General features: G+C 38.7%; 1 protein-coding gene, 1 long non-coding RNA gene and 1 pseudogene across 4 annotated transcripts; 1 reads left to right on the forward strand and 2 right to left on the reverse strand.

Annotated features, from left to right (window-relative positions):
- Positions 1–41,628: 41,628 nt before the first annotated feature.
- On the forward strand, positions 41,629–45,974 carry LOC104218951 (uncharacterized). Of its 3 annotated transcripts, none has more exons than XR_709114.2 (3): positions 41,638–42,499; positions 42,611–44,186; positions 45,791–45,974. It is a non-coding gene; the product is annotated as an uncharacterized lncRNA (long non-coding RNA). The 3 variants fall into 3 exon arrangements; XR_011403081.1 differs by having other exon boundaries at positions 41,644–42,291; positions 42,385–42,499; positions 42,611–45,974; XR_709113.2 differs by having other exon boundaries at positions 41,629–42,499; positions 42,611–45,974.
- A 6,891-nt stretch (positions 45,975–52,865) lies between these two features.
- LOC104217095 (glutamine synthetase cytosolic isozyme-like) lies at positions 52,866–93,662 on the reverse strand (annotated as a pseudogene).
- Positions 93,663–124,039: 30,377 nt separating this feature from the next.
- On the reverse strand, positions 124,040–124,456 carry LOC138879086 (uncharacterized). Its single transcript, XM_070158659.1, has one exon. It carries the CDS (start codon positions 124,454–124,456, stop codon positions 124,040–124,042), a length of 417 nt encoding a protein of 138 aa, XP_070014760.1.
- Between the last annotated feature and the right edge of the window lie 13,695 nt (positions 124,457–138,151).

The following is a 138,151-nucleotide window of genomic DNA, read 5'->3' on the forward strand; positions in this document are numbered from 1 at the left end:
ATGGGAAAAATTGGGTGTTTTGGGTAGAACTTAGGTTTTTCAAAATTTGGGGATTTGGACCTCGATTTGAGGTCCGATTTCAAAACAAATTATATATTTGGGTTCGTGGGGGAATGGGTAATCAGGTTTTGGTTCGAACCTCGGGTTTTGACCATGTAGGACCGGGTGATTTTTGACTTTTTGGGTAAAACGTTGGAAAACTTATTTTTATGCATTGGCATTGATTCATTTAGCGGTTATTGATGTAATTAAGTAACTTGTGGCTAGATACGAGCGAATTGGTGGTGGAATCAAGAGGTAAAGCGATAGTATAGGCTTGAATTGTGCTCGTGCATCAAGGTAAGTGTTTGGTCTAACCTTAGCTTGAGGGAATAAGAGTTGTGTCCTATTTGTTATGTGTTATTTATTGAGTACGACGTATAGGCATGGTGACGAGTATCTATACGTTGGTGTCAAGCATGCATGTGAGTCTTATACTATGATTAATGTGACTCCGTTTGTATTGTCCATGCCTTTTGTGGGGATTTCTATTGTTGAGCAAGGCTCGTGGAAGTAATATTGGAATTTGAATATTGAAGAGCGTTTGCTCAAGTTGTAAAATGTTGTGGAAGTATAATTGGCAATTGAACCCTATAGAGTATTGGCTCAAGTTGTGAAGTGAGTTGTGAAGTAAATGTGAAAAGGAAACGATAAGAGGATTTTTGATATTGTTCCTTCGCCGGGATTCGATTGTTGTACTGTTGTTTCCTTGCCGGGATTTTATTGTGATTTCATCTATTTCCTTGCCCTCATTTCTTGTGAGTATTGTTTTAGCAAGAGAGTATTAAATCACGAAGGGTGATGTCGTGCACTTGTCCTTGATTTTCCTGAATCTTGCTGATAATTGAGTTATGTTGTCCTTTACGTTTATTTCTGATTTTCTGTTGTTACTTGATTCAATTATGTTGTTATTGATTCCCTTGTGAGGATTTTGTTGTTCTTTTATCGTTCCCTTGTCGGGGATCCATTGTGATAGGTGTTGAATTGTATATTGGGAGCGGGTTGCACGCCGCAACAATATTATATTTGGATCGGGTTGCACGCCGCAACAATATTATATTTGGATTGGGTTGCACGCCGCAACAATATTATATTTGGATCGGGTTGCACGCCGCAACAATTTATGTTTGGATCGGGTTGCACGCCACAACAATATTATATTTGGATTGGGTTGCATGCCGCAATAATATTATATTTGGATCGGGTTGCACGCCGCAACAATTTATGTTTGGATCGGGTTGCACGCTGCAACAATAATATATTTGGATCGGGTTGCACGCCGCAACAAAAATATAATTGGATCGGGTTGCACGCCGCAACAGTGTTTTATGATTTGGATCGGTTGCGCGCCGTAACATTAGATAATAAAAGTGTTTATTGGTTGGTTACGATTTCCTTATTCTTTTGCTGTGAATTCTAAATTGTCTTTATATTTTTCTCTTGAATTTCTTTTGATAAAAGATATTCCCTCACAGCATGTACCCCCTCCCATCTTTACTTGTTTATTCCTGTTTTATTTTCCGCTACATATTGTACAACTGCACAGGTTTATTTGGTAGTCTGGTCCTAGCATCGTCACTACTTCGCCGAGGTTAGGCTAGGCACTTACCAGCACATGGGGTCAGTTGTGTTGATACTACACTCTGCACTATGTGCAGATCCCGGAGCGGCAGCTTTTGGACCGTAGTATTGGGTGGCTGCCTTCAGTCCAGTTAGAGATCCTGAGGTAGTCCTGCAGGCATCTGCAGGCCCGGCGTTCTCTTCTATCTTTATATGTATTCTATTTTCATTGCTTTCGAGAAAAATTGTACTTTTCTTTTTAGACATTTGTATGTAATATTCGTAGACAGTCCGTGATATTGTGACACCGGATTCTGGGTAGAGATGTATGTTTGTATTGCCGTACTAATTTTGGCTAGTTATCATATTAAGTCTTCCGTATGTATTTATTTGTCGTTAATATTTCATTGTTAACTTAAATTGTTAAAAAGGCTAAATAAAAGAGTTAGTGATTCTATATTATGTGGTTTACCTAGCTTTAACGAGTAGGCGCCATCACGATTCCCGAGGGTGGGAAATCCGGGTCGTGACAACGAGTGATTGTGATGTAGCCTGAGGGGCGGGTTCTGTTGATATTATGCCCGATAGGCGGTTTATGGTACATGTTTTTGCCCGAGGGGCTGTTTACGTTTTCTATCATTTTTACTCACTGTTTTTATCACTCGTTTGAAACTATTGAAAGAAGTTTTTAAAGGAAGTTTTACTGAAACTGAGTCTATTTTTACGAGATATACGATTTTTGTACTGTTTTGGACATATATTGTTTTGTTGTAGTGTTATGACATGGATTACATGTTTTTCTTACTTCTCATTATTTATTTACTTTTATTACTTACTGAGTTGGCATACTCACATTACTCCCTGCACCTTGTGTGCAAATCCACGAGTTGCGGGTCGTGATAGTGAGCATTGATTGCTCTTTGAGCAGGTCTTCGGAGTTGGCAAGGCAGCTGCTTGGCGTTCGCAGCCCTGCACTTCTCCTTCTTACTTTACTCAGACTGTTCTTAATAATTGTATTTCCGGACTATGATAGCGCTTCTTGTACTCAGTCTGATCTTGTCGTTGCTCGTGACTTGTGATATCCCGATGTCGGGCTTGTGTATTTATTCTGCACTGGTTATTTAGACTTATACTATAAGATTTCTTGTTAATTAATAGCCTAAAATGACTTTTATAGAATAATGGTTTGATTTGGGAATCGAGTCGGCTGGCTTAATTTCATGATAGGCGACATCATAATCGGGTCGGTGTTAGGGTCATGACACCTAGTGATGGAGTATCAAAGCCAACAATAGTATACATCAACTCACGATGAAAATTACCCCTATTGTTGTCTGTTGGAAATTATGGAAGGTTAGACGTGCGGCAAGATACGTGTCCGACATTGGTAAAATATAGCTGTGATACGTGGCCGGCTAAAATGGATAACGGGTGGAAAGAATTCCCTAGCTAAGTCCGCAATTATCTTTAGTCTCTAGAGTCGAAGATCTTGGATACAAATATCATCTCCGGAATATCCAAGCACATTCAGAATAAATAACTTCACGGACCTAACATGCCGAAAAGTTGTTAAGGTTCCGAGTAAGTACTCACCCAGCGATGCTAGATTTCAAGATACGCTTGATTGAGACCGTCAGTTAAACCTTATACAAACATAATGAGTGAGATTTGCATTAAAGGAAGATAATGCAAGTAACGGGTAGGCATGAGATTAGGGAAATAGTTACTTTAAGTTTAGAGTATAAATAACCCTCGCCACTCATTTGTAAAGGATTATTCTACAAATTGTATTGTTATCACTGTATTGGTCAAAATCTGACCGTCACAATCGAACCGACCAATACCCCGTCTAAGTGACCGGGCAGTGAAAGATAATATAGCCCACTCTACATCCCTTTTCCCAACATCCGTCGAGTTGGAAGGAGCAGTGCCTAAGAGGACGACCATGACACATTGGAGGCGAGAGAGCGTCGGACCCAGTAAAGGGCAAGGGTGCCTTGACTATATATAGTAAGGGAAAACCTTCGATTGTGGGGGGTTCTCCCCCCTTTCTCTCTCCCAAGTTCTCTTCTTGTAATCTTGATATGAAAGAAGCAATCTACAGAAGAACATGTAAAGTTGTCCCCCCATCGATCGATGGGAATCATAATGTTGAATTTCGATAAGATCGTTTGCATTTTTTTCGTCATATATGCAATCTATACAACTAGCTCTTTGATCTGGAATTCATTATGTCTGACTAAGATTTACCCATTCATCATCTTCGATTGATTTGTTCAAAAAGGTTTTGATATGTTTTGAGTCAAACAATTTGGCGCTGTCTATGGGGATTTCTTAGTGAAATTTCCTAGTCTCTCCCAGATCAAAGACAAGAAACATGATTACCCACCGAAAAGAGCACTAAGGCAAAACCCAACCCACGCGGGACAAAGGCGCAACACAGAAGGGGAAGGAGAGACAAGTAGAGTCACTGAATTTAGAAATCCTCGCCCCATCAACCATCGAAATGCCAAACAAAACAAACAACGTTACAAACCTGCTCTTCTTCACCGGACCATCGGAAGGGGGGGTAAGGAAAGTATAATTTTAGCTCACCTTCTGCTCTTTGCTCAAGCAGGAACACAAATACCATGCGGGCGAGCGAGCAAAGAAACATCTCAATTGAAGAACAAGAAACTACCACAAAACAACCGAAATACCGCCTGCTGGTGACACCTCCAAGCCGGAAGGCAGGAGTCAGACAAGGAAACTACGATGTGTGTGCAGAATGAGCCTAAGCGAAACAACAACCTTTCGTACTCTCCGACGTTGCACCCTCTGATGCAAAAAATGTCAAACGAACTGGGACTCCCCCAGAGGATGTCTGATTCTCCAAAAACTGGAACGACGACGTGTTACTATTTCAATAAGTTAGAAATAACATCCTTTAAGGCCAAGGGCCTTCGCCAAAAAGAAGAGTTCAACCTCGATCGAACGACGATGGGCTACTATTTCGATAAGTTCGAAATAACACCCTTTAAGGACAAGGGCCTTCACCAAAAAGATGAGTTCGACCTCGATTGAACGATGACGGGATACTATTTTGATAAGTTCGAAATAACATCCTTAAAGGCCAAGGGCCTTCGCAAAAAAGAAGAGTTCGACCTCAATCAAACGGCGACGGGTTACTATTTTGATAAGTTTGAAATAACACCCTTTAAGGCCAAGGGCCTTCGCCAAAAAAAGGGTTCAACCTCAATCGAACGACAACGGGATACTATTTCAATAAGTTCGAAAGAACACCCTTTAAGGCCAAGGGCCTTCGCCAAAAATAAGAGTTCAACCTCGATCGAACGATGACGGGTTACTATTTCGACAAGTTCGAAATAACACCCTCTAGGGCCAAGGGCCTTCGCCAAAATGAGGAGTTCGACCTCGGTCAAACGACGACGGGGTACTATTTTGATAAGTTCGAAATAACATCCTTTAAGGCCAAGGGCCTTTGCCAAAAAGAAAAGTTTGACCTCGATCGAACGACGACGGATTACTATTTCAGTAAGTTCGAAATAACACCCTTTAAGGCCAAGGGGCTTCGCCAAAAAGAAGAATTTGACCTCGATCGAACGACAACAGGCTACTATTTCGATAAGTTCAAAATAAGACACTTTAAGGCACACGGCCTTTGCCAAAAAGAAGAGTTAGACCTCGATCGAACAACGACGGGTTACTATTTCGAAAAGTTCGAAATAACACTCTTTAAGGCCAAGGGCCTTCGCCAAAAAGAAGAGTTCGACCTCGATCAAGCGACGACGGGTTACTATTTTGATAAGTTCGAAATAACACCCTTTAAGGCCAAGGGCCTTCGCCAAAAAGAAGAGTTCGACCTCAATCGAATGACGACTGGCTACTATTTCGATAAGTTTGAAATAACACCCTTTAAGGCCAAAGGCCTTCGCCAAAAAGAAGAGTTCGACCTCGATCGAACGACGACGGGCTACTATTTCGACAAGTTCGAAATAACACCCTTTAAGGCCAAGGGCCTTCGCCAAAAAGAAGAGTTCGACCTCGATCGAAAGACGACGAGTTACCATTTTGATAAGTTCGAAATAACACCCTTTAAGGCCAAGGGCCTTCGCCAAAAAGAAGAGTTCGACCTCGATCGAACGACAATGGGTTACTATTTCGATAAGTTCGGAATAACACCCTTTAAGGCCAAGGGCCTTCGCCAAAAAGAAGAGTTTGACCTCGATCGAACGACGACGGGCTACTATTTCGATAAGTTCGAGATAACACCTTTTAAGGTCAAGGGCCTTCGCCAAAAAGAAGAGTTCGACCTCGATCGAACGACGACGGGCTACTATTTCGATAAGTTCAAAATAACACTCTTTAAGGCTAAGGGCCTTCGCCAAAAAGAAGAGTTCGACCTCGATCGAACGACGATGAGCTACTATTTTGATAAGTTCGAAATAACACCCTTTAAGGCCAAAGGCCTTCGCCAAAAAGTAGAGTTCGACCTCGATCGAATGATGACGGGTTACTATTTCGATAAGTTTGAAATAACACCCTTTAAGGCCAAGGGTCTTCGCAAAAGAGAAGAGTTCGACCTCGATCGAACGACGACGGACTACAATTTCGATAAGTTCGAAATAACACCCTTTAAGGCCAAGGGCATTCGCCAAAAAGAAGAGTTCGACCTCGATCGAACGACAACGGTTTACTATTTCAACAAGTTTGAAATAACACTCTTTAAGGCCAAGGGCCTTCACCAAAAAGAAGAGTTCGACCTCGATCGAACGACGATGGGTTACTATTTTGATAAGTTCGAAATAACTTCGCCAAAAAGTAGAGTTCGACCTCGATCGAACGACGACGGGCTACTATTTCGATAAGTTCAAAATAACACCCTTTAAGGCCAAGGGCCTTCGCCAAAAAGAAGAGTTCGACCTCGATCGAACGACGATGAGCTACTATTTCGATAAGTTCGAAATAACACCCTTTAAGGCCAAAGGCCTTTGCCAAAAAGTAGAGTTCGACCTCGATCGAATGATGACGGGTTACTATTTCGATAAGTTTGAAATAACACCCTTTAAGGCCAAGGGTCTTCGCCAAAAAGAAGAGTTCGACCTCGATCGAACGATGACGGACTACAATTTCGATAAGTTCGAAATAACACCCTTTAAGGCCAATGGCATTCGCCAAAAAGAAGAGTTCGACCTCGATCGAACGACAACGGGTTAATATTTCAACAAGTTTGAAATAACACCCTTTAAGGCCAAGGGCCTTCGCCAAAAAGAAGAGTTCGACCTCGATCGAACGACAATGGGTTACTATTTTGATAAGTTCGAAATAACACCCTTTAAGGCCAAGGGCCTTCGCCAAAAAGAAGAGTTCGACCTCGATCGAACGACAACAGGTTACTATTTCGATAAGTCCGAAATGACACCCTTTAAGGCCAAGGGCCTTCGCAAAAAAGAAGAGTTCGACCTCGATCGAACGACGACGGGTTACTATTTCGATAAGTTCAAAATAACACCCTTTAAGACCAAGGGCCTTCACTAAAAAGATGAGTTCGACCTCGATCTAACGACGACGGGTTACCATTTCGATAACTTCGAAATAACACCCTTTGAGGCCAAGGCCTTTGCCAAAAAGAAAAGTTCGACCTCGATCGAACGACGACGAGTTACCATTTCGATAAGTTCGAAATAACACCCTTTGAGGCCAAGGGCCTTCGCCAAAAAGAAGTTCGACCTTAATCAAACAGCGACGAGTCAGTTTTTCGACAAAAGTTCAAAATCACACCCTCAAGTCTACAAGCCATCGTCAAAGGGAAAAGTTCGAGATATATCTAAGGCCAAGGGCCGTCAGTAAACAAAAAGGGAAGAAAAGACCGGGACTCGCCATACGGGAATCCATCCTGCGCCAAAGTCACAAAAAGCGAAAACAAAGATAAAGCACGAGATAGATAACAACGAAAAAATTATTCTTTATATAAGGTCACCGCGCTAACGGTCACAGATTACATACGGCCTAAGCCAACAAAAAAAAGGAAGAAGAAGAAAGGAAGGAACAACGACAATCAACGATGAATAAAAAAGAAAACAAGAAAATAGACTAAGACAGAATTCTTTCACTCGGCGTCATCACCGCCACCATCATCTCCGGGAAGCTCTCCCTCATCATCTGTGCCCTATTCGACCTCCAGAGTTGCAGAGTCATAACCACAGTTTACACGGGCCTCCCGTGCCTTTGCTTGTGCTTCTTCATATGCGGCCTCAGTAATATTTCTTGCCTCCCACAGACTATTGTATATACCCCGCTGAGCTTCAGCATGAACCAAAAGCTCGTGTAGGCAGCGGGGAGCAACGACGGTGGAGGAAGATTCAATCTGAGCCAACAGTCGCCCATTTTCTGCCTCTAGTGCTGCGACCTGATCCCCCAAAACCGATGCCTCTTGACCAATCTCGCTAATGCGCTCCTCAAGCCTAGCCTCTATAAGGGTAGCCGTCGCTCTTTCCGACTCCTTCTCGGATTGGAGGACGCGAATGGTATTCTCCAGGGCCGCCGCCCTCGCCGAAGCCGTAGACCAAGCACTCTCGATGCTCTCCAACCCAGCAACCTTGTTCTCCAGCCCAGTCAATTTCCCCATCCATTCCACGCTCAGCACCTCGACCTTAATCAAGTTCTAATCCATCTCCGACTACATTGACCTCAATTTCTCCTGCAGATGCTCGCACTCTTCGGCGACCCCCTTGCCCAACTCGAGTTCCTCGTCCTTTATTCGAAGTTTCTCCTCTCAAGCACACTCTTACTGCAGATAGCCTGCATCAATTCATGATCCATTTTCTCCAACTCCTCACCAAGAGCCCGATTACCGGGGTTTGCCTTCAGCCGCTCATGCATCTCACGACACTTGTTGCGGTAGCGATGATATTTCTCCGACATCTTCAAGAAAATCTTGGCCCAAATGTTGGCCCTACGAATGCTTTCCACTTCCACCATATACGTCTGAAAAATGTAAAGACGAGTTAGAATCGTATCGTCAAGAGAGGCGAGGGAAAATCGAAAGTAAGCGTAACATACCCTTAAGACCATAGTGGCCACCTCATCCATCAAATCAACATCAGGAACGGACCGAAGGGCCGCATTCTCGGCTGCGGAGCATAACATGCTGAACTGCGGCACAGAAACTTTATGTACCCCAAGAGTTGTTATCCGAAGGGATATCAATAATACGAGTCGAGCCTCTCACACGAACCACCGAGTGAGTAAGGCCCTCCTCAAACATCCTGACATCATCAGGGTTGAGGTCCGATTCAAATTCGTAATCATCGACCACCATGCCTTTTCCTCTTTCAGCAGCTGAAGAGGAAGCATGACCAACTGCAGAGGATGAGGGCACGTCCGAAACTATAACGACAGCCCCAGAAGTCTAACCTTCCGCCACAATAGGTTGTTGACCACCGACAACTGTGGGAATCTCTGATTGAGCCGAGTCAACGGCTGGTTCCGTCCCTACGGGGGGATCCACGACAACCCCCTCTCCAGATCCCATCGTAGGGCAGTCGTCTAGATGAATCACTGTTGGGGGCGCGGTCTCAAACTCCACTCGCCGCATTTTCGATGCCCCTCCTCTTCCCCAGTAGACAGAGATTCACCCGTCGGGTGAGCGACACTGCTCGGAAATTCAGCCTGAGAAGCGGCCCTCGCAGGAGTAACCACGGCCGCAGACTCAACTAAAGCAGCCCTCGACGAAGGTCGAGCGGTGGGTACCACGATAGGGTGAGTAGATGAGGCCGGCTGTCGGAAAGCCAACGGAAGAGCCCTCACTCTCCTCACCCTCCCTGACACCAATGAACAACACGTGAGGAATTAAATACAAAGAGGGAGAAAAGAAAAATGGCGAACAGAAACGACATCTTACCAGAAAGAGGCCTGCACCATACTTGTCATAAAAGGCTACCCATGTGCGGACCCCTGCCGTATGAGGGAGAATGGCGCTCACCCACTCGCAGATATTTTCGACAGGGGGAGGCGGTATTTTCTCAGCTGCAAAAACATAACAGGATTTAGTACTGTAACAAAAATGGTCGGATATATCTCCTACTAGAAGCATGAGACTTACGTGCAAAGTTCCATTTCTCGGGGAACCCCGTCGGATCCTCCACAATGTGCTCAGTGCGCACATAGAAATAATTCTCATAAAAATGGCGATTGGTCCTGTCGTCCATTTTCACCACTAGACTCTTTGACCCCTGAGGACGCATGTGAAGCATCGTGCCGCGGATGAGTTGAGGGGCGAAAATACTGAGCAGATGGTCCAAAGTGATCTCACGACCGGAGAATTCCGCAAACTTGAGCAACATAAAGAACAACTTGTACAGGTACGGCGAAAGTTGAGTGGGGCATACCTCATAAAAACGGTAGAAGTCTACCACCAAGAGAGGGAGAGGAAGTGTATATCCAATAAGGAAGGGGTAGGCGTAAAATACACAGTACCCAGGATGGTCAAAATAAACAATGTCTTTTCCTACTGCCGGTCGCATATCGATATAGTCGGGGATCCCCCACCTGGTTTTCAACTCCGCAATGTCCGCTTCTCTCAGAATAGAAGGGACAGGCTCCGGCTCCGCCCGACATGAGTGCTGAAGTCGGTCAATTCCCTCCCAGGGCAAGGCAAAATCTCAACTATTGATGGGATCTCCTCGTCTTCCACCGCATCTACCCCTCCGGTGGCCTGAGTAGCGCTTTTCGGTGCCAGAACTGTGGCAGGGAGATCGATGCGAGAGGAATCACCAGCCATTTTGTCCAGATGATGCGGCAAAAAGACAACGGAAGGAAAGGATGGAGATTTTCAATTGATTAAGGGCAAACGAAACTTGGAGTGTCAGAAAGAAAGTATATCTGTAGAATTCTCTCGAGTAAAAGGTAAAGAAATGTGTCAATCGAATGATAAGCTCCCTTTATCTAAAAGAGACATAAATCCCCCGAGCACGAAACTCAAGAGTTGCTAATCGAATCTGATAGGGCATGAAACGTTTTAGTTCCCTAGGAACGTGTGCCATAATGGAAGTTACCATGAAACAACCTTTGATACCAAACGACGTTTCAGTTCCGAAACCGCCACAACGGTCCATGGGTATCAAAAGAACGCCGCCACCCCTCCTAAAACCCAAGTAATGTAACTAAGGAATGAGAAGTCAGAAGTCAGATTTAGCTCGAATTCATAGCAATCATGATCCGTCCGCCAAGCCCGACAGAGGACGACCCTGATAGACGGAGGGCCTGACTGTATTGGTCAAAATCTGACCGTCACGACCGAACCGTCCAACGCCCTGCCTAAGTGACTGGGCAGTGAAAGATAACATAGCCCACTCTACATCCCTTTTCCGACATCCGTCGAGTCGGAAGGCGCAGTGCCTAAGAGGACGACTATGACACATTGGAGGCGAGAGGGCGTCGGACCCAGTAAAGGGCAAGGGTGCCTTGACTATATATAGTAAGGGAAAATCTTCAATTGTGGGGGGTTCTCCCCCCTTTCTCTCTCTGAAGCTCTCTTCTTGTAATCTTGATATGAAAGAAGCAATCTACAGAAGAACATGTAAAGCTGTCCCCCCATCGATCGATGGGAGTCACAATGTTGAATTTCGATAAGATCGTTTGCATCTTTTTCGTCCAATATACAGTCCATACAACTAGCTCTTTGATCTGGAATTCATTATGTCTGACTAAGCCCCTTCATCATCTTCGATTGATTTGTTCAAAAAGCTTTTAATATCTTTTGAGTCAAACAATCACTCTGCTAAAATTGTTATTCTTACTCAGTTATAGCAAGCCATCAAGCTACACTAAGATAACTATATAAGAATTTCCTTTCAGTCTTATTTCGTTTATCATTTTTGTTTACTCTTATTTTATGCTCTAAACATTCTTGAAAGTGAAAAACACTTAGCCCAAATTCAATTGTTTTAGGTCTCTACTATATATTTAATTGATTTGACTTAAACCCAAATTTTAGGTTACATCGATATTGTCCTAACCGATATAGAGTCAAATTCTTTCTATTACAATTCTGCGAAAGATACAATTGAGGATTTAATTGAAAAGAATTCTTTTTATTGCACAATCCACTCCAAAATTGTCCTCACTCAATTGTAGTTTTTTTTCTTTTGCATCTCTTTTGTTGTAGCCTTCGCCTATTTTTTTTATTTTTTTTATTTTTGTAGTGAAGGAAGAAGGATTTATATTTTTTCTATGTATGAAGGATTCGAAAGTGGAAGAACATATATAAGTTGTTGAAATAGAGGGAAACCAACCAAGAACAAGGGAGGGGAACCGCAAAAGGATATATATACAAAAAGGTAATGCATTGGTAACAATTGTATCGTTTTAGGCTAAAATCAAAATAATTGAGAGAGCTTATTTCCAATAAAACATGACATGAATCATGATCAATACGTTTCAATCAAGCCTATTCTCAAAGCTTGTTGTATGAGTGGGTGGGGGTGGGGTGGGAGTGGAGGGTGGGAAGGAACCAATAATCAAAGCTTATATCCAGCGTAAGTGGTTGGAGTGATTACATACCTATATTAAAAATATTAAAAATTAAATACCTACGAGGCTTACGCCTCGCTGTGGTATATATAAAATAATATAATTACGGTAAATATTTATAAACTGGTAAAATTGCATAAAAATAAAGAAAACAATATATATGTGTGTGTGTGCGCGCGCGCGCACTTCACTCCCACAAAAAATAGTCAAAATAATCTATTATACGCTGCTTAAAAGCTCAAGTAACTTGAGTCGAAAAGAATAAAGTTTTCTACATGAAGGAACAAAAAGGATGACTAACCTGCAATTTGAACTTTGAACTTGCTGCTATGAAGGAGAATGTAGTTCTCTTTGTATTTGTAAAAAAAATGAATATTCGTTACTTTTGGGAGATATTAGCAAATTGGCGGACAAGATAAAGAATTGGGAAAGACCATGAATTGGGGTTTCAATCAATAAAAAAGGTCTTAACATTTAAATGTAATGCATTTCAATTCCTTTTTAAAACTTTTGAGTAATTATCAAGCTAAATTTTGAGAATTTGGGTATTATATAAAGGACTTATTCAACAAATTTTATTTTAATTTGAAAATATTTTTGGGGCTTAAGCCTCACTAAAAAAATGCGCCCCGAACGTCCGAGCGTATGCCCCAAACGCCCGGGCATACGCCCCGAATTGCTTGACGTACGCCTCTTGAGACTTTCGCCCCACGCCTTCGCCTCGGGACATTTTTGGTGCGCCTCGCCCTGGGGCTCGCCCCGAAAATACCTTTTAAAACACTACTTACATCTTGACACCTATAATTATTTCCCAATAAGGCAGAAAAAAATCAATTTCATAGAAAGGGCAAAAACATTTCTTTCTTTAATATGACGAATGGTCGCAAGGACTAAGGGTTAATTTCACTGATGGTCATTCAACTATCTTTCAATTTCACTAAAGTCACTCAACTATTTTTTGTCACTTAAAAGTAACTAAACTTTATCATTGTCACTTAAAAGTCATTTTGCCTCAAACCCCCTACCATAAATATGACATGACATAAAATTTAATGTAAAAAATCTAAAATTAAATGTCACGTAAGCTTAAATGGACCATACCCACTTTAGATCTATTTCTCTCTTAATGTGATTCGACCCATAACCCAAATGGGTTTCAATAGGGGAAAAAATGCACACCCCTAATATAATTAGGTCTTGTGATTTTTTATGGGGTTTTTATCGTACAGATAAAATCTTTCTTTTATCTAAATAATTACAATAGGTTGTCTGTAATTGTATGTTCATTGTTAAAATAGACTCTTATTAGCCTTATTATTCTTGTATGCTTATGATACATTAATATATTATACAATCTTTCTTTTGTCTAAACAATTGTAATAGATTGACTGTAATTGTATGTTCATTGTGAAAATAGACTCTTATTAGCCTTATTATTCTTTTATGCTTATGATACATTAATATGTTATGTGATATGGATACAATACTATTTTAACTTCACTAGAAAATTATAAATATGTTATGTGAGTTGAATACAATAGTATTTTTACTTCAGTAGAGTTATAAAGCGACTCAGATGGGTCATACAAACAAGATAATTTTTTTAGTATAGAATAATTATAAATGAGCATTATGTAACAGAAAAGGCAAGAAGTTTGTAGTATAGGATAATCATTTTAAACTAATGTGGAATTTAATATTAGAGTTATAAAACGACTCGGATGGGGCATACAAACAAGATAATTTTTTTAGTATATAATAATTATAAATGGCATTATGTAACAGAAAATGCAAGAATTTTGTAGTATAAGATAATCATTTTAAACTAATGTGAAATTTAATATCTTTTTTATCGAAACCATTTGGGTTATGGGTCAAATCACATTAAGGGAGAAATAGATTTAAAGTGGGTATGGTCCATTTAAGCTTATGTGGCATTTATTTTTGAATTTTTCATTAAATTTTATGTCATATCATATTTATGGTAGCGGTTTGAGTCAAATGACTTTTAAGTGACAATAATAAAGTTTAGTTACTTGTAAGTGACAAAAAATAATTGAGTGACTTTAGTGAAATTGAAAGATAGTTAATGACCATTGGTGAAATTAACCCCAAGGACTAACTGTTTAACCAAAAATGTGATTCTTTGGTCAAAGCTAAAGACAAATAGAAACTCGGGCTACTGATAATCAGGAGACGAAAAAGAAATAATAGACTCTTTGAGAATGACAAATAAGCAGTAAATAGGTTTGTATTCCAATGTAATGTTTTTGATATCCTCTGTCCTTACAAATGACGAGACCTCCTCCTTTTATAGTTGATTCTAAGTAAATGAGTAATACCTTATTCTTAATGAGACAATTATGAGCAATAAATGACATTAAATAAGACGTTACACAATCATTCCTATTTAATACCAATTCTCTAACGTATTGGATATTTAATATTGAATTTGGACTCCTTTTCGTCATCATATCCATGTCTTTAATGCCTTCTGATCTCTTGACTTTAAATGACCTAAATAGGTACAAAGCTTGTATTATTCGAATTGCCTCTCGTTCCTATTTAGCTTTCCTTTCCCCGTATCTGTTGTCACTCGTGACTCTTAACTGATCATCATGTTTTGACCATTTGACCAGTCCTCGTGTCATGCCACGTTACCTTCAATGTAAATTCAGTTTTTTCCCAATACAGATAGTCCCCCCACTTTCCATTTATTTATCAATTAAATATCTGGGAAGTGGATCTTCATAAAAGGGAATTTTTGCCGTAATTAATACTATGACAGTACTAACGCTTCAATTGTCCCTTCTAATTAATGTTTTGCATACGTGTCACCTTTTATTTAATGCTCTACACATGTGTCACTTTCTGATTGGTTCTGCAATTCTGCGCCCTTTTTTCAAGGCTTCTTCATTCCCACTATTCACGAAGTGATAGTTGCCTTTATTATAGGCTTTCCATCATTACACTTCTAAGTTTGACGGTTGTTCATTATAAACATATTTAACCCTCTTTCTTTTGTCTTCTTCTTCATAGATCTTCAACAAGCAATTTATTATTCACTTTTGCTTTTTCTCCCCTTTAGTTCATCCTTCTTCAACAATGTCATCTCCAAACCCTAACCCTAGAAAAGTTCCAATTCTAGATCACTTCCCCAATGCCCCCGTAAGACAAAGGAGAGGAAGAGGAGGTAGGCTTCGGAGCTTGAGCCTAGGATCCACTCGTGGTAGTTCATCTGGTTCTGCTTCTTCTTCTTCTGGTATTAGGAGTTCTATCCCAAAGACCCCCTCTTCTAAAGGTAAAGAACTTTCTGAACCTACTCAGGAGCCTTTAAATGAAGAAATCGTACCTAATGATTTATCTTTTGGGAATGATAGAAGATCTCTCCAAGAACAAGTTAAAAATTTAGAAAAAACTGACACCTATCCTTCTTTAATAACTGAACTTGTGATTCTCACTGTTAGGAAAGATTGTAATTGGAGAGATAATCTTCGTATGATGATTCCTGCCCCAAGAAGCAAGAAGGTTTTGGTAAACCCCGAAGATGACAAGGATCAAAGGTGGTATTGTCGTTACGTTGTTGTACGTACGGTGGATTTGTTGGGTGAAACAAACATTCCCTTCCCTGAGAAGTGGAATTTTGCACGTAAGTTTTTCTTTTTCTTACCGTATCTATTTTTTAAGAATTTTGATTTCTTTTCTAATCTCGTCTCTTTTTGGCTTTTTGTAGCAACCATGGGAGATGTGGAACACGTTCCTAACTTTCATGGTTGGGTAGATTCAATTTTGAAGATTGCGCCTATGGAGGCGAGAACTTGGAAATCAATTTCTCTTTTGAATGGTTGGAAAGTGAAGACCCATGATATGTATTTCCTTATGCTTTGCCGTATATTGAATTCTTTCTTATTTTAATTCTTTATCCCTCTTTTTATCAGGATTTGCTATCAGGGGTATGACAGCTGAGGTAGCCGTTGCCATTCGAGCGTCTTCAACCGCTTCACTTGATTTGGAAAAGACTCGGGCCACGCTACCAAAAGGAAAAGTTGTAGAAGAAAGTTCTGAGAATGAGGAAGAAGAGAATACCTCTTTGATAGCTAGGCCAAGAGCCAGGAGACGCGTCATTGATGGGGATGAAGTTGAAGATACTCCTGCTCGAGCCTCTATCTCCGAGCCTGTTCAAATCCTTTCTGATGAGGATACCACTCCAAGAGGCTATAATGAATCAATTCGACGTCTCTTTGTTAGTGGTTTTGAGAGTGTAGAGTTTGGACCAGTTCTTGATGAAACTCCCCTCTCTTCTTCCATTCCCATTTCTTCTATTCCTTTTATTCCTGTGACAACCACGAGTATTTCTTTGCCTATTTTATCGACTCATGTTTCCTTACCTGTTTTGGTTTCCATATCTGCTCATACTGTTTTTACCTCTTCTACTACTCCTCCTTCCATTGTTCCCCCTCCCTCTATTCAGCATACAGAGGCGGGTTCTAGCAGCAGAGGTATGACTATGAGAAGTGTTACTCTTGAAGTTCCTGCCAATCATAGCCTTTTGAGAAAGACTGGTGGAGCTGATGTTTGGCTCGAGCCTCTAATCGGAGATATTGAGAAGAAGAAGATGGAGAGCCACAGTTGCTTGACTGTGATGAATGACATAGTTCATTCTACCTTGAAGGTACTTCTATTTTAACTTACAATTTTTTTTATATCTCTCTATATTCTCACATTTGATGCCTTTCCCTTGTAGGCTAATCTTATTGGTACTGAGTTAATGGGAATAATCTCCACTCTAGAGAAGAAGGATCGAGAGTCTGCGAAGGCCATCTCTGAGGCTAGGAGAATAGCCAAGGAAACCCAGCTTGAGGCAGCAAACTGGAAGGAGCAGTTTGAGAATGCTCTGGGGACCATAGAGGAGTTACAAGAAAGTAGAAATCACCTGGAGCAGCAAAAGCGTGGTTTGACTTCGAAGCTAGCAATTGCCAAGGCTTCTTCAAGCCAATTTGAAAAAGATAAGGAGCTTTTGGATTGCTCATTTTCAGAAAGGCCAGTGAAGAAATCAGAGAGCTTAAGGCACTTGTGGAGAAGAAAGAAGAATATGCAGGGGAGTTAGTGAAAAGCTTGACTCAAGCTCAGGCTGACTTAAGGATCTCCTCTGACGAGATACGTGCTTTGAAGAGTTCTCATGCTTCCCTTGAAGCTTCCCTTGACTCCTACTTAGCTGAACACCAGATATTGAAGAACGATCTTGCTATGTGGGAAAGGGAGTATGGACTTCTTGAGGAGAACTTCAACATAGAGGTAAGTAGGGCTTTTCTAAAATCTCGCCGTGATGCTTTGATGGAAGCTACTCAAGAAAACTTTGAATTGCAATCTGAATTAGCCAAAGTCTTAGACACTATTGAAAAAGCCAACAACCAGTTGATACTCCTTCTCCTGCACTTGGAACTCCTGGGGCAGAAGAGCTTTTAAATGAAGAAGTGACTACTGCAGCAATTGGAGTTGCAATTCCGGCTCCCGAGGGTGAAACTTCTATGACACAGTCCATGGAAGCTGAAGCTCCCGTGCTTCCCTCGGTGATTTTAACACTTCAGGCCCAGTTGAAACCGCTCCTATTTTTGCTCCCTTAGAAGTTGTTACCGTGCCTGTGACTGCCCCTGAAAATGAGATTGCAACTTCTGATGTTCCAACCCCTTCAGTGACTAGTTGAATGTATTTCAAACTTTACTATTTTTTTTATTAATTGGTGGTGTTATCCCTTGACAACTTTAAGGGATCTTTTGATGAAGTCCCCAGTTATCATAATGGGGCATTTGTAAAAAACAAATATTTTGCTGACTAAGTTTGTACTTAGTCTTTTAAATTAAGAAGTTTTATCGGTACTTTTGTATATTCTATTCTTGCCTATTTATCTAGGACTTATAGAATAGCTTAACATTTTTATCCTTTGAAAATGCTTTATGATTCTTCTCATGGATTATCAACATGAGGCTTATAAAAGAGGGCCCTTTTATTTTATCGATACTTAATGAAGAAGACGTCTCAACTTCATAATGGTGTTATAATACGATGAAAGAAATAGGAATACACATGTTTTGTATGAAACAACTTTGACAAGTTTTTATTCATGAACTTTAACAAGTTTTTTGACTATTACATGTATTAAAATACATCTATAACTTTCTCGTAACTGTTTTTCTTGTAACAGATTTTTACATAATATAAAATAAACAAGGTTTTTCTTCATAACATGTTTTAGTACATAGTCATGACCCTATCTTTATATATTAGGAAGGGTTTGAGAGGTGACTTCATTTATGAGTTTGAGAGATGACTCTGTTGTTCTCATGGGAAAAACATTATGATGAATGTCTTGTGTTTGTTGAACACGATGATGAATGCTGAAGACTTCGTAACTTTTTCTCAACACTTGTCTCTTTGTGGCCGACTTTTGTTCGATATTCGTATTTGTTTTTCTACACATATCTGTGTATAATATGTAGTCTCCCAAGTTTTTGAGCGGTGAAGTATGAAGCCTCGAGCACTTGTTTATTTCTTTCAATTTGGTCCTTTTCCTGAAACAGAAAAATATACGGGACTCGGAGGTGCGATTATAGATGAAGACTACCTAACTCGTGTGTATTTCCATCAGATTAATTGTAACCCTGGGCTGGGAATTTTAGAATACTCCATTTTGCCTTGCAGGTCGTGACTCATCATTTGGCACGAGTTAGGGTGTTTGCCTAGCATCTAAAATCGTTAGTAAAACTTTAATAATTCAAAAGAAAAATTTTAACATGGCGATACCTGACCGTGGGTACTTTCTCAGAAGTAATATCTCTTTAAATGGACGGCATTCCAATGTGAGGGTAAAACTTTGCCGTCCATTGTCTCCAACTCGTATGCTCCTTTTCCCGCAATGTCACGAACTCTGTATGGTCCTTTCCACGTTGGACTTAGCTTTCCTGAATTAGCAGCCTTTGCATATTGGAACACCTTTTTAAGCATGAAGTCCCCAATTTTGAAAAATCTGAGACGTGCTTTCCTATTGTAATATCGTTCAATTACTTGCTTTTGTGTTGCCATTCTTATCAATGCAGCTTCTCTTCTTCCTTCAAGCAAATCAAGGTTGACCCGCATCTCTTCATCATTAGATTCCTCCATTGCCTGAACGTACCGTGTGCTCGATTCACCTTATTTCAACTGGAATTAAGGCTTCCGCACCATAAACCATTGAAAATGGTGTTTCTCTAGTGCTTGTTTTTGTCGTTGTATGATAAGCCCATAGTACTCCAGGTAATATCTCAGGCCAATTACCTTTTGAATCTTGTAACCTCTTCTTCAAGTTGTTGATAATGACTTTGTTTGTGGATTCCGCTTGTCCATTACCCACTGGATGGTATGGCATAGATGTTATCCTTTTAATCTGCCAACTTTGAAGAAATTCTGTGATTTGAGCTCCTATGAATTGTGGTCCATTGTCACACACGATCTTCTTTGGTGCTCCAAAGCGGCATATTATATTTCGCCATATGAAGTCTTTAACTTCCTTTTCTCGTACCTGTTTAAATGCTCCTGCTTCTACCCATTTAGTGAAATAATCTGTGAGTACAAGTAGAAACTTTACCTGACCCTTTGCTTGTGGTAGTGGACCTACGATATCCATTCCCCATTTCATAAAGGGCTACGGGGCTATAACATGGTGTAGTAACTCAGCTGGTCTGTGCATATTGTTGCCGTATCTTTGACATTTATCACATTTGGACACGAAACTATTTGCCTCTTCTTCCATCTTAGGCCAATAATATCCTGTTCGAATCAATGTTCTTACCAGTGACCTTCCCCCTGCGTGATTTCCACAATGTCCTTCGAGCACTTCCCTCATCACATATTCTGTTTGAGAGGGTCCGAGACACCTTGCTAGTGGTCCACCGAACATCTTTCGATAAAGATTTCCTTGATATAAACAATATCGAGCGGCTTTTTTGCGAAGCGCGTGAGCCTTCCCTTTGTCATTAGGCATGGTTCTGTGCTGTAAAAAAGCAATAATTTTGTTTCTCCAATCCCATGTTAAATGATTAAAATTTACCTCATTCTTATCAGGTTCGAGAACGGAATGAAATAAATGTATGACTGAAGCATTTGCGTCATTTGCTACGTCAGCTGCAGATGCGAGATTAGCTAAAGCATCTGCCTCCACATTCTCATCTCTTGGGATCTGCATTACCTTCCAAGTTTGGAATTGCTTTATTAGTTCCCGTACCTTTTCGAGATATTCTTGCATTCGAGTTTCCCTGGCTGTATAAGTCCCCAGCATTTGATTGACCACGAGTTGAGAATCACTCTTGATTATAATTTGTGTTATGCCGAGTTCTCTTGCCAATTCTAAACCTGTAATTACAGCCTCGTACTCTGCTTCATTGTTAGTTAAAGAATGACATTTTATAGCTTGCCTAATAGTTTCACCCGTAGGTGGTATGAGAACTATACCCAGACCTGCTCCTTTTACATTAGATGATCCATCAGTGAATAAAATCCAAGTCCCCGGGTTTGCACCATTAAAAACTTGTAATTCTTTTTCTGCTTCTAAATGCATCCCCTGGCTAAAATCAGCTACGAAATCGGCTAATACTTGAGATTTTATAGCAGTCCTAGGTTGATAAATGATTTCGTATTCACTTAATTCTATAGCCCATTTTGCTAACCTCCCTGACAATTCATGTTTATGCAAAATGTTTCGTAATGGAAAAGCAGTAACTACAACAATGGGATGACATTGAAAATAAGGTCTTAATTTTCTAGATGCCATGATCAAAGCTAATGCTAACTTTTCTAGTTGTGGGTATCGTGTTTCAGCATCTAGTAAGGACTTACTTACATAATAAATAGGAGATTGTTTAACTTGGTCCTCACGGACTAAAACAGCACTTACCGCAACTTCAGACACAACCAGATAGATGAGAAGCTTTTCTCCCACCTTTGGTTTTGCCAATAACGGTGGTTTTGACAAATAAGCTTTCAAATTTCTAAGGGCTTGTTGACAATCTTCATTCCATTCAAAATGATCTTGCTTTTTGAGTGCAGAGAAAAACTTAAAACACTTTTCTGAAGATTTGGAAATAAATCTCCCCAAAGCTGCAATTCTTCCCGTTAATCTTTGAACTTCCTTTTTATTAGTAAGGATATCAGGGATTTCTTCTATTGCTTTGATCTGAGAAGGATTTACCTCAATACCACGGTTAGAAACAAGAAAACCCAAAAACTTACCTGATGCAACTCCAAATGCACATTTTTCTGGGTTGAGTTTCATATTAAATTTTCGCAAAATTTCAAATGTAACAGATAGATGAGAAATATGATCATGAGACTGCTGGGTTTTGACGAGCATATCGTCTATATATACCTCCATTGTTTTCCCTAAATGTTCTTGGAACATTTTGGTGACCAACCTTTGATAGGTTGCCCCAGCATTTTTGAGACCAAAGGGCATTACTTTATAACAGTAAGTCCCCCTGTCTGTGATGAAAGAAGTTTTTTCTTCATCACTAGGGTCCATTTTAATTTGGTTGTACCCTGAATATGCTTCTAAAAAACTTAAAAGTTCATATCCTGCAGTTGCATCAATTAATTGATCTATATGTGGTAAAGGAAAAGAATCTTTTGGACAAGCTTTATTAAGATCTGTATAATCTACACAGACTCGCCACTTACCATTTTTCTTAGGTACAACAACTGTGTTGGCTAACCAATTAGGGTACTTTACCTCGCGGATTGACCCAATTTTTAATAGCTTTTGGACCTCATCTTGAATCACCTGGTTTTTGAAAGCCCCTTGCTTTCTTTTCTTTTGCTTTATTGGTGTAAAGGATGGGTCTTCGTTTAATTTGTGAGTCATCACATCCGGTGGTATCCCTGTCATGTCAGCATGGGACCAAGCAAAACAGTCCACGTTAGATTTTAGAAATTCAATTAACATACCTCGCATGTTTGAGTTTAAATTAGCTCCAACATAAACTTTCCATTCAGGCCATTGCTCAAATAATATCACAGCCTCGAGTTCTTTGATTGTTGTTTTGATATTTTCATTCTCCCTAGGTTCTTGAATTGTATCAGGTCTCGAGTCTAAATCTGTTTTCTCTCGCTCAGTTTAGGTTTGATTGCTGACACCTTCAACTGTTTCCTGTAATTGCTATTTTTCTTTGTTTACGGTGCTCATATCTGTTACAGCTTTAATACTCCTCGCTGTTTGTTGATCCCCTCGAATTTGACAAATCCCCCATGGTGATGGAAATTTAATAACTTGATGTAGAGTTGATGGAACAACATCCATATCATGGATCCAAGGCCTCCCCATGATCATATTGTAGGCCATTTCCATATCAACTACCTGAAATTTAGTTTCTTTAACAACACCTGCAGCAAAAGTTGTTAGAATTACCTCTCCTTTTGTTACCACACTTGAATTGTCGAAGCCTGACAAGGTATGCGCCTTGGGTATCATTTTGTCTTCAGCTTGCATTTCACGTAATACCCTTAGTAGTATAATATTTACGGAACTCCCTGGATCAATCAAAACTCGTTTTACATTAGTATCATGTACAAGTAAAGATATTACCAATGCGTCATTATGTGGGGTTATTACTCATTTGGTATCTGCATCATCGAATGAAATACTTTCATTTTCTAAAACCTGTCGTACCCGTTTCCCATGTGTAATTGTTACTTTAGAAACCTTGTTGGAAGCTGTGTAGGTTATGCCGTGAATATCTTCTCCCCCACTTATCACATTCACTGTTCTCTTGGGAGAAAGAGGCTTTGGTGGCTCTTGCCTATTTTTCATATAGGCTTGTTTACCTTTTTCACTAAATAACTCAGTGAGGTACCCTTGCTTCAATAGATGATCCACTTCACTCTGCAAGAATCTACATTCTGAAGTTTTGTGCCCGTGATCATTGTGGAATTCGCACTAATGATCTGAATTGCGTCTATTTGGATTTGACCGCATCTCTTTTGGCCATCGTACCTTATCTCCCATGCTTCTCAAAACAACCACGAGCTCGGAGGTAGTGACATTAAAGTTATATCCGCCGAACCTTGCCTTTAAACTTCTGTCATCATCTCGTGACTCTTGTATGTTCCGATCATTTCTGAATCTTGATGAAGAACCAGATTCCCTGTTCCTCGATTTTTGATCATATTACTGGCTATCTTGTTTTGACCGTGAGTCTTTTCCTGCAGGTCCCATATATGGATCGTACCTGTTTTCACCTGATCTTTTTTCGATTTCTGATCTTCTGGAACCGCCCCTTTCTTCATGATGAAACTTAGGTACGGTATCTTCTTCAATTCGCAGCTTCGTACTGTACCTGCTGTAAACATCATTCCACGTGGTTTCAGGGAATTCTCGAAGGCTTTCTTTGAGTCTTCTCGTGGCTTCAGAACTTTTGTCATTTAAATTACTTGCAAAAGCTATTGCAGCCCAGTTGTCAGGTACACGGGGTAGAGTCATTCTTTCACGCTGGAATCTATCAACAAAGTCTCTGAGCAACTCTGAATCCCCTTGTTTGATTTTGAAAATATCTTCCATTCTTTTCTCAACCTTTTGAGCTCCCGAGTGTGCTTTAATAAAAGAATCTGCAAGCTTCAGCAAAAGAATTTATAGAATTTTCAGATAAAAGAGAATACCAGGTTAATGCACCCTTGGTGAGTGTTTCTCCAAATTTCTTGACCAGTACTGATTCAATTTCTTGTTTGGTCAAGTCGTTGCCTTTCACGCCTGTTGTAAATGCAGTCACGTGGTCACGTGGGTCTGTAGTACCATCATATTTCGGGATGTCAGGCATTTTGAACTTTTTCGGAATTGGAAGGGGAGCAGCACTTGGCTTCCAAGGTTGTTGTGAGTATTTGTCCATGTCTACTCCTTTTATTACAGGCGGAACTCTAGGGATTTGCTCAATACGCTCATTTTGTTCCTTAATCTATTTCTGCAAGGTTAGTACTAAATTTTGCAAATAGGAATTATTTGAATTACCTGGTCCCCCTTCCTGTGGTTCACTGGTGGTTCCTCCATTTCCAGAATTAACAAGACCAGAACGAGGATTCTCCAATGTATTATTATTAGGAGTTGGTGTGGGTGGTGCAGCAGGCAATCGACTAACTAGAGCCTGAAGAGCTTTGCCGACCTGTGCATCAATTAGCTTTTGTAAAGCTTCATTTGCACCTCCTTCAAAATGTTCAGATTGTTCTTGTTGATCAGCACGGGATTCAGGAGCGGGAGTGCCTTCACGAGATTGACGTGGTGAATTTGGAGGGGAGGGAACCACGTCAATGTTCGGTAGGTCTCCTTGATTTTGCTGGATTTGATTTTCATGGTTTCCCAATGTGTTATCACTGTTATTGTTGTTGTTGTTGTTGTTGTTGTTGTTTGACATGAGACGAATAAAATGTAGCTTCAAAGAAAAGATTATCAGTTTCCCGGTAACGGAACCAATTTGTTTAACCAAAAATGTGATTCTTTGGTCAAAGCTAAAGACAAATAGAAATTCGGGCTACTGATAATCAGGAGACGAAAAAGAAATAATAGACTCTTTGAGAATGACAAATAAGCAGTAAATAGGTTTGTATTCCAATGTAATGTTTTTGATATCCTCTGTCCTTACAAATGACGAGACCTCCTCCTTTTATAGTTGATTCTAAGTAAATGAGTAATACCTTATTCTTAATGAGACAATTATGAGCAATAAATGACATTAAATAAGACGTTACACAATCATTCCTATTTAATACCAATTCTCTAACGTATTGGGTATTTAATAGTGAATTTGGACTCATTTTCGTCATATCAATGTCTTCAATGCCTTCTGATCTCTTGGCTTTAAATGACCTAAATAGGTACGAAGTTTGTATTATTCGAATTGTCTCTCGTGCCTATTTAGCTTTCCTTTCCCCGTATCTGTTGTCACTCGTGCCTCTTAACTGATCATCATGTTACCATTTGACCAGTCCTCGTGTCATGCCACTTCACCTTCAATGTAAATTCAGTTTTTTCCCAATACACTGACGATGACTTTCTCAAGTGCTAACGATTTTTTAAGAAGGTGACTTATAAATTCCTTATCAGCTGTACCCCCAAGATAACCTCCATATCTCACCACTTTGAGATGTTGATATGGATTTTGCCTACGTATGTCCAGGATAAATTGATCAAAGATCCTTGTATTAGTCCACTTAACCTGAAAAGGCAAAAAAAAAAAATACAATTATACTCTGAAATATAGTGGAGTAACAGGTTCCTTCAAAATCTAAATCAGAAATTGAATGTGTATATATCAAAGAAAGTTGTGTACTAGTTAATTTGACAACACTTCACGGTTTTGCCACATCCTATAACAGTGCTACATTCCTCTGAACATCCAACATTAGTTTCCATACAAAAGCAAGTAAAACACTAGATGACATATATCTAACCCTCAAAAGTTCCATACATTGTAATATATTTTAAGAATATTATAACAAAAACAAAAGATGAAAGCAGTTGGTTATTCAGACATGGGGGTAAAAATGTAAACGCTGTGGGACAGAGATAAGGCTAAAAATGGAGAAAGTTGGTTTTTCTTTTACCTGAAAATTGTCCAGCCTTTGAGATGGACAAGCCAAAAAGGGGTGACATATTAATTAAAAAGAATAAACACCTCTATATACCTTGAACTCGAATATTTCCAGGTATGGAGACGCTTGCAAAAGTGGAGTAACATTAAGTAGACTGCTATCGATAGCTTCGTCAACAGTAAGTATAAGCCATTTGAGATTGTTGAATTTTGGAAAAGAATGATAATAATCAACATCCTGAAAAATTATAATAAACAAAAATAAGAGTGAAAAAAAAAAAGGCACTCCAACTTTCGTTTGTTCTTTATGGGAGGGGAAAATTGCTTACCTCATATTGAAGAGGTTTTACTTCAAGTGGAAGTTTCACCAGTTGAGTGAATTTCATTGTAATCAAATCAATGAGTCTAGGCAGCGATCCATAGTAAATCTCAATCTCAAGATTAACAATCAAAGAAACATTCTCTAGCTAAAGGACAGCTTAACTTAAACTAATATTCACAATGTTGCTAATGCCAATTAATTTAGTTTTATTTTTTTTTTTATTGAATAAGCTTGGACAACCTAGAGTATGTTTTGACGATCTTGCGACAACATTGTTTACTTTGTGAACTGCAAGGATGAAAAAGGTTATTTTTATTTTAAAATTCGTTTTCGTATTCTAAGACCTTGAAAATCTCCTTTTATCTCTCATCGATTTGCATGTGCAGTCCGGGCGCGATACCGGAAAGCTTTTGTGTGAAAAATTTAAGAAGAAAAAATTTTTGGCTTAAAAAGATGATTTTAGTTGACTTCGATCAACATTTTAGGTAAACGGATCCGGACCCGTATTCCGACAGTCTCGGAGGGTCCGTAGTAAAATATGGGACTTGGGCGTATGCCCGGAATCAAATTCCGAGGTCCCTAGCCCGAGAAATAAATTTTTGAAGAAAATTATTTAACTGAAAATATAATGGTTTTTGAAAAATTAATAAGATTTGATCTTTTTGGTATCAGGCCCGTATTTTTGGTTCCGGAGTCTGGTACAGGTCCGTTATGATATTTAGACATTATCTGTAGAGTTTTGTGCAAAACGGAGGTGATTTGATGTAATTCGGACCGTTGGTTGAAATGTTAGTAATTTTGAACTATCTTGAAAGTTTCATGAGAGTTTTGATGCTAAATTCGTTGTTTAAGATGTTATTTTGGCAATTTGATCGCACGAGCAAATCCGTATGATACTTTTAGACTTATGTGCATGTTTGGTTTAGAGCCCCGAGGGCTCGGGTGAGTTTTGGATAGGCTACGGAGTTTTTTGAGACTTAAGGAATTTGCTGGTGTGTTGCAGATCTGCAGACTTCGCAATTGCGAAGTCTGGCTCGCAAATGCGATGAAGTTCCATATCATTTGCGATCAGAGGGCAGGGAGGGGGACCCTCACATTTGCGAAGTATTGGTCGCATTTGCGAGTTCGCATTTGCGAGTTCGCATTTGCGAGTTCGCATTTGCGAGTTCGCATTTGCGAACCTGTGAACGCAAATGTGATACTTGCAGCTGTGTAAAACACAACTTAGACGGTATTTTGAACTCATTTCTCAAATTTTCAAACCCTAAGCTTCCATAGGCGATTTTTCAAAGAAAAGTTCTTCCCCAAATCACAGGTAAACAATTTCTAACTCAATTATTTCAATCTATTTCATCTTTTTACAAGATTTCATCACAAAATCTAGGGATTTTTATGGGAAATTATGTGTTTTTTGGGTGAAATTTGGGAATTTCAAAATTTGGAGAATTAGACCTTAAATTGAGGTCGGATTCCAAAACCAATTGCATATCCGGGCTCGGGGGTGAATGGATAATTGGGTTTTGGTCCGAACTTCGAGTTTTGACCATGCTGGCCCGGAGTCGGGTTTTGAATTTTGGGGAAAATGTTATAAAACCTATAATTAAGCACTGGAATCGATTTCTTTAGTGTTTATTGATATTATTAAGTTAATTATGACTAGATACGAGTGAATTGGTGGTGGAATCGAGAGGTAAAGTGGTGATTGAGCTTTGAAATACCCGTTGGCTTGAGGTAGGTATTTGGTCTAACTTTGACTTGAGGGATTAGGGATCCCCGACCTATTTGCTATGTGTAATTCCATGTGTGTGGCGTATGGGTGTGATGACGAGTACCTATGCGCCACCAAATTATCATTTTTAGCTTGCTCCCTTTCCCGTTTCCTAATATACTGTTTCTTGCCTTAATTCTTACTTGCTCATAATTGTTTCTATGTCTAATTGTATCATATTAACTGTTGTTTCTTCTATTGATATACAAATTGTTACACAACTTTATTTAATTTCCTCGTTGTTTGGAGTTGGTTGTTGGAGCTTCATAATATACCTTGATTGGTTTCGCTGAGTAGTTTTAACTGTTCGGATTCCGTAATGGCATAGATTTCCCGTTATTATGATTTAAGATATAGATGTTGTGGAAGGTTCTAAGTTAAATTGTGAAACATCTGTTTTTATGTTGTGACTTGGTACTGATATATTGGGATCGGGTTGTACGCCGCAACAGGAGGAATAAGGGTGATATGTGATTGTTTGGTGGGATCGGGTTGCACGCCGCAACGAGGAGTGATAAGGGTGACATGTGGGATCAGGTTGTGCACCGCAACAGGAGGAATAAGGGTGATATGCGTTGAGGAGTAATAAGGGTAGATTGGTGGGATCGGGTTGCACGCCGCAACAAGGAGTAATAAGGGTGAATATTGATATTGTTATTGTTTATATGGTGGGATTGGGATGCACGTCGCATCAGTTCTTGTTTTAGTATTCATTTCTGCTGAAGTTCATTACTGAGATGTTGAAATTCCCTAAGGATTAGTTATAACTTAATACTAGTAGAGCGACTGATTTCCGTATTCATTTAATGCAAGTCACTATTATATTTCATTCTGTATTTCCTTTCTGTTTTAGTATCAACTGTTGCAGGTTATATATGTTGATTAAGCCCTGCCGTAGCCTCGTCACTACCTCGTCGAGGTTAGGCTCGGCACTTACCAGTACATGGGTCGGTTGTACTGATACTGCACTCTGCACTTCTTGTGCAGATTTCAGAGCTAGTGGCTGATCGAGAGGTTGGTTGCTGTTGCTGCGTTCCGGAGACCCAAGGTAGTCTTGCAGGCATCCATAGGGCCTGGCGTCCCCTTCTATCCTATTTCATTTCTGTTTTATCTACTTTCGAGACAAATATAAACTTTTGTTCAGACGATTATTTGTAGTATTTGTAGACTGTTCGTGAGTTGTGACTCCTGTTCTGGATGGAATTTACCTCGGTTTTCGTTATTAGCATAAAAATAATCTTTTTTAATTGTGTTCTTCCGTATTTATTTTCGCTAAACTACTTTTGTTAAATTTTAATTATTAAAAGATAAAGGAAAAAGGTAAAATATTTTGTAACGTTGGCTTGCCTAGTGAGTACAATGTTAGGCGCCATCACGGCCCCGAAGGTGAAAAATTTGGGTCGTGACAAAAATTTATCTGAATGAGGTAACTAAGAGTGTTGACCAAATTTATCTAAAATTCTGCCCTATCCCTGCCCCATTAACTATTTTGAAAATGTGTTTTGGCCCGCCCCGCCCCATTTGCCATCCCTAAGCACATGCAAAACTCTACTGGTAATCAGGGGCGGACCTGCATCGAGTGTTGAGGGGTCACATGACTCCATTAGCCTCGGCAAAAACCATGTATATATATGATTGTATGTATACTGAGAACCCCTTATATATTTTCCTTGGCCCCCTTGAACATGGAAGTTGAATGGCGATACTGGTTTTTAGACTGCGCTAGTTCCTTTCCTTACCCGTATGCCTGGGTTTGAAACCTACTCTACAACTTGATTGTTTGTTCTGTAAATTGTTTTTTGTAACGTTTTCTTATAAAAAAAAAATCATGGATACTTATCACTCCTTATTTTACTTACTATTACTTCCTTACTAGTCATTTTGTTTATATTTTTTCTATAATCTTTTCTGAATTAGTTTATTTTTACTACGTAATTGTCAATTTATTTTATTCCTTTTCCAGTTCTTTTCCGGTCCTTCCCTCACTCCCTTTTTTTTAACTTTCTACTACTCCCTTACTAGTTTTTTCTTTTATCTTTTAAAAATTAGTTTATTATTAGTATATAATAGTTAATTTATTTTATTCTTTTCCAAATTCCTCCTCACTCTTTGCTTAGAACTTTCTCTTTTTTGAAAGATTTATTTGGGTTGTGATTTTTTATGCATTAGCAAGATATATATTTTCTCAATTCTAATTAGCGATACCTAAACATTTAACTCATATCTTATTAGCTGCAATCACACCAGGACATTCTATATAAATATTTTACATTAAAATTTAAACGTTTGCCCTTTGCATATGAAAATGTATAGAGTCAAGTATGAGCCCATGATGTACTTTTATTATATTAGTACCAAATTAATGATATTCGATAATATTAAATTTGTATTTTGTTGATATTTTATCATAATCATTTACGTTTTCAAAGAATTGCCTTTTGTCGCTAGTAATTTGCGTATATAAAATTATGGTGACTCCGTTGCGCTCAAATCATGGGTCGCCTTTGCTGCTAATACATACAAGGGAAAGTTTTAACTGGTGTAGACGTGTACTTATGTAAAATTAGGTTGCATTGCAAGCGCAGATGCAGTTCTGTTTGTTTTTTCCTTTGTTTTCTCCTTTTCCATTTTTGTCTTGTTCTGCTCACTCTTTCACACTTCAGGCTTTTCGTGGTAGGTAGCTTAAAATTTCAGATGGATGGTGGTTTGAATGGACCATAATGAACTTGGTATCAACTTTTGAAGTTCTATTTGTCTGTGTAATCCTACTTTGTGCAATCATTTGACTATATTACCTTTAACTAACTGATATTCAATTTTAACAATATAATCAATATACTCTTCTTCATGTGTATCCCATGCATTCCCTTCTAGTTTTTCAACAAGAGAAAAAGAGACAGAAAATACAGTGTACATTACGATTTTACAGAGCATTACACGGCCCAAACTTGTACTGCTTGACCACATCAAAAGAATTTATTCATGACTACTGGGTTTTTATGTTCTTAGATACTTTTCCATACAATAAACCAAAAAGATAAATAAAAAGCTTAAACCAATTTCAACAAAGATCTTAGCTTCAAAGACATAACCATTATTCCCACACAGAGACCATACAACAGACACAAACAAACCATACTATACAACACCATGTTTGTTGCTACAACTAATTATTCCTTCCAACAGGAGCAGACACCAGTACTTCCCCTTAAAGTTAATTACCCCTTTGTACTCCTCCTCGTTGCTAGACTTCACCTCTATTGTTCCACTCCAACCTGGCCTAGCCTCAAGAAAAATTTCCAGGCCTTCTACTTCCTCCATAGAGTCAACAACATGATTATAGTTCGTTCCAATATCGACCATTTTGGCTTCTTCATTTTGCTGGTTTTGTACCAGTATGCGTCTTGCTTCCTCTATTTCTTCTTTAACACAGATGTATTTGAACAGAAATCGAGGAATGCCGACAGTCACCATGAAGTAAGTAATTGTAGGGACATTGAGATCGATGAAGTCATGGAGGCAATGCGTAAGATGAGAAGGGGCAGAGCTACCGGGCCAGACGAAATTCCGGTTGAACTGTGGAGGTGTGTGGGTAGAGCAGGCTTGGAATGGCTTACTGCATTGTTTAGTGTTATATTCAAGACTAATAGGATGCCTGAAGAGTGGAGGTGGAGTACAATGGTCCCGTTGTATAAGAACAAAGGTGATGTCCAGAGCTGTAACAACTATAGGGGCATCAAATTACTAAGTCATACCATGAAAGTTTGGGAGAGAGTGGTAGAAATGAGAGTGCGAAGGACGGTGTCTATTTCAGACAACCAGTTCGGGTTCATGCCGGGGCGATCTACCACAGAAGCTATCCACCTTATTAGGAGGATGGTGGAACAATACAGGGATAAGAAGAAGGATCTCCACATGGTGTTTATCGATCTAGAGAAAGCGTACGACAGGGTTCCTAGGGAGGTCTTATGGAGATGCTTAGAGGCTAAAAGGGTCCCGGTTGCCTACATTAGGGTGATTAAGGACATGTATGATGGAGCTAAGACTCGGGTTAGGACAGCAGAAGGCGACTCCGAGCATTTTCCGGTTGTTACGGGGTTGCACCAAGGGTCTGCGTTCAACCCTTTCCTATTTGCCCTGGTGATGGATGTCATAACGCATCATATTCAAGGGGAGGTGCCATGGTGCATGCTATTTGCTGATGACATAGTCCTAATTGACGAGACACGACGCGGCGTCAGCGAGAGGCTAGAGGTTTGAAGACATGCCCTTGAGTCAAAAGGTTTCAGGTTGAGCAGGATGAAGACGGAATACCTCGAGTACAAATTTGGGGCCGAGCCGACGGAAGCGGGAGTGGAAGTGAGGCTTGATTCTCAAGTCATCCCTAAGAGGGGTAGTTTCAAGTACCTTGGGTCAGTTATTCAGGAGACCGGGGAGATCGACGAGGATGTCACACACCGTATAGGGGTGGGGTGGATGAAGTGGAGGTTAGCGACGGGAGTCCTATGTGACAAGAAAGTGTCATCGTTACTTAAAGGTAAATTTATAGAGCAGTGGTTAGGCCTGCCATGTTGTATGAGACCGAGTGTTGGCCGGTTAAGAACTCACACATCCAGAAGATGAAAGTTGCAGAGATGAGGATGTTGAGGTGGATGTGCGGGCATACAAGGAGGGATAAGATTAAGAATGAAGATATTCGAGAGAAGGTGAGTGTGGCCCCCATGGAGTACAAGATGCGGGAAGCAAGACTCAGATGGTTTGGTCACATTCAGAGGAGGAACACTGATGCACCGGTGAGGAGGTCTGAGCGACTGGCTGTGGTGGGTACGAGGAGAGGTAGAGGGAGACCTAAGAAGTATTGGGGAGAGGTGATCAGGCAGGACATGGCGCGACATAGGGTTACTGAGGACATGACCCTTAACAGGGAATTGTGAAAGTCGAGTATTAAGGTTGTAGGTTAGGGGGAAATTGTGAATATTTCTACAGTGCACTAGAGTGAGACTAACTAGTTAGGAGTTAGTCTTAGGATGTTACTGATCAGCTACTGATGATGAGCTTTATCTGTTGGTTATTAGTATACTTTACATCTTTCTCGTATTTCCAATATTTCTTATATTGTTGTTATTTTGTTATTTTATGGTATTTTATGTTATGTTATGGATTTTATGTTATTTTATTATGAGTCTATTGATAGTACTAATATAGCGTCTCTTGTTGCTTTCTTGAACCGAGGGTCTCCTTGAAACAGCTTCTTTACCCCTCGAGGTAGAGGTAAGGTCTGCGTACATATTACCCTCCCCAGACCCCACTTGTGGAATTATACTGGGTTGTTGTTGTTGTTGTTGCTGCTTAGTGTTTGGTATAACTTTCTTCCTTCATTGCAAATGTCAGGAAAAGGCAGCCGTGGCAAAGGAAAAGCAAAGGCCACAATAGACGAGTACTTGGTATGGATTCATCCGATATTGTTTTTTTTTTCTAAGTTGTTACCAACTAACTCTTCCCCTCCCTTTTTAACCTGTGGTTTGCACGGGCGAAAGAGTTAATTGGTAATAGTGGATCCTTTCCTTTTCCCGTTCACCTCTTTTGCTACCTTGGCTGATATTTTAATTAATGCAATGAAAGAAGAAAAGCTTTTAGTATTGGTTGAATGAGATGTTGAAATGGAAGAATATAAGAAGTTTGAATACAGGGAAACCAAGCAAGAAGGGGAAGAGGGAGGCGGGGGGGAGGGGGGGTGGATTGCAAAAGAGTTCATAGATGTGGTATATTTTTTAGGCTTAAAGGAAGAAATAATTGAGAAAGATCAGCTGATTTCCAATGAAACATGATCACTACGTGTACGTTTGCCTATTTCCAAAGTAAAGTAATATGGTGTGAATGGGTGGAAAAGGGGGGGGGGGGGACCAAACCAACAATCCAAGCCTTTTTCCCATGAGGCAGAATTAAGTCGAGCGAATTAAGTTGGGAAATTTTCTTGATCCCACTTGGTTTGAATATGTAACGACCCAACTGATCGTTTTAAACAATTGCGTCTGATTCGGTAGTTTGAGATTTCGAGCAGCTTCACATTATGTATATCGACTTGTGTGCATGGTTGGATTCAGTTTACGGAGGAATCAGAGTTGAATTGGAAGAAGGAACCTAGTTTTGGAAGTTTAAACAGTAAAAATTTGACCGGAATTGGACTTTTGAGTAAACGGCCCCGAAATGGGTCGTGGGTGATCTCAACAGCTTCATATGGTGATTTTGTACTTAGGCGCGCGTCCGAATTCGGATTTGGAGGTCCGTAGGGTAATTTAAGGTGTTTCGGCGAAAGTTGGAAAAAAGTTGAAGTTTGGAAAATGGAGAAGTTTGACCCATAGTTGACTTTTGTGATATCGGGGTCGGAATGCGATTCTGAGAGTTGGAACAACTCCGTTATGTCATTTTGGACTTGTCTGCAAAATTTGGCATCATTCCGGATTGAATTGATAGGTTTTGGCACGAGTTTTGGAAGTTAGAAGGTTTGAAAGTTCCTAAGTTCGAATCTTGGTGTGATTCAATGTTTTGGCGTTGTTTGATGTGATTTGAGACCTCGAGCAAGTCCGTGTTAGGTTATATGACTTGTTTGTGTGTTAGGACGGGGTCTTGGGGGCCTCGGGTGTGTTTTGGGTGGGCTACGGGTCATTTTCCCTTGTTTTTGAACTGTTGTTTTCTGCTTCTGGTATCCTCTTTCGCGATCGTGAACAGCCTTTCGCGTTCGCGAAGCTTTGTTGCTGACCACCTAGAAATTTTTCTTCGCGTTCGCGAAGGCTTTGCTTTATACATCATCGCATTCGCATCCCCCTTACGCGTTCGCGTAGCTATACAATTCCACTGTTCGCGTTCGCGTACTAGTTCACGCGTTCGCGAAGAGCAATCTCTGGGCTATAATATTTTCTTTCTTCGCGTTCGCGAAGCACAACTGGGCAGCCTTCATTTTTCTTCTTCGCAAACGCGATACTTCTTCCGCGTTCGCGATGCTTAAAAACCTGGGCAGACAGAACATATTCCAAAATCGAGGGTTTCACCATTTTCATCACATTTTGACTTCTAGAGCTCGGTTCTTTGCGATTTTTGGTGGGTTTTTCACAAAATTTGATTGGGTAAGTGTTATCCAACTATAATTAAATATATTCCTTGAATTTGTCTTTATTTTTATCATTTAAATTGTGTTTTGGGTTGGGGAAGGAGTTGGTTTTGAAGAAAGATTCTAAAATGAAAAATCGTGATTTGAGGGATCAAATGGTATCAGAATTTGATAAATTTGGTATTGTTGAACTCGTATCGGAATAAGTATTCAGTTTTTGTAAAATTTATCGGGTTTCGAGGTGCGGGCCCGGGAGTCGACTTTTGGACCGATTTTTAGAATTAGATCAAGATTGAGACTTTATGATCCAGAATAGTCTCTTATGTATTTTATCTGTGCTTTGGAGTTAATTTGGTTAGGTTTGAGGTGTTCGGAGGTCTTTTCACCCGAGAAGTGCATTTTAGAGTATCGGTTTGTCGTCTTTGAGGTAAGTATCCTGTCTAACCTTGTGTGGAGGACTTCCCCTTAGGAATTGAGTCTTCTATGCTAATTGTAGTTCATGCATGCGAGGTGACGAGTGTGTGCTCGGACTTATTTGTGGGAAATTTACCTCTAGGATTCTTAGGTCCTTATGTGAAAAGTATCCCGTTATGATTGGGTTTCCTAATTGCTTAACTTGCCTCTAGATGCTCCATATGACGTTGTTAGCTTTCCTTTAATTCTTACGTGTTACATTGACCCTTAATTGTCTTAATTGAAGTGATTGTCTTTCTTATTGTTTTGATACTTCTTGATTGTGGATTCCTCTATGACTTCGTGCTAATATGTTACAGGTCCAATTGTTATGGTTACCGGTGTAGTTATCACGTGCTTATTATGTCTTGTTGTTTTTGTTGAGGTTATCGTGCTTCTTGATTTTTTGTGACCCTTATTATGTACTTGTTGATTCCCTTGCCGGGATGTTATTTCTTATGATATTGTCTCCCTTGCCGGGATGTTATTGTTTATGATATTGTCTCCCTTGCCGGGATGTTGTTGTTATATTCTTGTTCCCTTGCCGGGATTCTTTTATGTTTGATGATGATTTGTAAATGGGAGGGGGTTGCGCGCCTGCAGCAAGATATATGAAATGGGAGCGGGTTGCACGCCTGCAACGAGATATATGAAATGGGATCGGGTTGCACGCCTGCAACGAGATATATGAAATGGGATCAGGTTGCACGCCTGCAACGAGATATATGAATGGGAGCGGGTTGCACGCCTGCACCAAGATAAATGAAATGGGAGCGGGTTGCACGCCTGCAACGAGATATATGAAATGGGATCGGGTTGCACGCCTGCAACGAGATATATGAAATGGGAGCGGGTTGCACGCCTGCAACGAGATATATGAAATGGGATCGGGTTGCATGCCTGCAATAAGATATGAAATGAAAGTGAAATTCTGTGTTTGTTTTCCTTATCCTTGTTAGTCATTGGATTTTGGTATCGTGCACTTTTTGTTTGCTATGTTTATTTGTTGTTACCAATTCAAGTGTTTTAACTGTTCAGATTCCTTTACCGTTGTGATCCTTTGTGAAGGGACCCCCTCATGTTTTCAATATTCTGCCGTATTTATATACATATTTTTCAATACTTCAAATTTCAATAATTGTTTCATCTTCAATTCATTTAGTTACTTAATTAAATTTCCTTAAACCGTCTGAGGTTGTATTTTACTTTAAAAAAATGGAATTTCTACTAAGATAATTTATTAAATTTCTTGTTAAAAGTAATATTTCATTCGATGTTGTACTTTAATTGAAAATGGTACCTTTTTTTAATTTTTAAAAATAACTTCATCTTTTCTTGCTGAGTTCCTAATTGGTTTAAGAGTTTTACTCCACTTATGTTATGTAAATCAGACTCCTTAAACATCTTAATTGTATTGGTTATAGACCCTATGAACTGAGTAACATGAGAACGTTGTGGCATAAAATGAGATAGAAATATGTGGGCACAAGGTGTCGGTGTGCTAAAAGTTTGGTAATTGAGGTTATGATATGAGACATCGAGTTTGAGATGGATGGAAATTGTGCATCAGAAACGATATAATTTTTTTGAGCTGGCATCGCCTTCCTTGTTTGAGTACATTTTTCTTTACGTGTCTGTGTTACTGCTATGTTGGTGTTATTTCTATAAATGTTATGCTTACCTATTTTAGAGATTAGGTACCATCACGACTCCTTCGGAAGGATTTTGGGTCGTGACAGAATAGAAGAAGGAGATATACATTAAAAGGAAGAGAATTAAAGGTTGAACAAAGAGAGTACGCGTTATCCCTTCGAACTACGTAATTTGATTTGTCCAATTTCAAGAATAAATTAATTATTTTTTTCTCCATTGCCTTTGGAGTAAATAGTATTGGAGTATGTGTTAGGAGTATTTATGTGAAGAGATAGTAAAGGTTAATATGATCAATTTTATTGCTAATTAATGTTAAAAGATGAATTTCTTAATATGTGTGAAAATAGCCAAAAAATCACTTATTGTGGACCGGAGAGAGTGTCATATAACCATTTCTTTATAGTATCATCTTCTCCTAGCTCCTTTTTCAGTTCATGATTTAATATTTTGGACTTATTAATTTTCTGTAATTTATTTTAAGCAAAATATTCATAAAATTAACTAGAAAAAAATGGTTGTAACTAGGGGTGTACATAGGTCGGGTTGGTTCGTATTTTACAATTATCAAACCAAATCAATTGTGTTGGGTTATTAAATCCAAAGACCAAACCGAACCAATAAAACTCGAGTTTTTCAATCTCTATTTTTTTCGGATTTTTTTCCGGTAAAATCTTCGTAGAACAAAATATATAACGTGTGCTCAAAATATTTCTTTAATCTTAGTAAGATACAACTATATAAAGTATTTTCCAAGAAAATAATACAAAATATGAGATGTGTCATGGCATTATCTTAAAATATTCAACAATAAAGATAATAAAATTATGTAATATAAATATTGCTAATTAAAGAGCCATAATAAAAATAAACATAATCTAAAAGTACTAAGCCATGCTAAAATAAATAGACTAATAAAGGAGTATTAATTACATGACTAAACGCTAAAGAAAAATAAAAATAGATTATGCATTTTTATCTAAACTTTTGCAAAATAAAAAATAGATATTCAATACATTCACGTTCGTAATATAGAATTGAATGTCTTTGTTAGCATTAGTATTGATTTGATTTTGGTTTGCGCTTTTGTTAGCATTATTTAATTTACTAATATTGATGGCTATAAAACTTATTGGAGCATTCAATAGTTCTAAGTCCAATCTTGAACTAATACCTTAAAAGTTAAAATTATGAAAATTTTTAAGAAATATTTATAAATTACATCATAATAAGTATATTTATATATTAAATATATCTAAAATTTTTATATATGTAATATCGAGTTGGTTTGGTTTCGGCTTGACTTTCTTTAGTTAAAACCAAACCAACCCAATTATGGTCGAGTTTTTTTTCTCAACACCAAATCAAATCAAACCAAACTATAGTCGGGTTTTTATTTTCGGTTTGACTTGGATTATCAGGTTGGTGCGGTTTATCGATTTCCTTTGTACACCCCTAGCTGTAGCATAACTTTTAAAAGTAGAAATTTTCGGATTAAAATAAACCCAAAAAAATCTCTAACTCTTTGATTTATCTATTCGTTCCCCTTATTTCTGGGAATAAATTGCCACTTACAAGCTGAGGAATAGATAAGGATCCTAATTCCCATCTTGGTTTCTGAGTTGGGACTTGAGACACCAATCATACGAAGAAATGACACCAATTAGCCACTATTTAAAAATTAGCTAGTGTATCCTGAATTTCTATTTTAGTTCAGTTTTTCGGGTTAAGAGTATTCTAATTTATCCTGAAGTTAAGATTTTTAATTTATAATTTCAGAACAAAATAAGTACTAGTTAATCTATAAATAGCATCACTAAGAATGTTTACCTGTGCACTTGCCCCAATCATATGGAGTAATAATTTTTGTACTCCCTCGTTCTCAATCAATATAATATAGGTTTGATTCGATACAAAGTTTAAAAAGATAATAAAATATTTTTAAAATTTATGATCTTAAATATATTATAATACTAGTCCTGCAAAGCCCATGCTGAGCCCGGGCCCAAGATCAAGACAATAAAATCCATCATAATGATTTTACTTAATAATAATAATAATAATAATAATAATAATAATAATAATAATAATAATAATAATAATAATAATAATAATAATTTGTGTTACATTTTTAGGCATAACTTTTTAAAGATCATCTCTTCTTAACCATTTATTATTCATTATTTATGTTTTCTGATCATGTCATTAGACAATTATTAAAAGAAATATTTATAAGAAAACAAATGTGCCAAGGAATAAGCATATATCAAAGGGACAAATGTTGATATTTAGTAACATAATTTAAAGTATGCAAAATGATTCCAAATGGACTATAATCATAGATTAAAGAAGATATTTTAATATTTTATGAATTTGTGAGCATAATTTCTAACTAGAGGTAGAAATAAAGAAGAAATTTTAATTGATTATTTTGGTATTTATTGATTAACTGTCCATAATTTCATATGATCATAGTGTATGCTAGAAAAAATATGGTAATTAAAGTCTAGTTTTAGAAAAACCCAAATTCATTGAAACAAAGTCCAAGAATTAATTTAATTTGTCATTAACTCATTAATGCTTTATTTTTAAAAGAAAATTCCGCTACCCAACCAATTAATGATTATATAATTTCTGACAAATTAAATTATTTTAAGAAAAAATATATCTTTGTTTCAATAGCATGTGACCATCAATCGTATTTAATAAATGTGAGATTACAAGTTGATCACTTGCTAAGCACCTCTCCCTTTTCTTTTGTTCTATCCCCATTTGATTAACTAAATTGGATAAAATTTAAATATTTTTTTTTTATTTTCAAGATTCTAATCTATTAATTTTAAAAAAATTGAAATTTATTTTCCATTGTATAATTGAGTTAAATCATTAAATCTAAATTATATTTTCAAAATATTTTTTCTATTAAAAATAAGGCCGAAGAGAAATTTAATTATAATTTTAGAAGTACTATGAAAATTTGATCGACAGAGTACTCTCCCAATATCAAATGAGTTCTTCAAGGTTCTTGTTATCATCATTTTAAATTTATCTTTGTGCATAATTATTCACCATCATTCACAACTTTTCAAGCATTTTTGAAGGGCTTAAAGAATAATATATTTACCAAATTAAATATAGGAACCTAAGCAAAAAAGAAATAAAGTAAGGGCAAAAAACTTATGGTGCATACTTTACCTGCAAAAAGTTAGGTTAAGGAGCTATGTATTACCAAAAAAGGTTTGAAAGTATTTTGATTTATTGGAAACATATTTTAGTATATGAAGTAATAAATAACAAATATAAGGACATATTTGGAAAAACAAACCCCTTTGGTTGGCAAGCTAACAAGATAGTTACAATGTAACTAAGGACTACAAAACTCTTTACACGGTCCATATATATATATACACACACTAGTTCTTGAGGCTCGTGCTAAGACCAGGCCCAAACTCAAGATATAAAATAGATAATTTAATTAAAGAAATATAGTTTATGTTAGTAAAATTAAATTTCAAGTATTTTTTCAATATATAAAAGCAAAACTTTCAATTCACTCCTTTAATATTTTAACTTTCATTTTGATGATTTTTTTTTTACTTCAAATCACATGCGGAGCCAGAATTTGAACTTTATCAATTCTGAATCCTAGTTTTTAAAGTTATTTAGTTCTAAATTAATAATATAGATATTTAGTGAATTTTTAAGATAAATTGAGAATAATTAGAACCCACGTGATTTTACTAACCACAAACAGTTAAAAGCGCTCTCCTTCCATATTAAAAATTACCCCCAACAAGTTGCAGATGTAATTTTTTGAGAGGGAAATTGCAAAAGAACAGATAGACAAGGGTAATTGTTTGGTTGATGGACTGTGTCTTTTTTCATGCTAAAAGCCTCACCAAAATGCAGAAATAATTGATAAAAGTACTGCTTATGTAAGAAAAAAGGAAATGGTTAGAAAAATATTAAATTCTTGATTTTAACCTCTAGTTTATTAAATTCTTACAATTGAGAATTAGAAAAATTCCGTGCCTGCAATCTTTATTCGACGACCTCTTTTGAACTATACAGTAGTATTCATGAATGATGTATATGTATCAGATATTGAAAACAAAATATGATAAATTTGAGGACCAATTTTCTACTGCCCAATGAAGAGAGATTGAAAGTTCATGCTTAATGATATACGGTTGCTGAGATTTTAACTTATTAACTTTGGCTCTATCGAGAACACTCCCAGTTCGAGTATTTGGATTAAGTTTATTTTACTACACAATTGTGCGTCCGAATTTGCTTTAGTGATGGAGTGGCACACCATTAAGGGTAAAACGATTAAAAAGTCTAAAGTTTAATTATTTTTAAATAGAAAAATATTATTTTTTCTTGAACAAACTAATTAGAAATTTTTTGTAGAATGTAAAACACATATAGAGGTCGGGGCATTATGAACCTCACTATGATACATTACATAAATATATTTTTTACTATTTTATTACTATATAGAAGCAGCTTAGGAAGCAGGTCAGGGTTGTCACGCCTGCTTACCAAGGGCAACTTGGTCTTTTTAATATTTTACCGAAAGCTGCTGCAAGGAGTCCAACGTGGTGCAAGAACCGGTTCTTCTGTTTTACTACTGATTCCTTTGACTCTCTCTCTTCTATATCCGATGGTCATATTTCTTCTTTTTAAAAATCTCCATGTTTCTCAATTTGTGTCTCTCTTTATTTGGTTTTTTCTTGCACTACTTCTAAGATTTGATCCCTGCGTTTGGAGATAATTACTTCTCTTTCTTCGTGTGTTGCTTCTGGGTTTAAATAAGTCTCAGGAATCACCAATTGCTTGCTAGGTTTTAATTGGTTTTCTTTGGCAACTTTGCTTTCAGTTTGCCTGTTATGTGTTTGTGAAATTGCATGTCACAAAGGGAAAAGAAAAGAGTAGTTCAAAGTTGAGAGAATTGCATGAATACGAAATTATTAGTACAAATTAGTGGAAATTTGTGTGTTTATTTACTTCTTTGAAGTTTTGAATATGTGTTTGTAAGAGGGGTTGATTGTTGAAGAGAGAAGTATCATGTATTCATGCTTAAATTTTGATGCCCTTCTCCGAATCTTGAGAATCCAAATTTTCCAAGGCAGAGAAGATTATTGTGAGACAAACTGAAATATTTTTTTGACTTAATTCCTGGGTTGGCACTTGGAGGTCTGTGAAGGAGAATGAGAAAGGATTAAGTTTCTTATTTTCTTTCTCACCCATTTATGTAATTTCAAGTATATAGCTGTATAATTTATTATACGTGGCTTCTCCTATTATAGTCAGATCTTTTTTTTTATTCCTTACTTTTTTTCTGCAGGTTGAGCTTTTTGTTTGAATCGCTTCTATCTTCTATACTAATTCTACGCTCTGTTGTTGGTTTGTTCTGCCATCTTCTCATTTTGTTCTCCTCAACTTGTTGTTTTAAGCTTCAGGTTAGTTTTTCCCTCAAATATTATTACTTTTAATTTGGGTAAGTTCCATCAACTTTTATTCTTTAGGATTTTGAAATCGTAGCTTCGGTTGTTGAATCTCGTGCAAGTTAGGTTCTGGTTGTATTGGCTGCAAGCGGAACGTAGGCGCTTTAGGTGTGTGTTGACCATGCACTCTCGCTTCGTGTAATGTCAGGGGAGGTATGAAATGGTTATCTCGGCCGGGAATCAAGCCCCAACACAAAGAGCTGTGGGCCAGGTTGCTTTGCTTTATCGTATCAATCAGTATTGTGGATTTTCGCCTGCTCATTCGGCTTGGGGATCTGAGTTGTTCAGTCCTTTGAGTTGCTTTCTAGCTCCATTAGATACGAATGTGCTTATTAAATAACTGACTCAACTGCAACACCCCGATGGAATATTTTTTGGGAACATGTAAAGACATCAGAATTTACATATTTTGCAATGGAACTCATTCTTACTTTTACAGAATACAATTGAAAAATTAAATGGTTATCTTCGTACTAAATTGTAGTATATTACTACTGCTTCTGCCGCCATATTTTTGTTTCAGGTTTCACTCCGTGTTTAGGTAAGTGCACATTCTTGTGTGTGTTCAGACTTTCGAACTCTGGTGAGTATCGCTCTTCCGTTGGCTTTTACTTTGTCCACTTCGTTTCCATTGGTTAGTTTCTTTGCATTGAGATATCGACTTTCCACAATGTAGACAAAAAGAAGGCCCTTTTAGTTCTACAACGACCATACAGAGCTGAATTAAATTGAATTGGAAAAATGTTGTTTGCTTGACAATTTAGCTATTCGTGACTCAGCTAATGCATCATCTTCTTGGTCTAGCAGTATTTTTATGAAGCAGGATTCTCCTGTTATAAGAGGGCTCATTGCTTTGTTGTGAAACAGGTTAGGTAATTTTGTTGTCGCATATAAATAGTATAGAATTACATTACTTGGAACAAAATAATGAAAAATAAAAAAGTGGGTGAAAGCTTTTTAAGCATTATTGTATCAAACAGGAGTTGAAAATGAACTTTAGTTAATTGTGTCCTGAAGCTTTACCCTGATTTGAATGTCGCCTTTAACCCCTCTTTCTTAAATATTGAGTTTTTTTTCCTAAAAAGAGGTCATGTGATTTTTCTTACATTTTACTACTGATGAGAAATTTGAGAAATAGAAGTAGCTATAAGTTTATGTTAGTTGACCTTTTTCTTGCACTTGTACTGTTATAGATATATGCTCATGTATCCTCATTCTAAATGTCTTAAATGTTGAGTGGCTTCATATACTTCATCCTTATTATAGGATTCGTCTGAAGTTGTGAGATTAACTCTTTGATAGGAAAGATCTATTATCTAGCAATGGCTATATGTTTATATCATATATAATATGATACGACAGAAAATTAGGAAATTTCAGATTAATTATTTTGCTTATATGCTTTGTGGACATAACCTTGAAGCCTATTATTTTTACTTGCATATTTTACATTTTTACGTACGCACAAACAAGCTTTGAGTCTTATGGGACATCTATTGGAAACAAAAGGAAAATTGAGGATGGTTCTAAGGAAGAGCTCTTTCCCAGAACAAGAAAGAGAGGAAGAAAGTGACAGAAGTGGGTATATTGAAGAAGGATCCTGACCAACTAAAATATCAGATTCAGAAACTAGAAGTGATGAGTAAGTTGTTCCACATATAATTCTTTTCTTTGGATAAGTTGCTGCATTTAAACTCTGTGATACTTCTTATATAATTGAATAAAATGCTCTATTTTTAGATCATTTGTAATTGAATAAAATGCTCTTGTGCTTAACATTTCGTTGATCTCTGGAGATTGTTTTGAGTGACATTGAAGAAAGACTGAGAATTATAAAGTAATGCCTATTCATCACGTTCAGTAAAGTAAAAGCAATGAGTAGAGGAAGGGCAGAAGTAGGAAATAATCTGAAGTGGATTAATTAAAGCTCGAAGAATTACTTTAGAAAAATTCATGAGTAAACTGAAGAGTGGCTACTACCAGTAAATCAGTAATATAACAATGGACCTGTGGTCATCTTGAGTTAATTGGTTTAAATTTTCACATAGCTTTTAGCTGTCTCATAGTTTTTTAGTTGTATTTTGTTAATTAAACTGTAAACTTTAAAACTTTATACCAGATGGGAGTGGTGTAGTGCAGGCTATTTCTGGAGAACATTATTTCTGATATTTTGCTCTGTTCCTTTCTTTAACATATTTACTTTGTTGGTCCACTTCTCCTTTATATGTCGTTTGTTGCTTAAAGAAAGAAACAATACATACTTCTATGAACCTCGATGCTAATTCATAGGCACAACTGTGTTATTGTTTCCTCTTAAGACTAGAAAAGGAACTTGATTGGTTAGATTTCTCCAAGAGCATTGTAGAAGCTGTATCACAAGATGAATGACATTCTTTTGAAAAAGAGTGACCAGCTTCTTTTTGAGAAAGCACCAACATTTTATCTGTTCAACTAAGCATGTAGAAACAAATTCCAATTTAAGTGACTTTTCTATGGAAGTAAAAGCTCATGGAAAGATTAAACTAGATAGCTATACGATGTGAGTAGAGTGAGTTACTTTATGTTACAGTGAGGCTATACTGTTAAGAACAATAGATTCTTATGAGAGTTTAGAGATTGCTGGATGAGTTTAGATGATTAATTTATAACGTGGAAAGGCAAGGGATCTACTATTAGGTGCCTATCAAATTAGAGTTAGCAGCTCTTTTAAAAACAAAGGTAACAATTTGTGCTCCTCTAAATAATGAATGAGCTATTTTTTCTCTCCCAATAAAATATGAATGAGCTAATAACCTATTTTCCATAGCTTGAATCAGATCTAACAGTTCCTTAGACAGTTCATTGCAAAAGGGATTGTGTGATTCTTTATGTACTGATTAACACAAAGAGGGCTGCTTACTAAATACTTGATTGCATTGTAAAAGCACTTGATTGTTTGATTCTTTATGTACTGCTTACTAAACATTTTATGTACTCATTATGACTTAATTTACTCTTTCATACATCAGCTAACTGTAGTAACCGGTCACCTAATATTGTCATCCAAGTCTTTAAGTGCTTTAGCTGTTCTATGATGCATATGTTACTTCATATTAGAGGATTTATATCTCAGTAACCGCATAAAGTGCAATACTTGCAATAGTACTGGTACTGGAGAGGCATTTGCTTCTTCGTAACAGTTTCTTTCAGGTTATACTAGGTTTTCTTTGATTCTCAACAAAGCTTAATACTTTCGAGGTTGCTCAGTTTATAGTGATACTGAAGGCATAATCCAGCAAACTGCAGGGATCATATTTGGTAGAGTCAAGGTGCCGTGAAAGCTTACTTAGAATTGAGCATGAGATATACCATATCACATTATGCTTCACATGTAACTTTAAGTGTTACCGTGTGGCATCTTTAAGAATATAATATAGAATACTCCTATTTATTGTCTTTCTAAGTTTTAGTTTAATGATTTCAGTCTTCATTGATTCAGTTGACATACTAAGGACAATACTTTTCTAGATGACAAATATCTCATATCAATGGCTGTATTTTACTATTTATCACTCTTTTTCTTGGAAAAGAATTTCCAAACCTCTAAACCTTTTAAAATCTTATTGTAAATTTATATAACTTTTTATCAGATGCCAAGTTGAGAGAAGTGTATATAAATACTGCCTGAAAAATATTATATAGATTCATACAATATTTCTCTAAACAAAATATAGTATAATACAGAATGTTGCACGGGCCTATCTTATCTAGTTATAGTTGATAAGTGTTTCAATCTCATCTATTTAAAGGCAGGGCATACAATAGTTGATAAGTATTTTAATTTCATCAAAAAGAACAGCTACTATTAGGTTCTCACCTCACAAATTTGAAAAATCTAATTAGTGTAGTTATCCTTATCATAATTTTACTAATTGTAGCAGGGATATATTAAGCATTGCATTTTGGACATTGTTTCATTTCGGAACATAAAAAAGTTAAGAAAGTTCCTAATTAAGTCTAATTAGTCTATGTGATTAGTAGTGTCGTGCATGTAATAGCACATTATTTATTTTTACAATAAACGAACTAGCACCTATTTTAGATCTAAATTGGACAACCTCTTATCTTCAGGCGCTATGGACAGATAATAATTTCATATCCTTTAGTGGTCATAAATTAAAACAAGGATTTGGTACGGAATATTCACTGCGTAAGAGTGCTTTGAATAAAAATACTTCCTTTTGTTCTTTTCGTTTTCTTTTACTCCATCTGTTCCAGTTTAGGTGAATCTATTTCTTTTTTGGTTCATTTCAAAAAGAATGAACTCTTTCTATATTTGGTAACAATTTAGCTTAAAGTTACAACTTTATCCTTAATGAGAAGCTTTTATAATCACACAAATACTCTGGGCCCCATTTGGACTTGTTTAGGACCACAATTCCAAAAGTCTTCATTTTTTTCTTAAACTTCGTGCCCAGTCAAACAAGTTCACATAAATTGGAACGGAGGGAGTAATTTGCAAGGAAGGAAAATGGTTAGCGTGGGCTGCACGTAACATATTATCTGTTTATTTCTGATTTTTTTAAGATCATAGTCTCTAACTTAAACCATGAGGTAGAGTCTCTTAATTAAAGTGATAAAACTGAGATCTGAATGTCATGGCATATGTGCACAGTATGCTATGCCTGGAACGCCTCAACAAAATGGTGTTGCAGAAAGACGTAATCGAACACTTATGAATATGGTTAGGAGCATGATGAGTAATTCCTCATTACCCAAATCGTTGTGTATGTATGCTCTTAAAACCGTTGTATATTTATTAAACAGAGTTCCTAGTAAGGCAGTTCCAAAGACCCCTTTTGAACTGTGGACAGGAAGTAAACCTAGTTTAAGGCACCTGCATGTTTGGGGTTGCCCAGCGGAAGCTAGAGTTTATAATCCACAAGAAAAGAAATTAGATTCTCGAACAGTAAGTAGTTACTTTATTGGTTACCCAGAGAAATCTAAAGGGTATGTGTTTTACTGTCCAAACCATAGTTTGAGAATTGTTGAAACCGACAAGATTCATTGAGAATGGTGAAGTTAGTGTGAGTGTTGAAAAGCAAAGTGTGGAAAATAAAATAAGTGAGGGTCAATATTCTATTACCCACGAATGTGCCTACTTCCACACAAATATCAAATATTGTTCCAGTTGTTGAAGAACACTTTGACAACACTGATATTTGGATGAAACACTTTATGAAGAAACTAACCCATAAATATCTGATATTAAGAAAATCTCAAAGAGTTAGAAAATCGACTATCTCGGATGATTACGTAATTTATTTGCAAGAGTCAGATTTTGACATTGGTCTTAATAAGGATCCGATTTCATTTTCACAAGCCATAGAAAGTAATAAGTCTGACAAATGGATTGATGCCATGAAGGAAGAGTTAAAATCCATGGAATACACTAAAGTTTGGGATCTCGTTGAATTGCCAGAAAGTTCTAAAAGAATCGGGAGTAGATAGGTCTTTAAAACCAAACGCGATTCAAATGGCAATATTGAACGATATAAAGCCAAACTTGTTGTCAATGGTTATACTCAGAAATGAGGCATTGATTATGAAGAGACCTTTTCACCGGTCTCAAAGAAAGACTCGTTAAGAATTATTATGGCTTTGGTGGCTCATTATGATTTAGAGTTATACCAAATGGATGTAAAAATTGCCTTTCTTAATGGAGATCTCGAGGAGGAAGTTTATATGGACCAACCAAAGAGTTTCGAAACTAAAGGAAAAGGTCAAATAGTGTGTAAACTGAAGAAGTCAATATATGGACTTAAACAAGCTTCACGACAATGGTATATAAAATTTAATGATACCATAGCATCTTTTGGATTTATGAAAAATATCGTTGATCGGTGTATATATCAAAATATCAGTGGGAGCAAGTTTATATTTTTAGTCCTATATGTTGACGATATTCTACTTGCTGCTAATGATTTAGGTATATTGCGTGAGATTAAAGATTTTCTCTCTAAGAATTTTGAAATGAAAGATATGAGTGAGGCATCTTATATGATAGGAATAGAAATATTCCGCGATAGATCATAAGGATTATTGAGATTGTCTCAGAAAGGCTATATCGAACGAGTTCTAGAGAGATTTAACATGAACAATTATTCAGCAGGAATTGTTCCAATTCAAAAAAGGGACAAATTTAGTTCATGCAATGCCCTAAGAATGATGTAGAATGAAAAGAAATAGAATCAATTTCTTACTCTTCTATTGTTGGTAGTCTGATCTATGCTCAGATTTGCACAAGACCGGATATTAGTTTTGTAGTCGGAATGTTGGGAAGATATCAGAGTAACCCAGAAATTGATCACTGGAAAGCTGCAAAGAAAGTTTTGAGGTACCTGGAAGGAACGAAGGATTACATGCTTATGTATAGGAGATCCAAGCATTTGGAAGTTGTTGGATACTCGGATTCAGATTTTGCTGGATGTATTGACACTAGAAAGTCTACGTTTGATTATTTGTTCCAATTAGCTGAAGGAGCAATATCGTGGAAGAGTGTCAAACAATTTGTCATTGCTACATCCACGATGGAAGCAGAATTTGTTGCATGTTTTGAAGCCACGATTCATGTATTATGGCTGTGAAACTTTATTTCAGGACTTGGGGTTGTCAATACCATTACCAAGCCGCTGAAAATTTACTGTGATAATTCTGTAGCAGTATTCTTCTCCAAGAACGATAAGTACTCCAAATGTGCCAAACATATGAAATTAAAGTACTTTACCGTCAAGGAGGAAATTCAGAAACAAAGAGTGTTACTTGAGCATATTAGAACAGATCTCGTGATTGCAGATCCGTTAACGAAAGGTTTACAGCCAAAGATATTTAAAGAACACGTACATAGAATGGGTCTTGGCTGTATTTATGATTGATGTATTTATGATGTTTTGACACTCTAAGCTCATTTACGTGTTTCTGATACACATTTGTGATTTCCTGTTTCTTATAATGGTGTACACATTATTGTTTTGAGATGTTACAGGATAAGTCTCAGTAGACATTATTGTGGACCATAATATTTTATAGCTTATGAACCTGATACGATAAATTACTAATGTTGTAGTATATGGAAGGGAGTATGTAGACAAATTATATATAACCGCCATAACTCACATTTACTAGTTTATTGTATTGTGGTATTTATGATGGACATTATAGAAGAGATTTGTTTATGCACAATTAATATTCCTATATTAAATATTAATATTATGTGATTATTGGGCCAAGTGGGAGAATGTAAGATTTTCTTACGTTTATTGGTGGCCCAATAAGTTTAAGGCACATAATTAATATTTAATTAATGAGTAAATCTCATCCGTCTGATCGGTTACTTGAAGGACATACCGGATTAAGTGAGAACCTCTATAAATTGGTCATCTCCCTACCCATTAGGTTTACCGTATTTTTTTAATTCTCTCTTCCATCACTAAAGTCGGCGGTAACGTAAAGCTAGGGCAAGGGGCGAGAAATCAATTTCAACTAACGCTCCCGCTTCACGATAATGACTTTCGCTTCAGGTATGTTTTCTATAACAATTTTGTGTTAGATTATCATGTTCAAGATCCTAGTATAAATTAGTGTTTATGCTTACATTTTGACCTCTAGTTTATTATTTCGGACAATTGAGAATTTTAGAATTTGTCTTAGCTGGATTGCTAAGGCGGTTAAGTTAGTATTTCTTTTTGTTACGATAACTGCGTGTTTTAAGTTCGTCTTTTATGATCGAAAAACAACATAAAACAAATTTAAACGGCAACGGAACTGAAATATGTAGCATGTATTTGTTGAATTCGAACACACACACGAACCTTCACGCCGAAATATTAATAGGAACGTACCTTCAACTTTTAGCAGAGAGCCTTCTACGATAGGCACAAGAGTATTTATAGGCCTACGTAGGCTAGGGACTCTTAGGTAAAATTAGCCCTAAGAACTTTTCCATAAATTATTATTGCCCTAGGACTTCTAATAAAAAAATATTTCTTTCCATCAACCATATATACATAACTACATAATATTATATGATATATTATTTACTTGAGAAACAAGGTAAATAATTTATTACCTAATATGTGAGTCACACTAGATCTTTAGAAGAAATGGTAAATTTCTAACTATATTTTGATTGTCTTTTGCTTTTATAGCTTGTATTTTTTTATTTTTTTTATATTTTAGAATGTAAACTCATGTATCTTGCGACCGAGATTTGATGACCTCTTTTGAACTATATGCGGTGGTATTATCGTGAATGATTATATATATCAAAAATTCAAAACATATAAATTTATGCGACAAAATTTAGGATCCCCTGCATTAATATAATGTCCAGTAATTCTCAATAGATTAATTAGATGATGCCATGTGTGCAGCTGAAGTTTCAATGGCCTGGATTTATGTTATACTATTCTTTCTTTATTTGCTTAATTAATAAATAATGCTTAGAAAATTAAAAAAAATTGACATGATCAGTTTACGCCATTTTCTTACCTTCCTTCACTAACTTTGTTCTCTTCTTCAACATTGTGATTTTCTTTACACTCATTATTACACTTTCACATTATTTTAAAGTAACCAAAATCTCATTTATTTCATTTTTCTAGATGCCAATTTTTTTAACATTCACTTAGTAGAAGAAAATTCAGTTGAGTTTCCAGAGAAAACATACCTTGTTCTACATGGATATGATGAATTTTCTTAAATTTAAGATTCACAAATTGATCATTTATTTGAAAAAAGAATGATCTGGACCATTTTTTATGCAGCAGCGACCATTTTTTGTCTATTTAATAAATAAATAAATAAATAACAGAAACTATAATTTATTAATAATGCAAATAGACAACTCTAAAAATCACAAAGTAAATCCAAGCCTTTGAAACTTCAATTGCACACGTGGCATACATCTAGGTAGCTATTGAGAATTGCTGAATATTAGAGCACCGGAGGGAATCTCATCCCGAGTTCGAGATGTTCGAGGCTACTACCGTAACTAATCCCGTGCAATTTGGTCAAATTTATGATTACAAATACTATTATTGGGAAAAAAATAAAATGACTAATGGATCTTTTGATTATACAATATAGTACGTGAAAAATGAAAATTAACTAACGTAATAAACACCAAAAGATAAGACGGTCTTTTCTCGAATAGAAGAGAATATAATGAATGGCTATCTAATTATCGTATCATTTATTAATTTTGCACTTAGCAAAAGTCTATTTCTGTAATTGTATCTTTTTTGCATTTTTATTCGAATTTCGCAAATGTATCTTTATCTATGATAATGTCAGTTCTTCACAAAGAAAACAAACTCAAAGAAGTCTGAAGTTTTAAAGAAGAAAACTAATTGAGCACCTAATATTGTGAAAAGTGTTTTTTTTTCTTTCAATAATAAATATTAAAGAAAGCAAAAAACTAAATTACTTGTGAAAAGTGTTTAACTGTTCTTTGAAACGTTAATTTCATACGTGATCATTGACTTTTACTTATTAGTAAAGTCAGAAAATTGTTTTTTTGTATTACTGGACCTCTTGTATCAACAGAAACCTAGAACAACTTCTTTTCTTTTTTTTTTCTGTCTAGTTAAAGTCACGAATTTTACCCGTTGTATTAATAAAATCAAAATATTAATTTTTCATTTATCAAAATCACTGAATCACGTGTTAGTTTCATAGAAATAGTACAACTCCGTAGAAAGTCAAGTTTTTGTCACTGGAAAAAGACACCATTGCCACATCAGAAAATTTTTTTTAAAGAAAAGAAAATTCCAGCTTGATATCCATATTTTCAAGTATAAACAATTAACAAAACACCAACAAGGGTTGTGGTGGAGAAGTAAATACTCCTTTTACACCAACAATTACAGAAAATTTGATGCATGTTTAATTATGATAATTTTTAGAGGATATCGTCTTTGAATTTCTTAGCTTTCTGTTTACTCCATTTTCTGCTTCTTAACTCCATCACAATCTTGATTGAACAAACAACAGCCATAGTGGTCTCTGAGAAAAGAAAAGAAAAGAATCTGTCTATTTTGCTTTATCATTTACTCTTTTGAATCTTTTAGAAAGTGATTAAAAAAAAGATCACGTATAGAAAAAGTGAGGCCTTCACATAAAAAGAGAGTTTAATCTAATCTCAAGATTCTCTTTCTACTGAATTTTCATTCATATGCGAAAAGGCAAAAACCAGAAATCCTGTCCCTAGAACAAACCACTAATCCATTTGAAAAGAACAATTGAGTAATTAGCCACCAAAAACTGGAAATTTTCAATTCTGTCATGGTTTCCAAAGGATGGTTGTTTCTGCAATCATAGAAGTCACAACATAACGATCCATGTTTGAAGATGGCCTCCTATCCTCTAAGTATCCTTTTCCTGCCTGTATTGAAAAAATTAAGTTTACATATTAAAGTGGTGTAAAGATGACGTGTCATGACACATAGACTGGTCAAAGAGATATAACTGGCAAAGAGACACGAGTTGCAACAGATGCGAGCAGAGGCAAAGGAAGAGGCACGAGCGGTTATGTAAAAGACTCAGTGTTCGTGCTTATTTAGGTTCAAGAATTAAGGGGAATGAATCTGACATTACATGGGAGTATAGATACAGTATTTATTGAGCCTTAAATACTAAAAACGTTAGAGAATCTATATTAAATGCAATGATTATGTAACGTAGCATTTAATGTCTTTAATTGTCCATAATGGCCTTATTATGACAAAGGCAAAACGCATATCCCCAAAATAGCTATAAAAGGGAGAGAATGGGTCAATTGTAAGGGAGACGAAAAAACAATCTGAATATACTGGTTTACTTGCTTTCTTCTGATTATATCATTGCTAGTAAAATTACTCTCTTTCATATATACTTTTCATTATTAGTAACCCGAGTTCTTCTAAAATTAAAGCTTTGACCGAAATCTCATTTTTTGGTTAAACAAATTGGTTCTGTTACCGGAAATCTGATAATCTACCCTCTTTTAGCTTAACTTTCCTTGTTACATCAACCATGTCGAACAACAATGACAGCATTCAAGGAAACCAAGAAAACCAACAACTTCAGGGAAATCCACAGGGTAATCAAACCCCGGTCCCTTCTCCACGAGGCTCTCCTCGGCGATCTCGTGAAGGCTCTCCTGATGGATCTCATACAAATGAAAACGCTCAATTTGAAAATGTTGAAGCTATCGATGAAGCTTTGCAGAAACTAATTGTTGCACAGGTCAGTAAAGCTCTTGAGGCTTTTGCTAGCCAGTTACCTGTTGCATCACCCACACCCACTCCAAACAACAACACTTTGGAGAACCCTCGTTCCGGGCTTGTCAACTCAGGTAGCGGTGGAACCCCCAGCGAATCACAGGAGGGAGAACCAGGTAACTTAGTCAATTCTGATTTACAAAATTTAGTACTAACATTGTAAAAATAACTCAAGGAGCAAAGTGACCGCATAGAGCAAATACCTGGGGTGCCGCCCGTAATTAAAGGGATAGATACAGATAAATACTTGCAACAACCCTGGAAGCCAAGTGCTGCTCCCCTCCTGATTCCAAAGAAATTCAAAATGCCTGATATTCCAAAATACGATGGAACAACAGACCCATGAGACCACGTGACTGCATTCACAACAGGCGTAAAAGGCAACGACTTGACCAAGAAGGAGATTAAATCAGTATTAGTCAAAATAATCGGTGAAACACTCACCAAGGGTGCATTAACATGGTATTCCCTTTTACTCAAAAATTCTATAAATTCTTTTACTGAGCTTGTAGATTCTTTCATCCAAGCACACTCGAGAGCTCAAAAAGTCAAAAAAAGAATGGAAGATATTTTCAAGATCAAGCAAGGCGACTCAGAATTGCTTAGGGAGTTCGTGGACAGATTTCAACGTGAAAGAATGACATTACCACGTGTACCTGATAATTGGGCAGCTATAGCTTTCACAAGCAATTTGAATGAAAAGAGTTCAGAAGCTACTAGGCGACTCAAGGAAAGTCTACGTGAATTCTCAGCTACAACGTGGAATGACGTTTACAACAGGTATAACACGAAGCTAAGGATAGAAGAAGATACTATTCCACGATTCCAAAAAGAAGAAAAAGTAAGTTCGAGACGGGCGGAAACCAAAAAAATGTCCGGTAAAAACAGGTACGATCCATACATGGGACCTGCGGGAAAAAATTCACGATCAAAACAGGGCAGTCAAAGGTATGATCACAGATCAAGGAATAGAGAGTCAGGCTCTTCATCAAGATTTAGGAATGACCGAAACACCCATGAGTCACGAGATGATGATAGAAATTTGAAGGCGAGATTTGGCGGTTACAATTTCAATGTGAGCACTTCCGAGCTCGTAGCTGTTTTGAGAAGCATGGGTGACAAGGTACGATGTCCAAAAGAGATGAGATTGAATCCAAACACGCACAACCCTGATCATTAGTGTGAGTTTCATAATGATCACGGGCATAAAACAGCAGACTATAGATTTCTACAAAGTGAAGTTGATCATTTATTAAAATAAGGGTATCTCACCGAGTTATTCAGTGAGAAAGGTAAGCAAGCTTACATGAAGAATAGGCAAGAATCCCCTAAACCCCCTTCTCCAAAAAGGACCGTTAATGTTATAAGCGGGAGTGAAGACATCAATGGCGTAACGTACACTGTAGCTAATAAAATTTTCAAATTCACAATTACCCAAGGAAAACAGGTGCGACATGTATTAGAAGAAGATAACATTACATTTGATGATACTGATACGGATGGCGTATTATCTCTTCATAATGATGCCTTGGTAATATCTTTAATTGTACATGACACTAATGTGAAACGAGTTTTGATTGATCCAGGTAATTTCGTGAACATTATTTTGCTAAGAGTATTACGTGAGATGCAAGCTGAGGATAGATTAATACCAAAGGCACATACTTTATCTGGATTTGACAATTCTAGTGTTGTGACGAAAGGAGAGGTAACACTCACCACATTCGCAGAAGGAGTTGTCAAAGATACAAAGTTTCAAGTAGTAGATATGGAGATGACTTACAATATGATCCTTGGGAGACCATGGATCCATGAAATGGATGTTGTTCCTTCAACCTTGAATCAAATTATCAAATTTCCATCACCATTGGGAATATGTCAAATCCACGGGGATCAACTTACATCTAGGAGCATCAATTATGTAGTAGATTCAAGTACGAAAAAAGAAGAAAAATAGCAATCACAGAAGGCAGTTGAGGGCACCACAGCACAAACCTCAACAAAACAAGGGCGGACAGATGTGGATTCGAGGCCTGATACCGTTCAAGAACCAGAAGAACAGGAAAATATCAAAACAACAATTGAAGAAGTGGAGGCTGTGACGTTATTTGAACAATGGCCTGATAAGAAAGTCTACGTAGGGGCTAATCTAAGCCAAGGCATGAGAGGTAAGTTAATTGAATTTTTGAAAACTAACGTGGACTGTTTTGCTTGGTCCCACTCTGACATGACATGAATACCACCGGAGGTAATGACTCACAAATTGAATGAAGACCCAACGTACCCTCTGTAAGCACGTGATTTTTGCCCTATATGAGAATTACTCCCAAAAAATTCAAAAATAAAATAATTTTTCTTGGTGTGCAATTTTTGTGATATTTTGTGTAACTATTTGTATGTTTGTCTATGCATGTTTATTTGTTAAATTAATAAAAAATACAAAATATGTCGCATTTTGCATGTAGGATTTAATTCTACAATTGTTAATAATTAAATTTGTTTACAAAAATTAAAAATTACAAAAATAGGCATCTTTTGCATTTTTAGCATTTAATGTCCAAATGAACAATTTTATGCTTAATTATTACTTAATTGTGCGTTAATTGTTATTGGAAGTTAATTTGCGCTTTTATAACTTAATTTAGTTCTTAATAATAATTTAAGTACTTTTATAATTTAGTTTTAGAAAAATAAAAGAAGAAAAGAGAACAAAAATACAAAGAAAAATCGGATTGGGCCACTTCTTCAATTTCAAACCACAGGCCCAAATAATTGCCCAACTTTCCCCATGACCCGGTCAACTTCAAACCGGGTCGACCCGGTCCGCTCCATTAACCCAACACCCCTTCTTCATTTTTGTCCAACACAAAACAAAACCAAAAAAATAAAAAAATAAAAGGTGAATTATAACTATTAATAGTTTTATTTTTTGTTTTTTTTATATATAAAAAATCCGAAAATATTTTATTTTATTATTATTATTTTTTAAAAAAAATATAATAATTTCGGGAATGATTTTTAAAAAAAAATAAGAAAAAGGGAAGTACTGAATAAAAAAAAATATAAAAGTAAAAATAGGTGAAATTCTCTTCTTTTTTAAAAAAAAAAGTAAAAGAATGTAGAAAATTTAAAAAAAAATAAAAAGTTTTGTGGAAATTTTTTAAAAAATTTAAAAGTAAAAGAAGGTTGGAATTAAAAAATAAATATAAAGGTATCTGAAAATTTAAAAAAATTTAAAGTAATTGAAAGTAGCATTTTTGAAAGAAAAAGAAAAGATAGTGGTTTGTTTTTTAAAGAAAAGTTAAATAAAGTGAGATTCTCTTTTAAAAAAATAAAAAGTGGGATTTTAAATAAGATAAAGTAATTAAAGTTGGAATTTTAAAAATAAAAGTAAATAAAGGTGGGATTTCTTTTTCTAAAAAAATAAAAGCAATTTGTAAGTGGGATTTCTTTTAATTAAAAAAATAATAAAATAATAAAAAACAAATCTGAAAATTTCGAAAATTTTGCTATAAATAGAAGAGAAAATTTAGGAAGAAGGGTGGAAAAAAAGAGAGGAAAAACTAGATAGAGAGAAGAAAAAAAGAGGGGGCGGAGTGAGAAGTATACACCCGATATACATTCTGGATACACTGAATATACAGGGGCAGAATTCATTTTGGAGAGTTTTGAAGTTGAAAAAGAATAGTTACTGCTTCATTGCCTCGCTTAAGATCTGAAATAGTCAGAACCTTCCTGCCTTTTACTTCTTCTCTATACTTGGAGTCGTTTATAGTCTCCTGGGTTTTCTGCTATTCCTACTGTTACTGGTCTATTCCTGTGTTGCTGGACTGTCGTTGCTGTGCTGCATTGTTACTACTGTTGCTGCTTCTCATCTTCATCTTCTCTTGTTTTCCAATACCAGGTACACGAATGTAATACTAGTTATTGCAAGCTAAAAATGTGGAAGCATGAATACATATGAAGAATCGAATTTTGAAGTTTTAATTTCGCTTTTTCTCTGTTCCTTTTATTGATTGTATTTAGGCTATTTTATGTATTATTGAATAATAATTGGAATAAGAGAAAATAACATAAGTTAGTCTTTAATGAATCGGCTTGGCAAAACGGGTTAATTCACTAGCTATGAAGGTTCTAAGATTATCAACAGTAGGTTAATTGTGAACAAGTACTTAAATTTAGCTAAGGCATGAATTTGAACTAAATTTCGTGAATTAGGTATTAAGGCATGATTTGAGTTCAAACAAAATTAGAAGAACGTTTAAGTCTAATAAACTTTCTATTAAGCTTTAGTAATTATGGTTAAATCCAGTTTCAAATGGTTGTGAATAATTAGTTCCAATAGTTTTTTTTATATATAACAATGCGAACTTCAATCTAACTATATTTGATTCTTTTGAATATTAGTTGTCGAATTTTTATTTTTTTTATAATTTCGAATTTTTTTTAGTAAAATTCCTGTTCATCAATATTTGTATTAATATAGCAATTAGTATGCCATGCTTTCTTAAATAAAAAAAAAGCTCGTAATTAATTAGGATTTTCTTTATTTATTTTAGAGACTAATTTTAATAGAAAAGATGTAGTCGCTTTAGGATTTGTCCATTTAAAATAAATGAGATGAGCCTCGCCTAGTAAAATGTATAGATTGCGGGGCCCTCACAAATGTATGTGTTAATTACTTAGAACTCGGGATCGGCCGCTTAGCGAACTTCACGGCCTTTTCTCAAAATAACCCTGCGCTAGTCGCTTTAGGCGCGTATTTAATAATGTTATCTCCTTAAACTCGGGTGCACATTTATGTGACCCAAATCCAAATCTCAACGAAATCGAAATGTGTCTCTAATCACGGGTACATTGATTGTGACGTGGTCTGAGATGCATTTCCATGACATTGCAAATTCTTTTTAATAATGAATGAGACGAGCCTCGACAAACAAAAAATGCACAAGCTGCGGGGCCCTCTAAATGTATATATTAAAATACTTAGAATTCGAGGACAGGCCGTTTAGCGAATTTTACGGCCTTCCCCAAAATAACAAGACGCTAGTTGCTTTAGGCGCGCCTTTAATAATTTATTTTCCTTAACTCGGGTGCACATTTATGTGACCCAAATCCAAATCTCAACCGAGTCGAGATATGCCAAACAACTACGGGTGCATTGATGTAACGTGGTTCGAGATATGTTTCCACGACGTTGCAATTCTCGTAAAATAATAACAATAAGTAAGAAAGCGGTAAAAAGATAAAATTTTGCACATAAGTTCATATTTGTATAAAATCAGATAATCAAGCCGAATATAACAGTTGAGCGACCGTGCTAGAACCACGGAACTCGGGAATGCCTAACACCTTCTCCCGGGTTAACAGAATTCCTTATCCGGATTTCTGGTGCGCAGACTGTAATATGGAGTCATTCTTTTCCTCGATTCGGGATTAAAATTGGTGACTTGGGACACCCTAAATCTCCCAAGTGGCGAATCTGAAATAAATAAACAAATCCCGTTTCGATTGTCCTTTAATTGGAAAAACTCTCCTCCACCCCACGCGGGGACGGAAAAAGGAGGTGTGACAGCTCTGGCGACTCCGCTGGGGACGAAAGACCCAGAACCACTGGTTCAGGGTTAGAAATTCGAGCTTGAAATAATTGTTCTATTTGGCTTTATTTATTATCTGATATTCTTATATGTGATTCATGTGCAAAATGACGTGTGTTACCGCTTTGATATTATTTGACTGTATATATAAACTGCGCCGAAACCCTTCTCTTCTTACCTCTGGGGAGAAGCTCGCTGGTCGAGACTCCCTATTCTGTTAGTGTCATACCCAAGTAAAAAGAGGCTCGGATAAGTTACAAAGCCGGACGACCCCGCGGGTCCCCGGTACGTAGCCCCCTCCTCAACTCGAGTTGTCCGCTCGTGTAAGCCAGGTCTAGAACAAAGCCCAGTTTGAAGCTTAGTAAAACATAACTTCATGCCGGGTCCCTAGTAGGAAAGCACTTATTTGCATCACGTTGCATTTGACTTAGGGGGCTCAACACAGGGGTTGGGCCCGTCTAGGAATAGCAACCTGGAACAAAAAAAGACCATCATGTGGCATTTTATCTGTTATCGCATTAATTTGCCTCAAATTTGCATGTTGACCGGCAGGTGGTAACGAGAATTTTGAAAAATAAATAAATAAATAAATAAATAAATAAATAAAAAATGAAAAAAGGAATTTCAAAATTTCACGCTTAAAAGGCAGTGTCCAAATATTTTTGAAAAAACCGTGATAAATTTCTTACCCGAACTACGTCGGTTTGATTCCCACCGGATGTGGGATACGTAGGCAACCCTTGTCGGGTCCAACTCCCCGATTTTGTTTTACCAATAATTATATATATATACCCATGTATGTATATACACATATTATTTCTTTCAAAAAAAAATGTTTGGAGTCAAAATAAATAAAAAATAAAAAAAAATTCCTTGTCTAAAATCACCTTAATAAATTTGCAGAATGAGCACAAGTAGGAGTTCATCTGAGGCCATTATAAACAAAGTTCCTCAGGGCTTACGCATGTGGTGGAACGACTTGGGAGGATCAGGGCAAGATACAGTCAAAATATACTTGGGAAATTTTGTTGGATTGCTGGACATCGATCCACGAGGGGACGTTATCAGGGCTCTAATTTCATTTTTGGACTCCGCTCACAACGTATTTCACTTCTCAGATTTCGAACTCACCCCGACACTGGAGGAGTTGGCAGGATACATTGGATGTCCTAACATCCCTATGAAAGAGCAGTATCTCATTGCACCAAGGATCGTAACCATACACAAATTCCTGGACATCGTAAAGATCCGTAAAACGGTACATAACCCAGAGTTATCAAAAGGGTTTTGTAGTTTTGCATTTCTGTATGACAGGTACGGTCATTTGGGAGGGTACAACAACCCCGAGAATAAGATTTGCAGTGGGGAAAGCCGTTTGAAATGGGAATGGCATAGATGTATTGCTTTCATGATAGCCTTTCTAGGTTTTCTGGTGTTCCCTAGAAAGGATGGGAAAATTAACATACAAATCGCTGGGGTCGTCAGCACTTTGCTCAAGCAAGAAAACAGCACTCTAGCACCAATGATAATAGCAGATATTTTCCGCGCACTCACTATTTGCAAAACCGGAGGGGTTTTCTTCGAAGGATGTAACATACTACTGCAAATGTGGATGATAGAGCATCTATGTCATCGCCCTCAATTGCTGAAATATGGGTCATCACAAAAGACTTGTATAGAAGAGTTTCCCACCAGGATCGACGGTTTCAGATTGCCGGAAGGGGTCGCCGAATGGGTCACGCTACTGCGCTCTGTTTCAGCAAACCAGATAGAGTGGGCATTCGAGTGGCTACCCCTAGACGAGGTCATACACATGTCAGCCACCGAATCTTCTTTGTTGTTGATGGGTCTCCAAAGTATCCAGCCCTACGCACCATGTAGAGTGTTGAGACAGTTGGGACGATACCAAATAATCCCGAAGGAAGAAGATCTCAGTAGCCAGGTGGTCGAAATCGGACCAGGTGGGCAGTTCCCTGAAGCATTCGTTCGGAGGATCTGGAATGAATGTCAAACCCTGAAGTTAGATACTTGTGTACGAGATCGGGCCAAGGGCGAAGTGTCGCCAAAATACCTCTCGTGGTACAGAAGAGAGCTTGAACATCAGAGACCAACTAAGAAAGCTCACATCCAAGGCTTTGAGGAATCTTCACAGGTAGAGTGGGGCTGGTTAAAAAGGGAAGAAGGTTACCGGGCTGAAATCGGGAAGCTAAAGCAACAAGTCGAGAGGCTTATATTTGAGAACAACGTGCAAGTCGCCTTGGAGCAGGGCGAAAAGAACAAGCTAGCCCAAGAGAACCAGACACTAAAGGCCCGCCTACGCCAAGCCAGCAAAAGTAACATTGACCGACAGAAACGTCGCTCCGACGAAAGGTTGATAGCAAGTTTGAAAAATCAGGTCGTCCAAAGCCAAGAAGAATTAGAACAATCAGAAGCTCGCGTAGCAAGGATGAAGGTCAGATGGGCAAAATGCACAATGGCCCGGAGGCAGCGTCTGCAACAGGTCATAAGGGATTATAAAATGAGCATCGGGATATTAAGGGAAACGAACTCCACTCTACATGATCAGGTCATCAACCAAGCACGAGATGCCCAGGCCGACAGAAGACATTGTTACGATGCAATGGCCTGCATGGAAAGACAAATGGAGTTGTTCCAGGATCGACTTGTCGACAATGCTCAGGCACTGGGATTGAAGAACCGACAAATCAGGCAATTGTTCATTGAAAGGGACAACATTCGAGGAAGGATCGACGAAATTGGGCATTACATCTACATGAAATGCCTAGCATGTGAGCAAATACCTCGGAAGACCCTCCTTGTTTTCCATCATGGGCTGCGTCCACCGGATTATGAACGAGTTGAAGAGCTTGCAGAGGGACCTCACACCAAGGGCCGCGGAAAGGCCGAATGATGCCTCGCGGGCCCCTAAGTTGGAAAATTAATCTTTGGTCGAATCCCGTTTATTTGGCTTTGTAGCTGTCCCATATGTTGTTTTCTTTTCTTTCAGTCAAATCAATTTAAAAACTGTGGAGTCTGTACTGTTGCTATTCTTTTGTTTGAAGTAATTTGTAATATCAAATTTTGATGATGAAATTCAAACGGGTTAAGCAGTCTTCATCTATAATCGTACCTCCGAGTCCCGTATGTTTTTCCTTTACTGGGAAAGGACCAAATAGGAGGAACAATCAAGTGCTCGAGGCTTCATACTTCAACGCTCAAACACTTGGGGGACTACATAATATACACGGGCATGTGTATAAGGAAGGCAAAGAAGATCAAGCCCTCAAAAGTTCACTCATTGAAGGAAGTACAGAGCAAAGTCACGAGCTAAGGCCAAAGAAAAACCTTACCATAGTTAGGGTAAAGGCTATATACTGAAATGGGTTATAGATAAAAACCTCGTATTTATTTTTCTTTTTTAAATCTGTTACAAGAAAAATAGTTACGAGAAAGTTATAGATGTAATTTAAATACGTGTAAAGTGTTATTCAAAACTAGACAAAGTTCAAATAAAAACTTGTCAAAGTTATTTCAAAGAAACATGTGTATTCCTATTTCTTTTATCGTATGTTAACACCATTATAAAGTTGAGACGTCTTCTTCATTAAGTGTCGAATATAAAAGGGCCCTCTTTTATAAATTCATGATTAATGTAAATATTCATGAAGTTAATAGAAGCATTTTTAAAGAATAAAAATGCAAATTATTCTATAAGTCCTTAGAAATAAAGGCAAGAATAAACTAAATGGAAGTTCAAGACAATAACGAGAAAACTTCTTAATATTAAAGGTCCGGGGACTTGAATTTCCAAAACAAACCCTTAAATGAGACCAAGGGTTTTACCACAATATTTCCAAAAAAACACAAAGAAATTCAAATGACTTAGACTTATCACTAAGAAGATGTAGGAACTGAAGTAGGTGCATCAACAACAGCGGGCTCAACTGGGCTTGAAGGAGTTGGGATACCCGTACCAACTTCAACATTCACAGAAGCTTCGACCACGGGAGAAGGAAAATCTTGAGTTTGCTGAGCCTTCTCAATAGTTTCATTGCTTTTAGCTAACTCAGATTCCAAGTTAAAACTCTCTTGGCTAGCTTCAACTAGGGTATCACGGCGAGAATTCAAAAATGCCCAACTCACTTCAATGGCAGATTTATCCTCAAGGATTTCATAATCCCTTTCCTAGTCAGCAATTTCATTCTTTAATTTCTCATTTTCAGCCAAGACAGAAGTGTAAGAAGATTGAAGAGAGGCATGGGAACTTTCCAAGGCACAAACCTTATCAGAAGAAGCTCAGAGGTCTTCTTGTGCTTGAGTCAAATTCTGCACGAGCTCTCCAGCATAAGCCTCTTTCTCACCCAAGAGAGCCTTCAACTCTCTAATCTCTTCACTTGCCTTGGACAGTTGCTCGGAGAAAGAGTTTTCAAGACGAGCCTTTTCTTTATCCGCTTGACTTGAGGAAGCCTTTTCAACTGCCAACTTTGAAGTCAAGGCCCATACCTGCTGCTCCAAGGTACTCTTACTTTCTTCTAAGTACTCCACATCAATTTGAAGGCTTTCATACTGTTCTTTCCAATTGCACGCCTCTAATTGAGAATTATGCACTAATTGCTCTGAGAGGGCATCCCTTTTCATCATCTCCATGCCGATAAGATTGGCCTATAAAAAAAGAAAAGGAAGGGACATAAGTATCTCAAATATAGGAAAATTTTAAAGCACAACAAAGGAAAAAAGAGAAGGGGAATACCTTTAAAGAAACATGCACAATATCATTCATCAAAGTCAAGGAGCTATGGCTCTCTAGCTTGGCTCTTTCAATTGGTCCGATTAAGGTCTTTAGCCATACATCTGCTTGACCCAATTTCCTTAAGAGATTGCCCTTAGCAGGGACTTCAATGATCACTTGCCTCATAGCACCACTCCTACTTGAGGAGCCAACTTCAGCACGGTGAATGATTGGGGGAGGAATTGTTGAAGGAGGAACAGTGGAAGCAGGGACAGTGGAAGTAGTAAAGACAGTCTGGGAAGGAATGGAAACAGCCGAAATCAGCAAAGAAGGAGTTATAGATACACGAGTAGAAAAAGAAGCCAGAGGTGCTTCATCCAAAACTGGGCCTAAGCCTTCACCACCAAACCTGCTGATAAAAAGCTGCTCAACAGAGTCATGAGTAGTAGCGGGAGCAACATCATCGTCAAGAATCACTACCGGGGCTTCAATAGACTCGGTAAGGGGAATAGAACGGCGGGGGGATGCTTCTTCTTCATCATCAGAAATGATGCGTCTTCGAGCCCGTGGCCTTGTTATCAAATAGCCCCCGTCTTCCTCTTCTTCAGAGCCTTGGTTATTAACGACTTTTCTTTTCGATAAAGAATCCAAGATTATTTCTTGGGCCCTTTCCAAAGAGATACGAGAAGTCGTGACCGCCTCGGCAGTAACTCCTCGAATAGAAAATCTTGATAGAAAAAAGGATTGAAATTAGTTCAGAGAAATAAAAAAAATATATGTAAGTTAAAAGCTCTTACCATGAGTTTTTACTTTCCAACCAAATCATTGAGAAATGGTTTTCCAAGATCTACCATCCATTGGCGCAATCTTCAATAGCTTGTCTATCCAATCACGAAAATTGGGAACATCTTCTACAACTCCTATGGTTGCTGAAAAAGAAAGGCAAAATTAGATAAATCAACAAAATTGAAGAAAAAGGTACGATAAAGTTAGAAGACTCACGTGCAAAATTCCACTTCTCAGGGAAGGGAACGTTCTCATCACCCACTAAACCAACAGTGGGCGCAGCAACAAACCTGGCATACCAGCCACGGTCTTTGTCATCTTCAGGGATAACTAGAACTCTGCTCCTGGCTACTAGTGTAAAAATACCATTGCGAAAGAGTCTAAGGGAGTAAAGGTGAATTAGGTGCGGGAAAGTAAAAGGCACACTGGCTGTGTTGGTCAAATACCTCAAACAGGCGACAACCCTCCATATTATTGGGCCAATTTGACCCAAGCAAATATCAAAGAAATGGCAGAACTCGAGAATAACAGGATCGATAGCAGGTTTGAATCCTAAAGTGAAAGGGTACGTATAGACAAATGAAAATCCGGTTAAGTAGGAGGTAATTCTTTGATTCGGATTGGGAATAATGATAGGAAAGTCATAATCCCAATGGCAGTCTTTACAAACTAAAGAAATCAAACCTTCAGTAATTTGAGTAGGATAGATGTCAGCACGGTCTAAAGAAGATACTTGATTTCTAAGAGATTCTCTGTCATTGAAAAAAGATAATTCCGCAGGAACTATTTCTTCTACTAAAGGTTCACGAAGAGATTCAGAAAGTTCTTTACCCCTAGAAGAAGATCTTTGTGAAAGAGAACCCCTAGTTCTAGAAGAGGGGCCAGAACTAGGCGAAGGAAGAGAAGAACCACGCAAGGATGAAGATCCCAAATTACGAAGCCTACCTCATCTTCTGCTCCTACTGGGGACATCAGGGAAGTTATCAACTATGGGAATCCTTCTAGGGTTAGAGTTTGATGAAGACATGATGATACGATGAAGAAGCAAAAAGAGATTTGAGAAAATGGGATGTTCAAAAAACTTTATGTGGTAAAGACAAAGAAGGAAGTTATATTTATACTGATAAGCAACTGCCAAAGGAAAAGGTACAATGATGGAAGGACCATAATAATGATAATTGACGCTGCGTGAATAGTGAAACCATGAAAAAGCCTTAAAAAGAGCTGCAAAACTGCAGAACTAATGAAAAAATGACACGTGTAAAGAGTATTAAATGGAAGGGACAATTAAAGTATCGATTCTGTCATAGCAATATTGGTGACAAAAATCCTCATTTTTAATGAAATTCACTTCCCAAATATTCAATCGATGAATAAATGGCAAGTGGGGGGACTATCTGTATTGGGAAAAATTGAGTTTACATATTAAAGTGGTGTAAAGATGACGTGTCATGACACATAGACTGGTCAAAGAGATACAACTGGCAAAGAGGCACGAGTTGCAACAGATGCGAGCAGAGGCAAAGGAAGAGGCACGAGCAGTTATGTAAAAGACTCAGCGCTCGTGCTTATTTAAGTCCAAGAATTAAGGGGAATGAATCAGACATTACATGAGAGTATAGATACAGTATTTATTGAGCCTTAAATACTAAAAACGTTAGAGAATCTGTATTAAATGCAATGATTATGTAACGTAGCATTTAATGTCTTTAATTGTCTATAATGGCCTTATTATGACAAAGGCAAAACGCATATCCCCAAAATAGCTATAAAAAGGGGAGAGTGGGTCAATTGTAAGGGAGACGAAGAAACAATATGAATATACTGGTTTACTTTCTTTCTTCTGATTATATCATTGCTAGTAAAATTACTCTCTTTCATATATACTTTTGATTATCAGTAACTCGAGTTCTTCTAAAATCAAAGTTTTGACCGAAATCTCAATTTTATTGTTGAACACTGCCTTCTCTTTTTCCCTTCCAATCCTAATCGACGCTCCACGGTCCGCTACTCCCTATGGAAAAGTAAACACAATGCTTTACTTTGATAAGTCCAAAATAAAAATCGTCCTGAGAAACCAAAAGGGAAATAGAGCTAAAAGTGTTACTTACAGATTTGAAGGTGTTGATGTCAGCTGTTTCATGCTCTCCAGTAAGACGACGCTCGTTGCCTTCGCCACAAGCAACAATGTGTTCCTTGTGCCTTTTTCCAAGCTTCTCAATGGCTTTCTTTATTACTCGTAGCCCTTCTTCAGCCCTCATGGACTTGGTACTGATCACAACAGAAATATTACGTCAAGCCAAACTCTTATTCATTGAATATGTATTTTCCTTGATAAACTATGTTCTTTTTACCACATATTGTGAGGGCAACTTTTCATACATTAGGGAGCAAAATGTACCTGTAATTTGTATGAGCAGCAGCACCGTTGGGATCACCCTGTCACGAGACTGTAAGCACGTGATTTTTGCTCCACGAACAATCACTCCAAAAGAAATCAAAAATAATAAATGGCACCGCGGTACAATTTTCACGTGACATGTGCTGGTAGTCATTTGTGTTTCTGTCCATTTTTTTTATTGAGTCTCAACAAACAAAATACAAAATATGTATGTCTTGGTAATTAAACCATAATTCGGTCATTAAAAGAAAATTCACAAAATATGCATCTTTTATTCTAGGATGTGATTTAACCTATTTAAATATTTTAATATGTGTGTGATAAATGTGTTAAGTGTTAATTAATGGGTGTTTTAAATTTCGTTTTATTTTTAATTGTGTTTAAAATTAGAAAACAAAAGAATTAATGCAAATTGTTTAGAAATCGGAGTGGGCCTATTTATTCTGAATTTTGAGGCCCAAAATTAATTGCATCTGACCCAGTCCAAACCAGGCCTGCTCAGGCAAATCCCCCCAAACGACGTCGTATAAAGGCGTTTGATCTGAGCTGTCCGTCCAGGCCAATCCAACGGCCCAGGACCCCCTTTCAGCAACCCGTTTCCAAACCCGACCCAGTAACCGGTTCAACCCAACCCATCACTTAAACCAAACGACCCTGTTTCTATACCAAACGACCCCGTCTCGTCCATCACCAGTAGATCCAAGCCGTTGAGATCACTTGATCTAACGGCCCTGATCTATCTCCCCCTTCCGTATATAAACCCTCCATCACACCCCACGCCCCCTATCCAAACACCCCCCGGTTCCATCGTCCCCAAGAGCCCAACCCTAACGTCCCAAACCCTAGCCGCCCCCCTTTACCTTCCCCGTAAAGCCGGCGGCAAGGACGCCGGTGACCACCCCCTTAACACCCCTGATGCATCTCACCACCCCAAACCCAAATCTACTACCCCCTAGCCTCGAATCACCCTCCATCATCTCGAATCTTGATTTGAAGATTCGAGACCAAACCCCGATCTACACCAAACCAACCCAAACTCACACTGGACAACCCCCTGACCTCCCTCGTGACCAAACCAAGCTTGGTTTGGTCCGAATCTACCCACAAATCCTAAAATCTCAAATCTGAGGATCCAAACCCTAGAACACAAGAACCTGGGGAATTCGGCCAGTTTTAATAGGGGTTTGAGGTCTAATAGACCTTAATCAAGGTGTTCTCGGTTGAGAACACCCCGATTAAAGTTTTTTCGACCTCAAATGGTCAAATCTAATTCAGACATGGGTCAGCTATGGTTGAACATTTTCAGTAAGTTTTCTTTTTCTTTTCAGTTTTGTTTAAGTATTGTCCGAATTTGTTAAGCATGTTTTGTTGTAGTTGTTTGGTGTTTCTGATATTTTTTCAATTTTCTTCCGTCTTTGTAAAGACCTTTTATTTGGTCACTTATTCTTCTGTGTATATGTGAATACGTCCTGTGATATATATGCTCGATGAGATTAGTCATCGCATAAATAATTCATATGGCCTCCCAATATTGTGCAAAGTTGTCTGAAGTTATTCAGGACCCCGTACGTGTTGTTTATTTAATCGACTTGTTATACCTGGTTATAATTAGTATAGTCGACCTGATAAACGTCGTCGATTAATTTTCTATGACTGAATGATCAAATGGATTAACAACTTCACATGACTGATCGAACCCTGTCATTGACTGAATGCCCGACATTGTTTGAAATTAGTTTGTTTGCATTGCAAAACAACTGAAAAGATTCAGTCCAGGGCAGCTCTGAATTTGAACTTTCATGAGTTCAAAAATGCCCTACTGTTGCAAAGGGTTAATATAGTAATAACCAGGGTTTTAACAAGGGTAATTTGGGTGTAAAAAGAGCAGAAATAATTAGTTTAAATGAGCTGACAAATAGGGTACTGGATTAGGATTAAAATAATGTAATAGTGGGGAGCCAAACTTGTTAGCATGGGGCTGATTGAATAAAAAAGGGCTGCCCATGCTTTTGGGCAGAAAATACAGGCTAAATGCCTGTCGAATGGATGGGCATGGGGGAATACTTTTAGTTTTAAAAGAAGTTATGGGCAGAAAGGAGAAAAAGGGGTTCAAGGCAGCTTAGTGCTTGCCATTTCTGCCTATAAATGGGACTGTTTCAGAACATAAAAGGGGCTGGACTTTTAGTCTTCAGAAAACAGAAAGAAACATAAAGAATTTTTCAGAATATTGTAACCAAACACTATCTGAAAACTGCTTAGGAGTTCCAGTTGGCCAAGCTGTGTTTGCTAATTGTTGTTGGTTATTTGCCGAGCTATTTGTGATTGTTGAACTGTTAGTGTTGTTACATTGAATACTCTGGTTTTTTCTGCTGGGTCACCATTCTGTTTCTGGGACTGCTTGTTTGTTGCTCGGCAACTTGTGAACTTCATCATTGTGGCTGGTTGTTTGTTGTTGTGTTGTTGCTGTTTATCTGCTGCTGCTGTATTCGCTGCATATGACTCAACTGACCATTCTCCTTCTTCTTTTACCTTGCTATACCAGGTACACGATTAATAGTGTCAATGTAACTTGAAAGCTGAGCATGAATATAAAAGAGAAGAGCTGAAGATGTTTATTTCATACATAGACTGTTATATTAAACCTTATGTAATGTACAATAGTTTGCAGTTTTGTTTGGATACTGAAGGTAGCTTGCACGCCTAGTAGATATCAATGTATGGTGATTGAATGTTAGTTTGTATATGTATGCTGTTAGATAAAAGTATTCCCAATGCAGTAGGTTGTATCTTAGACTTAGTCTAATTGTGTAGCATATTCTTTAATACATGCCAAGCATGAAAACTATCCATTACTAGTTAGGTTCATTTCCTTTTGATAAACTGCCTTATTATAAGTGATAAACCACACCTTTAGAACAAAGAACACAAGTTTATGGTCTCAACCTCATGAAGGTCGAGCCCAAGTTAAAACGGACCAAGCAGGCCTCGTCGGAAAATCAGTGGCCCAAGCATGGCCAATCCCGCACAAAACTGGGTTTGGGCCCATGAGATTCGATCGCTTGTCCGTGGGGCGCAACCTTGTTTCTGATTTTTTAAAGCATTCTGAATCCTGCTATAAATGACCTGCAAGCATATAATTAACTAGGACTATCTCTGCTTTCAATCAGTAGAGACAAACGCGACAAGAAACGTAGTTGCTATAGGATATCCTTTTAAAATAAAGACGAGATGAGCCTCGACAAATAAAAAATGCACAAGCTGCGGGGCCCTCGTTAAATGTATATATCGAAGCATTTAGTTTCCAGGACGGGTCGTTTAGCAAATCTCACGGCCCTCCCAGAATAATAACGCGATAGTCTCTTTAAGCACGTATTTAATAATGTTATCTCCTTAAACTCGGGTGCACATTTATGTGACCCAAATCCAAATCTCAACGGAATCGAAATGTGTCTCTAACCACGGGTACATTGATTGTGGCGTGGTCTGAGATGCATTTCCATGACGTTGCAAATTCTTTTCATAAGGAATGAGACGAGCCTCGACAAACAAAGATGTACAAAGTGCGGGGCTCTCTAAATGTATATATATTAAAAATACTTAGAATTCGGGACATGCCGTTTAGCGAATTTCATGGCTTTTCCCCAAAATAACAATACGCTAGTTGCTTTAAGCGCGCCTTTAATAATTTATTTTCCTTAACTCGGGTGCACATTTATGTGACCCAAATCCAAATCTCAACCGAGTCGAGATATGTCAACAATCACGTGTACATTGATGTAACGTGATTCGAGGTATGTTTTCACGACGTTGCAATTCCTTGTAAAAAATAATAATAATAATTATGAAAGCGGTAAAAAGTTAAAATTTGCACATAAGTTCATATTTGTATAAAATCAGATAATCAAGCCGAATATAACAGTTGAGCGACCGTGCTAGAACCACGGAACTCGGGAATGCCTAACACCTTCTCCCGGGTTAACAGAATTCCTTATCCGGATTTCTGGTACGCAAACTGTAATATGGAGTCATTCTTTTCCTCGATTCGGGATTAAAATTGGTGACTTGGGACACCCTAAAACCTCCCAAGTGGCGACTCTGAAATAAATAAACCAATCCCGTTTTGATTGTCCTTTAATTGGAAAAAACTCCCTTGCGCCCCCTTTCGGGTGCGGAAAAAGGAGGTGTGACAGCTCTGGCGACTCTGCTGGGGAATTCAAAAAACCCAGAACCACTGGTTCAGGGTTAGAATTCGAGCTTAGAATAATTGTTATTATTTGGCTTTATTTTATTATCCGATTTTATTATATGTTTTAACCTAAATGTGCAAAATGATGTTTTTTACCGCTTTGATATTATTTGAACTATATATATAAACTGTGCCGAAACCCCTCTCTTCTCTCTCTTGAGGAGTGCACGCTGGTCGTGGCTTCTTTCTGTTAGCATCATACACCAAAATAGAACGAGGATTCGGAGGAGTTGCAAAACCGGATGGCCTTTTGGTTACCGGTACACAGCTCCCATCCTCGGCTCGAGTTGTCCGCTCGGGTAAGCCAGGTCTAGAACAAATACCCAAGTTTTAAACTTAGCATAACAAAGCCTCATGCTGGATCCCTAGTAGGAACGCTTATTTGCATCATGTGAATTTGACTTAGGGGACTCAACACAGGGGTTGGGTCCGTCTAGGACTAGCAAACTAAAATGAAAGACCATCCTGCTACATCCTGTTTGCTTTATGCATTTACTTGTTTCAAACTTGCATGCTGACCGACTTTTGAATATCGGGAATGTTGTGAAAAAGAAGAAGAAAAAAAAGAGAGGAAGTAACGGTTAGGGAATTAATTATTTTCGAAAAAACCAATACCCAAAAGCGGTTGAAACTCTGCCGAAATTTTGAGAAAATAAACAAAATGTGTCTTATCAATTTGTTTTATTAAAAAGCCAAAGAAAATAGAAAAGAAAAAAAATGGATTTTGTTTCATTTTGAACAGATAAGGAAAAATAGTTTATCATGAGAAATATGGTTTCCAAAATTTGGTTTATATTTTCCGCCCGAACTACGTCAGTTTGATTCTCGCAGGGTGTGAGATATGTAGGCAACCCCCATCGGGTCCAACTTACTTTTTCAAAAATGGGTACAGTCCAAAAGAACAAAAGTTTTGAAATAGTCAAGGTGACATCATGCTTTTCAGAAACAACCAAATTTCGTTTTTCTAGGAAAGAGGTGTGTCAATTTGGTATTTGAGTCAAATAAGTCTGGATCTTTGCTTAATCATCCCCAATAAACATGCAGAATGAGCATAAGTCCAAGTTTGCCACTAACAGTTAGGAGCTAAATCCCTCTGGAGGTGCGATTATGGTAGGAGGATTTGGAAAAGTCAGAGCAAGACAAGATCAAACTGCACCTGGGAGGTCTGGCTAATCTGTTGAATGTTAGGCCCCGATGCGACATCATAAAGGCTTTGGTTACATTTTGGGACCCGGCCCACAACGTATTCTGCTTTTCGGATTTTGAACTCACCCCAACCTTAGAAGAAGTGGCAGGTTACATGGACGTCACTGAAGGCTTGAGACACAAATACCTGATCGCTCCAAGAGCTGTGAATTCACACAAATTCATGGATCTGTTGAAGATAATCAAGGGAGTCCCATACGCTGAACTGGATAGAGGTTTTTCTACCCTGAAATTCATATACCAGAGGTACGGGCACATAGGAGGATTCAATGATCCGGAAAGTGGTGTCTGCAGTAGAGGAAATCTAGCAAAGTGGAATGAGCATAGGCGGTTCGCTTTCATGGTGGCATTCTTGGGCATTGTGGTGTTTCCCCGAAAAGATAGAAATATCGATCTTAAGGTGGCAGGAATCATCAAAGTCTTGATTACCAACGATAAAAGCATCTTTTCTCCTATGATAGTGTCGGAAATATACCGAGCCCTCACAGCTTGTAAGGTCGGGGCAGATTTCTTCGAAGGGTGCAACTTGTTATTACAGATGTGGATGATCGAACACTTGTGTCGCCATCCTCAGTATATGCGCTACATGTCTACAAACGGAAACTGCATCGAAGGTTATCACCTGAGGGTTTCAGGTTGCCGATTACCAGAAGGGTTTGAAGAATGGATATCCTATCTCCGTGCCATCACTGCAGAACAAATAAATTGGACTTTAGGTTGGCTTCCTGTGGAAGAAATTGTATACATGCCGGCCACTGGTCCTCACTTCCTTTTAATGGGACTCAGAGGTATTCAGCCTTATGCCCCTTACAGGGTGATGAGGCAATTGGGAAGGTGTCAAGTGGTGCACCCGGACGAAGATCTCAGCACTTATGCAGTCGAGGTCAGCAGTGACGGCCAATTTCCTGAAAAGACAGTTCGTTGCATATGGGGTGAATGCCAGTACCTGACGGAAAATACTCGGGTAGGCGATGTATCTAGAGGTGAAGTTCCGCCGGCCTATCTTGCTTGGCATAATAAGAAGAACATTGCAGAGCAGCGGCCAACCAAACGGCCTCACCTCCAAGATTTTGTTGAGTCATCACAAGAACAATGGGGCTGGCTCGCAAAAGAGGAAGGTTACCGAGCTGAAATCGGGAAGCTAAAGCGACAAGTTGAAAGGCTTGTATTTGAAAACAACGTGCAAATCACCTCGGAGCAGGCTGAAAGAAACAAGCTAGCCCAAGAGAACCAGACCCTGAAGGCCCGCCTTCGCCAAGCTAGTAAGAGTAACATTGACCGGCAGAAGCGTCGCTCCGACGAAAGATTGATAGCGAGTTTGAGAAATCAGGTCATCCAAAGCCAAGAAGAATTAGAACAATCAGAAACTTGCATAGCAAGGATGAAGGTCAAATGGGCATAAGGTACAATGGCCCGGAGGCAGCGTCTGCAACAGGTCATAAGGGATTATGAAATGAGCATCGGGATATTAAGGGAAACGAACTCCACTCTACATGATCGGATCATCAAACAAGCACGAGACGCTCAGGCTGACAGAAGACGTTGTTACGATGCAATGGCCTGCATGGAGAGACAAATGGAGTTGTTCCAGGATCAACTTGCTGACAATGCTCGGGCACTGGGACTAAAGAACCAACAAATCGGGCAATTGTTCATTGAAAGGAACAACATTCGAGGAAGGATCGACGAAATTGGGCATTACATCTACATGAAATGCCTAGCATGTGAGCAAATACCACGGAAGACCCTCCTTGTTTCCATCATGGGCTGCGTCCACCGGATCATGAATGAATTGAGAAGCTTGCAGAGAGACCTTACACCTAGGGCCGCGAAAGGGCCGAATGATGCCTCGTGGGCCCCTAAGTTGGAAAATTAATCTTTGGTCAAAGTCCTGTTTATTTGGCTTTGTTGTTTTCCCATGTGTTGTTTTCTTTTTCTTTAATAAAATAAGGTTAAGAACTTTGGAGTCTTTACTATTGCTATTCTTGGCTTAAGTCTGTAATAGCAAAATTTTGATAATGAAATTAAGTGATTCCAGAAGAATTTTTATGTGTCTTTACTTTGTAGCAGAACTACGCCTGGTCTGATTCGCGCGGGGACGTGATACGTAGGCAATCCCCATAAGATTCGACCGCTTTTAATAAAGAAAGAAAAGAAAATACAAAAATAAAATAAAATACTGGGTTTCCCAAAGTACTTTTAAAGAGGACGAATGAGCAAGCCGGGATGACGCATGTTGTTTGAAGCAAAGCATGTAGAAACGGTTAACTGCCTAGGAGCATTGCATCCTCTATGTGTTATGATCAAATCTGTTAAGCTCTAACGCTAACAAAGTTTGTTGTTGTCTGAATCCAGACAGTTAGTTGTTAAAGAATTCTGGCAACACACCCTTACCAAACCAGATCCAAAGGACCAGTAGCAACAAGCATGACTACTTCAGAGAATAGTAACGAGGAAGAAAGGCCGATGAGCCAATTGTTAAAAGAAGCGATGGAAAAGATTGAAAGGATGGGACTAGAGATGAATGCAATGCAGCTAGCTTTAGCCAAAGCACAAAAGAGCCCTGAGCCACTGGGGAACATGCCGGAATACCCTCACTCCGGTCCTTCAACATGCCTCTCGAATCCCCGTTATCATCAGGAAAGAAGCCCACATGATTCCCAAGCTCCACCACCCCATCAACCTCTCCCAACACCAAATATTCCCACTTTTGTGGGACCTACATCAGCCACCCTGCAAAGAACGACCAGTGAGCCATTGTTTCAGGCTCACGATATGCAATACTATCCCCCTGAGCCCACATTCCATGCCCCCGAACCACAGGCCTACAATCCGCACTTGGAGGTACCGGCAGAGATTGAAAAGCCGGTTAAAGCCCCTGAACAAGATGAGGTATTGAGGAAGTTCAAAAGCCTGGAGCAGTCCTTCAGAAACCTGCACGGATTGGGCAACCAAGTCAGCGTGGCTTACAAAGATCTATGCCCTTTCCCCGATGTCCAACTCCCGGCTGGTTTCAAAATGCCTAAGTTTGATTTGTATGAAGGGCACGGTGATCCCATGGCACATTTTCCGGGATTCTGTAGCAAAATGAGAGGGGCAGGCGGCAAGGATGAGCTGCTGATAGCTTATTTCGGCCAAAGTCTGAGCGGATCTACACTAGAATGGTATACCAGGCAGGATTCCAGTAGATGGTACACTTGGGATGATCTGGCGCAGGCTTTCGCAGGTCATTTCCAATACAATCTCGAGATAGTCCCTGACCCTCTCACATTGTTGAGGACCGGGAAGAAGCCCGGGGAAAGTTTTCCCGAGTACGGGTTCCGCTGGAGAGAGCAAGCGGCCAGAGTCGATCCTCCCATGAGAGGGGGAGAGATGGTGGACTACTTCTTGCAAACATTGGATCCAACCTACTTTGGTCACTTGGTGACGACAGTTGGAAAATCCTTCAACGAGGTAGTGAAGATAGGGGTCATGATAGAAGAAGGCCTGAGGTCTGACAAAATCTTGAATTATTCGGCACTCAAGGCCACGACCCAGGCTATTCAGAGCGACACGGGAGGTGCGCTGGGAAGAAGAAAGAAAGAAGAAATTGTCACGGTCGAGGCAGGCAGTTGGTCCAGGGCTGGCAAGCCACACTACAACCAACCCAGACCTCACAGGACAAACTACCCATACAACCCACCGCAACATTGCTATCCGCCTCAAGAACCACATTGCTCCGTACACCAGGCCCAGACATACACTCAGCCTTCGGTTCGCCCATAATGGCGCGCGCCGGCTCCCCAGAACACCTATACACCACCACAAAACACCTATCCTCTACTAGGGGCATATAGAAACCCTCCAGGGGCAGGCTTTCGGGGAAATCCAGCTGCTAGGAATGACAGGCTGCGGAAGCAGAGAACTTTCACTGAGCTGGGAGAAACCTACACCGTTTTGTTCCACAAATTGAGGCAATTGGGTTTGGTTAGTCCGGTCGAGACTCGAGGACCAAATCCCCCGCCCCAAAACTTGGACCAATTAATAAGCTGTGAGTACTGCTCAGGGATGTTGGGGCATGATACCGAAAAGTGTTGGAAATTAAGGCATGCCATACAGGATCTTATTGACACCAATAAGATCGAGATCCAGACACCGGAAGCTCCTAACATCAACCAGAACCCACTGCCAGCGCACCACGAGACTCACATGATTGAGTTGGTGTATGAGGGAGGAGAGTTGAGAAAACCTTCACAGACAGTTATGATGATCCAGGCCGCCCCAAAAGAAGGATCAACCAGTGGGGGAACGAGGGTACAATCGCAGGGAGAAGGCGTCAAGCCAGTAGTGATATTGGGAAAGAGCCCGTCCGCCAGAAAAAGCAAACCCGAGCTAAACAAGTTGGTAATATCAGGGACTCCACCCACACCCGCAGTTGTGTTGAAGGGGGTATACAGAGAACTCGTCACCATAAAGCCTATAGTCCAGCTACCTATGATTGATAGCAAGGTCGTGCCTTGGAAATATGAGAAGGCAGTAGTGATGTACAAGGGAGAACAAGTGGAAGAGGTTAGTTGTGAAGCGCAAGGGCTGACTCGATCAGGATGGTGTTTCGCTCCGGTAGAGTTGAGAAGAACCAACCCAGCTGCGACCAAGAAACCTGTATCCGAAGAAGAGGCTGAGGAGTTCTTGAGAAAGATGAAAATGCAGGACTACTCCGTGGTCGAACAGCTGAGGAAAACACCGGCCCATATCTCGCTGCTGTCATTACTAATCCATTCTGAGGAGCATCGCCGGGCCCTGATGAAGATATTGAACGAAGCTCATGTGCCCAACGAGATTTCTGTAAACCACCTGGAAACCATTGCCAATAAAATTTTCGAGTTGAACAGGGTAACATTCTCAGATGATGATCTGCCGATGGAAGGTACGGAGCATAATAAAGCTCTCTACCTAACTGTCAAATGTGAAAACTCAGTAGTCACTCGGGTATTGGTGGACAACGGTTCAAGCGCCAATATTTGTCCATTATCCACCCTAAGCCAGTTAAAGATCGACCACGGAAGGATCCGCAAGAATAACATCTGCGTCCGAGGGTTTGACGGAAACGGAACAGCCACTGTGGGGGATGTCGTGCTTGAATTGACCATCGGTCCAGTCTTGTTCACCATGGAGTTCTAGGTGTTGGATGCCACAGTATCTTATAACCTTCTGTTAGGACGACCATGGATTCATGCAGCCAAAGCAGTTCCCTCCACCCTACATCAGATGGTGAAGTTCGAGTGGGATAGGCAGGAGGTCGTACTACATGGCGAGGACACGGCGTGCGCCATGGGTGGCGCCATTGCGCCCTTCATAGAGACCGATGATGACAAAGGTCCTTGGGTCTACCAGATTTTCGATACAGGGTCGGCGAACAAAATTGCTGAAGGAGAAATCATCCCGCACCCTAGGGTAGCTGCCGCGACAGTCATGATGGTCTCAGAAATGCTGGGTAATGGATTTGTGCCGGGAAAGGGCCTGGGAGTCGAGCTTCAGGGGATTATCCAACCTGTCTCCCTGCCTAAAAATCTGGAAACTTTCGGATTAGGGTTCAAACCAACCGCAGCAGATGTAAAACAAGCACGGAAAATGAAGAAGAAAGTCTGGTATCTTCCCAAACCCATGCCACGTCTCTCAAGATCTTTTGTCAGAGCAAGCGCCAAAGGTCCACCGGTCCCAATGATTCTAGGACCATTGATTGGTATGGATGGGGACCTGAATCAGAGTTTCGAGAGGCTATTCGCTGATGTCAGTATGGTAGAAGCTGGAGAAGGTTCCAGCAGAGCAGAGATACAGTTTGTGGGGCCTGAGGCCAAAACCAACAATTGGACAGTTACTCCTCTTCCTGTCCGAGGGGAGTCTTGGTAGTAGGCTTTGATTTATGTTTTGTTTGTTTTGTTTTGTTCGGATTATTCCAGGGTGTAATCCAAATTTTACTTTTGTTTTGTAAAAGTGTGAACCCTTTTATCCCGCGAGTTTAATAAAGTTCTCTTCTTTTGTCCCATTTTAATTTTTGTTTTGTTCTCTTTCTTTCTGAACAGTTCTCTTTTTATTGGTTCTAATGACATGGCATGCACAGCGGATCCTCGACCTAGTCTAATAAATCAATCTGAATCCGACTCAATAATACAAGAGGTCGTTTGTGATGATGAATCTGAATATGACGAAGACGAAGCCTTCGAAGAGATAAACCGAGAACTGTGCCAATTTGAAGAAAAACCCAAACCTAACCTAAATGACACTGAGGCTGTAAATCTAGGAGACACTGATAATGTCCGAGAAACCAAAATTAGCATCCATATTGAGCCGAATGTCAGGGAACAATTGATCAAAACCCTCGTGGAATTCAAAGATGTTTTTGTATGGTCATATGATGATATGCCGGGATTAAGCACCAAGTTAGTGGTTCACAAATTGCCCACTGACCCGGCATACCCTCCGGTCAAGCAAAAGTTAAGGAAATTTAAAACAGAAATGAGTGTAAAGATCAAAGAAGAGGTGATTAAGCAGTTGCACGCGAAAGTCATTCGGGTCACTCAATATCCCGAGTGGTTGGCCAATGTGGTACCAGTTCCAAAGAAGGATGGGAAAATCAGGGTGTGCGTCGACTACCGCAACCTCAACAAAGCAAGTCCCAAGGACAATTTTCCATTGCCCAACATCCATATCTTGATCGATAATTGCGCCGGGCGCGAGATTGGATCCTTCGTGGATTGCTATGCGGGTTATCATCAGATCCTAATGGACGAGGAGGATACGGAAAAGACAGCTTTTATTACGCCATGGGGAACTTATTGCTATCGGGTAATGCCGTTCGGATTGAAGAACGCCGGAGCAACGTACATGCGAGCAATGACTACTGTGTTTCACGACATGATGCACAAAGAAATTGAGGTGTACGTAGATGATGTGATCATAAAGTCTTGGCGTCAAGAGGACCATGTAGCAGACCTAAGGAGATTTTTTCAAAGACTCCAAAGGTATGATATCAAGCTCAACCCGGCCAAATGCGCATTCAGGGTTCCTTCAGGAAAGCTGTTAGGATTCATCGTCAGTCGACGGGGGATTGAGTTAGACCCATACAAGATCGAATCCATCCGAGATTTGCCACCGCCAAAGAACAAAACAGAGGTAATGAGTTTGCTGGGTAGACTCAATTACATCAGCAGGTTCATCGCTCAACTCACAGCAACTTGTGAGCCCATATTTCGGCTGCTGAAAAAGGATGTTGCGGTAAGTTGGACGGCAGAGTGTCAAGAGGCTTTCAACCAAATCAAAGGGTATCTGTCTAATCCACCCGTGTTGGTCCCGCCTAAGCCAGGGAAGCCCTTAATTCTTTATTTAACGGTCCTGGAAAATTCATTTTGTTGTGTACTGGGGCAACATGATGACACAGGAAGGAAGGAGCAGGCCATTTACTATCTCAGCAAGAAATTCATAGTATATGAGGTCAAGTACACTCAGCTCGAGAAAACATGTTGCGCCCTAACTTGGGTAGCTCAGAAGTTGAAACACTACCTGTCCTCGTATACTACTTATCTAATATCCCATTTGGACCCGTTGAAGTACATCTTTCAGAAACCTATGCCCACAGGGAGGTTGGCCAAATGGCAAATTCTGCTCACAGAGTTCGATATCGTCTATGTAACGAGGACCGCCATGAAACCCAAGCACTGGCCGATCATTTGGCAGAGAATCCCGTCGATGAGAAATACGAGCCTTTAAGAACGTATTTTCCCGACGAAGAAGTGATGCATACAAATGGGCGGGAGTTACCCGAGGAACCGGGTTGGAAGCTTTTCTTCGATGGAGCTGCGAACGCGAAAGGGGTTGGAATATGGGCAGTACTCATTTCTGAAATAGGACACCATTATCCTGTTACAGCTCAATTACGCTTCTATTGCACCAATAATATGGCCGAGTATGAAGCTTGCATTTTGGGTCTGCGATTAGCTGCGAACATGGATGTCCAAGACATCTTGGTTTTGGGAGACTCGGACCTCTTGGTACATCAGATTCAGGGTGAATGGGAAACGCGGGATCTAAAACTCATATCATATCGACAATGCTTGCACGACCTGAGCAAGCGATTTCGATCAGTGGAATTCAGACATATCCCGAGAGTTCATAACGAGGTTGCGGACGCATTGGCTACCTTAGCATCAATGTTGCACCACCCTGACAAAATGTATGTTGACCCTCTGCACATCCAGGTTCGTGATCAGCACACTTATTGCAACACGGTGGAAGAAGAAGCATATGGCGAGCCCTGGTTTCATGATATCAAGGAATACCTTAGAATGGGGATATATCCGGAACAGGCCACTGGAGACCAAAAAAGAGCCCTTCGGCATTTGTCGAATGGTTTCTTCCTCAGCGGAGGAGTTTTGTACAAAAGAACCCCGGATTTGGGATTGTTAAGATGTATAGACGCCGGTCAAGCCACGACGGTTATGGCAGAAGTACATGCTGGAGTTTGCGGGCCACATATGAGCGGATATGTATTGGCAAGGAAGATCCTTAGAGCAGGGTATTATTGGCTCACCATGGAACATGACTGTATCACTTTCGTGAGGAAATGCCATCAGTGTCAGATACATGGAGATCTAATTCATTCTCCGCCAACAGAGTTACATACGATGTCAGCACCCTGGCCGTTTGTTGCATGGGGCATGGATGTCATTGGACCTATCGAGCCAGCAGCATCCAACGGTCATAGGTTCATTCTAGTAACCATTGACTACTTCACCAAATGGGTTGAGGCTAAAACCTTCAAGTCGGTAACTAAAAAGGCAGTGGTGGATTTTGTGCACTCCCATATCATCTGCAGATTTGGGATCCCAAAAGTGATCATTACGGACAACGGTGCGAACCTTAACAGCAGTCTGATGAGAGAGGTATGCCAACAATTCAAGATTACACACCGCAATTCCACCCCATATTGCCCCAAGGCGAATGGAGCGGTCGAAGCAGCCAATAAAAACATCAAGAAGATACTGCGAAAGATGGTGGAAGGATCTAGACAATGGCACAAGAGATTACCCTTTGCTTTGTTGGGTTATCGCACTACCGTACGGACTTCCATAGGTGCAACTCCCTATTTGTTGGTATACGGAACTGAGGCCGTAATACCAGCGGAGGTTGAAATTCCGTCCCTCCGGATTGTCGCTGAAGCTGAGATTGATGATAATGAATGGGTCAAAGCTCGATTGGAACAGTTGAGCTTGATAGACGAGAAAAGATTGGTAGCAGTATGCCATGGTCAGTTGTATCAGAAGAAAATGGCAAGGACATATAATAAGAAGGTACGCCCCAGGAAGTTTGAAGTAGGGCAGCAGGTATTGAAGAAGATCTTCCCACATCAGGTTGAGGCAAAAGGCAAGTTCGCCCCAAATTGGCAAGGGCCTTATATCGTGACCAGAGTATTGTCCAATGGAGCTTTGTGTTTGACGGATATCGAGGGAAGATGTGTTGACATGGCTATCAATTCGGATGCAGTCAAGAGATATTATGTGTAATTTCTTTGATTGTGGCAATTATTGGTTCGTTTGGTTGTACTTGGTACTTGTTGGATAATGAAATGACGGAGGCAGTTCTTTCTTCTATCCAAATACTTTTTACCCTTGTTTCCCCCTTTTGAGCCTTAAATTATTCTTTCATATCCCTCTTTTGGAATCACTAATGGAAAAGATATGAAAAAAGAAAAAAAAAGAAAAAAAAAGAAAATTTTAAAAGAAAAAAAAGAAAAAGAGAGAGATAAAAATCACAAGAAATACAAAACCGTGGGAACTACGTTTGACCTGATTCCTCAAAGAGGATACGTAGGCGCCTCACGGCTCGGTCATAGTGTGCATAATGTCCATAGCATGCATAATAGGCTGCGTAATGCACATAGCTCAACATAGAGTAAAAATAAAATCTCCCAAGCAAGAAAACTGGGGCAGAGGTTATGTTTTAAGGTTCCAACAAAGGTTTGATTCCAAAAGTTGTAGCATATCACCCATCAAATTATTTCATTTTGATAGCCTTTCTTTAGCCCCACACCAAAACCAACATTGACGCCCAAAAGACCTCCCGATCAATATCCAAGAGGTGCCAAGTCAGGAAAATAAAGCTGAGAACAATACACTGATCCCCAGCAAAGAAGAGGATCATAAAACTGGAAATGAATTGATAGTCCAAAGGAATCCCCAAAAGAGAGGATCATATCGACAGCACTCCGATCCTCCGTTGAAGAAATAAAATGAGAGAGTCTTGGCGGTGAAAACCTTCGCAGGCACCACAAGGCGACGAAAGATGAGAGATATAAAACGAGAGAGTCTTATTGGTGAAAACCTTCACAGGCACCATAAGGCGCCGGGAGCTGAGGGAAAAGAGAGAGTCTCATTAGTGAAAACCCCTCGAAGGGCACTATGCGGCGACAAGACAGATCAACAAAAGGGTCCACGTTCGCAAAGAAATGGACACCCATTTATCCCCAGCAAGTAAGGTCATCGGGTAAATCGATTGATACAAATAGACTGGGTCGGGAATATATGGTACACGTCATGATCACAAGGACCAGTCAGGTCATCCAGATAAGTTCTTTTTTTTCACCAAGTATTGGTTCAGAAAGATTTTCTCCTTTTCTATCTTTTTCATTTTTCTTTCTAAAATTTGTTTGGAAAAGAATTTTTCAAAGCTTACTACCAGAGACCGAAGGGAATTCATCCGACGCAGGATAACCCCAACCGTCCTAAAGGCTAGCCCCAGGCAACGCAATGCCGTGCCTTGCAGTTCTGGGAGGAAGTAAACTCCTAAAGGGAGTGGTTTCGGGAGTAAAAGCAGACTCCCCCAGCATGTCCTGTAAAGAGAAAGCAGAAAAGGGGATAAATGGAAAACCAATCCCCAGCAAGCAACTTTGTCCACCAACCAGTTGTGGGGGCATAGAGCAAGAAAAGAGAGAGAGAGGAAAAATCATCCCCCATCGGAAAGACACCTCTACCCACCAGGATTAAAACTAACAAAATCCTTTTTGTCTGCTGCAGGAAAATAAAGGGTTGATGATGGCAGCAGGACGCGATGCCAGGGAAATCACCAAAACCGGGGCAGAAAATTTTCTGCCATTGTCAAAAAATTTCTCGGAAGAACGAGGAAACAATTTTAATACTATATGTTCTAGGTCGCCCACCAGTAAAATGCGGGAATACTTTCTGTTCTAGGTCGCCCACCAGTAAAATGCGGGAATACTTTCTGTTCTAGGTCGCCCACCAGTATAATGCGGGAATACTTTCTGTTCTAGGTCGCCCACCAGTAAAATGCGGGAATACTTTCTGTTCTAGGTCGCCCACCAGTAAAATGCGGGAATACTTTCTGTTCTAGGTCGCCCACCAGTAAAATGCGGGAATACTTTCTGTTCTAGGTCGCCCACCAGTAAAATGCGGGAATACATTATGTTCTAGGTCGCCCACCAGTATAATGCGGGAATACATTTCAGTTCTAGGTCGCCCACCAGTAAAATGCGGGAATATTTCAGTTCTAGGTCGCCCACCAGTATAATGCGGGAATACTTTATGTTCTAGGTCGCCCACCAATAAAATGCGGGAATACTTTCTGTTCTAGGTCGCCCACCAGTATAATGCGGGAATACTTTCTGTTCTAGGTCGCCCACCAGTATAATGCGGGAATACTTTATGTTCTAGGTCGCCCACCAGTAAAATGCGGGAATACTTTATGTTCTAGGTCGCCCACCAGTATAATGCGGGAATACTTTCTATTCTAGGTCGCCCACCAGTAAAATGCGGGAATACTTTCTGTTCTAGGTCGCCCACCAGTAAAATGCGGGAATACTTTATGTTCTAGGTCGCCCACCAGTATAATGCGGGAATACATTTCAGTTCTAGGTCGCCCACCAGTAAAATGCGGGAATACTTTCTGTTCTAGGTCGCCCACCAGTAAAATGCGGGAATACTTTATGTTCTAGGTCGCCCACCAGTAAAATGCGGGAATACTTTCTGTTCTAGGTCGCCCACCAGTATAATGCGGGAATACATTTCAGTTCTAGGTCGCCCACCAGTAAAATGCGGGAATATTTCAGTTCTAGGTCACCCACCAGTAAAATGCGGGAATACTTTCTGTTCTAGGTCGCCCACCAGTAAAATGCGGGAATACTTTCTGTTCTAGGTCGCCCACCAGTAAAATGCGGGAATACTTTATGTTCTAGGTCGCCCACCAGTAAAATGCGGGAATACTTTCTGTTCTAGGTCGCCCACCAGTAAAATGCGGGAATACTTTCTGTTCTAGGTCGCCCACTAGTAAAATGCGGGAATACATTATGTTCTAGGTCGTCCACCAGTATAATGCGGGAATACATTTCAGTTCTAGGTCGCCCACTAGTAAAATGCGGGAATATTTCAGTTCTAGGTCGCCCACTAGAATAATGCGGGAATACTTTATGTTCTAGGTCGTCCACCAGTAAAATGCGGGAATACTTTCTGTTCTAGGTCGCCCACCTGTATAATGCGGGAATACTTTCTGTTCTAGGTCGCCTACCAGTAAAATGCGGGAATACTTTATGTTCTAGGTCGCCCACCAGTAAAATGCGGGAATACTTTCTGTTCTAGGTCGCCCACCAGTAAAATGCGGGAATACTTTCTGTTCTAGGTTGCCCACCAGTAAAATGCGGGAATACTTTCTGTTCTAGGTCACCCACCAGTAAAATGCGGGAATACATTATGTTCTAGGTCGCCCACCAGTATAATGCGGGAATACATTTCAGTTCTAGGTCGCCCACCAGTAAAATGCGGGAATATTTCAGTTCTAGGTCGCCCACCAGTATAATGCGGGAATACTTTATGTTCTAGGTCGCCCACCAATAAAATGCGGGAATACTTTATGTTCTAGGTCGCCCACCAGTATAATGCGGGAATACTTTATGTTCTAGGTCGCCCACCAGTAAAATGCGGGAATACTTGCTGTTCTAGGTCGCCCACCAGTATAATGCGGGAATACTTTCTATTCTAGGTCGCCCACCAGTAAAATGCGGGAATACTTTCTGTTCTAGGTCGCCCACCAGTAAAATGCGGGAATACTTTATGTTCTAGGTCGCCCACCAGTATAATGCGGGAATACATTTCAGTTCTAGGTCGCCCACCAGTAAAATGCGGGAATACTTTCTGTTCTAGGTCGCCCACCAGTAAAATGCGGGAATACTTTATGTTCTAGGTCGCCCACCAGTAAAATGCGGGAATACTTTCTGTTCTAGGTCGCCCACCAGTATAATGCGGGAATACATTTCAGTTCTAGGTCGCCCACCAGTAAAATGCGGGAATATTTCAGTTCTAGGTCACCCACCAGTAAAATGCGGGAATACTTTCTGTTCTAGGTCGCCCACCAGTAAAATGCGGGAATACTTTCTGTTCTAGGTCGCCCACCAGTAAAATGCGGGAATACTTTATGTTCTAGGTCGCCCACCAGTAAAATGCGGGAATACTTTCTGTTCTAGGTCGCCCACCAGTAAAATGCGGGAATACTTTCTGTTCTAGGTCGCCCACCAGTAAAATGCAGGAATACATTATGTTCTAGGTCGCCCACCAGTATAATGTGGGAATACATTTCAGTTCTAGGTCGCCCACCAGTAAAATGCGGGAATATTTTAGTTCTAGGTCGCCCACTAGTATAATGCGGGAATACTTTATGTTCTAGGTCGTCCACCAGTAAAATGCGGGAATACTTTCTGTTCTAGGTCGCCCACCTGTATAATGCGGGAATACTTTCTGTTCTAGGTCGCCCACCAGTAAAATGCGGGAATACTTTCTGTTCTAGGTCGCCCACCAGTAAAATGCGGGAATACTTTATGTTCTAGGTCGCCCACCAGTAAAATGCGGGAATACTTTCTGTTCTAGGTCGCCCACCAGTAAAATGCGGGAATACATTTATGTTCTAGGTCGCCCACCAGTAAAATGCGGGAATACTTTCTGTTCTAGGTCGCCCACCAGTAAAATGCGGGAATACTTTCTGTTCTAGGTCGCCCACCAGTAAAATGCGGGAATACTTTATGTTCTAGGTCGCCCACCAGTAAAATGCGGGAATACTTTCTGTTCTAGGTCGCCCACCAGTAAAATGCGGGAATACATTATGTTCTAGGTCGCCCACCAGTATAATGCGGGAATACATTTCATTTCTAGGTCGCCCACCAGTAAAATGCGGGAATATTTCTGTTCTAGGTCGCCCACCAGTATAATGCGGGAATACATTCTGTTCTAGGTCGTCCACCAGTAAAATGTGGGAATACTTTATGTTCTAGGTCGCCCACCAGTAAAATGCGGGAATACATTTCTGTTCTAGGTCGCCCACCAGTATAGTGCGGGAATACATTTCAGTTCTAGGTCGCCCACCAATATAATGCGGGAATACTTTTCAGTTCTAGGTCGCCCACCAGTATAATGCGGGAATACCATTATGTTCTAGGTCACCCACCAGTATAATGCGGGCATACATTTCATAATTTTGCATTCAGACAGCTTTTTAGTCTTGTACTACAAATTTTGGAATCAGTAACCCTACCGGAAGGCAGAAGGTTACAACAGGAATCCCCAGCAAGGAAACAATAAAAAAACCCCAGCACCGGGAAGCAGAAGGGTGCAAACTCAATTGCATGCGGCAAAAGGAAGAAAGGACGCGTTTTGAAAGAAGCAGTTTGTGAACATTAGACCATGCCCAACATAACAAATTGGATGAAGAGAGTCGTGCCACCAGAGGAACCATTGAAAAGCTTATTGAAGAAGGTCATATCCCCAGCGGACCAAGCAAAATGATGAAAACTGGTGCTCAGAAGAGCAAAGGGCCAGTACCATCCCTCAAGTTCACAAAATAAAAGCATCGGAGGAAAGCGCAAGCCGACAAGAAAGCGAGGCGACAAGAACAAGTTGAAGATAGATGAGATCTTATGATCCATAGTATAGCCTAGCTTCTTGCTTTCTTTTCATCCCAATGTAACAAGGAGATCGGTAAGCGATGACAGCATACAGCAGCATGTAACAACACAACCACAGCAAACATGACAGTCACACGGTAGTCCCAGCTACCAAAACTTCCCGAACTACATTGACCTGATTCCTGTTCAGCCCAGGATATGTAGGAAACCTCTGAAACAAAGGTTCGGTCAAATCTTTTTCGAAAAAATGCTTCACACGGAGTACTCGGACGAGCAAAAATCGCCCGCTTTGTCTTTGCGCGAAAACCCTTCGTGTCTTCGGGCAAAGAGGGGCAGCTGTAAGCACGTGATTTTTGCTCCACGAACAATCACTCCAAAAGAAATCAAAAATAATAAATGGCATCGCGGTACAATTTTCACGTGACATGGGCTGGTAGTCATTTGTGTTTCTGTCCATTTTTTTTATTGAGTCTCAACAAACAAAATACAAAATATGTATGTCTTGGTAATTAAACCATAATTCGGTCATTAAAAGAAAATTCACAAAATATGCATCTTTTATTCTAGGATGTGATTTAACCTATTTAAATATTTTAATATGTGTGTGATAAATGTGTTAAGTGTTAATTAATGGGTGTTTTAAATTTCGTTTTATTTTTAATTGTGTTTAAAATTAGAAAACAAAAGAATTAATGCAAATTGTTTAGAAATCGGAGTGGGCCTATTTATTCTGAATTTTGAGGCCCAAAATTAATTGCATCTGACCCAGTCCAAACCAGGCCTGCTCAGGCAAATCCCCCCAAACAACGCCGTATAAAGGCGTTTGATCTGTGCCGTCCGTCCAGGCCAATCCAACGGCCCAGGACCTTCTTTCAGCAACCCATTTCCAAACCCGACCCAGTAACCGGTTCAACCCAACCCCTCACTTAAACCAAACGACCCCGTTTCTATACCAAACGACCCCGTCTCGTCCATCACCAGTAGATCCAAGCCGTTGAGATCAATTGATCTAACGGCCCTGATCTATCTCCCCCTTCCGTATATAAACCCTCCATCACACCCCACGCCCCCTATCCAAACACCCCCCGGTTCCATCGTCCCCAAGAGCCCAACCCTAACGTCCCAAACCCTAGTCGCCCCCCTTCACCTTCCCCGTAAAGCCGGCGGCAAGGACGCCGGTGACCACCCCCTTAACACCCCTGATGCATCTCACCACCCCAAACCCAAATCTACTACCCCCTAGCCTCGAATCACCCTCCATCATCTCGAATCTTGATTTGAAGATTCTAGACCAAACCCCGATCTACACCAAACCAACCCAAACTCACAATGGACAACCCACTGACCTCCCTCGTGACCAAACTAAGCTTGGTTTGGTCCGAATCTACCCACAAATCCTAAAATCTCAAATCTGAGGATCCAAACCCTAGAACACAAGAACCTGGGGAATTCGGCCAGTTTTAATAGGGGTTTGAGGTCTAATAGACCTTAATCAAGGTGTTCTCGGTTGAGAACACCCCGATTAAAGTTTGTTCGGCCTCAAATGGTCAAATCTAATTCAGACCTGGGTCGGCTTTGGTTGAACATTTTCAGTAAGTTTTCTTTTTCTTTTCAGTTTTGTTTAAGTATTGTCCGAATTTGTTAAGCATGTTTTGTTGTAGTTGTTTGGTGTTTCTGATATTTTTTCAATTTTCTTCCGTCTTTGTAAAGACCTTTTATTTGGTCACTTGTTCTTCTGTGTATATGTGAATACGTCTTGTGATATATATGCTCGATGAGATTAGTCGTCGCATAAATAATTCATATGGCCTCCCAATATTGTGCAAAGTTGTCTGAAGTTATTCAGGACCCCGTACGTGTTGTTTATTTAATCGACTTGTTATACCTGGTTATAATTAGTATAGTCGACCTGATAAACATCGTCGATTAATTTTCTATGACTGAATGATCAAATGGATTAACAACTTCACATGACTGATCGAACCCTGTCATTGACTGAATGCCCGACATTGTTTGAAATTAGTTTGTTTGCATTGCAAAACAACTGAAAAGATTCAGTCCAGGGCAGCTCTGAATTTGAACTTTCATGAGTTCAAAAATGCCCTACTGTTGCAAAGGGTTAATACAGTAATAACCAGGGTTTTAACAAGGGTAATTTGGGTGTAAAAAAGAGCAGAAATGATTAGTTTAAATGAGCTGACAAATAGGGTACTGGATTAGGATTAAAATAATGTAATAGTGGGGAGCCAAACTTGTTAGCATGGGGCTGATTGAATAAAAAAGGGCTGCCCATGCTTTTGGGCAGAAAATACAGGCTAAAGGCCTGTCGAATGGATGGGCATGGGGGAATACTTTTAGTTTAAAAAGAATTTATGGGCAGAAAGGAGAAAAAGGGGTTCAAGACAGCTTAGTGCTTGCCATTTCTGCCTATAAATGGGACTGTTTCAGAACATAAAAGGGGCTGGACTTTTAGTCTTCAGAAATAGAAAGAAACATAAAGAAATTTTTAGAATATTGTAACCAAACACTGTTTGAAAACTGCTTAGGAGTTCCAGTTGGCCAAGCTGTCTTTGCTAATTGTTGTTGGTTATTTGCCGAGCTGTTTGTGATTGTTGAACTGTTAGTGCTGTTACATTGAATACTCTGGTTTTTTCTACTGGGTCACCATTCTGTTTTTGGGACTGCTTGTTTGTTGCTCGGCCACTTGTGAACTTCATCATTGTGGCTGGTTGTTTGTTGCTGTGTTGTTGCTGTTTATCTGCTGCTGCTATATTCGCTGCATATGACTCAACTGACCATTCTCCTTCTTCTTTTACCTTGTTATACCAGGTACACCATTAATAGTGTCAATGTAACTTGAAAGTTGAGCATGAATATAAAAGAGAAGAGCTGAAGATGTTTATTTCATACATAGACTGTTATATTAAACCTTATGTAATGTATAATAGTTTGCAGTCTTGTTTGGATACTGAAGGTAGCTTGCACGCCTAGTAGATATCAATGTATGGTGATTGAATGTTAGTTTGTATATGTATGCTGTTAGATAAAAGTATTCCCAATGCAGTAGGTTGTATCTTAGACTTAGTCTAAATGTGTATCATATTCTTTAATACATGCCAAGCATGAAAACTATCCATTACTAGTTAGGTTCATTTCCTTTTGATAAACTGCCTTATTATAAGTGATAAACCACACCTTTAGAACAAAGAACACAAGTTTACGGTCTCAACCTCATGAAGGTCGAGCCCAAGTTGAAACGGACCAAGCAGGCCTCGTCGGAAAATCAGTGGCCCAAGCCTGGCCAATCCCGCACAAAACTGGGTTTGGGCCCATGAGATTCGATCGCTTGTCCGTGGGGCGCAGCCTTGTTTCTGATTTTTTAAAGCATTCTGAATCCTGCTATAAATGACCTGCAAGCATATAATTAACTAGGACTATCTCTGCTTTCAATCAGTAGAGACAAACGCGACAAGAAACGTAGTTGCTATAGGATATCCTTTTAAAATAAAGACGAGATGAGCCTCGACAAATAAAAAATGCACAAGTTGCGGGGCCCTCGTTAAATGTATATATCGAAGCATTCAGTTTCCAGGACGGGTCGTTTAGCAAATCTCACGGCCCTCCCAGAATAATAACGCGATAGTCTCTTTAAGCACGTATTTAATAATGTTATCTCCTTAAACTCGGGTGCACATTTATGTGACCCAAATCCAAATCTCAACGGAATCAAAATGTGTCTCTAATCACGGGTACATTGATTGTGGCGTGGTCTGAGATGCATTTCCATGACGTTGCAAATTCTTTTTATAAGGAATGAGACGAGCCTCGACAAATAAAAACGTACAAAGTGCGGGGCCCTCTAAATGTATACATATTAAAAATACTTAGAATTCGGGATAGGCCGTTTAGCGAATTTCATGGCCTTCCCCAAAATAACAATACGCTAGTTGCTTTAAGCGCGCCTTTAATAATTTATTTTCCTTAACTCGGGTGCACATTTATGTGACCCAAATCCAAATCTCAACCAAGTCGAGATATGTCAACAACCACGTGTACATTGATGTAACGTGGTTCGAGATATATTTTCACGACGTTGCAATTCCTTGTAAAAATAATGATAATAATTATGAAAGCGGTAAAAAGTTAAAATTTGCACATAAGTTCATATTTGTATAAAATCAGATAATCAAGCCAAACATAACAGTTGAGCGACCGTGCTAGAACCACGGAACTCGGGAATGCCTAACACTTTCTCCCGGGTTAACAGAATTCCTTATCCGGATTTCTGGTACGCAGACTGTAATATGGAGTCATTCTTTTCCTCGATTCGGGATTAAAATTGGTGACTTGGGACACCCTAAAACCTCCCAAGTGGCGACTCTGAAATAAATAAACCAATCCCGTTTCGATTGTCCTTTAATTGGAAAAAACTCCCTTGCGCCCCCTCTCGGGTGCGGAAAAAGGAGGTGTGACAGAGACGAATTAAGAATCAAAGATGGGTGATAAAATGGCCAGATATTTGACATATTGATGTAAAAAAAAACAGCAACCCGGTGCACTAAGCTCCTGCTATGCGGGGTCCGGGAAAGGGCCGGACTACAAAGGTTTATTGTACGCAATCTTACCCTACATTTATGCAAGAGGCTGCTTCATGGCTCAAGCCCGTGACCTCTTGGTCACACGGCAGAAACTTTATTCGTTACGTCAAGGCTCCCCGATGTGAAAACACAAATTCTCGGTATAATAAAAGATTAATCTCCATAAACAAACCTAACCTCAACAGGTTTTGGATCAAAAGAAACAATTACACCAGCTGCTTCTGCAATCCTCTGTTAGAACCACAACAAAGAAACTTAAAGTAGGACGTTAAAACTTCCTTTTAACTTTTCCTTGAAGTGAAAGAGAACTACCACAACGAGCAACCCAAAGGTCATCACAAGGAGAAATGCCTACTGCTGGTCCAACTTGGAATTCCCACTAGATCAAAACAAAGTAAAAACATAAGTTAGGTGCAATTTGAGGGGCAACAAATAGTTTCAATCACAAATAGACATGAACCAAATAACATTGCAAGCATAATGATACTGGAATCACGACTCCCCGCCCTCTGGACCAGACATGAGGTTTTTCCCTAATCCAACTCTCTGCAATATCCTCTCTTGACCACATCATGGGGTTTACATGAAAGTGTTCTTTTTTTCTTCTTACAGTTTTACCTGGCCTGCCATAACTTCCGCATTAATTCCACCAATGTTGATGCCGGCGTATAAACAAGCTTTGTAGTGGGAGTTGACAATATCTCGGCCAAAGGCTTTGTCTGCGCCAACTGAACAATAGTAAGGTCCCTAAGAAAAGTTTATTATGCCATACAGATATTTGTTTATGAAACCAGGAAACATTAACTATGAAAATGAAACAAAGAACTTGAAGAATAGCTTCTTATCACTACCTGAGGGCCAAGATATCCTCCAATTGGCCACCCAAGTGGCCAATTCAGATTTTTCTGCATCAATGTGTACTCCGTTGATAATGATAGAGAGAAATTCTCAAGAATTACTAAACATACACATAAAAATACAAACTTTTACTAATCATAGTTTTCCATTGCAACGTCCATGAAACTTACCATAATACAAAATATATTCAACTTACTTTCGTAGTAACCCATACCCCAGGGGAATTCGAATTCCCGCCACCTCCTTTAAAGAGAGGTGTCCTAACCACTAGACTATGGGGTATATTGAATAAACTTTGACTAAGAATAAGGCTCCCTTCTCTTCCACTCTATCTCCTTATTGGATTGGTAGGTACATTCCTCTCTTCTTTTAGTCGACTAGACTTCGCTCATATCCTATTCTTCATTATAGAAGGTTCTTTATTCCAAATACTGGCGAATCACCTTCATTCAATGCTAGCATCTCCAGTAATACATTTCAAGACCAAGTCAGAAGTCAGTAATACGGAGGGTTACAACAAAAATACCCCCAGCATGAATCCCATTTCAGAAATCAGAAAGAAGACTACAAGAGCAAGTCGAAGATAGATAAGATTCTGTAATCATTAGTTTAGCTTAGCTTTTTGTTTTCTTTCTAGCAATGGTGTAATAAGGAGGTCGGAAAGCAGTAGTAACAACATGCAACAACAGTAACAGCAACATTGCAGTCCCATGGTAGTCCCAGCTACCAAAACTTCCCGAACTACATTAATCTGACTCTCTTTTAGCCAGGGATATGTAGGAAACCTGTGAAGCAAAGGTTCGGTTAAATCTCTTCAAAAATGCTTCACACGGAGTATTCCAACGGGCAAATATCGCTCGTATCCGCTCACTTTATCTTTGCACGAAAACTCTTTGTGTTTTCAGACAAAGAGGGGCAACTGTGAGCACGTGATTTTTGCTTCACGAAAACTACCCCAAAAGAAATCAAAAAATAAAACAAATTGCCTTTGGGTACAATTTTGAGAATTTTGCGTGACATTTTGGATAATTATTTTTGTCTGTGAATGTTTACCTTGTTTTAAGTAATTGAAAAATATCAAAATACCTGTTGCGTGCATATTTAGGATTTAATTATGCATTTTTGAATTAATTAAACCATGTCCTATTTTAAAGAATGAAAATCACAAAAATATGAATCTTTGGCAGCTTTGTCATTTTTATTGTTTAATTGTGTGATTTTATTTTAATCAATATTTGATATTGTGTGTTAATTATTGTTAAGGGTTAATTAATATCTTTTTAAAATAATCTTGGTTTTACAATTTATTTTAGGAATTTTGGTATTTAGGAATTAAAAGGAAAATGAAAGAAAAAGAAGAAAAGAGTGAAAATCGGATTGGGCCATTATTTTTGGACCAAAAATCAGGCCCAAATCACTCATGTACCAGGTCCAGTTGGCCTGGCCAGAGACGTCTTAAAACGACGTCATTTGGTCACTCTTAATCAAGACCGTGGGATTAAATCGATCCAACGGCTGAGATTCAATCTCCCTTACCCGTTCCCAAACCCGACCCGTCTACCCCGAACCAAACCCGCCTCAGTACTTAACTAAAACGACCCCGTTTGACCCCCTAACCTAATCTGGACCGTCGATCTTCATGGATCCAACGGATCCCATTAATCCCCTCAATCTAATATACCAAAATACCCCAGACTCATTAACCCCCTTTCATTTCCAAACACCCCCCTGTTCAGTCGTCTCTCTCAGAGACGACCCCTCAAAACCCTAGCCGCCCTGAAACCCCTTCGCCTGAAAGCCGGTGGCAACGATGCCGTTGGCCATGAAACTAACACCCCTAGAGCACCTAACCACCTTCTCCACGAATCCCTTATCCGTTTTGCTTGAATCAGCCTGTAGCTTCTCGAATCTTCAATCGAAGATTCGAGCAAAACTTGAAACTACCCCAACCAGCCCCAAACTCACACCATGACGCCCCCAGACCTCCCTCGTTACCAAACCACCTTTGGTTTGGTTCGAATCAGGCTAGAACTGTTCGAACCCCAAATCGAACCCCGAAGAACCCTACAAAATCAAAGTTTGAAATCTGTCCAAATTAAAGGATGATTTGGGGTCTAATCGACCTTCGTCGAAGTGTTCTCAGTTGAGAACACTCGATTAAGGTCTGTTCGACCTCAAAGAGTCCGAGTCAGAGTCCAAGTCAGGGTCGTCCAGTTTTCCGAGTTCTTGAGGTATTTTTTTCTTTCCTGTTTGTTCCATTTTGTATTTGTTTATATCTGTTTATTTGTTTAGTTTAGTTTTATTGATTTTTCAATAATTTTTGTCGATTGATTCTGTCCTTCTTCAATGACCTTTTATTTGGTCGAACTTTTTCTAGTCATGGTCAAGTATATGATAAACTATATAATCGATTTGAATGAGTTTCGTCGATTAGTTAAGTTTTATTATAAATTCCTGTTTCTATCAATACGACTCGAATCACCTATGTGCCTGTTCGATTCTGATTTTCTACTGATTGTATGTGTTGTAATTCGTGTAGTCGATTAGATAAGTGTCGTCGATTAGTTTTACATGCTTGAATGTTAGAATAACCTGATAATAATTTGATTCATATTGCTTCAATTCTGATTGAATCATTGTTTAAATTTGGTTGTGAAGTAGTTATAGCTGTAGTACTTTAGTGATCAGTTAGAAATCAGTTATTAAGGTTATAACTTATAGAGTTCTACCATCAGATTAAGAGGTTTAGGGCAGGGCAGTAATGTCAGGGACTTCAGGAGGGTATTTTGGGATTGAAAGGTTTGAAATTGGTTTAAGTTGAATGTTCTGACCGTAGGGTACTAAAGTACCATTAAACTAATGAATTGTTTAAATGCTAATGGGGAACAAAACATAATGGTGGGGGAAGGTTGAAAGGAAATGGATTAAGAAATAGGTGTCCTTACCTATTTGAATTTAAATAAAGGGAAGAACAAGGGATAATGGGAAAAAACATACTCTAGTGGGGAACAAGTGAATTAAAAGGAGAACAAAACATGTAGTAGTGGGGAGAAATACTTTCCTAATTAGCGAAGTGCTCCTTAGAGCTGGAAAGGGGCTGAGGTTTGGGTATAAATAGGGGTTTGGACAGAATTAGGGGGGATCCTTTTTTAGTCTGGTCTGGCTGTTCTTTGGGGCAGACTTTAGAAGAGAAAAGACTCGGGAAATCTTAAGGGTTTGAACATTCTGAAAACTGGAAGAGAGTTTTAAGAGCTAGTCTAGTTCAACTAGTGTTATCCCATTGAAACTAAAAAGAGTTTCAGCTTTAACTGTGGAGTTGTATTTTCGAGTTTTGCTTGATTACTGAATTCTAAGGGTGTTTCTGCTTGTGTTTTGATTGATATTTGGTTGCTATCAAGCTGTTTTTGGGGTCAGTTACTGGGTGTTTGTGTTGTTGTTGGTATTGCTGGGAATTCTGCTGGATGTTTGTGTTTGCTATTGATTATTTGCTACTGTTTCATTGGGTTTGCTGGAATTCTGCTGGTTCCTTTTAAATCTGTTACTGGTTTGTTCTGTCACTGTGTTGTTGTTTGTTGCTGTTGTGATGTGCTATCTATTGTGCTGATCACTCCTTCTTATTCTCCATTGTATTCCCTATCTAGGTACACATTCTAAAAACCTGTGTTGATGTAAGCTCGAATTTGAAGTTGAAGTTGAGATGAAATGGAAATACAGCTGTTAGTTCTATTTGACATGACTGTATAAATAAACTGAAACTGTTTCTTTATTAGCTAGATTATCACTCGATATGTCTTGAATGTATATAAGCCTGTGATCTCGAGCAGTGATTGTATTTAGTTTTATGTTAGGTTAATAGGATAGTTAGATAAATTTCAATTTTGGTAATTTGTTTCGTGAAGTCATTAGAAAGCGATTCACATTGCAATGAACCTTTAGTAATGGTCGTCATGTGTTTTGTACTAAAATAGGACTGTTTATTTGCTACATCATGGCATGTTAAAATTGGTCCATAAAGAGTGTTGTGGTTATTTTGTTCAAGTTGTTCCAAATAGAACGACGTACTGGTTTCACTATAAAATCAGGATGCTTACCTAATGACATGCAAATGAATAAGTAAATGCTTGACTTCAGGGGCTCGATCCCTCAATCTCTCCTACGCAACTTGGCATGCCCCATTCGGTTTTGGGCTTGCCTCAAGGCCCACCGGTTGTTGTTCGTTCACAAGTAGAATTAGTTAGCCCATTTAATTTGGGCCTGATTTAAAGGTTTCAGTATATAGTTAACACAATATAAGTTTGGAGCTTTGAGTTAGGTAGCGGGTTTAAATTAAAAGGTCCGTCCTTTTGTTTGGACTCGAACTTAAACTCGAAGCCCGCTTTTATAATATTAACTAATTAGGACTTCTTCTCTTTTATTTTAGAGACGAACTTAATAGAAATGTAGTCAATTTAGGATTGTCTTTTTAAAATAAACGAGATGAGCCTCGCCTAGTGAAACGCATAGATTGCGGGGCCCTCACAAATGTATGTATTAATTACTTAGAACTTGGGATCGGCCGCTTAGTGAACTTCACGGCCTTTTTCCCAAAATAACCACGCGTTAATCTCTTTAGGTGCGTACTTTAAATAACATTACCTTCTCAAATTCGGGTGCACATTTATGTGACCCAAATCCAAATCCCAACGGAGTCGAAATGTGTCGTTAATCACGGGTACATTGATTGTGACGTGGTTCGAGATGCATTTCCACGACGTTGCAAATTCCTTTAAAAATAATGAATGAGACGAGCCTCAACAAATAAAAGTACACAAGCTACGGGGCCCTCTATACGTGTTGGTAAAATTACTTAGATTTCGGATGGGCCGTTTAGCAAAATTTCACGACTTTACCCAAAATAATAATACACTAGTCGCTTTAGGCGCGCCTTTAATAATATTACTTCCCTAAACTCGGGTGCGCATTTATGCGACCCAAATCCAAATCTCAACGATGTTAAAACGTGTCCAAAATCATGGGTGCATTGATGTGACGTGGTTCAAAACGTGTTTTAATAACGTTGCAATTCTCTTTTAAAATAATAATAATAATAATAATAAAAGCGGTAAAAAGTTAAAATTTGCACATAGGTTCAACATGTATTAAAATCCGATAAATAAGCCGAATATGACAATTGAGAGACAGTGCTAGAACCACAGAACTCGGGAATGCCTAACACCTTCTTCCTGGTTAATAGAATTCCTTATCCAGATTTCTGGTTCGCGGACTATAATTAGAGTCAATCTTTTTCTCGATTCGGGATTCAACCGGTGACTTGGGACACCCTAAATCTCCTAAGTGGCGACTCTGAATCTTTAAATAAAATCCCATTTCGATTATCCTTTAATTGGAAAAACTCCTCTACGCCCCTTTACGGGGGCGCCAGGTGAAAAAGGAAGTGTGACAGCTCTGGCGACTCTGCTGGGGAACGAACCCAGAATCTCTGGTTCAGGGTTCAGAATTCGAGCTTAGATAAATTGTTATATTTGGTTTTATCTGATTTTGTTACATGTTTGGGCCTGATGTGCTAAATGATGCTTTTACCGCTTTGATATTATCTGAACTGTATAAAAACTGTGCCGAAACCCTTCTCTTCTCACCTCCGGGGATGTGCTTACTGGTTGAGACTCTCTATTCTGTTAGCGTCATACCTTAAAATAAGAAAGTGGCCGAACAAGTTACAAAGCCGGACGATCTCGTAGGTCCCCGGTACGTAGCCCCCTCCTCGACTCGAGTTGTCCGCTCGGGTACACAGTCTAGAACAAATACCCCAGGTTACGAACCTAGAATAACTCAGTTTCATGCCGGATCCCTAGTAGGAACGTTTGTTTGCATCATGTGCATTTGACTTTGGAGACTCAACACAGGGGTTGGGTCTGTCTAGGACAGGTGTACTAAAACGACAAAAGACCATCCTGATGCATCCAACTTGCTACCTGTGCATTTGTTTGCTTCGGATTTGCATGCTGACCGGCTTTTGAATACTTTGAAGAAAGAGAGATAGAGGTAGTTAATCGCCTGTTTTGAAAAAAATCAATGTCCAAATAGCGTCAAAACTCTGTCGAATTTTTGAGAAAATGAAAAAAAAGGGGGGTTGTTTATGAAAAATGGTTTTTATTTGCCATTGAAAAGAGTCTTGTTTTCAAAAGAAGTTTGTTTTATCTACCCGAACTACGCCGGTTTGATTCTCACAGGGTGCGGGATACGTAGGCAACCCTCATCGGGTCCAACCTCCCCTTTACAAAATTGTCAAAATTTTAATTTTCGTCATAAATAAGTCGGGTGATTCCATTCTTGTAAAAAATAGCCGAATGTCCCTGAAAAGACGTCGGAAGGCTGTTTTTGCGAGAACAGCCATTGTTGGTCATTTTCAAGGTTTTTGTCCGGTTGGTAAAACACAGCTTTTAAATCTTCTTCGAAGTGCTGAAAGGCCGTATTGACAAGACCGGAGTTTTATTTAAATGTGTGTCAATTTTAGTTTATTCTTTCTTTGAGTCCAATGAGTCTTAATCACCCCAAACAAACATGCAGAATGAGCACGGGTCCAAGTTTGTCGGTAACAGTTAGGAGCAAGATCCCTTTGGAGTTGCGCTTGTGGTGGGAGGATTTGGAAAAGTCAGAGCGAGATAAGATCAAACCACATCTGGGAGGTCTCACCAGTTTGTTGAACGTCAGACTTAGATGTGACATCATAAAAGCTTTGGTTACATTTTGGGACTCAACCCACAGCGTATTCCACTTCTCAACCCACATTGGAGTATTATCACTACTTTTGATGAATTAAATTATATCAATGTCTTTGGTTATATGTTATATAACGTATTCCACTACTTTTAATTAAAAGGAAGAGAAACACTTCCTTTAATGTAAAAATTTCCACTACATATGATATGTTGAATCTTGCCAAGAACAAGCGTAGGATTAATTTCTTAGGAAAACCAGCAGCTCTATGCGGGATGTGAAGATCGCCCAATGCTAAATACCAGCACCATCCTCATCTAAACCCGATAAACTATTCAAAATTTTAATATGCGACCGACAATCTGAGATACCAAAACGGAAACCCCAATATATACTACTAGCACTTTAATCAAAGTCAAGGAATTTAAGGAATTGTTAAATCTAATCGTTTGTTGCTCATTAAATCCTCTCTCTGCTTTGTCGCTGACACTCCAGCACCGGTTAGATCGCTGGAAACCGTGGAGGATCCGCCATCGTATTACAAAATCCTAGTTTTGGAGAAGAAAATAAGATTAGGTCTTTTAAAGGGCGAATATGGGTAATGTAAAGGGAAAGTGCACGGTTAGCCACTAATAACATATATATTTACTTTTAAGCCACTATTTTAAATGTCTTTAGTCACGCTGTAATAAACTTTAACTACTCGGACGAAAATACCCTTATGCTCATTTCCTTAACTTTTGAACTTAACTTCAGGATTACATGTCCTTAACTTTTGAACTTGTAATTCTAAGTTCAGGACCAACTGTCATTAACTTTTGAACTTGGAACTCGAAGTTCAGGACCAGGTGTCCTTAACTTTTGAACTTGTAACTGTAAGTTCAGGATCCATAACGTAGCAGAAAACCAAACGTTATTTGTATTTTTTTACAAATAAAAATAATAATAATTGCAATTTACATAATTGATGTCAAATTACACAACAGAAAGCTAATAACAAAAAGAAACAATTTTTTTTTGAATTTTTTTTGTTTGAAAATTTAGATCTCTCAGTTTTCCAATCAAAATTCAATTTCATAAAATGGTAAAGGGTCCCATCAACTAAATGGAAATAGTACAGTCAAAACCACTACATATAACATATAATAGCTATCAGATTAATTAAAAACTGAAGCCTAAAAGACAACAAGAACCTAACCAACCAAAAGAAAAAGAAAAATAAATAAAGTTGGAGAAATGGTCTGCAACGTCGAGGAAGTGGTATGCCTTTGGGTTTAGGAAGCGGGATGAAGTTGGGGAAGAACTTATTGCACGAGGAAGAGAAGTAACGAGTTTAGGAAATTTTGATAGAGGGTTTGGGATGGAAAAGAGAACAGAAGAAAGGGTAACTTCGTCTTTTTATATTAGTTTTAATAGAGTAGTGGCTACTTTTGCTCAGCATTAAAAACGCTGGATAAAAAGTAAATACCACTTTAAAAATGGCTATCCCACGCCATTTCTACTAATGCAAAAGGGTAAATGGTTAGGTTGTTTAAGATGTTTCCACGTGTCTTTATGAATTGGTCCGTTAGATGAAGGGGTAGAAATATTAAAATTGGTAACGGCATGGGCAGATAGTGAAGAATAGTATAACGGAGGCTACCTATAACTAATTTCCGATAGTAGAGGGACACATCTAACCCTTTTCCTTAAAAAAATTATATCTTTTTTAGGCTACAAGTAGAAATACTCCCTTCGGTCCATTTTAATTAATTTTTTCGTTATTTTCACACATATTAAGGAATTTAGTTTTTAACATTAATTAATAATACAATTAACTATATTAACATTAATTTATTCATTAAAAATATAACAAATATTCCTAGACTCTTTAATCCAAGGGTAACTTTGAAAAAAAAACGAAGTTAACTCTGTGATATCTCAAAAAAAAATTAAATATTATGAACAAGACCAAAAAATTAATTAAAATGACCAGAGGAAGCAATTGAGAAAGATCAGTTGATTTCCAATGAAACATAATCAATACGTACTTTGCCTATTCCCAAAGTTGTGTGGTATGAATGGATGGAAAAGGAGGGCACCAAACCAATTGTCATGACCCTAAATAGGAACCAGTCGTGATGACGTCTATCGTGAAACAAGGTCAACCGACACAAACCCCCAAATCAATTAAACAGATATAGTAATTTATTTAAAGTCATTAATAAACTATAAATCCTAAAATATAGAGTAGAATGGAACAGTGCGGAAATAAACATAGCCCGACATCCGGGTCACCAATCATGAGCATCTAAAATCCGTCTAAGAGTATGAAAAGACAACATAGTTTAATACAAGGCTAGTACAAAGCGAAATAAAGATAGGAAGGAGAAGCACTGGGCTGCGAACGTCGAGCAGCTGCCTAGTCAACTCCGAACAGCCTGCTGGAAAGCAAATCAGCAGTCGCTAGCGTGACTCGAGACTCCTGAATCTATACACAGGGTGCGGGGAGTAATGTGAGTACTGTCACACCTCCTTTTTCCTACACCCCTGTAAGGAGTATAAGGGAGTTTTTTTCCAATTTAAGTGACAATCGAAACAGGATAATTTATCTAAAATTCAGAGTCATCACTTGGGATGATTTTTTGGTGTCCCAAGTTACCGATTTTAAATCCCGAATTGAGGAAAGATTGACTCTGTTTTACAGTCCGCGAACACAGAAATCCGGGTAAGGAATTCTGTTAACCCTGGAGAAAGTGTTAGGCATTTCCGAGTTCCGTGGTTCTAGCACAGTTGCTCAACTGTTGTTATTGGTCTATTTACTTGATTTTAGTAAATGTTTTAGCCTATGGTGCAATTTCAACTTTAAAACCGCTTTTATTTAATTATTTTTAGGAAAGATTCAACGTCATCTAAAATACGTCTTGAACCACATCACATAAATGCACCCGCGGTCCGCGACATATTTTATTTAACGTTGTTGAGATTTGGATTTGGGTCACATGAAATGCACACCCGAATTTAATAAAAGAAAATCAAGTTAAATAGCACGCCTAAAGCAACTACGAAAGTTCAAATTAATGACAAAGTTTGCGAGAGCCATGGAAAGTTCAATTGATGGCACACCTCGATTTTTGAAAGAGTTAAAACTAATTGAATGAGGATCATGGACTATTTAATAAAAATGGCAAACCTCAAATTTTCTATAAAATCTAACTAGTTTTGTGAGGGTCATGGGCTTAGGGATTTTAGTTGGCATGGCACGCCTCAAATTATTTCAAAGGGTTTTATTATTCGGAGTTGTTATGATCGGGTTACATGAAATGCACCACCGAATCATTTAGCAAGAAATAAAACTACGCAAATCGGAAATGTAACGAACATGGTAAAGTGAATCAAAGCTTTCAGAAGGCATTTAAATCCCTTCTAACTATTCATGTTAATTCCTCAAATAATCAAATACCAAGTGTCTAACACATTATTCAATTCCTTAACGTTATCTCCCATATGTCAATTAATTCACAAAATAAATCATTAAAGTGACGAAACATGTTCGTTCAAGTGGACTAGACTTTTGAAAACCATATATCAAAATCAAATGACTCATTTTGAATATTGGCAATGCGAGACAGTGCCTTGAATCCGTCGAAACTAAAGTCTAAAATCCAACGTTAAAGGATCACACAATTGAAACAAGAGAATGAAAACTGCATTTATCCCCAACCACGAGCCCTAAAACTGACTTGTCTCAAGCAAAACTGATTATTTTATATTCAGCGTGGCAATTATTCTAACCTAACTAATAAGGATAATATTTCGACACTACGAAAGATTAAAAATCAGATTTGGCTCAAATAGTGTAAAATTGTTCAAAGCATCTGACGGTAGGACAAATTTTCAAACAATAAGAATTCCACCATATTTATCTCCTCTTTCACTAATATAACTCTAAGAAGGCTAAAGAAAATTCAAACAAGAGCTTCAAAATTAAACGAGGAATCTGAACACTATTTTTGTCATGGAACGAAGCTAAACCGAATTCAAAGTTCATTCATCTAATTTAGCCAAGATTCAAACCATATTATCACCAAAACCAAAGCATAAAATAAAGGGGATAAGATTGAACCTGAGAATATAAGTTTCTTTTTGATAATAAAAATGAAGTCGGCTATAGGGCTTTGAACCTTATCCGAACGAGGAGGAACAATAGCACGAACCGCAACCTCGATCGAAACCTAAGTCAGCAACCAAAATTTGAACAACCACTCGGCTTTACTCCATTTCAAACAAAAATCCAAAAGAAGAAAACTGATTTTTCTTGTATATTTGACTTTGAAGTAAAATTGAAACTAGACGAAATTGATTTTTCTTCACTTTTCTTGTCCAAAGACCTCCAAATTTCTGTCCGATTTTATCTCTTGTTTTTTCACTTCTTTTTTTTTTGTTTTTCCTTCCATTTCGTCCCTTCTCTTTAATGTGTGTGTGGGGCTGTTATTCTTCAGTGACTAAATCACTATTGGAATTTTTGAGGGAAGTGGGGGTTGAAGCTTAAAGGATTTTGGAGATATATGAGCCGATTGTCTTTCTTCTAAAAATAAACATGGAGATTCTTGTTTGGGATCTGTGGCCGTAGATTGGTGGATTTTTGTTAAGAAAAAGTCATGGCCATGGTTGCTTTCTTTAGAGAAGAAGCATATGATTCCATTTTTTCTGAAAACGGCAGAATTTTTTGGTTTTTTTTTTCCCCGGGGTGTTTAGGGATTGGGTACTATTATATAGGGGTAGGGATTAGGTTAGGGGTATGGGCCTAGGAATTATGGGCTAGGTCCAACATTAGGCCTAAAGATGGGTTGCTCGAGCCCAAGTTTTATTCTTTCCCCGCGAACGAGATTAAAAACACGACCTTATTTATTAATTAATCCTACTTAAGTAAAATAAATTATTAAAATAAGACTGACCGTTAAAATAAACTATTTTTTTAATTATTTTTTTTGGTATTTTTCAAGATTAAAAATTACTACAGCACATTAATGCAACTATTGTTTTTGTAATTTTCATTTTCTTGTATTAAAATAAAGTAAAAGAATCAAAATTAATTAAAATAGCTATATTATCCCTAAATTAAATATTTACGTGCTAAAATATGAAAAATCTTGGGTAGGGTCAAAAATCACATGTCTACGGCAGCCCCTCTTTGACTGGAAACGCGAAGAGTTTTCAGACAAAGAACGACTAGACAGGTTTTTTGACTCGACCCTTATTTGGAAAGACTAAAACTAAGAGAAAAGTGAAATGTGACTGAGCCCTGGTATCTGAGCTGCCTACATATCCTTGGCTATAAAGGAATCAGGCCTCGTTTAGTTCAGAAGTGAGTGAGATGATGAAGTATGCCGAGGTGGAGAGCCAGTTGAGGTGTCGTTCAGCCGAGGTTCCGGTTCGCGGTCCTGTTATTACATCAAAATTAAAACATGGAAAAGACTAGCTAAGCTTGTCAACTACGAGTTACAAGATTCCTATCTATAAGTCTTCTGAAGCTTGAGTCTTGAAGGGTTCTTCATGCAGACTTTGGATTTGAACCTTGACGCTTGCTAGTTACAGGTGCTAGCTCGTTCTTTTTCAGCTTTTCGGATCAAGACCAGGCACACCATGCTTGTGACTTCAGTTATGTCTTGAGTAGCTCACATCTTTCATCAACTTATATATTTGGCTTCACTTCTTGCTTTTCTTTTTTTCTGGATTGTGACTAACTTCCGTTGATCATCTCAGACTATTGACTCGCATTCTTGCCGCGAGCTTCTTTTGTTGCTGACTTGAGTTGCGTTCTGAAGTGAATTCCCTTATTCTCCAAGTAGGCGCCTGATTGTTATCATTTGAATTGCTGCTTTCTTCTTCAGGTGGGCTCCTGATTACCAACACTTGAATTGCTACTTTGTTCTTCAGGTGGTCTCCTGATTACCAACACTTGAATTGCTGCTTTGTTCTTTATGTGGGCTCCTGATTACCAACACTTGAATTACTGCTTTGTTCTTCAGGTGGGCTCCTGATTACCAATACTTGAATTGCTACTTTGTTCTTCAGGTGGTCTCCTGATTACCAACACTTGAATTGCTGCTTTGTTCTTTATGTGGGCTCCTGATTACCAACACTTGAATTACTGCTTTGTTCTTCAGGTGGGCTCTTGATTACCAACACTTGAATTGCTTTGTTCTCCATGTGGGCTCCTGATTACCAACACTTGAATTGTTTTGTTCTTCAGGTGGGCTCCTGATTACCGACACTTGAATTGTTTTGTTCTCCAGGTGGGCTCCTGATTACTAACACTTGAATTGTTTTGTTCTCCAGGTGGGCTCCTGATTATTGACACTTGAATTGTTGCTTCGTTCTTCAGGTGGGCTCCTGATTAACGACACTTGAATTGCTTTGTTCTTCAAGTGGGCTCCTGATTACTGACACTTTCTGTGTTCCCTTGTTTTCCATGTGGGTGCCTGCAATCAAAACCAAAAAACAAACGAAATTTTCTGCCCCAGTTTGTACTAGGAAGATTTGTGAGTTGTTAGCAATATTGTAAACCACTTATACTATTGATGCAATGATGAGAGTAAACTAAAGACTAGACTAGGATGTGCGTCTCCTAAAAGTGATTGAGCTTGCGGAAAACTGTAAACTAAGCTTGACTAAAGTAAATACTAACCCTATTCTCCATGCGGGGCCCCTGATTTCAAGAAAACTAAACATTAATCTTTTTTTTTTCAAATCCGGACTTCCTTTTTTCAAATTATCCTAGGAGAAAATTCGTCAGACTAGGTTTTCTATCTTAGGAGAAAGATTCATCAGACTAAGACTTTTATCCTAGGAGAAAATTCATCAGACTATGTCCTTTTTTCTCTTTTTTTTTATTTTGTATTTGGTATCTTAGGAGAAAGGATCGGTTATTCAGGGGATCGGGGAGATTGACGAGGATGTCACACACCGTATAGGGGTGGGGTGGATGAAGTGGAGGTTAGTGTCGGGAGTCTTGTGTGACAAGAAAGTGCCACTGTTACTAAAAGGAAAGTTTTATAGAGCAGTGGTTAGGCCTGCCATGTTGTATGGAACTGAATGTTGGTCGGTAAAGAACTCACACACCCAGAAGATGAAAGTAGCAGAGATGAGGATGTTGAGGTGGATGTGCGGGCATACAAGGATGGATAAGATTAGGAATGAAGATATTCGAGAGAAGGTGGGTGTGGCCCCCATGGAGGACAAGATGCGGGAAGTGAGACTCAGATGGTTCGGGCACATTCAGAGGAGGAGCACTGATGCACCGATGAGGAGGTGTGAGCGACTGGCTGTAGTGGGCACGCAGAGAGGTAGAGGGAGACCTAAGAAGTATTGGGGAGAGGTGATCAGACATGACATGGCACGACTTAGGATTACTGAGGACATGGCCCTTGATAGGGATTTATGGAGGTCGAGCATTAGGGTTGTAGGTTAGGGGAGAGTGTGAATATTTCTACAACACAATAGAGGGAGACTATCCAATTAGGAGTTAGACTAGGAATGTCATTGGTCGTCTATTGAGGCAGGGTTTTACCTTCTAGTTGTACTATACCAGCCATCTATTTCGTATTTTCGTATTTTCGTATTTAATATCCTATATTTCATATTTCATATCTCTTATATATTGTTGTTATTTTTATTACGCATTTTTATGGTACTAATATATCATCTCCTATTGTTTTTTGAGCCGAGGGTCTCCTGGAAACAGCCTCCCTACCCTTCGGGGTAGGGGTAAGGTCTGCGTACATATTACCCTCCCCAGACCCCACTTGTGGGATTATACTGGGTCGTTGTTGTTGTTGTTGTTGTTGTATCTTAGGAGAAAGATTCATCCGACTAAGACGTTTATCCTAGGAGAAAATTCATCAGACTAGGTTTTCTATCTTAGGAGAAAAATTCATCAGACTAAGATTTTGATCCTAGGAGAAAGTTCATCAGACTAGGTCTTCTTTTTGTTATCTTAGGAGAAAGATTCATCAGACTAAGACGTTTATCCTAGGAGAAAATTCATCAGACTAGGTTTTCTATATTAGGAGAAAAATTCATCAGACTAAATTTTTTTTGTATCTTAGGAGAAATATTCATCAGAATAAGATGTTTATCCTAGGAGAAAGTTCATCAGACTAGGTTTTCTATCTTAGGAGAAAGGTTCATCAGACTAAGACATTTATCCTAGGAGAAAGATTTATCAGACTAGGTTCTTATCTTAGGAGAAAGATTCATCAGACTAAGACATTTATCGTAGGAGAAAATTCATCAGACTAGGACTTTTTATCCTAGGAGGAAAAATGTAAAGATCAATGACAAGATTTTATGCACAATAGCAAGACAAACAAAGGCAAAGATTTGAGAAACTTCCCTTTTGTAGTCTCTTCTCTTCTTTTCTTTCCTTCTCTTTTTTAGTTTTTTTTTTTTTTTTTTGAACCACTTTCCTTGCACTGCTTCGTTCCTGTTTCACACAAAGAAAAATTGGTCAGTTTTGAAAATGATGGTCGATTTGTGGCCTTGATCTTGGGCAGCTTGGCTTATGCTCAATCAGCTTGAGTCGGTCTCAAAAGACTTTTGTTCTGCACCAACTCTGATTGTTTTACACCAGTACCATTTGTATTTGCAGCTCAAACAGCCTTATCCCAATTGGAGATCTTTGCTTAGGTGACCTTTTCCGATATCTTGAATGATTTCTTGCTTTTGAGCAATTTGTCTGTCAGAGAGAATCACCAGTTATCTTTGATTGCGCCAAATAAGCTGGCAAGAGTCTTTTTTGGGGAAGCCTTTGTATGAATCCTCAAGGTATATTGACAGTAACAACTGAGTGTGCTGGCCAAATTTACTTTGTGCAACTGAAAAGCTGGTAGCAGATTTTGAAATCTTTTCTTGCTTGTTTTGACAAGGACGGACTCAGAGTGAAGGACACAATGGTGCAGGAAACAAGTATTAACAAGAAATGCCCCTGTCGGAAGGATAGAAGGAAGAATTTTTTTTCTTTTTCTTTTCTTTTTCATTTTTTCTTTCAATAACTAGCCTTAATGATCATGACATGTATTTTGGACTCAACGGCCTGATCAAACTAATCCAATCTTCCCTTTTACCATTCTTATGACCTTTGAAGTCGGGTTTGTTTGTGTCATTCCTTTGCATCAGCTTCACGACTCACTTTCGACTAGTGGTGTCCCGAGGGATTTTCACCTACAAGTCTCTCTCATTTATTTATCTCTACTTACTGTCGCCTTACAGTGCCCGTGAAGGTTTTCACTAGTAAGACTCTTATTTTTCTTTTTCTTTTTTTTCTGTAGCTTTCTTGTGTGGAAAACTTGACAGTGTTCTATGTCGCGTGACAACCGTTGCTCAGTGCATGCTTCTCTTGGCATCCTTGAAGGCGCATCGGGAGGTCTTTATTTGGAAGGTTTTTGGATAGGGTTGGAAAGAAGGGTCGGCATGACGGCTCAAAGTAAACTCAAAATGAGGGGTTATGCACTTACAACTCTTGGAACCGACTCTTTTACAAGTGAAATAAAAATCTCTGCCCTAGTTTCAGCTATTGGGCTTTTTTTGGATCTTTTATTTGAATTCTTATTTGGTTGGACCAAACCGTGAGGCTGCCTACATATCCTTATTTTTTAAGGAATCAGGTCGAACGTAGTTCAAACATCTGACCTAACTAATTTTTTTTCATTTTTCTTTCTTTTTTTTCTTTTTCTTTTTTTTTTTCAAAACAAGTTGCCCCAGCTCCTATTTTTTAGGGCACGGACCTTTGACAAATCTTTGTTTTTTAACTTCCTAAGAATTGCCCTAGTTTGTACTCTTGGGACATGAATTTTTTTATTTTTCTTTTTTTTTTTACTCTAAACTTGATTCCAAAAGAGGGTAGTCAAAGAAAATAACACAGGCTCAAAAGCGGTAGCGAAGGATATAAAGTGTTTGGGTAGCAGAAAAAGGGCCTCCCAACCTTGAGAACGTCAAACATGGTATCTTTTTGCGATCACAACATTGACGAACATGTATGTCTTCTTGGTATGTCGTGGTCACAAGACATTTTTCAGCCCTTAGTGACAAACTTTCCAACAAACTTCAGTTGATTAAACATCCTCAAGCCCGATCTTCACATTGATTTGAAGGTGAATTCTACTCGACCTTAGTTTCAAAGTATTCTAACTCTTTATTCATCCTCAAATTTATTTTTTTATTTTTTTTAGTTATCCAATTCCAGATTAAATCAGTTCCTAAGATCTGGCCAAAATTTTCGCATGCATGTCATGTCATTAGAACTAGCGACAAAAGAACTAGGAACAGAATGACACAAAAGGACAAACTGTATTTTATTGAGTAAAGGATGAAAGGGTTTTACAATTAAACAAGCAACTCAAAATACGAGTTACAACTCTAAAAATAACCCAAATAATGAAAATAGCAACAGAACAGACAGACAAGACTCACACAAAAAGAATGGAGGGATAGAAGGGTTTGACTCAATAAAACAAATAAAATCTGGATCACAACCCTGAAATAACCCAGATAATATAAAAAGCATCAAAACAAGCTACCAAGATTCCTTCCTAATGAGGAGGGAATGACTTTTCAATTGCTAGGCTTGACATTTAGCCATAAATTTGCTCATCAGAATTAGCAGAGCCTTCTCCAATTTCAACATCATTAACTTCAATTAGCAAGTTTCCGAGAGGATTCTCATACTCCATGTCACCAGGCATCATCCCCACAAAGTGTACATCATTATGTGCAGGTAAAGGATTCAACGCAATATTCTGGGTGTCATTGTCTTGGATCACAATCAGGTTTTCCTGGATCATCCTTTCTATTTCTCTTTTCAAATCCCGACAACTTTCAACATTGTGCCCCTGGGCATTGGAATGGTATTCACACCTTTTAGAAGGGTCAAAGCTTCTTGCACGGGAGTCCACATGATTTGGAGGAATAAGTGCAATCATGTCATACTCCTTTAATTTCTCAAACAAGCTTGCATAGGACTCTTCTATTGGTGTAAAATTATCTTTCAGCCTTTGTTCCCTTCTATATCCCTGGCTTGGATGTGGGTTATAGGGAATTTGAAAATTTTATGGAGGTTGGTGGAGATTTTGCGGTGCTGGTGCTCGCCTTCTGGGGTGTCTTGGTGGCCGGGCAACATACTGAGGTGCAGCAATAGAGTATTGAGGGTTCTAAAGTGGATAATAGTATTCAAGGGAATCATGGGAAACCTGATGAGGTTGCTCATACCTTCGAGATGCTCTCCTAGAACCTCCTCTCGACCCTGATGTCATAATGATTTCTTCGTGTTTCTCATTCGTGTCACTAAAGTTATCGGATTCAATCGGGACAACCTAAGTTGTGGCTTTGAGAATTGCTTGACTTATAATTTTGCCTATCTTAAGACCATTCTCAATCATTTCCCCCATTTTGATTGCTTCCGAGAAGGATTTACCCACTGCGCACATCATGTTTTGAAAATAATCTGGCTCTTGAGCCTGAAGGAAGACAGTGATTAACTCATGTTCATCCATGGGTGGCTTAAATCTGGCCGCTTGCTCTCTCCATTTAATGGCATATTCCCTGAAACTTTCAGTTGGTTTGTTCTTCAAGTTTGAAAGGGAATTGCGATCTGGGGCAATGTCAATGTTGTATTGGAATTGTTTGACAAAGGCCTGTGCCATGTCATCCCAGACATACCTACGAGACGTGTCTTGATCCATAAACCATTCGGAGGCTACTCCCATAACGCTTTCCCCAAAATAAGTCATCAACAATTCTTCATTTCTTCCCGCACCTCTCAGTTGATTGCAATACCTTTTCAGGTAGGCTATGGGATCTCCATGTCCATCATACTTTTCAAATTTGGGAGTCTTGAAACCAGGCGGCAAGTGGACATCGGGGAACATACATAGATCTTTGAAGGCAACACTCTTTTGACCTACCAACCCTTACATGTTTTTCAACCGTTGTTCTAAGCTTTTAACTCTTTGGGTCATTTCTTCCTGTACCATCTTTCGGGCAGGCTTCTCAATGTTTGCAGGAAGATCAAACGAGTACGAGTGGTACTGCTCTTGTTGTGTAGCAAATTGTGACTCATGACGAGGCTGTCCTTGACCACTGGCCCATGCTTGACACATTTCGGTTATTTGCTGTTTCAGTATTCTATTTTTCTCAAACACAATAGACTCTTGTTGAACCCTCTGACCCTGAGTCTCTTGAGCACTTGTAACACTTCGATGTCAGTTATCATTTTTCCTTGGATCTTGTGTTTCCAGCTTACCACAAACCGACCACCTCAACTTTCTTCACAATTCAAAACAAAACATGTTAGAATTGACTCAGTCGGTACTTATTATTATCAATATTTTTTAATTTCTTTTTAATGGGGATCGAACCTGATATGGGTTGCCTACGTATCATGTGGGAACATGAATCAGATCTTGCGTAGTTCAGGAAGATCATGAATAAAGTAAATAAACTAACTTTTTTATTTTTATTTTATTTTTCCGAAAGAAAGACTTATAAAGAAGAAAAAGAATATTTTTTGATTTTGATTTTTCTTCAACATTTTTGCAAAGAAAGATTTTTTTTTTGAATTTTTTTTCTGGAATTTTGAAAGAAAAACTTCTAAAGAAGAAAGAAAATATTTTTGGAATTTTATTTTGAATTTATGAAAGAAATGCTTCTAAAAGAAAGAAAATATTTTTGGATTTTTGAAAGAAATTTAAAGAAAATAGTTTTGTATATTTTTTTAAAAAACAATTAGGGTTTAAAAGAAAGGCTTTATAAAGAAGCAAGTAATGAAAAATATTTTTGAATTTTTTGAAAATTGGGGTCTCAAAAAAAAGATTTTTCTTGAGAGGAAGTAAAGGAAAATATTTTTGGATTTTTTGAAAATTATGTGCCGGAACCGATGAGGTTTGCCTACGTATTTCACATCCGGTGAGAATCAGACCTGCGTAGTTTGCCAATTTTGACGCAACAGAAAAATATTACTTAATTTGAAATGGCTTTTCTTTTTTTTTCAAAATTTCAACAGAATTTCAGGGTAATTCAAATACCTACCTCTCACTCTCTTTTCATTTTTCTTCTTTCTCCTTTTTTTTGATTTTCTTTTTTTCTCTTTTTTTAATTTTCTTTCCCTATTCTTGAAGCCAGTCAACATGCAAGCCGAAATAGATAGATACGCAAGTAGCACGTAAGATGCATCAGGATGGACTTTTAATTTGGGTACACTTGTCCTAGACGGACCCAACCCCTGTGTTGGATCCCCAAAGTCAAATGCACATGATGTAAACAAGCGTTCCTACTAGGGATCTGGTATGAGGCTGAGTTATTCTAAGTTCAAAACCTGGGTATGTTGTTCTAAACTTGTGTACCCGAGCGGACAACTCGAGCTGGGGGGGCTACGTACTGGGAACCAAAAGGCCATCCGGCTTTGTAACTTGTCCGGGCCTCTTTCTTATTTCAAGGTATGATACTAACAGAAGGAGGAGTCACGCCAGCGTGCACATCCCCGAAGATGAGAAGAGAAGGGTTTCGTAACAGTTTATATACAGTTCAAATAATATCAAAGTGGTAACAAGCGGCATTTAGCACATTAGGCTCAAACATGCAATAAATCATATAATAAATAAAGCCAAATATAACAATTATTCTAAGCTCGAATTCTTGAACCTTGAACCAGAGATTCTGGGTTCTTTTCCCTAGCAGAATCGCCAGAGCTGTCACACCTCCTTTTTCCTACACCCCCGTAAGGAGTATAAGGGAGTTTTTTTCCAATTTAAGTGATAATCGAAACGGAATTATTTATCTAAAATTCAGAGTCGCCACTTGGGATAATTTTTTTGTGTCCCAAGTCACTGGTTTTAAATCCCAAATCGAGGAAAGATTGACTCTGTTTTACAGTCCGCGAACACAGAAATCCGGGTAAGAAATTCTGTTAACTCGGGAGAAGGTGTTAGGCATTCCCGAGTTCCGTGGTTCTAGCACGGTCGCTCAACTGTTGTTATTGGCCTATTTACTTGATTTTAGTATATGTTTTAGCCTATGGTGTAATTTCAACTTTAAAACCGCTTTTATTTAATTATTTTTAGGAAAGATTCAACGTCATCTAAAACACGTCTTGAACCACATCACATAAATGCACCCGCGGTCCGCGACATATTTTATTTAACGTTGTTGAGATTTGGATTTGGGTCACATGAAATGCACACCCGAATTTAATAAAAGAAAATCAAGTTAAATAGCACGCCTAAAGCAACTACGAAAGTTCAAATTAATGACAAAGTTTACGAGAGCCATGGAAAGTTCAATTGATGCCACACCTCGATTTTTGAAAGAGTTAAAACTAATTGAATGAGGATCATGGACTATTTAATAAAAATGGCAAACCTCAAATTTTCTATAAAATCTAACTAGTTTTGTGAGGGTCATGGGCTTAGAGATTTTAGTTGGCATGGCACGCCTCAAATTATTTCAAAGGGTTTTATTATTCGGAGTTGTTATGATCGGGTTACATGAAATGCACCACCGAATCATTTAGCAAGAAATAAAACTACGCAAATCGGAAAGGTAACGAGCATGGTAAAGTGAATCAAAGTTTTCAGAAGTCATTTAAATCCCTTTTAACTATCCATGTTAATTCCTCAAATAATCAAATACCAAGTGTCTAACACATTATTCAATTCCTTAACATTATCTCCCATATGTCAATTAATTCACAAAATAAATCACTAAAGTGACGAAACATGTTCATTCCAGTGGATTAGATTTTTGAAAACCATATATCAAAATCAAATGACTCATTTTGAATATTGGCAACGCAAGATAGTGCCTTGAATCTGTCGAAACTAAAGTCTAAAATCCAACGTTAAAGGATCACACAATTGAAACAAGAGAATGAAAACTGCATTTATCCCCAACCACGAGCCCCAAAACTGACTTGTCTCGAGCAAAACGGATTAAAGTTCGAGCAAAACGGATTAAACTGACTTGTGGCAATTATTCTAACCCAACTAATAAGGACAATATTTCGACACTACGAAAGATTAAAAATTAGATTTGGCTCAAATAGTGTAAAATTGTTCAAAGCATCTGACAGTAGGACAAATTTTCAAATAATAAGAATTCCACCATATTTATCTACTCTTTTACTAATATAACTCTAAGAAAGCTAAAGAAAATTCAGACAAGAGCTTCAAATTAAACGAGGAATCTGAACACTATTTTTGTCATGGAATGAAGCCAACCGAATTCAAAGTTCATTCATCTAATTTAGCCAAGATTCAAACCATATTATCGCCAAAACCAAAGCATAAAATAAAGGGAATAAGATTGAACCTGAGAATTCAAGTTTCCTTTTGATAATAAAAATGAAGTCGGCTACAGGGCTTTGAACCTTAAATCCGAACGAGGAGGAACAACAACACGAACCGCAACCTCGATCGAAACCTAAGTTAGCGACCAAAATTCGAACAACCACTCGGCTTTACTCCATTTCGAACAAAAATCCAAAAGGAGAAAACTGATTTTTCTTGTATCTTTGACTTTGAAGTAAAATTGAAACTAGACGAAATTGATTTTTCTTCACTTTTCTTGTCCAAAGACCTCCAAATTTCTATCCGATTTTATCTCTTCTTTTTCACTTCTTTTTTTTTGTTTTACCTTCCATTTCGTCCCTTCTCTTTAATGTGTTTGTGGGGGGCTGTTATTCTTCAGTGACTAAATCACTATTGGAATTTTTGAGGGGAGTGGGGGTTGAAGCTTAAAGGATTTTGGAGATATAGGAGTCGATTGTCTTTCTTCTAAAAATAAACATGGAGATTCTTGTTTGGGATCTGTGGCCGTAGATTGGTGGATTTTTGTTAAGAAAAAGCCATGGCCATGGTTGCTTTCTTTAGAGAAGAAGCAGATGATTCCATTTTTTCTGAAAACGGCAGAATTTTTTGGTTTTTTTTCCCCCGGGGTGTTTAGGGATTGGGTACTATTATATAGGGGTAGGGATTAGGTTAGGGGTATAGGCCTTGGAATTATGGGCTAGGTCCAAAATTAGGCCTAAAGATAGGTTGCTTGACCCCAAGTTTTATTCGTTCCCCGCGAACGAGATTAAAAACACGACCTTATTTATTAATTAATCCTACTTAAGCAAAATAAACTATTAAAATAAGACCGACCGTTAAAATAAACTATTTTTTAAAATTATTTTTTTGGTATTTTTCAAGATTAAAAGTTACTACAGCACATTAATGCAACTATTTTCTTATAATTTTCATTTTCTTGTAATAAAATAAAGTAAAATAATCAAAATTAATTAAAATAGCTATATTAGCCCTAAATTAAATATTTACGTGCTAAAATATGAAAAATCTTGGGGAGGGTCAAAAATCACTTGTCTACAAGTACGCCAACTCAGTAAGTAATAAAAGCAAAGGCAGTTGAGCGATAAGAAAGCACGTAAAACACAGCAAGATGCGACAACAAAACAGTATAAAACCAGTACAATGCAATAAAACAGTAAAAGCTCGTAAAAACACCTTACTTCAGTGAAAACCTCTTTAAAACATCTTTTAGTAGTTCAAACGAGTGATGAAAATAGGGAGATAAGGAATGAAACATAAATAAATACCAACAGAACCAGCCCCTTCGGCTATCTCACAATCATTCGTATCAGCCCCTCGTGCAATAACATGAACAACAACAGCCCTTCGGGCCAACATCACACATTGGGTAACCGCGCTCACTGGGGGTGTACATACTCCGGGAGGGGATCCTTGCAGCCCAAGCGTAATATCAAGTCATCTCGTGGCATAATCAAACAAGCTCTCGGCCTCATATCAAGCCACGTTGTGGCGTAACAAATCAGGCCCTCGACCTTAAAATCATGAATCAATACATCGCTGTTGCGACGCGCAGCCCGATCCCATAGTATCCTCACAACACGGGCCCTCTGCCTCACTCAGTCAGAAATCTCACAAGCCACTCGGGCAACAGTAAATACATGATATTCAGTCCCAAAATATCATTTAAAATATCACAAGCGAGTAAAGATGATTGAGTTGTGAAAATAGTAGAATATAACATGACTGAGTACAAATACGAAGTCAAAGCAGTGAAGAATAGCAGTAAAAATTCCCTAAGGGTCCAAAACAGTTGGCACGAGGCCCAAATACGCCATTCAGCCCAAAACATGATGATAGCAAATAGTTTTCGATCAAATACGTGGTTAAACAGTCATACGGGACGGACTAAGTCACGATCCCCAATGGTGCACGGCCCCCCGCTCGTCATCTAGCGTGTGTGTCACCTCAAGTAGCACAACGATGTAAAATTCGGGGTTTCATACCCTTAGGACAGCATTTGCAATCATTACTTACCTCAATCCGGTCCAAACTCCAGCCCGCGATGCCTTTGCCTCTCGAATTGGCCTCAACTCGCGTCGAATCTATCCAAAATCAGAATCATGACGTCAAAATATGCTAAGGGAACGAAGCTCATGCAAAATTAATCAATTTACAACACAAATTCCGAAATTGACAAAACCCGACCCCCGGGCCCACATCTCGGAATCCGATAAAATTTATATCAATAAACTCCTTATCCTCTCACGAGTCCATACATACCAAGAATACCAAAATCTGACAACAAATGACCCCTCAAATCCTTAATCAAATGTCTCAAATCTCAAGCCTTAGTTTCTTCAATATTTACGCACAAATTTCCATAAATTTCAAGCCTAATCAATGAAATAACACCATGAACTAGTTTTATGTTCAAAAATCTTACCTCAATGAAGTTCCTTTGGATTCCCTCTTCAAAATCCAAAAAAAGCTCCAAAATCGATTTAAAATAGTGAAGAAAGGCTGAAAATCGCGAAGGACCAAATATATACTTTCTAACCCGGGCTTTATGCACCTGCGATACTGCATCTGCGGTCAAAGCACCGCATCTATGATTTTCACCTAAAACCAGAAGTCTGCACCTGCGCCTAGTCTTCCGCACTTGCGGTCTCGCAAAGACCAAATCATCCGCACATGCGGTCTCGTAGAGACGAAATCATCCGCACATGCGCTCAGCCCTTCACACCAACTTCCGCATCTGCGATCCCCAAGCCGTACGTGCGGTTATGACAGACTTCAGCAACTTCGGCTGTAACTTTCCAACTCCAACTCCCCGTCAATCATCCGAAATCACCCCGAGGCCCCCAGGACCTCAACCAAAAATACAAACAAGTCACATTCTACCATCCAAACTTACCAATCTTCGAAACACCCAAAACAACATCGAATCAACCAAATAACATCGGATTCAAGCCTAAGGTTCCAAAAACTTCCGAATTCCGTTTGATCAAAAAGTCTATCAAACCTCGTCCGAATGACCTGAAATTTTGCACACACATCACATATGACACAATAAACCTACTTCAACTTCCGGAATTCCATTCCGACCCCTATATCAGAATCTCACCTATCAACCGGAAAACGCCAAACTTCCAATTTTGCCAATTCAAGCCTAAATCTACTCCGGACCTCCAAAACACCTTCCGATCACGCTCCTAAGTTCCAAATCACCTCCCGAAACTATTCGAGTCATTGAAATTCACATCTGAGCACTTTTTCACATAAGCCAACATTCGATTGACTTTTCCAACCTAAGTTTATTCAAAAGAGACTAAGTGTCTCATTCCTTTCCAAAACTTCTCCGAACCCGAACCAACCAACCCGATATCACATAATATAGCTGAACAAGACAAATAAGAAGCAGAAATGGGGGAAATGGCTCGGTAACTCATAAAACGACCGCCCGAATCGTTACACCAATAATCAAAACTTTTTTCCCAAAAAGGCAGAAGAACCCATTGTTGTAGAAGAAGCTACAAGCAGGATTCCTATACTGTAATTAATTGGTATAACAGAAAGAATGAGTGAATTAAGTTGGGAAGGTTTTTCTGATCTCCGCTTGCTTTAAATAGAAGAAGCTGAAGTACATAAAAAGGAAGAAAGTTAAAGGTTGAACAAAGAAAGCAAAATACGCTTTATCCCTTCGAACTAAATAATTAAAAAAGGTTCCTCGCTGTTCAAATTCATGAACAATATTATAAAACCATTTGTTCATAGTCTCATCTTCTCCTAACTCATAAAATAAAATGAGTAAATAAAAAGTTAAAAGTTAAATTGTTCTTACATATTATTTTTTTCAAACAGAGTAATAGAGGAATTTTTAGAAATCACTATTACTTCTTATAGCTACTATTTAGTTGTTAAACAGTGTCTGTATTCGTTGTATTCGCGCTACTATATCCATGAATACAGTAGCGAAATTCGCCTAAATATAGGGGAGTCCCGCTATGAGATCGTATTCCCTATATTCGCGCTACTATATTCATGAATGCAATAGCGGAATTCGCCTAAAAATAGGGGAATCCAGCTATTTAATAACATAAAGAGGATCAATTAGCGTGTATCACTCCTAATTTAACTTAACAAAATCAATTCCATATAAATTTTGTAGCTACTGTGTTATATTCCATGTATTCGCGCGACTGTATTTATAAATACAGTGAGGTAATCCGCTTAAAAATAAGGATTACATCTGTTTAATGTATTTCATGTATTCTCACGACTGTATTTATTTCAATTCATTGTATTGAATGTGTTTGACTATATTCAAACAACAAAAATCACAAAACAACTGCGATATTCGGTTGTATTCAAACAATACAGACTTTCGGAATATATAAATACAAGCGAAAAAATAATGTATTTATACAAAAATATAATATATTTGAGTGTATTTGTACAGAATATAATGTGTATTTGTATCATTATATGTAACTAAATAGCAAAAATAAGAAGAAAGTTCGCCGGAGATGGCATTTTTCGGCCCAGCAAAATACTGTATACATTGTCCCTCAAATCTTCTCCGACGTAGTCATGGCCAGATCCGTTCACCTAGGGTGTAACAGTTTTGCTGATTTGAGGGAGAAAAGAGAGGATTGAGAATCTTGCTGATAGAGAGAGAGAGAACATAACTGGCGTATTTCATGTTTCAATGGTAGGTATAAATAAATACTAATTTTACTATAAAATAGAAAAGGTAGAATTCTACTGGTTTGCTATAAAAGGTAAAATTTCCTAAGTAAAATAATCATATAAACTGAAACGGGGAGGGAGTACGATTTGTGGGCCAACCAAGAGAAAAAACATATTTCTTCAAATTTTTGGATCAAACGATTACGAGCTGCAAAATAACTAAGTAGTGTAATGAAAATTTATACAAGGGTAGGCTTCTTGCGGGACAAACAAGACGTCACTTTAGTGACTAGACGCGCTAACTTATTTCAAGTTTTAAACAAAAGTACGTACTACAATTTGAATCTCTTAGTACTATATCCGTTTCAATTTATTTGAACATATTACTGGCCACGAAATTTAAGAAAAAATAAAACTTTTAAAATTTACAAATTAAAAAGAGTTGGTATTTGTACGGTTATAAAAGCTTCTCATTAGAAGTTTAAGCTAAATTATTTCAAATTTTGGAAATCAATCATTGTATTTGAAACGGATCAAAAAGAAAATAAGTTCACATACCATCGAACGGAGAGCAATTTTATTAAAAAGCAATAACAGTAGTAGATGCTCTAACCAAGGGAGCGCGTGATTTTACTGACCACAAACAGTTAAAAAGCGCTCTCCTTCTTAACTGTAGAAGAACAGATAGACAATGTAAAGGTTTGTTGATGGACTGTGTCTTTTTTCATGCTAAAAGCCTCACCAAAATGCAGAAATAATTGACAAGAATACTGCGTACATAAGAGAAGTGAAACGCACAATAAAATTCTTGTTGAGTTGGACACGTTTTATTTCGTGAACATAATAAAATTCTTTGGTTAAGAAAGTGGATGGTGGAAACTGATGCACACCTGTAGCAGGATCTCATGGTGAGCAAAGCATACAGTACGAAAGAATCGTGAATTTTATCATATTTAAAATTTACAGCCACAAACACATTTACAGTTTGTTTGGATGGTTGTTAACTATTGTATCATTTGTATTGTTATCTCAAAACAATGTTTGTTGTGTTTGTTTTATTAAAATTGGTTGTATTGTATTGTTAAATCCATTATTCCGGAACAACGAAAAGTTCCACTTCTTGAAATAGCCTATTGGTGTGATGGGATTGTTTCCTATTTTTCTTTCCTATTATGCCCTAACTTATTACTCCATAATTTTATTTTACCCTTTATCTTTTGTTTAAGCTTAACTCCAAATCTCTAACCTAAAAACCTACTTTGTCTTCGTCCTTTTTTTTAGAACTTCTACCGCTTCCAACTCCAACATATAGGTTTTGTCTTATTTTTTATTCATTTTTCCTCCTAATGTGATTTTTGTTTCGTTTTTTCCTCTTATAGAATTACTTTAACTGCAATTCTTTGTTCATAAATTAGTAGAAAGGAGTTTTCTTAAATTATTTTTATGTGTTAGTTTTGATAAATTTAATATTTAAATAATTAAGGGTATTTTAGTAAACTTATCAGTTACAGTACAGTACGATACAGTCAAACCAAATAGTAAAATATTACTTCCTCCGTTTCAATTTATGTGAACCTGTTTGACTGGGCACGGAGTTTAAAAAAAAATTGAAGACTTTTGGAATTTGTGGTCCTAAACAAGTTAAAAAGGGGCTCAGAGTATTTGTGTAGTTATAAAAGCTTCTCATTAAGGATAGAAGTGTAAATTTAAGCTAAATTGTTTCCAAATTTAAAAAGATGTCATTCTTTTTGGAACGGATCAAAAAGAAAATGGGTCCATATAAACTGAAACAAAGGGAGTACTATTTAACAACAGTATGTACAATCTATTCAAACTATTCAGTATCTTTGACCCGAAATACTGAAATGACTGGGCATAGGGGCGGCAATTTGAGCCAAAATTGAACCATGAGATTCTTTCACGATTCTTTCGTACGGTATGCTTTGCTCACCATGAGATCCTGCTACAGGTGTGCATCAGTTTCCACCATCCACATTCTTAACCAAAGAATTTTATTATGTTCACGAAATAAAACGTGTCCAACTCAACAAGAATTTTATTGTGCGTTTCACTTTTCTCTTATGTACTCAGTATTCTTGTCAATTATTTCTGCATTTTGGTGAGGCTTTTAGCATGAAAAAAGACACAGTCCATCAACAAACCTTTACATTGTCTATTTGTTCTTCTACAGTTAAAAAGGAGAGCGCTTTTTAACTGTTTGGTCAGTAAATTCACGTGCTCCCTTGGTCAGAGCATCTACTACTGTTATTGCTTTTTAATAAAACTACTCTCCGTTCGATTGTATGTGAACTTATTTTCTTTTTGATCCGTTCAAAATAGAATGATTGATTTCCAAAATTTGAAATAATTTAGCTTAAACTTCCAATGAGAAGCGTTTATAACCGCACAAATACCAACTCTTTTTACAACAACAACAACAACCCAGTATATTCCCACAAGTGGGGTCTGGGGAGGGTAATATGTACGCAGACCTTACCTATACCCCGAGGGGCAGAGAGGCTGTTTCCAGAAGACCCTCGGCTCAAGAAAGCAACAAGAGACACTATATTAGTACTATCAATAGACTCATAATAAAATAACATAAAATAACATGAAATCCATAACATAACATAAAATACCATAAAATAACAGCAATATAAGAAATATAGGAAATACGAGAAAGATTAACTCCTAACTGGCTAGTCTCACTCTAGTGCGTTGTAGAAATATTCACAATTTCCCTCTAACCTACAACCTTAATACTCGACCTCCACAATTCCCTGTTAAGGGCCATGTCCTCATAACCCTAAGTCGCGCCATGTCCTGCCTGATCACCTCTCCCCAATACTTCTTAGGTCTCCATCTACCTCTCCTCGTACCCACCACAGCCGGTCGCTCACACCTCCTCACCGGTGCATCAGTGTTCCTTCTCTGAATGTGCCTGAACCATCTGAGTCTTGCTTCCCGCATCTTGTCTTCCATGGGGGCCACACCCACCTTCTCTCGAATATCTTCATTTCTAATCTTATCCCTCCTTGTATGCCCGCACATCCACCTCAACATCCTCATCTCTGCAACTTTCAGCTTCTGGATGTGTGAGTTCTTAACCGGCCAACACTCGGTCTCATACAACATGGCAGGCCTAACCACTGCTCTATAAAATTTACCTTTCAGAAATGGTGGCACTTTCTTGTAACATAGGACTCTCGTCGCTAACCTCCACTTCATCTACTCCACCTCTATACGGTGTGTGACATCCTCGTCGATCTCCTCGGTCCCCTGAATAACTGACCCAAGGTACTTGAAACTACCCCTCGTAGGGATGACTTGAGAATCAAGCCTCACTTCCACTCCCGCTTCCGTCGGCTCGGCCCCAAATTTGCACTCGATGTATTCCGTTTTCGTCCTGCTCAACATGAAACCTTTTGACTCAAGGGCATCTCTCCAAACCTCTAGCCTCTCGCTATCGCCGCGTCGTGTCTCGTCAATTAGGACTATGTCATCAGCAAATAGCATACACAATGGCACCTCCCCTTGAATATGATGCATTATGGCATCGATCACCAGGGCAAATAGGAAAGGGCTGAACGCAGACCCTTGGTGCAACCCCGTAACAACCGGAAAATGCTCGGAGTCACCTCATGCTGTCCTAACCCGAGTCTTAGCTCCATCATACATGTCCTTAATCACCCTAATGTAGGCAACCGGGACCCCTTTAACCTCTAAGCATCTCCATAAGACCTCCATAGGAACCCTGTCGTACGCTTTCTCTAGATCGATAAACACCATGTGGAGATCCTTCTTCTTATCCCTGTATTGTTCCACCATCCTCCTAATAAGGTGGATAGCTTTTGTGGTAGATCGCCCCAGCATGAACCCGAACTGGTTGTCTGAAATAGACACTGTCCTTCGCACTCTCATTTCTACCACTCTCTCCCAGACTTTCATGGTATGACTTAGTAATTTGATACCCTTATAGTTGTTACAGCTCTAGATATCGCCTTTGTTCTTATACAATGGAACCATTGTACTCCACCCCCACTCTTCAGGCATCCTATTAGTCTTGAATATAACATTAAACAACCTAGTAAGTCATTCCAAGCCTGCTCTACCCACACACATCCAAAGTTCAACCGAAATTTTATCTGGCCCGGTAGCTCTGCCCCTTCTCATCTTACGCATTGCCTCCATGACCTTATCGACCTCAATGTCCCTACAATCACTTAATTCATGGGGGCTGTCGGTATTCCTCAATTCACCTAGTACAATATCTTGATCCCCTTCCTCATTTAGAAGTTTATGAAAGTAAGTCTGACATCTCCTCTTAATCTTGTCATCCCCCATAAAAACTTTGTCGTCATCATCTTTTATGCACCTCACTTGGTCCAGATCCCGGTTCGTCCTCTCTCTCACCTTAGCGAGACAGAGTAACTTCTTCTCCCCGCCTTTGTTCCCTAATTCCTCATACAAACGAGCAAAAGTTGTCGCCTTAGCCTCTGTCACTACCATATTTGCCTCCTTTCTAGCTACCTTATATCTCGCAATGTTCGCTCTCTTCTCTTCCTCGCCAGTGCTCCCTACTAACCGTAGGTAAGCCACCTTCTTCGCTTTCACTTTATCTTGGACAACTGCATTCCACCACCAGTCTCCTTTGTGGCCACCGATGCGGCCCGAAGATATCCCTAACACCTCTCATGCTCCTTCCTTATATAGTTCGCCGTCGTCGACCATGTAGTGTTTGCGTCCCCACTACTTCTCCAAGCTCCCATTGTCGACAACCTTCCTTCCAACTCCTGAGCTTTATCCTTAGTCAAGGCGCCCCACCTAATCCTCGGGCGGCCTCGTACTGAACTCTACTTCCTCCTTATCATAATACTAATGTCCATCACCAAAAGCCTATGTTGCGTTGCAAGGGTCTCACCTGGGATAACTTTGCAATCCTCGCACAACCTTCTGTCGCATCTCCTGAGGAGGAGATAGTCAATCTGAGTCTTTGCCACTGAACTTTGGTAAGTAACCAAATGCTCTTCCTGCTTCGGAAAACTTGAGTTCGCAATCACTAGATCGAATGCCTTGGCAAAATCCAGCAGCGAAGTGCCCCCTCTGTTCCGTTCCCCCAAACCAAAGCCGCCATGCACCTCAGTATAACCACCTGCAGACGACCTAATATGACCATTAAAATCCCCTCCTATGAATAACCTCTCGGAAGGCGAAATACTACGAACAATGTCATCCAACCCCTCCCAAAAATGCCTTTTAATCTCCTCATCCAAGCCTACTTGCGGCGCGTACGCGCTAACGACATTTAAAGTACACTCACCCACCACTAATTTAATAGTCGTTAGTCTATCATTCACACGTCTGACCTCTACCACCGACTCTCTAAGATGGCTATCTACCAGGATATCCACTCCATTCTTACCCCTCACGACTCCAGAGTACCACAACTTATACCCATCCGCGTTTTTCGCCCTCGATCCGACCCACCTAGTTTCCTGGACACACGTTATATTAATCTTCCTCTTCTGAAGGATCTTCGCCAACTATATAAACTTACTCGTTAGTGAACCTATGTTCCATGACCCGATTCTCAACCTATAGGCTCCCTTGCCCCATCTACCTCCCTAGCCTCCCGACCCACACCCTGACCCCCCGCCCTCGAATAGGATATTTTGGGTTCATCCGCCCTCGAATAGGATATTTTGGGTTCATCCGCCCTCGAATAGGATATTTTGGGTTCATCCCATAGGAGATGCATTTCCTCCTAAGTTTGTTTTTTTACCCATAGGAGATACATTTCCTCCTAAAGTTTATTTTTACCCATAGGAGATGCATTTCCTCCTAAGTTTGTTTTTACCCATAGGAGATGCATTTCCTCCTAAAGTTTATTTTTACCCATAGGAGATGCATTTCCTCCCAAGTTTGTTTTTACCGATAGGAGATGCATTTCCTCCTAAGTTTGTTTTACCCATAGGAGATGCATTTCCTCCTAAGTTTATTTTACCCATAGGAGATGCATTTCCTCCTAGGTTTGTTTTTACCCATAGGAGATGCATTTCCTCCTAAGTTTATTTTACCCATAGGAGATGCATTTCCTCCTAAGTTTATTTTACCCATAGGAAAGGCGTGTTTATTTTTAAAGTTGTTATTGAAGTCAGGAGCCCGCCTGAAGAGATGAATGACGTTTATTTTCAAAGTTGTTGTTGAAGTCAGGAGCTCGCCTGAAGAGAGATATGACGTTTATTTTAAAAGTTGTTTGTTTGAAGTCAGGAGCCCGCCTGAAGAGAGGAATGACATTTATTTTCAAAGTTGTTGTTGAAATCAGGAGCCCGCCTGAAGAGAGGAATGACGTTTATTTTAAAAAGTTGTTTGTTTGAAGTCAGGAGCCCGCCTGAAGAGAGGAATGGCGTTTATTTTTAAAGTTGTTGTTGAAATCAGGAGCCCGCCTGAAGAGAGGAATGACGTTTATTTTAAAAGTTGTTTGTTTGAAATCAGGAGCCCGCCTGAAGAGAGGAATGACATTTTATTTTTAAAGTTATTTAAATCTCGCCAACCTAAAGAAAGGAATGACATTTTATTTTCAAAATTGTTGAAGTCAGGAGCCCGCCTGAAGAGAGGAATGACGTTTTATTTTTAAAGTTGTTTAAATCTCGCCAACCTAAAGAAAGGAATGGCATTTTATTTTCAAAATTGTTGAAGTCAGGAGCCCGCCTGAAGAGAGGAATGACATTTTATTTTTAAAGTTGTTGAAATCTCGCCAGCCTAAAGAAAGGAATGGCATTTTTTTTAAAGTTGTTGTTGAAATCAGGAGCCCGCCTGAAGAGAGGAATGACGTTTATTTTAAAAAAGTTGTTTGTTTGAAATCAGGAGCCCGCCTGAAGAGAGGAATGGCGTGTTTATTTTTAAAGTTGTTGTTGAAGTCAGGAGCCCGCCTGAAGAGAGGAATGGTGTTTATTTTAAAAGTTGTTTGTTTGAAGTGAGGATCCCACCTGAAGAGAGGAAAGGCGTTTACTTTTCAAAGTTGTTGTTGAAATCAGGAGCCCGCCTGAAGAGAGGAAAGACGTTTTCTTTTCAAAGTTGTTGAAGTCAGGGGCCCGCCTGAAGAGAGGAATGGCGTTTATTTTAAAAGTTGTTTGTTTGAAGTCAGGAGCCCGCCTGAAGAGAGGAACGGCGTTTTATTTTAAAAGTTGTTGAAATCTCGCCAACCTAAAGAAAGGAATGGCATTTTATTTTTCAAAGTTGTTGAAGTCAGGAGCCCGCCTGAAGAGAGGAATGACGTTTTATTTTTAAAAAAAGTTGTTGAAATTTCGTCATCCTAAAGAAAGGAATGACATTTTTATTTTAAAGTTGTTTTTGAAATCAGGAGCCCGTCTGAAGAGAGGAATGGTGTTTTATTTTCAAAGTTGTTTGTTGAAGTCAGACGCCCACCTGTATAACAAGAGGAATACTTTGTAGTCTTATACTGCAGATTTTGAAATCAGTAACCCCACCGGAAGGCAGAAGGTTACAGCAGGAATCCCCAGTAGGAAACAATAAAAATCCCCAGGACCGGGAAGCAGAAGGTTGCAACAAGAGGTCCCAGCAAAAAACTCAAATGCATATGTCAAAAGGAAGAAAAGACGCATTTTGAAAAAAAGTGGCATGTGAACATTAAATCATGCCCAGCATAATAAATCTGATGAAGAGAGTCGTATCCCCAGAGGAACCGCCATAAAGCTTAATGAAGAAAGTCATGTCCCCAGCGGACCGAACAAAATAATGAAAACTGGTATTCAGAAAATCAAAGGGCCAGAAGTCTTGGTAGAAAAGCACCGGAAGAAACACAAGCAGACAAGAAAGCAAGGCAACAAGAACAAGTTGCAGTCTAGCCTAGTTTCTTGTTTTCTTTTTAGCACGGTGTAACAAGGAGATCGGTAAGTAGTGGTAATAGCATGCAACATCAGTAACCTTGCAATCCCACGGTAGTCCTAGCTACCAAAATTTCCCGAACTACATTAACCAGATTCCCCTTTAGCCAGGGATATGTAGGAAACCTTTGAAGCAAAGGTTCGGTTAAAATCTTTTTCAAAAAATGCTTCACACAGAGTACTCGGATGGGCAAAAATCGCTCACTTTATCTTTGCACGAAAACCCTTCGTGTCTTCGAGCAAAGAGGGGCAGCTGTAAGCACGTGATTTTTGCCCTATGAAAGAATTACTCCCAAAAAAATTCAAAATAAAATGATTTTCCTTGGTGTGCAATTTTGAGAATTTTTGTGACATTTTTGGATAATTATTTGTATTTGTCTGTGCATGTTTATTTGTTAAATTAATAAAAATACAAAAATATGTCGCATTTTGCATGTAGGATTTAATTCTACAATTGTTAGTAATTAAGTTTGTTTTACAAAAATTAAAAATTACAAAAATAGGCATCTTTTGCATTTTTAGCATTTAATGTCCAAATATACAATTTTATGCTTAATTATTACTTAATTGTGCGTTAATTGTTATTGGGAGTTAATTTGCGCTTTTATAACTTAATTTAGTTCTTAATAATAATTTAAGGTTTTTAGAATTTAGTTTTAGAAAAATAAAAGAAGAAAAGAGAGCAAAAATACAAAAAATCGGAATTGGGCCTCTTCTTCAATTTCAAACCACAGGCCCAAAAAATTGCCCAACCTTCCCCATGACCCGGTCCATTTCAAACCGGGTCGACCCGGTCCATAACCCCAAAGACCAACACCCCCTATCTTGCATTTCAAAAATATAAAACAAAACACAAAAACCCTAAAAAAAGCTCCAGTTGCTTCTGTCTTCTGCCAGCAGCTCGCGTGTCGTCGCGTCCAAACGACCCTCGTCGCTGCTGCTTCCTCATCGCAGCTGCTGCCTCTACGTCGACCTTCTCCAAACGACCAGCTGCTTCTGCCTTCTGCTTTCATCTTCTCCATCCAAGAAACCAAACGACCTGCTGCGTCATCCATGGCTGACCCTACTGTTTCTGCTTCGCTACGTCCAAACAGACCCCATACAGAAATGGGTTCGTCGCTTCAGACCGGTCCGAAAACGAGACTCAAACCATCTCGTTTGTTCGAGCTTTGGTTGGGATCGTCAAAACAGTCCATACAAGTTCATAGTTGGTCAGTCATTGTTCGTCGTTTCGATCCGGTTAGTGGGTTTTGAGTTTGATTTTTGTCCGTATTTCGTTTTGATATTCTCAAAATCTAAAATCGGCAAATGTTTGTTTTGTTTCGTAATTTTTCAGTTTGTTCATGTGAAATTATTAGTTTAATGTTTGTTAGATTCAAATTGAAGTTTAATTAATTATTTTCAGTTTATTTCATGTGTTTTATATATTTTTCAGAAATTGTTAATGTTGTTAGATTCAAGTTTAAATTCGCAATTGTTTCTTCTTCGGTTTTGTTTTGTTATTTGTCTAAAAGAATTTAGTTGTAATAGGGAAATATGTTGGTTTAATCATTTGAATCTGTCATGTTGTTTAAAATAGATTTAATTCATGTTCATCTTTGTTTGAAGTTCATTTTTAATCCAGTGATTTAATGTGAGTTTATGTTTTGGTTTTTGATTTGTTGATTTAGTTTGAATCATGTATTGTGTTGTTTTCTTTGCTCATTCATTTTTGGTTTAAGTTAACCAGGATTAGTTCGCAATATGGTTAATTTATTCACATTAATTTGATGTTGTTCAATTTGTGTTCATGTGATTTGTTGTTGAATTTGTCTAGAAATCGTGTTCATATGATTTTGTTGTTGAATTTGTTGAGAAATTGGTCATATTGGCTATATTTTAGTTGAGATTGATTAGGTGAATTGGTTATAGCTGATGGGTTAGTTTGGTAAATTGCAGTACGTTTAGGGGTAAAATGGTAATTGCAATAAGGTCGGAGGGGTAGTTTAGGAATTGAACATTTTGAATAAATTTATGTTAAGCATGGGGGACAAAATGTAATGGGGTGGGGTTGATAATAATTGTTTAATATAATGGGGGACAAGACATAATGTAGTGGGGGGAATATAGTAATTGTTTATATTAGGCATGGGGGACAAGATGTAATGAGTTGGGTTGATATATTTATTTAATGTAGTGGGGGACAAAACATTAGGTAGTGGGATTAAAAGGGGGATGAGTGGGAAGATAGTGGGTTTGGTAGGAGAAAGTGTGGTTTTATTAATTGATTAAAGGGTTTGGGATGAGATATAAATGAAAAAACTTGATCAGATTTTTGAGGAGGACAGAATAAAAAGAGAGGAGAATACAGAACAGAATAGAGAAGAGATAAAAATTGGAGAAATTTCAAAACTAAAGGAGAGAACAAAAACTGAAAAAAAAATCTTCTACATTCCTTCATTGTTTGAAATCAGCATTAATTGTTGTTGTTTCATCGAAGCTTGAAGCTTTTTTTTGGGATTACTACTCCACCGGTTTGCAAACTTTGTTCCTGGGTTGTTACTGTTGCTGGAATGTTGTTGCTGGCCTGTATTGTTATTACTGCTACTGATTCTCATCTTCATCTTCTTTTGTTTCCAATACCAGGTACACGACTGTAATACTAGCTATTGCAAGCTAATAATGTGGAAGCATGAATACATATGAAGAATGAAATTTTGAAGTTTTAATTTCATTTTTTTGTTCCTTTTATTGATTGTATTTAAGCTATTTCATGTATTACTGAATAATAATTGGAATAAGAAAAAATAACATAAGTTAGTCTTTAATGAATCGGTTTGGCAAAACGGGTTAATTCACTAGTTATGAAGGTTTCAAGATTATCAACAGTAGGTTAATCATGAACAAGTAGCTAAATTTAGCTAAGGCATGAATTTAAATTAAATTTCGTAAATTAGGCATTAAGGCATGATTTGAGTTCAGGCAAGATTAGAAGAACGTTTAAGTCTAATAAACTTTCTAATAAGCTTTAGTAATTATGGTTAAATCTAGTTTCAAATGGTTGTGAATAATTAATCTCAATAGTTTTTTTTATAACAATGCTGAGTTTTAATCTAGCTGTATTTGATTCTTTTGATATTAGTTGTCGAATTTTTATTTTATTTATAATTTCGAATTTTTTTAATAAAATTCCTTTTCATCAATATTTGTATTAATCTAGCAATTAGTATGTCATGCTTTCTTAAATAAATAAAATAAAAACTCGTAATTAATTAGGATTTTCTTTCTTTATTTTAGAGACTAATTTTAATAGGAAAAATGTAGTCGCTTTAGGATTTGTCCATTTAAAATAAATGAGACGAGCCTCGCCAAATAAAACACACAGATTGCGGGGCCCTCACAAATGCATGCGTTAATTACTTAGAATTCGGGATCGGCCGCTTAGCAAACTCCACGGCCTTATCCAAAATAATAAATACGCTAATTGCTTTAGGCGCGCATTTTAATAATCTTACCTTCTTAAACTCGGGTGCGCATTTCATGCGACCCAAATCCAAATCCCAAAACATTGAATAAAACTGTGTTCCGGATTGCGGGTGCATTTCATGTGACGCAATCCCAAAGACATGTTTTAAATGATGTTCACATTCTTTTAAAATAATAATTATAAAAGCGGTAAAAAGTTAAAATTTGCACATAAGTTCATATTTGTATAAAATCAGATAATCAAGCCGAATATAACAGTTGAGCGACCGTGCTAGAACCACGGAACTCGGGAATGCCTAACACCTTCTCCCGGGTTAACAGAATTCCTTATCCAGATTTCTGGTACGCAGACTGTAATATGGAGTCATTCTTTTCCTCGATTCGGGATTAAAATTGGTGACTTGGGACACCCTAAATCTCCCAAGTGGCGACTCTGAAATAAATAAACCAATCCCGTTTCGATTGTCCTTTAATTGGAAAAACTCCCTTGCACCCTCGCGGGGGCGGAAAAAGGAGGTGTGACACGTACGTTTGCCTATTCCCAATGTTATGTAGGATGAATGGAGGAAAATAACAATGTATAGCTACTCTCAAAATAATAGCCAAAATATATATATTTGTTTTGTATATATATACATTTTGGTATATATAAAAATTATATAAATTTTATACACTTTTTGGACTACTGAATATAAATAATTTCTGGCACAGGCTACAAGTGAGAATACGCTATAAATTGGTGGAAAAGGAGGGGACCAAACCAATAATTAAAGCTTTTTTTCACATAAGGCAGAAGAACCCATTGTTGTAGAAGAAAAAGCTATCGGCAGGATTCCTATACCATAATTGGCATACGAGAAAAAATAAGTGAATTAAATTGGGAAGGTTTATCTGATCCCCTTGGTTTGAATAGAAGAAGCAGAAGTGCATTAAAAGTTCGAACTACTTAATTAGTAAAGGTTGTTCGCAATTCAAATTCATGAACAATATCATATAACCATTCTTTATGGTCCCATCTTCTCCTAGCTCATTTTTCAGTCCATGGTATAATATTTTGGACATATTAATTTTCTTTAATTCATTTTAAGCAAAATAATCATAAATTTAACTAGAAAAAAGGCCGCAAGAGAACTTTTTAAACAAGAAATTTTCGAAATAAAAATATACCAAAAGATAAAAGAAACTCATTAATTCCTTGAGTTGTCTATACGTGCCCCTCATTTTTAATTGAATAAATTGTCAGTTACAAGCTAAGAAATCTCCTTTATTTGAGTATTCCTAAGCAATGGGTGCATGTAGATAAGAAAAAGAAATTAAACAGATCAATAGTGATCCTATCTTGGTTTTTGAGTTGGGGACTTGGGAGTTGGGACACCAATCATGCAATAACCTTTGTATTCCTTCAGTACTTTCAATTTTTTATGTAACGTAGATATGAAATTAAAAATTGTTAGATTTATGGTCTAAAACATATTACAATATTTGTGCGACTATAATACATGTGAAACTTATTCAATATTCCATAATATTTGTGTGGTTATAAAAGCTTTCATTTAGAGTAAAATGGATAAAATAAAAAGTTTAAAATTAACTTAATTATTCCCAAATATATAAAATGTCTTACTCCCGTCGGTCTATTTTAATTTTCGTGGTTACTAAAAATAACTGGTCTAAAATACTCTTCTAGTAATCCTTCTCGTTGCTAAATTTCACATCTATTGTTCCATTCCATCCCGGCTTATTCCCAAGAAAAACATTCAGGCCGTCCACTGCCTTCATATCGTTTACTGTACGATTATATTTATGTTTTTCCACCTCGTCTGCATTCTCTCTTTCATCTTTCCGGGCTTGTTCCAGCATGCACCTTTCTTTTTCTATATCCGCAGCAACACCCTTGTGGTCGAGAAAAAGAGTAGAGTCCATGTCGGTCTCCTTTTCCTGCAAAAGGATAGTTTAAAGAGGGAGGGGCCGGGAAGAGTTAGTTGGTAACAACTTAGAAAGAAAGAAAGAAAATAAATACAACTGCAAGATCCATACCAGGTAATCATCTAAAGATAGTACATACACTCCAGGAAAAGAAAAACACACAAACAGAGCAGACACTACTTCTTCCTCGAGAAGTATACTACTCTGCCAACTTCCCATCCTCTTGTTGTAATCCTTCTCGTTGCTAGACTTCACATCTATTATATTGTTCCACTCTAACCTGGCCTATCCTCGAGAAAAACTTCCAGGTCGTCTACTGCCTGCATGCTGGCAACAACACAATAATATCTGTGTTTTCCCGCCTCAGTCGTCTACTTTGCCTTCTTCCTTATTGAGCTTGTACCGGCATGTGGCTTTTTGCTCAATATCTTTTTCGACACCTATATAGTTGAATAGAATTGTAGAGTCCATGTTTCTGTCCGCCTTCTGCAAAGTAGAGTTTAAAGAGCAAGGGGGAAGAGTTAGTTAGCAACAAATTAGAAAGAAGGAAAAAAATATTAACACTGCAAGATCCATACTAAGTAATCGTCTACTGTCGCCTTTGCTTTTCCTTTCCTACGGCTTCTAGTGCTGCTAACTTTGCATTCCCCTGATATTGTGTTGATTTTTTAAAAGTTGGGGCAGCAAAAAGATTAAAAATATTCATTGAAAATGTCTATACTTTTTTTATTTTACATAGAGGGCTTTAAATAGCCAACTTGAGGACCTAATGTGCAGAAAAATTTGTATAAGAAGAATTCAAAAACCTAAAATATCTCAACAAACCTAAAAATCTGACAGAAATTTAAATTCAAAAAAGTAGATTTATCCTAAAACTAAGTAACTTGATATGGTAAAAATGCAACAATAACTGAAGCAAATTATCAACACTCCTTCTTCGCCTCAGTTGCTCTAAAATAATGGCTCCTCCTCAATTACTGCTTCTGCTGTATATGCTTGAGGATTGTGTTGAGCATCTTTGAACTTACAAATTTTGTAACATGACCTGTTTGTTTGCAAATATCACATATTTGCATCATGTCTCCACCAATAAAAATTTTCTAGGTGTGTTTTCTTTTTGCAGTATTTGCAAAGAGGATAATTGAACTTTTCTTTTTTGTTAGTGCATAAAAAGCATCTTCAGTAACTATTTCTTGTCTAAATGCTCTTCTTTGTTCTTGTGCTTGAAGAGAACTTATTAATTGTGCAACAAAGATGGTAGAGAGATCTTTACACTCTTATAGAGAGAAAATTTTGGACTCAAATTTCTCTGGAATCGTCATAAAAAAAATTTCAACTGTTTTGTCATCTTGAAATCCTCGCCAAGCAACCTGATTCTATTAACAATAGAAGAAATTATATCAGAATACCTAGTGATAGTCTCGTCTTCTTGCATCCTAACAGATTCAAAATCCCTTTTAAAATTTAAAATTTACATTTGTCTGACTCGATCACTTCTTTGATACTCATTTTTAAGCTTTATCCAAGCTTCTTTTGCTGTTTCACATTCAATAATTTTAGAATTAATAAATCTGCAACTGAATTTTGAATCACAGTTTTGGCTTTGTATTTTTTGTTTTTCTCTTCTGAATGGTTTTTAAATTAGAGAATGGTAGGATTTGTAGGGAATTGTTGTAATGGTCTATCTTTCATTACAACTTCCCATAAATCATAGGCTTCAAGATATAATTTCATTTTCACTGATCAAGAATAGTGCGCTCAGACTGTCCATCTGTCTGAGGGTGAAATGCTGAACGACCCTCCAGAACCGTGATGTGAACTGAGTACCCTTATCTGAAATGATGGAAAATGGGATACCATGGAGACGAATAATCTCCTGGATATAAATCTCCGCCAACCGCTCCGAAGAATAAGTAGTACACACAGGAATTAAGTGTGCGGACTTGGTCAGCCGATCCACAATCACCCAAATAGCATCGAACTTTTTCAAAGTCCGTAGGAGCCCAACTACAAAGTCCATGGTGATCCGCTCCCACTTCCACTCCGGAATCTCTATCTGCTGAAGCAACCCACCCGATCTCTGGTGCTCATACTTCACCTGCTGGCAGTTAAAGTACCGAGCTACAAACCCAACTATATCCTTCTTCTTCCGCCTCCACCAATAGTGCTATCTCAAATCCTGATACATCTTCGCGGCACCCGGATGAATGGAATACCGCAAACTATGGGCCTCCTCTAGAATCAACTCCTGAAGCCCATCAACATTGGGTACACAAATCCGACCCTGCATCCTCAATACCCCATCATCACCAATAGTCACATCTCTAGCATCTCCATGCTGGACCTTGTCCTTGAGGACAAGCAAATAAGGGTCATCATACTGATGCTCCCTGATACGATCAAATAAGGGAGACCGAGAAACCATGCAAGCTAGAACCCGACTGGGCCCCGAAATATCCAATCTCACGAACTGGCTGGCTAAGGCCTGAACATCCATCGCCATAGGCCTCTCCGATGCTGGTAAATAATCCAAACTCCCCAAACTCTCTGCCCGACGACTCAAAGCATCAGCCACCATATTGGCCTTGCCCGGGTGATACAAAGTAGTGATATCATAGTCCTTCAGCAACTCTAACCATCTCCTCCGGCGCAAATTTAGATCTTTTTGCTTGAACAGGTGCTGCAAGCTCCGATGATCAGTATAAATCTCACAATGGGCATCGTACAAATAATGACACCAGATCTTAGGATGTGAATGATGGCAACTAACTCGAGATCATGGATAAGATAATTCTTCTCATATACCTTCAACTGTTTGGACGCGTAGGCAATCACCCTACCGCCCTCATCAAAACCACTCCAAGGCTAATCCTCGAGGCATCACAATAGATAGTATAAGACCCCGAACCTGTAGGCAATAGCAAAACTGGGGTTGTAGTCAAAGTTGTCATGAGCTTCTAAAAGTTTGCCTCACACTCTTCCGTCCACTGGAACGGAGCACCTTTCTGGGTTAGCCTGGTCATAGGGGATGCAATCGATGAAAACCTCTCCACAAAACGACGGTAGTAACCCGCCAAGCCAAGAAAACTACAGATCTCTGTAGTTGAGGATGGTCTGGGCCAACTCTGCACTGCCTCTACTTTCTTCGGATCCACCTGAATACCCTTACTCGATACCACGTGGCCTAAGAATGCCACGGAATCCAACAAAAACTCACATTTCGAGAACTTAGCATATAACTTCTTTTCCCTCAGAGTCTGGAGCACTGTCCTTAGGTGCTGCTCATGATCTTCCCGACTCCGGGAATACACCAGAATATCATCAATAAAGAAAATGACGAACGAGTTAAGATACGATCGGAACACACTGTGCATCAAATGCATGAAGGCTGCTGGGGCATTGGTCAGCCCAAATGACATAACAAGGAACTCGTAATGACCATACCGGGTCCTGAAAGCAGTCTTCGGGATATCTGGCTCCTGAATCTTCAACTGATGGTAACCTGAGCATAAGTCAATCTTAGAAAACACCCATGCGCTCTGAAGCTGGTCAAACAGATCATCAATACAAGGCAAAAGACAACGGTTCTTCATTGTAACTTTGTTCAACTGACGATAATCAATACATATACGCATAGAACCATCCTTTTTCTTCACAAACAAGACAGGAGCACCCCAAAGGTGATATACTGGGCCTAATAAAACCCTTATCAAGCAATTCCTGTAACTGATCCTTCAACTCAAGAGGAGCCATACGATACGGAGGAATAGAAATGGGTTGAGTGCCCGACAACAGATCAATGCCAAAATCAATATCTCTGCCGGGCAACATGCTCGGAAGATCAGCTGGAAACACATAAGGAAAATCCCGTACTACTGGGACTGAATCAACTGTAGGGGTATCAATACTAACATTCTCGCATAAGTTGGATACGGGTCACACCCCTTCTCCACCATTCGCAGAGCCTTAAGGAAAGAAATAACTCTATTGGGAGTGTGATCTAAAGCACTCTTCCACTCAACACGCGGTACACCTGGCATAGCCAGCGTCACGGTTTTGGCGTGACAATCAATAATAGCATAATGGGGCGACAACCAGTCCATGCCCAAGATAATATCAAAATCTACCATGTTGAGTAATAATAAATCGGCTATGGTCTCAAAACCACTAAGAGCAACCAAACACGACCGATAAACGCGGTCCACAATAAGAGAATCTACCACAGGAGTAGAAACATAAACAGGGGAACTCAAAGAATCCTGAGGTACACCCAAATGCGGAGCAAAATAAGAAGACACATAAGAGTAAGTGGAGCCTGGATCGAATAAAACCGATGCATCCCTGTGACAAACCAATATACTACCTGTGATGACAGAAACGGAGGCAACAATCTTTGTATGGGTAGGAAGGGCATAGTATCGGGCCTGGCCTCCCCCTCTAGGGCGACCCCTACCTCCCCGACCTCCACCTCTAGCTGGATGAGCGGGCGGGGGTAGCAACTGAAGCTGTAACCATAGCCTGAGAACTCTGCGGGGCACGCTGTGGCTGAGAAGTTTGTGGAGGTACACCCCTCCTAAGTCTAGGTCAATCCCTCACCATATGGCATATATCACCACACTCAAAACAAGCTCTGGGAGAATGTGGTAGCTTTGACTGGCTCAGGCCAGGTCTGCTGGACTGACCACTGAAAGCACCCCGCGCAGGAGGCGCATTAGATATTGGTGGTGCATAATAAGGCTCATGGGGCCTAGGAGGAGTTGGAATACCACTGGCTGCTGGAAGAGCTAAATGAACGGGGTGACTCATATAACCCCTACCATGACGACCTGCAGCTGGGGCACGAGCACTAGAATAATGGCTCGGCTCTCGAGACCTCTTGGCCTCCCTCTCCTTTCTCTTCCTAGCA

Source organism: Nicotiana sylvestris, chromosome 10 (genome assembly GCF_000393655.2).
Source record: "Nicotiana sylvestris chromosome 10, ASM39365v2, whole genome shotgun sequence".
In the NCBI taxonomy this organism is placed as follows: Eukaryota; Viridiplantae; Streptophyta; class Magnoliopsida; order Solanales; family Solanaceae; genus Nicotiana; species Nicotiana sylvestris.

Coding starts and splice junctions, on each gene's coding strand:
- LOC138879086 (XM_070158659.1), bottom strand. CDS start 124,456: ATGGTAGTGACAGAGGCTAAGGCGACAACTTTTGCTCGTTTGTATGAG.